This window comes from Homo sapiens, chromosome 11, assembly GCF_000001405.40.
Source record: "Homo sapiens chromosome 11, GRCh38.p14 Primary Assembly".
Classification (NCBI taxonomy): domain Eukaryota; kingdom Metazoa; phylum Chordata; class Mammalia; order Primates; family Hominidae; genus Homo; species Homo sapiens.
Window position 1 is genome coordinate 116572343 of NC_000011.10, and position 121896 is coordinate 116694238.

General features: G+C 45.9%; 2 long non-coding RNA genes across 2 annotated transcripts, besides 10 other annotated features; one reads left to right on the forward strand and one right to left on the reverse strand.

The window, feature by feature from the left end:
- Positions 8370-8979: an enhancer, noted in NCBI's record as "OCT4-NANOG-H3K4me1 hESC enhancer chr11:116451429-116452038 (GRCh37/hg19 assembly coordinates)". NCBI's record gives its function as "activates a minimal SCP1, AML or CMV promoter by ChIP-STARR-seq in naive and primed H9 embryonic stem cells {active_cell/tissue: H9 hESC(naive and primed)}" and the evidence as "EXISTENCE:reporter gene assay evidence [ECO:0000049][PMID:30033119]".
- Positions 8980-9589: an enhancer, noted in NCBI's record as "H3K4me1 hESC enhancer chr11:116452039-116452648 (GRCh37/hg19 assembly coordinates)". NCBI's record gives its function as "activates a minimal SCP1, AML or CMV promoter by ChIP-STARR-seq in naive H9 embryonic stem cells {active_cell/tissue: H9 hESC(naive)}" and the evidence as "EXISTENCE:reporter gene assay evidence [ECO:0000049][PMID:30033119]".
- Positions 9699-9879: a silencer, noted in NCBI's record as "fragment chr11:116452758-116452938 (GRCh37/hg19 assembly coordinates)". NCBI's record gives its function as "represses an EF-1alpha promoter that drives an FKBP-Casp9 reporter gene in an ReSE screen in phorbol 12-myristate 13-acetate-treated (for megakaryocytic differentiation) K562 erythroleukemia cells {active_cell/tissue: K562(+PMA)}" and the evidence as "EXISTENCE:reporter gene assay evidence [ECO:0000049][PMID:32094911]".
- Positions 53679-66972, reverse strand: LOC107984372 (uncharacterized). The gene is made up of 4 exons (XR_001748078.1): positions 65990-66972; positions 62888-63038; positions 61380-61624; positions 53679-53794 (listed from the first exon to the last, which is right to left on the reverse strand). It is a non-coding gene; the product is annotated as an uncharacterized LOC107984372 (long non-coding RNA).
- Positions 63975-64475: an enhancer, noted in NCBI's record as "H3K4me1 hESC enhancer chr11:116507034-116507534 (GRCh37/hg19 assembly coordinates)". NCBI's record gives its function as "activates a minimal SCP1, AML or CMV promoter by ChIP-STARR-seq in primed H9 embryonic stem cells {active_cell/tissue: H9 hESC(primed)}" and the evidence as "EXISTENCE:reporter gene assay evidence [ECO:0000049][PMID:30033119]".
- A 107-nt stretch (positions 66973-67079) lies between the features above and the next one.
- Positions 67080-85910, forward strand: LINC02702 (long intergenic non-protein coding RNA 2702). The gene is made up of 3 exons (NR_135069.1): positions 67080-67195; positions 80556-80711; positions 85600-85910. It is a non-coding gene; the product is annotated as a long intergenic non-protein coding RNA 2702 (long non-coding RNA).
- Positions 68382-69211: an enhancer, noted in NCBI's record as "H3K4me1 hESC enhancer chr11:116511441-116512270 (GRCh37/hg19 assembly coordinates)". NCBI's record gives its function as "activates a minimal SCP1, AML or CMV promoter by ChIP-STARR-seq in primed H9 embryonic stem cells {active_cell/tissue: H9 hESC(primed)}" and the evidence as "EXISTENCE:reporter gene assay evidence [ECO:0000049][PMID:30033119]".
- Positions 69212-70041: an enhancer, noted in NCBI's record as "H3K4me1 hESC enhancer chr11:116512271-116513100 (GRCh37/hg19 assembly coordinates)". NCBI's record gives its function as "activates a minimal SCP1, AML or CMV promoter by ChIP-STARR-seq in primed H9 embryonic stem cells {active_cell/tissue: H9 hESC(primed)}" and the evidence as "EXISTENCE:reporter gene assay evidence [ECO:0000049][PMID:30033119]".
- Positions 69299-69398: a silencer, noted in NCBI's record as "silent region_3920". NCBI's record gives its function as "represses an Ori minimal core promoter by ATAC-STARR-seq in GM12878 lymphoblastoid cells {active_cell/tissue: GM12878}" and the evidence as "EXISTENCE:reporter gene assay evidence [ECO:0000049][PMID:35858748]".
- Positions 78823-79568: an enhancer, noted in NCBI's record as "VISTA enhancer hs1632". NCBI's record gives its function as "enhancer in: midbrain (mesencephalon)[11/12]" and the evidence as "EXISTENCE:transgenic organism evidence [ECO:0001131][PMID:17130149]".
- Positions 115283-115845: an enhancer, noted in NCBI's record as "H3K27ac-H3K4me1 hESC enhancer chr11:116558341-116558903 (GRCh37/hg19 assembly coordinates)". NCBI's record gives its function as "activates a minimal SCP1, AML or CMV promoter by ChIP-STARR-seq in primed H9 embryonic stem cells {active_cell/tissue: H9 hESC(primed)}" and the evidence as "EXISTENCE:reporter gene assay evidence [ECO:0000049][PMID:30033119]".
- Positions 115846-116407: an enhancer, noted in NCBI's record as "H3K27ac-H3K4me1 hESC enhancer chr11:116558904-116559465 (GRCh37/hg19 assembly coordinates)". NCBI's record gives its function as "activates a minimal SCP1, AML or CMV promoter by ChIP-STARR-seq in primed H9 embryonic stem cells {active_cell/tissue: H9 hESC(primed)}" and the evidence as "EXISTENCE:reporter gene assay evidence [ECO:0000049][PMID:30033119]".

Below are 121896 nucleotides of genomic sequence, written 5' to 3' on the forward strand. Positions count from 1 at the left end.
ACCCATCAGTGTGCTGTATTCAGGAAACCCATCTCACGTGCAGAGACACACATAGGCTCAAAATAAAAGGATGGAGGAAGATCTACCAAGCAAATGGAAAACAAAAAAAGGCAGGGGTTGCAATCCTAGTCTCTGATGAAACAGACTTTAAACCAACAAAGATCAAAAGAGACAAAGAAGGCCATTACATAATGGTAAAGGGATCAATTCAACAAGAGGAGCTAACTATCCTAAATATATATGCACCCAATACAGGAGCACCCAGATTCATAAAGCAAGTCCTGAGTGACCTACAAAGAGACTTAGACTCCCACACATTAATAATGGGAGACTTTAACACCCCACTGTCAACATTAGACAGATCAACGAGACAGAAAGTCAACAAGGATACCCAGGAATTGAACTCAGCTCTGCACCAAGCGGACCTAATAGACATCTACAGAACTCTCCACCCCAAATCAACAGAATATACATTTTCTTCAGCACCACACCACACCTATTCCAAAATTGACCACATAGTTGGAAGTAAAGCTCTCCTCAGCAAATGTAAAAGAACAGAAATTATAACAAACTATCTCTCAGACCACAGTGCAATCAAACTAGAACTCAGGATTAAGACTCTCACTCAAAGCCGCTCAACTACATGGAAACTGAACAACCTGCTCCTGAATGACTACTGGGTACATAACGAAATGAAGGCAGAAATAAAGATGTTCTTTGAAACCAACGAGAACAAAGACACAACATACCAGAATCTCTGGGACGCATTCAAAGCAGTGTGTAGAGGGAAATTTATAGCACTAAATGCCCACAAGAGAAAGCAGGAAAGATCCAAAATTGACACCCTAACATCACAATTAAAAGAACTAGAAAAGCAAGAGCAAACACATTCAAAAGCTAGCAGAAGGCAAGAAATAACTAAAATCAGAGCAGAACTGAAGGAAATAGAGACACAAAAAACCCTTCAAAAAATCAATGAATCCAGGAGCTGGTTTTTTGAAAGGATCAACAAAATTGATAGACCGCTAGCAAGACTAATAAAGAAAAAAAAGAGAGAAGAATCAAATAGACACAATAAAAAATGATAAAGGGGATATCACCACCAATCCCACAGACATACAAACTACCATCAGAGAATACTACAAACACCTCTACGCAAATAAACTAGAAAATCTAGAAGAAATGGATACATTCCTCGACACATACACTCTCCCAAGACTAAACCAGGAAGAAGTTGAATCTCTGAATAGACCAATAACAGGAGCTGAAATTGGGGCAATAATCAATAGTTTACCAACCAAAAAGAGTCCAGGACCAGATGGATTCACAGCCGAATTCTACCAGAGGTACAAGGAGGAACTGGTACCATTCCTTCTGAAACTATTCCAATCAATAGAAAAAGAGGGAATCCTCCCTAACTCATTTTATGAGGCCAGCATCATTCTGATACCAAAGCTGGGCAGAGACACAACCAAAAAAGAGAATTTTAGACCAATATCCTTGATGAACACTGATGCAAAAATCCTCAATAAAATACTGGCAAACCGAATCCAGCAGCACATCGAAAAGCTTATCCACCATGATCAAGTGGGCTTCATCCCTGGGATGCAAGGCTGGTTCAATATACACAAATCAATAAATGTAATCCAGCATATAAACAGAGCCAAAGACAAAAACCACATGATTATCTCAATAGATGCAGAAAAAGCCTTTGACAAAATTCAACAACCCTTCATGCTAAAAACTCTCAATAAATTAGGTATTGATGGGACATATTTCAAAATAATAAGAGCTATCTATGACAGACCCACAGCCAATATCATACTGAATGGGCAAAAACTGGAAGCATTCCCTTTGAAAACTGGCACAAGACAGGGATGCCCTCTCTCACCACTCCTATTCAACATAGTGTTGGAAGTTCTGGCCAGGGCAATCAGTCAGGAGAAGGAAATAAAGGGTATTCAATTAGGAAAAGAGGAAATCAAATTGTCCCTGTTTGCAGACGACATGATTGTATATCCAGAAAACCTCACTGTCTCAGCCCAAAATCTCCTTAAGCTGATAAGCAACTTCAGCAAAGTCTCAGGATACAAAATCAATGTACAAAAATCACAAGCATTCTTATACACCAACAACAGACAAACAGAGAGCCAAATCATGAGTGAACTCCCATTCACAATCACTTCAAAGAGAATAAAATACCTAGGAATCCAACTTACAAGGGATGTGAAGGACCTCTTCAAGGAGAACTACAAACCACTGCTCAAGGAAATAAAAGAGGATACAAACAAATGGAAGAACATTCCATGCTCATGGGTAGGAAGAATCAATATTGTGAAAATGGCCATACTGCCCAAGGTAATTTACAGATTCAATGCCATCCCCATCAAGCTACCAATGACTTTCTTCACAGAATTGGAAAAAACTACTTTAAAGTTCATATGGAACCAAAAAAGAGCCCGCATCGCCAAGTCAATCCTAAGCCAAAAGAACAAAGCTGGAGGCATCACACTACCTGACTTCAAACTATACTACAAGGCTACAGTAACCAAAACAGCATGGTACTGGTACCAAAACAGAGATATAGATCAATGGAACAGAACAGAGCCCTCAGAAATAACGCCGCATACCTACAACTATCTGATCTTTGACAAACCTGAGAAAAACAAGCAATGGGGAAAGGATTCCCTATTTAATAAATGGTGCTGGGAAAACTGGCTAGCCATATGTAGAAAGCTGAAACTGGATCCCTTCCTTACACCTTATACAAAAATCAATTCAAGATGGATTAAAGATTTAAACGTTAGACCTAAAACCATAAAAACCCTAGAAGAAAACCTAGGCATTACCATTCAGGACATAGGCGTGGGCAAGGACTTCATGTCCAAAACACCAAAAGCAATTGAAAGAAAAGCCAAAATTGACAAATGGGATCTAATTAAACTAAAGAGCTTCTGCACAGCAAAAGAAACTACCATCAGAGTGAACAGGCAACCTACAACATGGGAGAAAATTTTCGCAACCTACTCATCTGACAAAGGTCTAATATCCGGAATCTACAATGAACTCAAACAAATTTACAAGAAAAAAACAAACAACCCCATCAAAAAGTGGGCGAAGGACATGAACAGACACTTCTCAAAAGAAGACATTTATGCAGCCAAAAAATACATGAAAAAATGCTCATCATCACTGGCCATCAGAGAAATGCAAATCAAAACCACTATGAGATATCATCTCACACCAGTTAGAATGGCAATCATTAAAAAGTCAGGAAACAACAGGTGCTGGAGAGGATGTGGAGAAATAGGAACACTTTTACACTGTTGGTGGGACTGTAAACTAGTTCAACCATTGTGGAGTCAGTGTGGCGATTCCTCAGGGATCTAGAATTAGAAATACCATTTGACCCAGCCATCCCATTACTGGGTATATACCCAAAGGACTATAAATCATGCTGCTATAAAGACACATGCACACGTATGTTTATTGCGGCATTATTCACAATAGCAAAGACTTGGAACCAACCCAAATGTCCAACAATGATAGACTGGATTAAGAAAATGTGGCACATATACACCATGGAATACTATGCAGCCATAAAAAATGATGAGTTCATGTCCTTTGTAGGGACATGGATGAAATTGGAAACCATCATTCTCAGTAAACTATCGCAAGAACAAAAAACCAAACACTGCATATTCTCACTTATAGGTGGGAATTGAACAATGAGATCACATGGACACAGGAAGGGGAATATCACACTCTGGGGACTGTGGTGGGGTGGGGGGAGAGGGGAGGGATAGCATTGGGAGATATACCTAATGCTAGATGACGAGTTAGTGGGTGCAGCGCACCAGCATGACACATGTATACATATGTAACTAACCTGCACAATGTGCACATGTACCCTAAAACTTAAATAAAAAAATATATATATATATATATATAATTACCATTGTAAAAAAAAAAAAAAAAAAAAAAGAATTTGACAATAACCCTAAGAGTTATGATCATCGACATATTGAAAGCAAGAAACTGAGGCTAAGGAGGTGAGGTGAATGCCCAGATTTCACAACTGGGGGGTGGGTGCTACTGGGATCTAGTGCATAGAGGCCAGGGAAGCTGCTAAGCATCCTACAGTGTGCAGAACGCTCCCCAGCAAAGAATTATCCAGCCCCAGAAGTTAACAGTGCTGAGGTTGAAAAACTCTGGTCTACAGCCTCCTAGACAGAAATCACAGATAGTTACCATTTGCCACATGAAAGAGCTATGTGCCAGCACTGCAGAGGGCAGGGGGAGGTGCTTGAAAAACAGTCCCCACTCTGGAGACATTTGTGGTGAAATTGCACCAATGCAAGATTAGGAAAGAGAGGAGGAGGTGCCAGGGGGCTGAGTCACCTGAGATGACAAAGGGAAGGGGTGAAATCACTGTCTTTTCACAAGTGAGAAGCACAGAGGGTGGAGGAAGGGCCCAGAGCCAGAGACAACGTGGATCAAAAGCATGGAGCTCCTGGAGAGGCCACTCTCTGGACCCCGGTTTTGTACAAAGCATGAATGACACAGCCTGCTCCTCCATCTGATGGAAAGTTGCCCAACCTCCAATAGGTCAGCATGTCAACAAGATGCCATCATCAACATCACTACTGTTTATAGAGCACTTACTATGTGTCAGGTACTGCACTGAGGGCAAAATCTCATTTAGTCTAATATCAACCCTCTTTCCCAAGTAACATGGCTAGCCCCAGACTGCCAGAATCTAGAGCACCAGCTCTTAACCACCATGCTGTGCTTGCTGTCTTGGCATCAGATGGGAGAGTGGGCAAATGGATGAGAGAGGCCCACACCATGCTCTGCCCCTCCACATGGCATGATTAGACAGCCTGCCTGCCCTTGCCATGTGTTTTCACTCATCCCCTGACCTGCTGCATAAACTGTAAGGGTCTCCCAGGCTCTACCACAGTGTCTGGCATACAGCAGGTGCTCAACACACATTTTTTGAAGTGAACTGAAATGAGAAGGTTGGCTCCTTGAGCTCCATGGATAGAAGCTAAAGTGACAGCCTCTTCCTGATCACCTACTCTGTTCAGGCCCTATGCTTGGCACTCACTCCCCAGTTAGCGCCCGGGAGAAAAGACAGCTATAAATACTATCAGCATGTGGCAGAGGGAGTGCCGGACACCACACAAGTGGGGCAATTTAGAGCTCACGCCTTGCATGCTTAGAGATCAGGAGGCAGGGAAAGAGGAGAGAGGGTCTCACCAAACCCAGGCACTTGGGCTGAAACTGAAAGGAAGGGGAAAAGTTCTGACAGGCTTGGAATGAGAAGTGCAGAAAAAGGACTTCCCAAGGGAGGAACTTGTGTGAACAAAGACGCAGAGGTGAGCAAAGCAGCTATGATGGGAGAAGGAGGTTCTAGATTAGTCAGAGCATATGGGGCAAGACAGGACCACTTGTGATGTGGACACATGAAAAGGGGCTAGGCAGTGGGAATCCAAGAACATCCTCTAGATGGGAGTGGGTTCACGTCAGCCATGCTTCAAAAGGGATTTGCCAGGGAATTATTTATGGTGGTACCAAGCAAGCACTCATTTAGCTTATATCCAACATTATACAAACACGGCATTGAGCTCTGCAAGTTAGGGCCCTAATGCCACTCTAAATTAAATTCATCAGTGTCTTAATTAAGATCTATATTTAGTTCTTAATTAAAGGGGAGAGAAAAACCCACGATGTTGCAGAGCTGAGATTTGGAATGGAGATAAATCATCTTTCTGCCAGTATACTGGGCACATGCCCACCCACTCTCAAGACACAGCACCCTGCCAGGGCTGGCAATCCTTTAATCTTCCCTCCCTCCCTCCTTCCTTTCCTCCCTCACTGTCTCCCTCCCTCCCTCCCTCCCTCCATTTCTTCTTTCCTTCATCTTTCATTACCTCCTTCTTACATTTATTCTACATCTATTTATTGAGAACCTATTGTGTCCCAGGCATTCAGCTTTGATTCTGGGACGGGTAAGGAACAAAATAGAAATGGTCCCTGACCTCAAGGAGATTACATTCCAAAGAAAAATAGCAATGGATACACATGCCTCAGCTTTGAGGTCCTGCCCCCCAGCCCCATAAGGCAATGCCATGGCATGGAGGAGAGAAGGAACTGGCAGAACACCGTCCTACACCCAAATGGGCAGTGACTTGTCTGAGACCCTGGATGAGTCGCTTCACCTCTTGGGGCCTTGTTCAATCTTCTCTAAAACAAAAACTACTCAGCTCCACAGCATCATGGAAAGAATCCCAGCCTGAGCCACCAGAAGACCCATTCTCTCCTGGCTTCACCTGGCTCTGTGGACTTGGGCACATTGCTCTAGCTCTCAAAGGTTGCTGGGAGGATCAGACAAGACAATGGCTGGGAGAGGCTCTGTAATAGTCCCACGCCGTACACATGTATGTAGTCATTTTACAGTACCTCAAGGGGCTGTGATAAAGATCACTGAAGTTATAGGGGTAGACACTTTTATAGCAATTTACAGAAAACTTGAGATGTGAAATTGAAAAAATCATCTGCAAAGCAGAAGCTTTGAAATTCAAATTTATTTTTGTTTATATTTTGGCCAGGTCAAGTTCTTGGGCAGGGGCACTGTGAATTGCTGTTACTGTGTCAATTACACATCTGCGTGGACATTCAATTGTCTGGTTTCCCGAGTGAGGCAGGAGGATGGGAAGGGCTGGCAAGGGGACTCTGGTGCCGTCATCCCATCAGCCAGAGAAAGCCTTGGAGAGTGGCCATGTGGCCACTCTTCACAGTCCTCCTGTGCCTGCCATTCTGGGCAAGCTCTCAAGTGGGCCAGCTGCAGCCCCTTAAGCAGAGGATGGAGATGGGTTATCAGGTGAATGCGGAAGGGGTCTGTGAGCTTCCCTTTTACCCTAAGGTTCTAGGAATCTCTGACATCGATGGGGCACTCTCCCCTGGGAGCAGCTTAACTGAGCAGCCACAAAGACCTTTGCAAAGCATCAGCCTGAGTTCCTGGGAGGTCCAGTGCCTTGGCCTGGTGAACAGAGTTAGCAGAGGCCAAGAGTTGGAATCCACATGCACCTCGTGCCAAGGACTGTATCCAAGGTGACTCAATCATAAGCAAGAGGGGTTCCCGCCCTCGGCCCAGCCAGCACAAATTAGGAGGGAGAGCTGGAAGTCAGCGGGACAGCCACACTGATTACAATGCAAACTTAACCAGCTGCCCTTCCTCACCACTCCCAACCCCCAGAAAGTGCTTTTCTCCAGGGCCCAACCAGGGTTCCGGGGACCCTGGGTAAAATGCCACTGGGTAAAATGGTAAAATTTACCAGGGTTGATTATTACGGATGTCAGAGTGGTTTGGGAACAGAAGGAGACAGAAGTGCACCCCAATTGGGGAAAACGGATTGTACAAAGGTACAGAACCAATAAAGCCTGATGAGTTAAGAAAATAAGTAATTTGTGTGTGGTGTGAGGGGATGGGGCAGGTGAGGCAGGAAACGCCAGCTGAGACCAGCTTGGGGAAGGCCTTGCGCTCCATCATTTCACTCCTCCGCTCCAGCCTTAGGCAGCCTTCAGTGCACACCTCCGAGGAGCGTCCTTTCTCGTGAGCTTCCAGCCCAGGTCCCGGGCCGGGCAAGCCCCGCAGCGCCCCTCCACCTCGGAGCAGATCCTAGACCGAGGAAAAACAGTCCCCCAACACAGCCCCGGGTGGGCAGGGGGCACGGTTTATTTTAGAGCCGGCGACTCGCAGCCCAGGGAGCGGCGCTAAAACCCGCGGACCCGGCGGGCGCAGCGGGTCCGAGGAGCGGCGGGGGCGGCCGGCAAAGTTAACTTGGCACCACCGGCGCTTCAAAGCGGTGCAGCTGTGGCTAGCAGAGCCGGCGCCGCTTTCTTCTCGCCGCTTCCTTCTCCCCGATTAATCAGCGGCTACAGCCGTCGCTTTGATCCCCGAAATCAAACCCTCCGTCTGATGGGTGACTTGATGTTATGCTAATCCAAGCTGATTGAGCTGAGATAATTACACTTCATCCAGGTTTCCTGGGAGTTCCGAATAAATATTGATGCACATCTGTCCCCCGCTCAGGTGTAGAGGGGAGCTTTGCGCTCGCAACAGTTTCCGCCCACCCGGCAGCGCGCGCTCCGCCGCCCGCCTTCGTCCCTGCGCCCGGAGGCCACGAGCCGGGCGTTTGCCCCGAGCCTCCCCGCGCAGGGCCCGCGAGGCGCCCGGGGAAAGCGACCAAGACCTGGAGCTTTGCGGTTCGCGGCCCGGGTTGGAGTGGCCGCACACCCGTATCAGCTGTGTGGTCTTGGACATGTCACTTAATCTCTTTGAGCACCAGGGCCTAGCCATCTGTCTAGATTGCGGCAAAGATTTTTTTTTTTTTTTTTTTTTTTTTTGAGATGGAGTCTCGCTCTGTCGCCCAGGCTGGAGTGCAGTGGCGCGATCTCGGCTCACTGCAACCTCCGCCTCCCGGGTTCAAGCTATTCTCCAGTGCGACAAAGATTTAATGGGATGCGTAAGAATGGGCCGAACTGCAAGGCGAGTCTCAACCCCGCGGAGCCTTCCTCAAGCGCCTCCTCCCCGCCAGCCCTCACGCGCCCGGCCGCCCGCTCCAGACGGTACGGAATTGAATAATAAAGACAGCGTTTCAGTGGCGCCGCTCCTCCCCGCAGGCTAATTAGGTCGTGTTTGTAAAGCACTTGGAAGACAAAACGCGCCCCAAGTGTTAATTATCATTAGCCCCGTCCCAACACGCTTCCCGAGCGGTGCGGAGAGCCAGGAGTGTCCCCTAGCCAACAGGCGGCCGGGTGGAACGCGGGGACCGCAGCCAGACCGCGCCCCCCACCCCTGCTGGCTCAGATCCCTTTCCCAGGCCCTCCGAAAATTGGGACACCAGGGCAGAAAGGGGTAGGGAGAGCAGCGGGGCACGAGACACAGCTAACTGCAGGTGTATCCGTCCCCCTCCGGGTAAGAGAGAGGGGACGCCCGGGAAGGCCTCACTCAGGAGGGCCTCCAGTGTTGGGGAAGGAGTCGGAGTCCACGCAGCGACCTGGGGCGAGTCTTCCGGGGCGTGGACTTCCCTAAGCACCGTGTCTTCCTAAATCTCTCAGGGTTTTCCCCAGGCAGACTCCAGAAGCTCGCCCCCATCGACTAAAGACACTATTGCCCAATCCAGATCTCTTATAAGGCCCGGGCCAGGGCTGAAGGACTTTGGAGACAGACACCCGAGCTCAGAGTTTGTTCTGGCTGTGCCAGGCTGTACTTCTGGCAGATCTTGGCCTTGCCCTCAGAGTAAGACTGCCCTAGAAGTTGTAAAACCAAGCTAGTATTCCCTTCTCCCGCCTTTATTAGGGATGATGAATACACAGCCCAGACCCCGAGGGGCCCCCACACCACTGCCAGTGGGAAGCAGAACCCAATTGGTATCCAGCTCCTCCTTCAGTGCTGGGGGGACATACGCTTCGAATAACTCCAGCAACACTTAGAACACATCCCAGTGAAAAACAACCATGAATGATATGGAATTGACAGTCTACAAAGTGCATTTATATGCATCATCCGATTAGGTCCTAATGAGCAACTGAGGCTCAGAAATGTTAGCAGGACTAGGGCTAGAGCCTGGGTTTGCTGTCCCCAGACTCCTTGTGATGTCTCCAAGCCCACTTTTCTGAGAGAGGCTGAAGCTGTAATTCTTTGCACACATGTAATCCTCCCATACTCTGTTGCTCACCACCGCTTTCCTGAAATTGGGCATTTATCCAACAACAAGCATACCCAGGGACATTTCCTGTTGTCTTTAGAAGCTGGTGGGTAGAGCTGTGTGCCCAGACATCGTCCTCAGAGGCATGCGAAGACCAGCCTCTTGAATGAGGCAGAGTGGAGTTGGGGGGAGGGTACTCCCCACCTCCTGGGAAAAGAGTTCATAAGCTCTGCAAAGCAGGGGGTTGGACGCCACCAACCCCTTTCACCCCCGTAATTCCTAACATGCTGTTGAATAGTGTGTGCTGAACTCCAGGCCGAGGTGAACTGGAGAAGCAAGTAGTGGAGGCCTCCGAGAAGGAAGCAGACGCCAGGAGGCTGAGTTCATGCCCTTTGCCAACGCCAGGGACGCCAGGCTTCTCAACCTTCCCTGAGCCCAAGAGGGCTAGAAATCACTGGGGGAGTCCCTTAAAGGGCGGATTTATGGCCCAGCCAGAGATTCTGATATAACAGTCTGTGTTAGAGCCCCTGGAATCTGCTTTAAACACTTCACACACACACACACACACACACACACACACAGACACACACACACACACACACACACACTCCTCAGGCAGTCTAGATAACGGGCATTCCTCCAAACCCTCCTTGAGAACCCCTGCCCACCAAGAGCTGAGCATTGCACAGAAACTCTCAGCAGTCAGCCAGGTAAAAGTGCAGGCGGATCCCAGGGAGGCAGGGCCATCTGGCAGGCCTGGTGGAGGGTGGGGAATGTTTGGTCCTCTCTACAGGAGTGCCTTGCTCTCAGAGTGTGGGTGAAGAGAGGCTAGGGAGCCGATGGCCCACTCTGTGTGGCGCTGCAAGCCCCCTGCTCTTCCGCCGGGACAGCCCGAGGGCAGAGCTCGGACAGCCTTCCTCTGAGGACTTCTGCAGAGGTTGTGCCACCTGTCACTGGGTCAGTGGGCAGACAGGTGTGCTGCCTGTCAGGAGCTTTGGGGTACACAAGACCCCCTTATCCACTAGTTGCAGGAGGCTCAGGGCCGAGGGCTCACAACACTTTTAGGAGCCTATGGAAATGTTTTGATTTCTTTTAACATCAGAAGAAAATAAATGAGCTTTCAGAGAGAATAAAGTATTTTAATATACAATATTAACTTATTCATCTGTCTACTAATACAGTCATAGTGAGTTTTTTTAATGGAGAAAGGAACCCATGAAAGCCAAAGTGCCTAAGGGGCCACAAAAGTCATAAAATGGCCTGGGGCAGGAGGACAAGGGATGTGAGGAGGGTGGCAGGTGACTGCCCTGACACATAGGAGGCTTCCCACAGGGCAGATATGACTTCCCATGGCAACCAGAGCTTGCTGTCAACCAGGCCCCTCACTGGCAGTGCCCAGGGTCCAATGGAAAGGGGCAGCTGCTGAATGGGCCCTAGAGTTGTCATGGCAATTATGATTGACAATGGAGCATCCTGTGAATGCCAACAATGATCCCTAAAATGACCTCTGCCCTACAGGCTGGGTCCTGCAGGGAATGTTGGCAGGCTGGGCTCAAAATGAGAAAGAGGGGAGAAAGAGGACTGGATGCAGGAGTGGGAGGACCTGGCCTATGTGCCTTTGGGCAGCAGTAAATGAATGTAAGTGAGGTCCAGGTGAGCACATTTATTTTATAGTAAATATTTTGGGTCCTTTTTGATCTGAAATTGCACATCCTTCATTCTTCTCTCTAAGTGGGGAAAAAGAGGAGAAGAAAAAGAAGTACCACTCTGGCCTGGCCTATTTCCCCAGAGCTCACTCCTCATCTTACCCTACCATCTCCCCATCTTCACCCAACTCCCAATGCCCTGTAAGGCCCCAAACTTTGCGTGTGGTGGGTAAGCAGCCCTACCACAGTCAGAGGCCACGTTCACTAATCCAGAAATTAAAGCGCCCGCAGAAAACAGGCTAATCAAATTATACATTCCTAGAACCATTTATAAGCCGGGTACATTCTTTAATCTTAATTAGAAATCTGAGCAGCTCCCACCGTCTCTGTAATCAACATTTAAACAGCACTGACCCCCATGGCACTAACCTTGAGAGCCACACACAGGTTGGCGAGAAGAGAGCTGGGGCTGCCTCCTTGCTGGAGAAGGGGTGTTCGTGGAACTGAGCAAGGCTGGATCACTCAGCTGCCCCCGCGACACTCCATGTCTTCCCCTCCCTGATGACCCATACATACACACAGTCTCAATCTATCCAATCCACCCACCAACCCCCATGCTCCCAACCCAGGACCAGGTTTAGAACCTTGTGTCTCTCACCTAACAATTACAATACTTTTCTAACTGGCCCAATTCTCTAAGCCACAACACAATGATCTTTCTACAGAGCACTTCTGACCATGTTGGTTCCTATAAAACTCCTCAAGGTTCCTTAGAGCCTTTAAGATATAATCCACACCTGCCTCCCCTGAGCACGGTGCCCCAGGCTTTGTGGTCCAGCCCCTGCTACCTCTTTATCGCACTCCTCTGTGACACTGAACTCCTGCCATCCCCTGCAAACAAAAAGGGATTTAATTTTCTGAGTCTTTGCACATGCATCCCACCAGGAATGCTTCCCTCTGGTTTTAACAAACCTGGTCCTACTTAGCCTTTAAAACCTTGCAAAGAAAACATATGTCCACACAAAAACTTTTACAGGAAGGTGCACGGCACCATGATTCATACTAGTCCCAAACTGGAAACAATCCAAATGCCCACTTACCTGGTGAATGGATAAAGAAACTGTGGTACAGCCATACAATGGAATAGAACTCAGCAACCAGAAGAAACGAACTACTGTTACATGCAACAACAAGAATGGACCACAAACACATTATGCTAAGTCAAAGAAGACAGACACACAAGATTATGTATTATGTCGGGGGTCCCCTACTGGTCCGTGGCCTGGTAGGAAACTGGCTACACAGCAGGAGGTGAGGGGCTGGCAGGTGAGTGAAGCTTCATCCGTATTTACAGCCACTCCCCATGGCTCACATTGCCACCTGAGCTCTGCCTGCTTGTTAGGTCGGTAGGGCATTAGATTCTCATAGGAGCGTGAACCCTATTGTGAACTGTGCATGCGAGGGATCTAGGTTGCATGTTCCTTATAAGAATCTAATGCCCTGTTGATCTAACATTGTCACTGTCTCCCATCACCCCCAGATGAGACTGTCTAGTTACAGGAAAACAAGCTCAGAGCTCCCACTGATTCTACATTATGGTGAGCTGTAGAATTATTATATATTACAATGTAATAATAAAGTGCACAATGAGTGTAATGTGCTTGCATCATCCCGAAACCATCCCCACCCTGGTCTGTGGAAAAAGTGTCTTCCACAAAACCGGTCCCTGGTGCCAAAAAGGTTGGGGACCGCTGTATTACATATTCCATTTACATGAAATTTCCAGAAAAGTTAAACACATAGAGGTTGGAGGCAGGTCAGTAGTTGCCTTGAGCCTGGAGTAGGAGTAGTAATTGACAGCATACGGGCATGAAGGGGGTCTTTGGGAGTGATGGAAGTATTAATAAGTATTCTACAACTCTATTGTGGTGATAGTTGCATAAAGGTATAAACTTACTAAAAATCATTGAACTGTATACTTACAATGGGTGAATTTTATGGTATGAATAAAATTAGCAGTAAAGCCGTTAATCAGTAAAGCTAATTGACAGATGGGGATAGATGTGATGAATTAAGTATCATACAATGATAATAGTAGAACCTAAGCAGTGGGTTGAGTGTTCACGGAAAAATTCTTTCAACTTCTCTGTATGCTTGAGAATTTTCATAATAAAATGTTGGGGGATGGGGGTTCTTGTTACAGCCTCACTTTTCTGAAGCCTTTCTCCTTTGCCTTCCCCTCACTCTACATGCCAATCTTGGAAACAATTCACCTCTCACTTCCGTATAATAAGTGGTCACTTATATGGGCTCTTGCCTTGTGAAGCTGATCTTCTTTGTCCTGCCAAGTGTCAACTGAGGAACCCTCTTACGTACACAAAGATGACGCTAGAAGGCGTTCATTGTTCAAAGGATCAAGATGTAACCAAATCTGTGCTTTGAGTATTCTATTGTTGTTTTTGTTTTTTGTTTTTTTAAGTGGTTTAACAATATTTACCTTACCTTTTTATGGCTGGGGCAGAAGCCCAATTTACATAAAAAGCCCAGAGACTTTTGGGAGGAAAGAAATAAATGGCCTAACTTCCTGAGCTCTCTACGACTCAACAGGTCAGGGAGACTTGCTGCTGAACTAAAGTCCTGTAAAATTCAGGACTCTAAGTTATCTTAAGGAAAAAGGATGTCCAGGTGAGCGATCTGGGCCTGAAAGAGGGCCATAGAAGTTCATGGGAGAGTACTGGTTTGGGCAAACCATGTGTGTGGTGCAGAAGATCCTCCACGCCCAGAGACCACTGGATGGAGTTTGTACTTTGGAAATAACCGCTGAGGGTATGAGTGAGATCCATGTGTGCTGAAGGTTTGAAGGCCCTGGCGCCCCACTGTGGTCTGGCAGAGGCCTTAGGGTCTGAGAACTGGAGCCCGCGGGCTGTGCAGAGCACTGCAGCAAGTTCCAGTCATGCTGGGCCATTAGGCTGATGAAGTCTCTGCACTTGGCTTTGGAAGAAGGCAACCCCATTTGGACCAAGTATGCTACTAGGGTCAATGAAGAGTTCAAGAGGCCTGGGGGAGGGAGACTCAAGAGGGAGATCCCAGGCTAGCTGCTCATCAGGAAGGTGGGCTTGCAGGCAACCAAATTTTAAAATGTGATTGTGCTTTTGCTGCAGGTTTGTGCAGTGGTTCACACCAGCTGCAATTGTATCATGCCTCTGTGTTTCCTTACTGACTTGTTTGACTGGAGACTGAATCTGTGAGGCAGGGACTGTATGCCATTTATCTCTACCTCCTTAGCACAGTTCCTGGCACATTCTAAGTGTCAGTCCAGGACCCTAAAACCCCAACCTGTGGCCCCAGCTCGGATGCCAGCCCACAGCATGGCATCAAGAAAGTCCCTGAAGCCTGGTTTTTCTCTAACTCAGGCCAGCCATACCAAGAAGGGAGCAAGGACAGAATGCTGGTGAAGGATTTGAAACTTCTCGAAGAGGGAGGGAACTGGTGCTACCGCGGACTCAGGGCAGAACAACCTAATGCCTGAGCCCATCCATTCACTTATTCAATCCACATTTTACCTGCATTCCAAGATCCAGGGACAGAGACATGAGTGTGACCGGGTGACAATCTCCCAGTCTGGAATACAACATGATCTCACTGAACATGTAAAAACTACTACTGGGGTCCGGGCATGGTGGCTCACACCTGTAATCCCAGCACTTTGGGAGGCCCAGGCGGGCAGATCACCTGAGGTTGGGAGTTCGAGACCAGCCTGACCAACATGGAGAAACCTCGTCTCTACTAAAAATACAAAAATTAGCCAGGCACGGTGGCAGGTGCCTGTAATCCCAGCTACTCGGGAGGCTGAGGCAGGAGAATCGCTTGAACCCGGGAGGCAGAGGTTGTGGCGAGCTGAGATCACGCCATTGCACTCCAGCCTGGGAAACAAGAGCAAAACTCCATCTCAAAAAAAAAAAAAAAAAAAAAAAAAAACGACTACTGGAACTGTGTCCGTTAGCAAGCATTTGGTTGCAAGTAACAAAAAACAAAACTGACTTAAATAATAAGGAAAATGTGTTATTTAATGTAGTAGGAAGTCCAGGGGTCAGACAGGATGCAGGAGTGGCTGATGCATGGGCTTGACAGTAAGACTGGAAACCCCAGTCCTTTTTTTTTTTTTTTTTTTTTTTTTTTTTTTTGAGATGGAGTCTCGCCCTGCCTGTCACCCAGGCTGAAGTGCAACAGTGTGATCTCGGCTCACTGCAACCTCCGCCTCCCAGGTTCAAGCAATTCTCCTGCCTCAGCCTCCCGAGTAGCTGGGATTACAGGCCCATGCCACCATGCCTGGCTAATTTTTTGTATCTTTAGTAGAGATGGGGGTCACCCTGTCGGCCAGGCTGGCCTTGAACTCCTGACCTCATGATCCACCCACCATGGCCTCCCAAAGTGCTGGGACTACAGGTGTGAGGCACTGCACCCGGCCTCTGTCTTCCCTCTATCCTTCCTCCAGGTTTTGGCTTCAACTTCAGTTTGGTGAGGCATGCCTTCCAGACCTAACGGTGTACAGCATAAAAGAAGAAGGTTAATTTTTCTCTTCCCATAGCTCTCTTCTAGAAGCAATAAGATTTTTTTCATAAAGCTCCCTAATCTACATTTTGTGCATCTTATTGGCCCAAATATGGGATACAGTCCCAATTCCTGAACCAGTCACTGGCATGGGGACTGGGTTTATTTTGGACCAATAAGACTCAACCCTGAAGCTCGGGAGTCATGGGGAGTCTACGTTCCCCTAAAGCCTCTGGCTATGTGGGAGAGTGGAGAGCACCCAAACAAAATCAGGTTTGTTGTGAATTTTTAGAAGTAGAAATGGGGGCTGGGCACAGTGGCTCACATCTGTAATCCCAATACTTTGGGAGGCCAAGGTGGGAGGACTGCTTGAGCATGGAGTTCAAGACCAATTTGGGCAACATAGTGAGACCCCACCTCTACAGAAAAAAAAAAAAGAAAGAAAAAAAAGAAACTGGAACTTGGTAAACTGTCAACAATATCCATGATAGGATCTCCAAAGGAAAGGGAGGCAACAGGAAAGCTCTCCAGAGGAGGTGGCCTATGAGCTGGGTCTTTGTATTAGTCTGGTCTCACATTGCTGATAAAGACATACCCAAGACTAGGTAATTTATAAAGATAAAAAGGTTTAATGGACTCACCATTCCACGTGGCTGGGGAGGCCTCACAATCATGGTGGAAGTCAAAAGACATGTCTCACATGGTGGCAAACAAGAGAGAAAGCAAGCCAAGTGAAAGGGGTTTCCCCTTTTAAAACCATCAGATCTCATGAGACTTATTCACTACCACGAGAACAGTATGGGGGAAACTGCCCCCGTGATTCAATTATCTCCCACTGGGTCCCTCCCACAACATATGGGAATTATGGGAGCAATCCAAGATGAGATTTGGCTGAGAACACAGTCAAACCATATCAGTCTTCAAAAATGGGCAGGACTTATCTGTGAGACAAGAGGGAGAAGGTGATCCCAGGCACTGGGCTCAGCATCTGAAAAAGCATAGCAAGATGTTCAAAGGACCAGGAGACATTTGGCAGGACTGGAGAGTTGGGGACACAAGGCACATAAGAAATCCAAGTCTGGCTGAAAAAATCGCAGGGCTAACATGGTGCCGGCCCTCATCGGCTGTGCTAAGGAGCTTGAACCTTAGTCAGTGAGAAACAGGGGAGTCTCGTTTGTTGAAGGATGATTTTGAGGACAGTGTGGGAGTCAGTTGGAGTACTTCTAATTAGGAGCACTGCTATGTGCCTCTCAAACTAACTCATGGCCCCACCAGTTTTCCTGAGCACTCTCAGAGCCATAGGTGGTGTCTGCAGCAGCAGCAACAGGTAAGGAGCTGGGACTGCTGCCTCCCTGTGGGCCAGGTAGCAAGGACAGAGGTACGTAGATAGGAGGGAATGAACCTGGTCCCCTCCCAGGAGCTCAGAATGAAGCCACCAGCCATGGGCATAAAGAGAAGCAGGCCTGGAGCAGTCCCAACCGCTTCCTGGTGAATCTCGTCGTCCCCACACTCACTGTGCAATCAGCAGCCTGGCCAACCATCCAGCCCTGTTAAGGTGGCTGTTGTCTCATCCCCTGCCAGGAGGAAGGGAAACATCCAGTTCCCAAGAGGAAGTCCAGTGAGGAAACCATGACATACACATCCTTCCATTCCCAGACTCTTCTACACATACACCTGCCTCTCCCTTGAACTACTGAGCTCTGGTTCCCTCTCCCCTACCCTTACCAACTTCCAAGTGGGGTCTGACCTGGCCCCTCTACTTCCTCCCCACCTGTTGGTCCCTCAAGCCCCTGCAGTCTGGCTATTGATACAGCTGAGGACACTAATGACCCCCCAGTGACCACCTCTAAGAGCCATCTGAGACCCCATCCTCTCTGACTTCTGAGTGGCATTTCTCACTTTGGACAGCATTCTTCTTCTTAAGTTCAACTCAGAGTCTGGAGCCCTCCCAGGCCTTGATCTGGGCAGTACTCCATGGCTGCTTTACCACTTTCTGCCCCTCTGGCCATCCCTGTCTGCCCCTTTCACCACCTCTTTCTGCCTTTGAGCCCCATGTGAGTGTGTTCTCATCGCCGTATCTCCAGATGCCCCCTCCCACCATGCCCTCTCTCCCTCCACGGCTCCATTCTCACATAATGATGGCTCTCCTATCTAAACTCCAGGCCTCCCCACCTCCTGAGAGGGCTCCAGCCTCCCTCCCAAGGCTTCTGCTGGACATTCCTCTCTGGCTGTCCTACACCAGCTCAGTCCCAAAATGTCTGCCACCAAGGTCATTGTCTTTTCCCCACCCTCCTCCTCCTCACCCCCTAGCTTCTCAGATGCCATCTGCAGCTTTCACACCACCACACTCGAAACCCCAGACTTCCCCATGACCCCTCACCCCCCCCATGACCTCTCTTACTCCTTCCTTCTATTCAGTGGCCAAGTTATCAGAATCTTAGATTCTGATTTTTGTCATAAACAAACTTCCGTAGCTCTCATATGTCTGTCCAATAAGCTTGAACTTCTCAGCGTGGCACTCAAGGCCCATGGTGGCCAGCCTCCTGCCTTCTCCTTCTGCCTTGTTTGCTAGTTCCCTTCTCTGGGAACCTCCACCACTTCACTCATGCCACCTTCCTCTCCTTCAACGCTTTCTCTCCCCTAACCCAAGTGAGCAATTCTTTGCTGCTTGGCTGAAATATCTGTCCCTTTCATGGGAACAGGAGCCATCATCGGCTTTGTTACCCAGAAGGCTGGGTTGGCAAGCATAGCTTGGGTCTACATCCACAGCTGGGCTCTTGATACTTTCACCTGCACTCAGAACTGCACGTCTTTTCTGTGCAGGGGTAGACCTTGCTCCAGTGAGGACGGGTGGAATGCAGGCTCCCTGAAGGCAGGGCGGCCCTGACAGCAGAGCAAGGAAGGGTGCCTGTGCCACCCCTGTGCCGGCCCCACTTCTTATCACATTACCCACTTGGAGAAAGAGAGAGAGAGCAATTGAGAGCATGGAGGGATAAGCAGAAGCAGCTCTGATCACTGTTTCCAAAAGGGCTGGAGTTCCTCTATATGGGCCAAGGTAAAATGCTGAGGGAGGAGAAAGCCATTCCTCCCACATGGCCATGTGTTCATTCCAGGGCAGGGGGCCAGCACTGCGCAGACACGTGAGTCTGCATGCCTCTGGGTCCACGAACAGCTCCTGTGAGGGGTCATATTAATTACTCTTTGTGTGCCCTGAACAGCGGCATCTCCCTACACACAAGCTTGGCCACCCTGTGCCATTTCTACACAGATTCTACTATGACTCAAACCTTTTTTCTTTCATTCTCAGCAGCATATTCCTAGTACCATCCTCCAGTTTCTGGAAGAACTATTGGTTCTCACCAACTGGCAGTTAGTACCAGTGATTCCAGAGCTGACTTGACCCTCAATATCCAGTTCCTCATCAGCAGCCAGAACCCCAGGGGGTCCGGCCTCAGATGATGGTGCAGGACAAAAGCCAGGAATAAGTTCCTGCATTTCTGCCCTGACCTCCTCTAGCCTTAAAAAAAAAAAAAAGAACGTCTTCAGGAATTAGGTGTCCATTTGTCCATTAAGGCTACATTTTTAAAAAAAATTTCCAGCTGAAAATTTCACACAGGAATTTGTTAGTCTTTTTTTTTTTTCCCAGTGCTCTGAGTGTCCCAGGAGTCTGGCTCTTCACCTGGAAATTCTTTCTCAAATTACAATTCCCATCTCAGTGTGGTTGTCTCCATATCCCTAGGGCTTTCTGGTGGCATTCCACAGCTCATACTGACTCTCCCTCCATCTCTGTACCCTGAGTCCAGCAATTAGACAGTGTGAAAACAGAATCTCAGCACAAACAGTGTTCATCTGCAGTGCAGCAGGGCCCTGGATGTTAGATCCAAAATTCCAAAGGGTAACTCCCCAAATGTACCCCTAACTGTGCTCTTAGCAGCTGGAAGCACAAGAAGGTCAGCCCATTCTCAGAAATAAATCTTCTCATCAGACAGTCAAGCATGCACACAGACCAGAAGAGAGTACAAAGCAGCTCTCTACCTCCCTCCCTACCAAGTCTCCTCGACTGATATCTGGGGGTTCATCCTTCTGCTCCCTCATCCCCTCTTAGATCTTGGGTCCTCTCTTCTTCCCTCCCAGGGTCCAGGTGCTTCTTCCTCCTGACCTCTGTCTCAGGCACTCAGGCAGTAGGTTTCATCCCTTTTTCCCCTTGATGGAAATCAAAGGAGACTTCAGATACTGTAAGTCCTACGTGCAGGACGGGAGAGACAATACCCAGAAGATAAACCTTCTCCAAGTCAGAAGTTCTCTGCCCTCACTATGCATCAAAACCATTTAGGCAGAATTTTTTTTTTTTTTTGAGACAGAGTCTCACTGTCACCCAGGCTGAAGCGCAGTGGCACAATCATAACTCACTGAAGTCTCTACCTCCCAGACTCAAGCAATCCTCCCAACTCAGCCTGCTGAGTAGCTGGGGTTACAGGCACGCACCACCACGCCTGACTGACTTTTGATTTTTTGTAGAAATGGAGTTCCACTATGTTGCCCAGGCTGGTCTTGAACTCCTAGGCTCAAGTGATCCTCCCACCTTGGCCTCCCAAAGTGCTGGAATTACAGGCATGAGCCATCATTCCCAGCTGCAGGTCACTTTTTAGGATAAAGATGCCTGGGCTCCACCCCACAGACACTGATTTAATTGGTCTGGAGTGGGGTCCCGGCATCACCTGCAATCTCCAGGTGATTCTAAAGTACAATCAGGGTTGGGAACCACAAGTATAACTGAATGTCACTTTTTCTGTCTTACCAAAGATGTTCTTCTGCTGGGTATAGACCAGATCCCCAGGAGAGAGACAGGTCCCCACCCTGGGAAAGGGGCCCAGATGCATAATTGAGCAGCCTTCCATTTCAAACTTCCTTACTCTCCTGGGCCTGGGGGATAGGAATTGATGGGGGCACTGGGGTTGGTGCTTTTCATCTCTCAGTGACAAACAGTAAGTAGTGCGTGCAAAGCAGTGTGGCCGTGAGGATGGTAGAAAGGAGGTCTCTACTGCCAGGACCCCATCTTCTGCCTTAGAATAAATAGGCCAAAGAGACACCCATTGATCTGGAGATTTCAGCCCAGCAGAAGGCCTGCCTCTCCGCAGCCCTTGGCTGGACTTCCTGGAACTTGAAAATGGGTAAGAAAAATAGTAGGTAGTCTGGGCTAGAAGAAAAGGCTGAGGGAGCCGGCCCAGTATAGACGCTTATTCTCAAAATTCTTTTAGGTCCCCAGGGAGGCTCTGGATTGCCCCCTTGGTCCCAAGCACTAGGGTCCCTCTGGTAGAGGATACTTCAGCCAGCAGCCTTGCCTCTGTGTCCCATGAGAGAGGATGCCATGCGAGCCGGGCTTCCTTACGACTAGCTCAGCATCTGCCTCAGTCCTCCTCACTCATTTCCTTGGACCCCAGCATTATATTCTGGCCCTGGGCTCCAGTAGTACAGTCCCTTCTGTTATCTAGCGATGCACCCTGAGCCCAAGGCTGTAGCAAGGGGGGATTGGTACAGTGTGTGTGGAATGTATGTGTCTCTGTTTAGGGACCAAAGTTAAATACAGATGCTCGGGTTGCGTTTCTCAGTGCACTGACAGCCTCTTAGAGCAGCACGGCTTTTCTTTATCACTTATTACTCCAGTCGGTTCTCCCCAGAATGCCTTGAGGTAGGTATTATCAGCTCTATTCTACAGACAAGGAAATGGAGTCTTCAAGAAGGGAGTCACTCTCCCAGCTAATGGCAGGACTAGGATGCGCATCTGAGTCTACTGACTTCTACCCCACACCTTCCTTCATCTTTTCACATGTGTACTCTAATGGGGCAAGAGATGTAAACACTAACACCCAGTCCAGGAGGATTTGTTTCTGGGAGTATCTCATCCCAGCCTCAACCCCGAGACCCCAATCCCAACTCAAGAACCTTCTGAGAGGACTTTCTTAGGAAAAAACCTACCCTGGCCGGGAGACACAAGTCTCCTTGCAGAGGACACCAGGATGATCAAGGCCAATATCCTAGCTGATGAGCTCATATTCTGATAGAGGAGGCTGACCTGTAAGCAAATGATTGGAGAAAAAAAATCATATGTTGAGAGGCATGAATCCAGGGCTGTGGGAGCAGAGAGGGTGGTAGAAGACAGGAAAGAGCCCTGGACCTGCTGTGGCATCTCCCTGGAGAGCTCAGGACCTGGAAGTTTCCCAATGGGGAGGACAAGTGGGCCTCTGCTCTGCCCAGCAGCCCTTCTCTCAACCTAAAGCCAGAAATTCCCAAGCTGAGCCTGTTGGATCTCAGGGTTAAAGAACCTACCCAACAAACCTACCCGGGCCAGGAGACACAAGTCTAGGTCTCTTTGCTGCAAGACTGCAGCCAATGGCAGACTATCCTGTTCCTCCTCCACCAATGGGATCAGTCACTGTGGCTTCTATAAGCCTCCAGCCAGCCTTAAAGGACCTGCTCAAATGTCCCTCCTCTGGGAAGTCTTTCCTGCCTTCTTCCACCCTCTCTGCTCCCACATCCCTGGATTCATGCCTCTCAACATATTTTTTTCTCCAATCATTTGCTTACAGTTCAGTCTCCTCTATCAGAATACGAGCTCATCAGCTAGGATATTGGCCTTGATCGTCCTGGTGTCCTCTGCAAGACAGACCAGAAATTACCCACCCAACCAGGCTCAGGTTGGGGGTCCTGGCAGCCCTTCTGGAACCCTGGACCTGGACCTGCTGTGGCATCTCCCTGGAGAGCTCAGGACCTGGAAGTTTCCCAACGGGGAGGAGGACAAACGGGCCTCCGCTCTGCCCAGCAGCCCTTCTCCCAACCTAAAGCCAGAAATTCCCAAGCTGAGCCTGCGGGATCTCAAGGTTAAAGGACAACATGGAGAAGAAGATGCCATCCTGTAGGGCCATTCAGAGGGCCATCTCCTGTCACAGACAAGGGAGTTGGTCAGTTCAAAATGATTGCAGGGGACCCTGATGGGCAGCATATGATGACAGGTACCACCTGGTGCATGATCCAAAGTCCAAACAGACAAGGACTCAGTTTTTGCCTACGTGTCTGCCCAGAGGTATCAAGGACGAAGTCCCCCACTGAGGTCAAAGGCAGGCTGTGTTTCTAGGTAAGGATAGGGACTTGTCTATTGGTAAAGTGGCCAAACATAAAAGATACTCAATCCATGCATGTTGAATGAATGAATGAATGAATGAATGAATGAATGAACGAATGAATGAAAACCCTACTCTTACCTGAAACCCAGGCTGAGTGCCTCTCCAGGATTCCAGCACCCAGGGAAAGGAGATCCAACCCAGGGGCTGCACAGAGGATACCTCCCGCCTGGGATGAGAACAAGAGCTCCACTTCGGCTTATTGGGAAATCAATAAGGAGGCGGGCCCTGCCTGGCAGGCTGACACCCTGTATACGGGCCTTCTGCAAACACAATCATCTCCTCAGTTATTAATGGGCCCCGCTCGCTGCCTCTTCATTAGTGCTCAAATATCCACAGAAAACCGTTTACTTACCATGGGCTCCTGCTCGCACCGAGCAAATTTGGACAGGGCTAGTCAAACAGGGAGCTTGTTGTCGGGCTAATGACAGAGCCCAGTGTAAAGTTTAGCAGCAGCAGAAGCAGGCAGAGAGGGCACCAGCCTGCACCTGCCCCCAGGGGCAGCCCAGCATGAGCTGGGAGGAGGAGAGGAGGAGGGGAGCAGTGTCAGGGAGAAGTGGGTGTCCTGAGCCCGAGGCCACACTGTAGGGGTCCTGCACCTGAACTATGCTGGGCCCCTCAGCCGTAATCAGCTATCATCTCTTCAGATGGTCACAGCAACCCTGGGAGCAAGGCCCCACAGGCATTGCAAGGCAATGTGGAGCAGTGGCTGAAAACTGGGCTTCACAGCTAGACAGGGTTCAGGTTCAAACCCCAGCACTGGGCAATTGTGTGGCTCGGTGCAGATTAGGTGGCCTAAGCCTCCGTTTCCTCATCTGGGAAATATAATACTACTTACCTCACAGAGATGTCATGAAGATTAAATCATTAGTGCACAGCACAGTGCTAAATTCCTAGGATCCTCTTTCGCAGATGAGAAAACTGAGGCTGGGATGAATTTGAGACTCTTGCCCAAGGCTATACGCTTAGGAAGTGGCAGAGCCAGACTGGAACCCGTGGCTCCCGACTGCAGGTTCAGGGTGCCTTTCCACAGTGTCCCTCCAGTGTTCTCTACTGCAGACATGCACCCTGTGAACCCAGCCTGCCCCAACACTGGCACTCTGCCTCAGGTGGCCCAAGCTCCCCTAAACGCTCAGCATGGATGAGCCCAGGCTGACTCACCCCTAGAACACCCCTCCCTAATCCTCCCCGACTTGCTCCTGCTTCTGTCCTCTGTATCTCTGGTGTAGACTGAGAGTGAGGATCTTTAGGGCTCACCTTTTTTATCCTCAGCCAGCCCCAGCCTCTCAAAAGATGTTATCTCTTTGTGGGGGTCTCCGCAGAACAATCCATCTGGGCCCTGTAAGGGGCACTCGGGCTTGGGGCTCCCCACCAGGCACTGGCTCTCAGTCAATAGCCTGAGCTGGGACTTGGGCTCATCTGGGATCTGGACAGTAACATGTTCAACATCTTTTCTGGGGAGACGGTTGAGAGGCTCTCAAGCTGAGCCCAGCGTCAGCAGAAAGGACCAACAGGTGACTGCAAAATCAGAGGAGCTGAGAAGCATGCGCCAGGGGCAGAAGAGTCAACTAGGGGAGCTGTATATCTTACCTGCCTGCCAAAACTCCCATCATGCCTCTGCTGCAAACAACTGCCAAGCATCCCTTGGGTACCATGGCAGCCCCATGCCAGGCCTGGGGATGCTGAGCTAACGGCCTTGGCCGTAGAAGATTTGGGCCTATTGCCAGGAACACACAAGGAAACATATCCACAGTGGTTAGAGCTACAACCAGGCACACCAAAAGAAACCCAAGAGCAGGACAAAGGAGGACTTGGTTCTGTCTGATGGGTAGAAGGTGACTTCATAGAGCATGACTTTTCAAATACAGGTGAGAATGAGTTTCCAAGCAAGGGATAAAGGGAGGGCCTTCCAGGCATAATAACAGCACAAGCAGACAGGGAGGTGTCAATGAACAGGACACAATCAGAAAACAGTGAGGCCGGAGAGGCCAAATGGGACCAGTCTTGACAATCATTGTATCCCACAATATGGCACTGTAGGTGTGAGAAGTAACGGTGTTTGTTCTGTCTCTATTTGAATGCTTTCTGTGACAAGGAGCTCACTCTCTCATAGGCCAATTTGTTCTGTGTCATGCCATCCGTAGCACCAAAGGATACTTAGCCCACCCCGCCTAAGTCAGCCCTGGGGCAACACAAGGCAACGAGTCAGGCTAGTACTGAGTGTACAGAAGTGAACAGGAAAGACAGCCCTGCTCTCAGGGAGTTGCATTCTGGAGGGGGCAGGAGGATGTGAACACACACACACCCACATAGCAAGATAATTCCCCATAGAGATAATGCGTCCAGGAAAGTAAGCTTGTGCAGTGATGGGAAATACAGAGGGGACGGGGAGCTATTTTCATTGCTGTGGGCAGAGAAGGCCTATCTGGAGAGAAGACATTTGAACTTTAGATGAAAGAAAGGAAGGAGGATTCCTGGGTTTCTCTTGACAACTGGGTGTGTGTGGTGCCCCTTGCTGAGACAGGGAAGGATATGGAAGTAGGGAAGGACAGGGGTAGACAGCCACTGCCCTTCAGGTGGACCGCCTAACAACTGCTGTGAGCTGGGCAGCTTACATGTGCCCAGACACTAGTGGGTGCCCACTTGTACTCGCATGTGTGCACGCTCTTGTGCACACTTGCTCATTTCTCTCTTTGGCACACATGCTCACACGTGAGCCTCTGTGTGTGTGTCCTTCTTTCCACAGAATGAATGCACTGGCAGGGCACATGCCTGCTGGGCCTGATACCCCAGGCTTGTCATCCTTATAGGCACAAATGGTTCAGCTTCACAAAACACAGATGTGCACTGATGCTTCCTTGCACGCTCTCACACACAGCCTGTGGTCCTTGCTGTGCTCACCAGTTCACCTGCTTTTTTAACCTTGGCTCATGCGTACATCCACCCCAGGGTGACTACACTGGGTTTCTCTCCCAGAAGGGAAGAAATTCTGACGTCTGAGTCATTTGAATCTGTGGCACTGAAAGGTCTCCTGACCAGAAGGAACAAGAAAATGTCACTGGCTGATGGGGACAATTTTAATGCAAAATGCCACCTTCTAATGATTGTACCTTTTGCTGCAGCTGTCAGCAAAAAGACACTTAGCTCTTCACCAGGGGCCAGACTCTGAGGATCACAGAGTTTTGTACTTCCTTCTGCCGCCCCTGCTCCCATGCTCCCAGAATTGTGATCTTTGGGCCATCTTGAGTTCCTCCCAGCACCAGCCCAGCCTTCCTCCTGCATGAAAGGGAGAAGGGGCCTGGGTGAGAGCCCCCTGGAAGCCCTTCACAGGACTTCTGTCACTCCTCCACCTTCCAGCCACCTGAAAGGGGATGAGGAGCTCCTGCTTCATCCACTTGAAACCAGGACCTGGGGTCGGGACCCTCCCCAGGGCTCCCATAGCACCCAATGCCTCCCCTATCACTGCATTCCCCTCTGTGTAGGAAGCTCCTCTGCTTCATCTCTCCCCTCGGGAAAACTCTCAGCAGGAAGAGGAGACGGGTCCCATCCATGTTGTTCACCACTCTGTCCTCGGAATCCAGTGAAGCCCTGGCTCATTGTAGGCACTCCACAATATCTACTATGAAGAGTAATGGAGTGAAGGGAGAAAGGAACCATGCTCCTCTTTTCCAGGCAAAAGGAGAAGTATATTTCTGTTTTCCTCAGACTACTCTGGTCCAAAGTGCTCCTATTCTCTCTCTTCCTAAACTACCCCAAGAGGCCACTCCTGTCCCTATACACCTTCAGCAGCCCCTCCCTCAGTGGGGAGCTCCAGCATCTTCCACGTCCACCAGCTCTGCTCCCGCTCACACAGCACACCCACCCCACAAACACCCAGGCCAGCCCCCAAGATTCCTCACCCCTGGGTATATCATCAAACACGAACCTCAGAGCTGCAGTAAGGAATTTTGCAGATAAAACTTCCCAAATCAGTTGACCTTAAGAGACAGGGATTGTCCAGGTGGGACTGACCAATCACTGAGACCCTTAAAAGCAGAGCTTGGCCAGCACGGTGGCTCATGCCTGTAATCTCAGCATTTTGGGAGGCTGAGGTGGGTGGATCACTTAAGGTCAGGAGTTCGAGACCAGCCTAGCCAATATGGTGAAACCCTGTCTCTACTAAAAATACAAAAATTCACCAGGTGTGGTGGCACGTGCCTGTAATCTCAGCTACTCAGGAGGCAGAGGCACAAGAATTGCTTGAAGCTGGGAGGTGGAGGGTGCAGTGAACCAAGATTGTACCACTGCACTCCACCCTGGGCGACAGAGTGAGACTTTGTCTCAATAAATGAATGAATCAATGAATCAATGAATGCAGAGCTTATTCTGCTGGCCACAGAAGGGAAGCCAGAGAGACGGGAGGCATGAGAAGGATTCAACACACCTTGCTGGCGTGAAGGTGGAGGGAGTTGCATGGAGAGGACCTGGAGTGGCCTCTGGGAGTTGAAAGTGACAACCAGCCAACAGCCAGCAAGGAAATGGGGACTTCAGTCCTACGACTTCTAACACCATAAATGAGCTTAGAAGTGGATTATTTTCCAGAGCCTCCAAATGGAAACTCAGCCCCACACCTTGAGTTCAGCCTCATGGACACTCTCAGCCATACCACACCTCTAAGTTACAGAACTGGGACATCATACATTGGCGTGCAGCTTTTTGTTGATGCTGTTGCTGTTTTCATTTTGTCCTCCTTAAAATTTTTTAACTGTGGTAAAATATACCTAACTAAAATTTACCATCTTTACCATTTTTAAATACGCTGTTCAACAGTGTTCAGTGTCTTCACACTGCTGTGCAACCCTCACCATCTGTCCCCAGAGCACTTTTCGTCTTACAAATGGAAACCCTGCACCCGTTAAATGACTCTTCATGTCTCCCTCTCCTCAGTCCCTGGCAACCGCCATTCTACTTTCTGTGTCTATGAATTTGTATGTATTGTTTTAAACTGGTAGGTTTATAATAAGTTGTGCAGCAATAGAAAAGTAATTTGTTAAGCATCTATTGGGTACTGAAAAGCCTTTATCTCATACGAGCCTCACGAAAAAATACCTATGTGGTAGAATTCATGAAGATAGTAACTATAACTTACAGTATGTGTGGTACCATGCTACCTGTTCATATGTATTTTCTCATTTAAGCCTATTTTATGAAGTCAAAGTTGTGATTATCCCATTTTAAAACTAAGACACTCAGGGAGATTAAAACTAATAATAACTTGGCCAGGAATGGTGGCTCATGCCTATAATCCCAGCACTTTAAGAGACTGAGGCAGGTGGATCACTTGAGGTCAGTAGTTCAAGATTAGCCCGGCCAACATGGTGAAACTCCATCTCTACTAAAAACACAAAAATTAGCTGGGCATGATAACGGGCACCTGTAATCCCAGCTTCTAGGAGGCTGAGGCAGGAGAATCCCTTGAACCCAGCAGAGGCTGCAGTGAGCCAAGATTGTGGGACTGCACACCAGCCTGGGCAACAGGGTGAGATTCCATCTAAAATAACAACAACAACAACTGGCCCAAGGTCACTCGGCTAATAAATGGCAAAACTATGTCCTTAACCACTGTTCAGCTCAATTGGATTGCACTTCCTGAAATCAAGAGAACAGGGCTATGTGGATGCGTCACGTGGCATTTGCCTCACATGGCATTTGCTGAGACAGGGCTGGAGGAGATGCTGGTGGCTCATCTCTAGAAACTGCACAGTCTCGGTGAGGATGCAAGGAGGGCATTGCACAGTGAAATCAGGGTCAGATGCTGAAACTGGGCCCTGTAACTTCAAACTGGGTAAGAAGCAAGCAGGAATCCTGAGGGTTGGGATGGATCAGGGCCCCCTCCCCACCCCACAGTCCCCTTCTTCAATCAGGGTAACTCCTTATTTAAATATTTTATATGTTAGAGTTCATTTCATAAAATTTCATTTTTAAGAGGTTCCACTGCTAAAAACATGTCTGCAAATCGCTCATCTGCTCCAAGCCCTTTTACTGTAATGTGGTGTACCTACTATAAAGGCTCAGAGAGGTCAAGTCCTTTGCGTAAAGTTGTACAGCCTTTTCTGATCGAGCCAAACCTAGACTATACGAGGTCTTCTCTCATCTCTCTCTTTGGGTCACTGGGCATATTTCATAGATGACTAAGACCCCAAAATTCCATGGGCCTCTGCTGTTAGACTTGAAGTGGCTCTGAAGCCAAGGCTGACAGACAAAACAAGATCCCACACAGAGATGGAGAACAGGCCTGGAAGTTAGCACGTGGGTACCAGTCTCGACTCTTTGAGTCTACCCAGTTGCATGACCTAAGCCACATTTCTCCCTTTAGCCTCAGTTTCCCCATCTATGAGGGTGTAGACTGGGTAGCTCCATGTTTTACCAGCATGGATGTGTGAGCCCATGGCTCTGTGACCATAGAGAAGCTGGCAAGGAAGAAACTCAGCCTGACAGCAGTGACTCAGCACTTCCTCCCAGCTCTCTCCCCTGGCAACTCACCCCCACCAAAAAACGATGAGAGACATTAAAATACAAAGCAGCTTCAGACAGGAAAAGTGGAGCGGAGGTGCAGAGACCGTGAGGCAGGAGGTGTCAGCACCAGAGGAAGTAATTTAATAAGGGCTCGCTTGGAAATTATATCACCCCAAATAATATAATAAACCCTAATTTACTCACATTTATCTCCCAGAGTTTTTTTGGGGACACATAATCTTGCCTGCTCTACAGTGATGGATTAGCGCAATGGAAACTCCACTGGGAAATAAAAAAAATACATCTTGTAGTTTTTGACGCGTTATTATTCAGTGTTATCTCACATGCCTCATTCCAGGCCCATTACTCATGTTCACTTTTTTCTTTCTGCTTTTCTTTCCCCTCCCCTCCTTAAAAATCAGGGCCAGAGACAGGCTGCCAGCACATGGCATTTCTCTGCAGTTCACCTGCACACAACCCAGTGTTAGGGTGTCAGGGATTGGGCGAGGGGTGGTAGGAGAGAGGTGGTCCTTCGGGAAGATTCTGCAGAATGCAGACATTGCCAGTGGTCTGTGGTGAGGGGCTGCCTCCATCCTGCCCCTTTTTCAGACTGCAATCCTAGATCTGCGCCCGCTGTTCTCCTGGGACCCAGCTGGTCCCTGAAGTCTAAGGGGACACCAAAGCCCACTAATCTCCAGCTGACCACCAGGGCTGGCCTCAGCATCGTTAGGTCTGAGCCCTACTATGGGACTTGGGATAGGAAAGTATCTCAAGCAAGAGCAGGTGGGGGTTATCAGGAGGATAAGGGATTATCTCTTGGAACCGGAGAGTAGGGAGTACAGCCAGCGCTTACAAGGGAGTGGAGAGTTGGGATCCAAGGCTGCTTTCTGTGTCCTTCTGGGCTTTCACATTCTCTCTGTCTCTTTCTCTCCACCCCTCCCCATTCCCTAGCCTCTCTTTTTCTTCCTCTGTGCATTGATCTCAGATGTGTTCCTTTTTCTACATCCTCTCCCAGGTCTACCATCCAAAAGACAGCATCCCAACTCCCTATTTCCAGGAAACAGCCTCTGAGTGGCCAGCTCTGGCCAGCTCCATCCCTGGTCCAGGGAGCTACGAAAATAGAGTGAGGGGAGGCGAGGATTTGAAATCAAGTAGGATTTTCATGGTAGTTAGACCCAAGGCTTCAGTGGCCAGTTGTCCAAGAACAAGGTGTAGGCAAGGCAGGTACTCTAAGAGGTGACTGTTATGACTTAAGCGTCTAAGGCTCGGTTTCCTTATATATAAAATTGGGGTGGTGTTGGCTGGGCGCAGTGGATCATGCCTGTAATCCCAGCACTTTGGGAGGCCAAGGTGGGTGGATCACTTGAGGTCAAGAGTTTGAGACCAGCCTGGCCAACATAGTGAAAACCTATCTCTACTAAAAATATAAAAATGTGCTAGGCGTGGTGGCGGGCACCTGTAATCCCAGCTACTTGGGACACTGAGGCAGGAAAATCACTTGAACCTGGGAGGCAGAGGTTGCAGTGAGCTGAGTTCATACCACTGCACTCCAGCCTGGGCAACAGAGCAAGACTGTCTTTAAAAAAAAGGGGGTGATAGAAGGAATGACATAATGGAAGCAAAATACTTTGTGAAGGGCATCATGCTATCCAATGATCCCTCTGACCCTCCCAATTTGCATGGGAAGGTCTTTCTCCTCCCCTCTCAGAAGATGCTGATGGTCCTCTTTGGCCCTAAGTAAGCCCAAGCTACAGAGGGGAGTGATGGCAACCACCTGTGTGCTTGGCACTGCCTTTCCAGCCTCCTGAAGGCAGTGGTCCATAAACCTGCTGTCCCCAGGTGAAGGAAGAAGGGGAAGAAGGCCCAGAGCACCCTGGGAGATGCCATGCATAATTGCTAATAAGCAGGCGTGACCGAGTCTTAACAATAATTAATGTTACCAACCAAGAACTTGTCCATTTCGGGGTCTAATGGTTTTTCAGCACATTAAACATTAAAGGGGCAATCACCTCGCATGCACCGGTGCCCACACGGCTGCCCCGTGTCTTGCCTGCTGACAACCGGGAACTGCAGGCAGAGCCCCAGGCAGAACCTGGAGGGCGGGGAGGGGCTGTTCCCCCACCCTGCGGTTCTAGGCACAAAACCTCATCAGACTGCCTCCTGAAGGCCCTGGCTGCTGCCCATGGGAGTTGGCCTCAGCCCGGATGGGATGTCTCCATAAGGCCCTGCTTTGCATCTCCAGGGTTGAGGTCCCCCGGGTCAGAAAGAGGTCGGGCTCCGAGGTCAGGAAAGCCCTGCCAGATTCCCCTTGCCACCTCCCCTCCAGTGGCATTCTTCCAAAGAAGGACACTCCACTGCCAGGTCAACCGCTTCCCACTGGAATGGGGCAGATTCTGGACATTCGGAGTAAATAGAATTCTCTGTAACTCTATGCACTGTCAGTCACTCCTATGTCGTCTCCTCTTTTATTCTATACAATTTGCAGTATCAATTTTGCTATCCCCATTTTGCAGCTAATGAAATATAGGCTCAGAGAAACTGACTAGTTCACTCAAGATACACAGCGATGAGAGGAGGCGCCAAAATTCAAACCCAGGTTTAGCCTTCTCCAACGTCTGTGTCCTTAGAGGAACCCTCCCAAGTGCATTTGCAGACTCTCCATGTGCCCTGGATAAGTGGTTCTGGGCCATAGAAGCAGGAGTTGTTGAGATTCTTGGCTCTTTCTGAGGTCCAGTAAAAGTAGCTCTTGACCTGAAATTGGAAGACCTGGGGTCTTCAAGTGGGAGCTCTGGTCCTGCTTTACAGTATGACCTGAGGCAAGTTATTTAATCTACACTGTGCTTCTGTTTTCTCACTTGAGAAATGGAAAGAATATTTTCTACTTAACATGATTTTTGGAGGTATTAAATGAGAGTACAGAAGACTTAGGAAGCTGAAAACCAGCATCCTCATCATCTTCATCATCATCATCATTCTCAAGCTTCGGATGCCACCCTGTGATGTCCGGTCAACAGCATATGTGCAGATAACAGTGCAAGCAGGCCTCTCATTCATTCCTGTGTAGTTAGTGATATGTATGTAGCTGTGCATTCCTTCCTCTCTCCTGGGGTCTCCTCAGATGTATGTGTCTTTGTGTGACCTTTCTCATTTATAAATTTTTCAGGAATGCAGAATTCATTGACCAAGATTTCCATCCCACCCTGACCTCTAGCATAGACCATGGAAGCAACATTATCATGTTTGTCTTCAGTGAATCCTCCACCCTCACCCACTCTTGGCCCCTTCTTGCTGTTCCTTGGATACCACGGGGCCTCTTACTCTGGTACACCCCCTAGCCCACTCCCCCTGGACAGTGGCCCTTGATCCAGACCTTTCATCAACCCTCCATCAAAACATACTGACCTGTGCTACATCTCCTCTCAGCTAACATATTTGCATGTTACAGGGGCTCTTAAGCTTGTCCCAGCCCCTCAAAGGTAATACGACTTTGGGAGCATGGGGACAAAATGCACCTCCCCCCCACCCTTCCCCCCCCCCTCCGCCCACACACATACACAGTAGCACATTAACTAATCCCCTGTGCTACAGACCTATCTCCAAATACAGCAGTCACAGATCAGCCCAGTGGTCTGTCAGCTCACGTTCATTTGCACCTCAGATTATATCATCTTACAAATAATGGTGTCCACTCCAGGGGCCCTGGGTTTTGGAAAGGAGCTTCACTGATCATCGCCCTGGATTCCAACGTCTTACCTGAGACTTGGACCTTCCCCAGCCCCTGGGCCCTGTCCAAGGTGCTGATGCTTTTCTTGTTTGCCACAGTCCCCTAGAGGGCACCAATGCCCCTGCAAGAGGGCCCATTCACACGGAGCCCTCCCAGTCAGTGGATTAAGGTGGGAAAGACATAAACCACATTACATCACTTCAATCTCAATATTTCCCTGTGAAGTGGAGGTAAGGATAAAGACTTGGCTGTTGTGAGAATCATATGTGATAAAATATTGAATCACAGGGCAGACACACCTTCCTCCTAGAAAATCACTGACCTGTATCAACACCCTAAGAACCAATCTCTTCATTCTCAATAGAAGCAGTGCCACCTCCTCTGTGAAACCTTTCTTGGCCCTGACCCCTCATCAGGAAACTAATCAATAGCTTCCCCCGGGATTCACCCAGTGCATACTCATGCGTCCCCTTCCAGCACTAACTCACACACTACATTCTATTTATCAGAGTGCACATCTGCCTTTCTCCCTGGACTGCAAGATCCCCAGGCAAAGTGCTGTGCCCTGTTTCCTGCATGCCTGTTCCTCCAGATGCATAAGGGATGCATAGACACAGGAGTCCAGCCTCCCAGAATTTAGGGGAAGGATTTCCCATCCAGCCCCACTGTCTCTCTGTCCTACTCCACCCACCCTGCCCCTGGCTGCCCCAGTCTGTCTGTGCTGGGCCCACTCATCTCCCACCCTCAAAGGCTCAGCCTACCCCCACTTGCTTGTACTAAATTTCCCCAAGTCATAGTTTCTTCCATCACAAAATATAATAATAACATTATCTTGGGGTTGCTTGGGGATGGGATTTTCTACTTTATGAATAGCCTCCACCATATTCTGGTATGACCCCACCTTTTCCCTCCCTGCCATTTCCCCTCCATCCTGTTCCTCTCCCAATGCCCATACCCGTCACTCCTTTCCCAGTGAAGGCAGACACTCTGCATTCACTATGTGAGGCTGGGCTGGGTCCTTCTAGAGGATTTCCTTGTTAGGTCTCTGCCACCATGCCCTTCTCTTCCCCCACGAATGTGGCAGAGTCTTAGTCCCTTCCTGCTGCTATAATAAAATGCCTTATGCTGGGTCATTCATACACAACAGAAATGTATTGGTGATAGTTCTGGGGGCTGAGAAGTCCAAGATCAAGACACCAGTAAATTCAGTCCTCATAAATGGTGCCTTCTTGTTGTGTCTTTATGTGGCAGAAGTGGCAAGGGAAAATCGGTGAACAAGCTCCGTCAGGCTTCTTTTATAAATGCACCAATCCATTCATGAAGGTGGGACCCTCATGTCCTAATCACCTCTCAAAGACCTTGCCTACTAATACCATCACACTGGAGCTTAAGTGTCAACATATGACACATAAATTTGAGGGGGGCACATACATAGAACCTAGCAGGTGCCTAGTGTTACACTGACTTCTGTGCAGGAAGTAGCATGTCTGAAAGCTGGCTCCAGGGCAGTGTGAGCCTCCTCATCTCTGGGAGGCAGAGGAGCTGCAGTTGCCTGGTGTCACCACCACTTGCCTGCTCAGCAAGGTCCCATGTGGGCTGAGCAATGCCCTGCAGGCTTCCTTACACCCCCACTACTTCCTGCATTGCCAGTGCCCCTCTACCCAACAGCCCCAAACCAGCACACTCATAAGCCTTGATGGCCTCTGCTAGTCTCTGGCCTCCATCCCTTCCTCCCCCTTTTCCTTCTCCTGTCCCTCCCTCTCCCTCTCATCCAAATTTCTAGTCTTGATCCTAACACAGAAATGGAATTATCTATAAGGATTTGAAAGGACAAATGTGCAGGGAGCCAAATGGCACCAGGCTCTTCTCTCTTTCCCTTTGATAAGTTCCTTGCCTGATCCAGCGGTCTTTCAATTAGGTGGATTAAAATGTAACAGAGAGCTCTAGGGGAGGGGAATGATCTGCCTGGGGGACAGCAAGCTCTGTGGGAATGAGCTGATCGCTCCAAAGGGGGCTGCCCATCCCCAGGAGCCAGGACCCTAGTTTATGTCAGCCCCATGCCACCTCTAATGCATGCCCAGCACTTTACAGCTTGCAACATCGTTTTCATCCTCGTTATCTCATCTGCTCTTAAGAGGATACTACAAAGCATCTATCACTATGCCTATTTTATCAATTGTAAAACAGAAGCTTAGGGAGCAGGTGACTTGCCCAAAGTCACACAGCAGAGCCACAGCTTGATCCTGGACATTCAGGGTGCTCTCTGTCACTCCCTGCCCCATCCAGGCTCGCAGCTGCTCCATCACATGGCACACAAAATCTCCAGGAACTGAGAGGGTTGAGAGGCAGCCATACACCCATCCTCTGGCATGCATAACTGAGTTTGGACAGGTGATTCCATGAGACTTGAGAAAATAAGACATCCTTTCTGTAGAATTCACAGGCCACAAAACCCTGGACTCCACAAAGAGAGTGCCCTTGGGTTTGCAGACTCTAGTGACAGAGTAAGGTCAGAGCTGGCTAAAGGATAGCACGCAACATGAATAGTGTTGAGCCGTGTTGGTACAGAGGAGGGATTTTCAACGGGCCCAGCCTAGATACTTTCCAATGAGACTTCTGCACAGAAAACAGTCCTGATGGCTGGGGCGAACATGATGACAATGCTGGCTCTTGATTTCTTCCCCCTGCCCTCCACTACACACATGCACCCTCTGTGCCCTAGCACTGGGAGTAAGGAGGGGGCAACAGGTCTGGCTGTGGATTTCCTACCCTGGTGCCCCAGGGATCAGGTCTAAGTGGTTCAGAAACATGAGACCCTCACTACAATCCACCATCACCACCAACAGTGCCCCTTCAGCCCCGCCATGGCAGCTCTCTCCCCCAGATTCCACTCAGGAGGAGCCAGGCCCCGCCTCCATAGTACCTGTTCAACCTGCACAGTTGGTTTATCCCTGAGAGACACAAAGTAAAAGGACACTCCTGGGTCACAGTTCCAGAGAAAGCATGAACAGAAACAAACACGGCCCAGGGTTAGGTCTGACAGGAGCCTGGCAGCTTAAAATGAGAATCCCATAAGGCTGAAACTGAAAGAAACCTGGAAAAGTATCCAGACAAACCCCCTCCCATTACAGATGTGGAAACCGAGGCTCAGAGTTGGGAGCAGCTTGCCCAGGGTCAAATGGTAAAACAATTAAAGATCTGGGAACAGGATCTGTATCTCCCAATATCCAGTCCTGGACCCTTCCCATGATACCATCTGGTGACTTAGCCGTAGACCTAGAAGAAAGCCGTAGACCTAGAAGAAACTCGGGAAGATCGAGAAATCCTCATGGGTCAGCATTTGGTTGATATCTTTTGTTACTCTTTATTATAGATAAGATACCTTCCAAAATTGCAAGGATACTTTGTACTTATATTTATCACTAATTATGAAGCATCCATTGTGTGCAGGTGCTATAGCAGATATTAAGGGAGATAGGAGACAAGAAAAAAACATTGTCCATTCCTTGCAAAGCTGACACTCCAGATGCACATTTATTCATCTCATAACTAGTAATTGACTCTCCCAGGTGGTAGGCCCAGCTTGTTGTACTGGGGATGTTGAGATGATCTGTATGGATGAGATCCCTGTCTTCTGGGAGCTTACATTCCAGTGGATAATCACAGCTTATTAAGCATTTGCCATGCACTGGAAACTCTGCTAAGGTCTTTACCTGTATTATACAATCTGCACGAGAAATCTGTGAATGCTCATTTTACAGATAAGAAAACTGAGATCCAGCCGGGCGCAGTGGCTCACACCTGTAATCCCAGCACTTTGGGAGGCCAAGGCGGGCGGATCACGAGATCAGGAGATCGAGACCATCTTGGCTAACACGGTGAAACCCCATCTCTACTAAAAATACAAAAAATTAGCTGGGCGCGATGGTGGGTGCCTGTAGTCCCAGATACTAGGGAGGCGGAGGCAGGAGAATGGCGTGAACCTGGGAGGCGGAGCTTGCAGCAAGCCGAGATCGCACTACTGCACTCCATCCTGGGCAACAGAGCGAGACTCCATCTCAAAAAAAAAAAAAGAAAAGAAAAGAAAAGAAAACTGAGATCCAGAAAGGTTAAGGAAGCCCAAGTACAGTTATTGCTTAGCCCAGCAGGTATTTGAACCCTGACAGTTCGACTTCAAAGGCTGTGCTTTAACTGCCATATTACTCTACTCTTAGAGTAGAAAAGTTCCAGCCTCCAAACGTGGCCAAACAAACCCCTGTCCGTGTGCATGCTCATTAGTCCCCACAGCCCTGACGAGCAGCTTTGTTCATCGCTGTAATTTATAGGTCTATCATATTCAAACTTGGATTCAACCCTCTGTGGCCCCACTACACTTTATCCTGGTAATGATTTATTGTTTTAATTGAGACTTCACTTAGGTATAACTCATTGCTGCAAACACGAGGGGGTCCAAATCCCTGGAATCCAGGGCCAAGGTTGGCACAAGCCAGTCGTCTCTCTCCTGGCTCCTCCAACTGCAAATGCAGCCACAGAGTGACAAAAAGCCACAAGCTGTCCTACCAGGGAGGAGCCGTCCCTCCTAAAAGACAAATGGCCTTGTAATCCGTGGAGATGGCCCTGATGCTCAGTGGCCTTTGGATTAGTGAGTGAAAGAAGCAACCAGATAAGTCAGTGCTGTCAGGAGATGGGGCGGGGGCGGCATGTGCACATAGGGCCCAGGTGGGGAGAGGTGAGGCCTGTCACCGCAGGGGAACAAGCCTGTGACAGAAGCTTACCAGATCTCATGAGCAGCCCAGCTCCCCCACGTCAACCTGACATCTCTGTTTTCCCTGGCAGCAGCACCTGTCTGTCTGCCGGCCCAGGTCCTACCCCCCACCCCCTTCCTGGCAGCCAGTGCCAAACAGCCACCTGGTGACAGTGAAGGGTGAGCAGAGGAGAGCGGCAGCTGGGGTTGGGCCAGCCCCACCACCTCAGGAGGGGACTTCTGCACAGTTGCCCATGACGGAGGCCAGAGGTAGGAAGTAAGTATCACTTCGGTTGACCAAAATTTACCAAAGATCTACCACGTGTGGGCCCAGGGCCAGGCTCTCTGGGTAATATGGAAATGAACAAGACTCAACCCAGCCCTACAGGGGTTCCAGTCTGGTAAAACGTCAAAATAGCCACAGAGACAATAATGTCAGGTAGATCCTGAGGGCTAGAAATAATTTACTATGGGAGTTCAGAGGGGAGAATAATCACTCCTGGCCCAGAGGCTCTGGGAAGGCTTCATGGAAAAAGAAACTTTAAGATAAGCATTGAACTATGGGTAGAATTTTGACAGGCAAGACTGAGGAAGTGGGCATCCCAAGCTGGGGAACAGAGCAAAGGAGGAGAGGTAGAAAAGCAGGGGGTGTCTGGGGTGGTGGAAATCCACTTGGCTGAGCTACAGGATGTAGGAGATACGACTAGCAAGATAAGCTGAGACCCAGTGATGGAAGGTCTTGGTTGCCAGGGGAAGTAACTTGATATTTAGAAGATAATGGGGCTCTAGGAAAGGTATTTGATTTGGGTAATGACATGATCAAAACTGAGGGAATGGCCAGGAGAGTGCACGAGGTGTGTTGGAGAAAGAGACCACTGGGCTTTACTACTCTCTAGACAGGGGTGCACGAAGCAGAAAGAGGAGCATATCAGCTGGACTTAGGTATGGTTGAACATAACAGAAACCCAAGATAGCGTCTCATGCCTAAAAGAAGTCTGGAGGAAGCCAGGCCAGGACTGATATGATGGGTCCAGATTTAACATGGACCCTGGTTCTTTTACTTTCTGTTCTACCACCCCAGTGTATGGCTTCCATTCCCAAGGTCACTTCATGGACCAAAAAAGCTGCTGGAGCTCCTGCCATCATTTCTACATCTTAGGCAGCAGGAAGAAGAAAGGGGGCAGGAGGCAAAAGTCTCCCTCTGAGTCAGCTCCATTTAAGGAACCCTCACACTTTCTCTTAGAACATTCCCTCTTACATCTCACTAACCAGAATTTAGGCACATGGCCAGCACTGGCTGCAAGGGAGGGTAGGAAACGTAGTCTTTTGGATGCACCTGCCATGCCCTGAGTACATTCAAGTTGTGTTACTAAGGAGAAAGGAGGGATGGGTATTGGAGAGGAGCTAGTAGTCTCTAGCACAGGGAATCAGAGATAATTCTGAGACTGAGTGCAGGGGCCTGAGCCAATAAATAGTCCAGAAGCAAAATTCAGGAAGTCCAATGAAAGAGGAGGTTTGGAGGTAAAGATGAAGCCTGGTTCTAAAACTAGAGAAAGACATCTGCTGCTGGGGACCCTGCTCCTCCAACAGCCAGGGAATCCCACCTCCCGCTGTATTGGAGTCAAGCTTTGGAGATAACCCCCAGCTCCGGAGGGTGAGTGGAATGAGGAAATGGGAAAGAGGACTTGGAGACCAGAACCCCTTAGCCAGGGCTGAGAGGGGAAGAGTACAGGCTCTGCCTATCACATGCGTGGAGGAGTGAAGGGTGGCACAGGCTGACATTGCACATCAGGAGACACCCGGCAATAGGAAGAGACCAGGCAAATGGGACCCTGGGCCCAGAGTCACTGATGGGTGCAGAGAATAGGAGGCTGAGGTCAGACATCCCCACACTACCTCCAGGAAGCCTTCCCTGGAGGACACTGCAGGGGCTTCCCTGGCTGAAAAGAGAGCAGATGGGACAAATTCTCCTGTCCCAGGACATCAAGCAGGACTTCCCAGCTCAGCTTCTGGTCTTAGCAATACTACAAGTGCCATCCCTGTGGGGAGAGCTGGAGACAGGGAAGGCAAGGCCTGAGTAGCTGTTCCCAATCTCCTCTCCCCACCCTCACCTCCAGCAAAGGTTGAGGGGTCCAGGGGTTGAACATCTTCTAGCAAGTGTGTTTACCTTGTGTACTAATGAGTGTCATGAAGGTCACCCTTCTTCAATTCTCATTCTTATTAAATGCTGAGTTGAGAAGGATTCTGAGGACTCCTCTTGCCTGTATGGAAAAGAACGTTATAATCAATTTGCAATGACTGCCATGGGAAAGCGTGGAAGGACAGTGAAACAGACATCAGCTAATTGCCATCCCTGGTTTAGCAGACAATATGTACTCAAAAAGTGTCTATTATATTAACGCACAAGCTCCAGGAGGCCATTTGAAGGAAGTGTTGTCCTCTCTCTGTAACTATCTCTCCCCATCCTAGAATAGAATGGTGACATATTGTTCTGTCCCAAACCACACAGGCAAGTGTCTAGACAGTATAATCTCTAGAAGGAATTTTTGGACTCTAAGTACAGGATTCTTGGTAGGCAGCTCACCTTTGCCTCTCTGGGAGGTTTCCTTCCTACAACCAAGGCTCTGATCCCTTGGGCCAGATTTCCATGCCAAGCTGGCGGACAACTGAGGACAAGAGGGATTTTCACAGCAAGGGTAGTGATAGGCCTCTGTTCCCTGAACCTCTAGATGGAGTCAGGCAAATCTTGGGGATTCATAAGAAAATCCCGACTTGTGGGGTACACCTATGCCCAGGTACAGGCCTGACAGAGCCATTAAAAGAGATGGCCAGTTTTCCCCCTCATCTCTCATAACAGATACGCAGACAGGGCCCTCAGCCCAAAGGGCACTGCTCCTCGACTTCACGGAGCTTCTCTGCACCTCTTCCCTACCCTGTCCTGGCCCAGAGCACAGCCCCTCCACCAGAGCAGGCTGGCGCACTCCTCCTTAACTCTCCTGGGCGTTGCGACGTTAGCAAGCTAACGAGAACGGATCTGACAGAGCAGGATTACCCACTCGGAGGGAGCCGGAGTGATTGTGTTTACTCCCAAACCTGGCCCTATTTAGTGGTCTGTGTGCATCATTAATCTTCTTCCACAATCCATTCCCCATCTGCTCCCACTTTTTAATGAACTGCCACTTGTCGCACTCAATAAAATCAGCACTTTGCGAGAATTTCAGCAACGATGGACAGACGGGAGAAGGCAAGAGGCAGCGGAGCAGGCGATGAGGTAGAGCCAGAGGGAAACCAGGGGGTGCTGGGCAAGGAAGCGGGATAGAGATGTCCCCGCAGGTTCAAGAACGGCGATGGATCTGCACCGGCAAGTGAATCGCAGCACGCCGGCCACTCTGGGCAACCTTGCCCCCAAGCAAGACACTAATAACCACGTCAGACTAGAGTGCCGGCTATTCTTACACTGCACCATGTCAGGCTGGGTTTGATCCGAGCCTGCTTTGCACGATTATTTTGCTGGTTGTGAATGGTGCAGGCGGCACAGGAATGGGGTTTTCCAGCCCTGGCTGCCAGCTCTGGGGATTCATCTGATACTAGGCTATTACCTTCTGATTACTTGACTTGGCAGCCAATTGACTCCAAGCTGCAAATCAACAGCAGGAAGGATGCATGGGAAAGCTGAGGCTTCACACTGCACTGCCCATCATTTGTCACCACAAAGTGTGATACAGCTTCATCTGGGGCTCCAACATGGGGAGAGGAGGGAGAGGGAATGAGAATGGGGGTCCCTCACTGTACTTGGGAATCTCAGGGATGGGGCATCACACATGGATCATCCAGTTTGAGACTTAAGGAGAAAACTGAGGGTGAAAGAGGTTAAAAGACTTTCCAAGGACACGCAGAGGCTCTCTGCCTGAGAAGTATCTGGGTAGGGCTGGAACCCAAGCAGACCCTCTGGTCTCATGAGGAGTAGGGCTGGGGGTCAGGCTCTGCCTTCTTGGGGCCCCCTCCTCTCCAGGTCAGAACCCGTGATGCCCTTCTTTGACGGCTCTGTGCTGTCTAGTTCCTGAGCAGAGGTAGACCAGGGTGGGGAGGTGCTGATGACATCTGGTGCCTCCATGTGCCCACCAAGCCTACGGCTTCCTGCTCTCTCAGTCGAGACTAAGGTACTTCTGCCTCAGGGTTTGGTCGGCCAGTCAGGGTTCCCTGTCTGAACAGCTGTCATAGGGTGAGGTGCAGACAAACAGGTCAGACATACACCCTGCCCTTATCAAACAGTTCAAGGCATCACCCTTCCCAGGACTTCAGCACCCCATCAGGATTCTTGCCAGCCTCTCCCTGAGGAATAGGATCCTGCTCCTCAGTCCCCCAACACTGCAGGACCCCACCCCCGCTCACAGACTGCCGGTTCCACTGGGCAGGTTCTTGTAGTGACCTCTTCATAGCAGTATCCCTGAATCAAAAACATTGCCTAGTGGGCACTCAATAAATGTTGATCAAACAAGCCTATCAGTGAGTAGATAAATGAATTGAATGTCCAGAACCACCTCGTTGTGTGTGTCACCTGCCTTTGGGGTCTTGGAGGCTCCTTCCTGCCCTCTTACCTCCTCGGCATCACTAAGGCTGCCTCCATGACCCTGTCCAAACTGAGTGTAAAGCAGGAGTGGGGGTGGGGGTCAAGTGGGTCTAGCCTTGAAGCTGTACCTGTCTTCTCAGCCCCCCGCCCTCCTCAGAACCACTTTCTCCCATGCCTCACCCACCAGTGTAGAAAAGCAGGGGGTGTCCAGAGTCCCGCTCCCTCAGGGCTGAGTAACTAGACATTTAAACAGGAAGATGGCTCATGCTCGCAGCGTTTGTTCTAGTCCTCAGAGATGCCCTAGCCTGGCAACAATACACAGCCCCCTTCCTGCTCCACTTGCAGCGGGAAGTGCCCCAGTCCTCCACTTGGGGCACTCTGGATTCAGAGTGTGTCCACACCAAGATTTTGCTCACACCTGTGAAAGGAGATCCCACTTAAGGCAAAGAAGCCCTTGAAAATCACAGCTGAGCAGGGATGGAGTGCAAAGTCAGAGGCCAACTTCCCATCTGCAGAAAGGGAGTGAACGTCAGGGGCCAGGAGCTCCCTCCCCATGCCCAGCCTTGTGGTCACTGCAGAAGCAAGAGAAAGAAGTGCAGGCAAGAATGTGAAAGCAAGGACATGAGAACGGGTAGAAACGGCTGCAGTAGAAACCCACATCACCTTGGGAAGGAGACCTCTACTCATGCTATCATCACCAAAGGGCAGAAAACAACAGCTCAAGCCCCAGGTAGGCCAAGTCAGTAGAGTCACAGGCAGGTGGTACTGGAGCCCAGGTAGAGGGGGAAGCAGTTGACAATGGGTACGGCAGACAAGTCAGAACTTGAGTGCCCCCTCCAACCCAAAACACACACACACACACACACACACACCCATAAAGACTAGGATTAAAACTGAAGGCAGTACCCCTGGGGGCTAGGGTCACCTAGCAGGGGGAAGGGGATGACAGTGGTTCATGGTCAATGACTGGACACTACACAGTTCTGCACACTGAGGTGTATTTAACCACTCCACCCCACCCCATACACCCTAAAGTCACCTGGAGAGGCACAAGCAGGGTCCCAGGGTCCATTTAATGCCCTTTAGTATCTGCAACAGCCAAAGTGGCAGACAACTCTGGGAAACATGCATGCACAGGGGAATTAATGAACTATTTGAGTATTTGAGAAGGGCAATTCTATTTTTAAAAAAAAAAAACCACCCTAAGAAACTATAGCAAAAAAGAGGAAGTAAAAAACTAAACAGAACAAGAATTTAAAATAACTTTATAATACTTATTATCAGAGGTAAGGGAGGATATTGGTGGCCTACAGTGGGAACACGCAGTTATAAAGCAGAAGCAATTGGAAATTCCAGTATGGAAAACATCACTGTTAGAATAAAGAATTCTGCAGATGGGTTGAATAGCAGAATAGACACAGCTAAAGAACAAACAGGTTAAGTGGAAGATGAGGTTGATGCTAAACAGTATTTTAAGAGGATAAAGAGTTGTAAAATAGAAAAGTTGAGATATGATGCATAGAAGTAAAAATATCAATCTGTGTTTAGTAAGAGTCCTAGAAGGAGAGAAAAATAAACAGAGGGAAGGAAATATTTTAAGGAATAATGAGTGACAACGACTCAGTGATGGGCAGTACATCCTTGAAAGAAAGTTGAAAGGCCTCAGATTGAAAATGTTCAAATGTACCAAACAGGATGATTTTTTTAAAACTATATTATAAAATAACTTAAGATCAAAAGCAAGAAGTAACATTTTTAAAACTTCCAAAAGAAATAGCAGATTCACCAGGCACGGTGGCTCATGCCTGTAATCCCAGCACTTTGGAAAGCTAAGGCAGGAGGATCACTTGAGCCCAGGAGTTCAAGATCAGCCTGGGCAACACAGTGAGACTCTGTCCTGCCCCCAAAAAAGCAAATAAACTACATATGAACGAGAGGCAAATCTACATCAGACTTTTCAACAGTGATCCTGAATACAAAAATAAAAGGAAATAGAGTAACATTTTCAGTGTTGCCAGGCAAAAAAACTTTAAGCCTAGGATTTTTTTAATCCAAGTAGCTTACATTTTAAAAATAAGACCAAAAATAATGGATAGTATCAGGCAGATGAGATCTCAAAATATTCTCTTTGAAAAAGTCTTGAAGGAAGTACTCTGGCAAGAAGATAAATAAATTAAGGATTGTGCTGGGAAATATATAGGTAAACCAAAAAAATGTAAGCATCAAAAACAAAAGTGAATCCACAACAATCTAGAACTAAGATTTTAAACAAATCTAACATGGTGGGACAAGGTGAGAGTCATCATGAAGGTGACAGGTCCCTGCCTCATTCAGGGGGAGAAAGTTACTTCAGAACTTAACAAGAAAAATAAATATAATTAGAGGTCTTCATAGGGCAGCCACCAGAAAAATTAAAAACAGAATGAATTACTTTTGACCAGTCAGCTTTTGTGAAGTCATGCTACAGTAACAAGCTGCCTCATCTCAGTGGCTTGCAATGGCAAAGGTCTATTTCTCATTGAGATGTTGGCTGCAGGATACATGTGTCCCATGTTTCTTCTCATTCTAGGACCCAATTAAAGGAACAGGCCTTGTCTCAGTCTGATGGCAGAGGGACAAGCGCAATGCGGGAACCACATGATGGTACTTAAGGCTACTCAGACGTCATGGACAGATCTTTTTAATTCGTATTCCACTTGCCAAGCCAATCTTTTTTTTTCCTTTTTCTTTTCTTTTTTTTTTTTTTTTTTTCTTTTGAGATGGAGTCTCGCTCTGTGGCCCAAGCTGGAGTGCAGTGGTGCAATCTCCGCTCCGCTCACTGCAAGCTTCGCCTCCCAGGTTCACGCCATTCTCCTGCCTCAGCCTCCCAGGCAGCTGGGACTACAGGCGCCTGCCACCACGCCAAGCTAATTTTTTTGTATTTTTGGTAGAGACTGGGTTTCACCGGGTTAGCCAGGATGGTCTTGATCTCCTGACCTCGTGATCCGCCCGCCTCGGCCTCCCAAAGTGCTGGGATTACAGGCGTGAGCCACCACGCCCCGCCTGCCAAGCCAATCTTAAGCCATGCATGACATTACTGAGGTAGGAAAGTATCATCAACCCACAGGGAAGTGCTGCAAGTCACAGGAAAATAGGCAGGATCGTGTCATCCTCCTGTGGGGAGGATGGAACATTCTTGAAACCAGAAAAAGAAAACAGACTCTAATTAATGAAAGTCATAAAAGAGAATGGGTAAAAAATTATGAGACATGAAATAAGATGACAGAAAGGAGTACTAAAATAAATCAAAATTATGGCAAAGATGGGAAATCATATGTATATATAATTATCTTAAAAAGCAAAACCCAGCAATATATTTTCTGTAAGAGTCATATTTAAAACAAAATCTAGATTTCAGTCTGGAGAACATGATGTAGAACTGTTTCCTTGCTCGTCCCCACCAAATGTAACTATAAACCTTGGAAATGATGCCAGAAGCAACCAAAAGAGAACTCTGAAAGGGGGTGAGAAGGCAAATTGGTCTGTGACCTAGGACTGGAGATCACAAGTAGAAGGGTATCTCATGCTCCCCCATCTAAGAGAAGGTTACCAGACCCACCATGTCTCAAACCCCAACCTAGCAAAGAAGGGAAGTAGGCTCATTCCTCCCCAACATCAAACAGAATTCCTCTGACAACAACAGGTAAGCTCAACACCAATTTGTGATTGATGGGTGCCACAGACACACCACCCCTGGGAAAGCACTGTCCTTCCCTCCTAGGCCTGAGGCTCCCCTTCTCCCTGGAGAGCCCTCCTGTGACCCAGCCCTGCAAAATTCCTTCTACCCCTCAGGCAGCATGAGCAGGGACCAAGCGGAATCCCCAGCAGCACCAGATAAACCAAATGGACCAAAACAACACAAGGAAAGTGCTGAAAATCTACCTGTCATTGGAGTGATCACCCACATATAGAGGCCAAGACCGGTGTGAGAAACCTAAACAGAGTGACCACCTGCTAAAATGAAAAAGTTTAAATAAGAACCTGCGTCTCCTACAATTCCAGGTTACAATTATTTAAAAATTACCCTTCATATCAAGAAAAATCATAACTCAAATGACAAAAAGCAATCCACAATACCAACCCTGAGATGAATGAGATGTTGGGAATATCTGACAAAACATTTTATTATTATTATTCTTTACGTTCTGGGATACATGTGCAGAATGTGCAGTTTTGTTACATAGGTATACACGTGCCATGGTGGTTTGCTGCATAATGTTATCCCTCCCCTAGTCCCCCACCCCCACAGGCCCTGGTGTGTGATGTTCCCCTCCCTGTGTCCATGTGTTCTTATTGTTCAATTCCCACTTACGAGTGAGAACATGTGGTGTTTGGTTTTCTGATCTTGTGATAGTTTGCTGAGAATGATGGTTTCTAGCTTCATCCATGTCCCTACAAAGGACATGAACTCATCATTTTTTATGGTTGCATAGTATTCTGTGGTGTATATGTGCCACATTTTCTTAATCCAGTCTATCATTGATGGACATTTGGGTTGGTTCCAAGTCTTTGCTATTGTGAATAATGCCACAATAAACATACGTGTGCATGTGTCTTTATCATAGAGTGATTTATAATCCTTTGGGTATATGCCCAGTAATGGGATTGCTGGGTCAAATGGTATATCTAGTTCTAGATCCTGGAGGAATCGCCACACTGTCTTCCACAATGGTTGAACTAATTTACACTCCCACCAACAGTGTAAAATCATTCCTATTTTTCCACAACCTCTCCAGCATCTGTTGTTTCCTGACTTTTTAATGATCACCATTCTAACTGGCGTGAGATGGTATCTCATTGTGGTTTTGATTTGCATTTCTCTGATGGCCAGTTATGATGAGCATTTTTTCATATGTCTGTTGGCTGCATAAATGTCTTCTTTTGAGAAGTGTCTGTTCATATCGTTTGCCCATTTTTTGATGGGGTTGTTTACCTTTTTCTTGTAAATTTGTTTAAGTTCTTTATAGATTCTGGATATTAGCCGTTTGTCAGATGGGTAGATTGCAAAAATTTTCTCCCATTCTGTAGGTTGCCTGTTCACTTTGAAGATAGTTTCTCTTGCTATGCAGAAGTTCTTTAGTTTAATTAGATCCCATTTGTCAATTTTGGCTTTTGTTGCCATTGCTTTTGGTGTTTTAGACATAAAGTCTTTGCCCATGCCTATGTCCTGAATGGTAATGCCCAGGTTTTCTTCTAGGATTTTTATGGTCGTAGTTCTTACATTTAAGTCTTTGATCCATCTTGAGTTGATTTACTGACAAAACAGTTTTTGTAAAATGCTTCAACAATCCATTACGCATATTTTTTTTTTTTTTTGAGATGGAGTCTCCCTCTGTCGCCCAGGCTGGAGTGCAATGGTGCAATCTCAGCTCACTACAACCCCCGCCTCATGGGTTCAAGTGATTTTCCTGCCTCAGCCTCCTGAGTAGCTGGGATTACAGGCATGCACCACCACGCCTGGCTAATTTTTGGATTTTTAGTAGAGATGGGGTTTCACCATGTTAGTCAGGCTGGTCTCGAACTCCTGACCTCAGGTGATCTGCCCCCTTTTGTTTCTCAAAGTGCTGGGATTACAGGTGTGAGCCACTGTGCCCAGCCTCAAATTTTATTGAAACAAATGAAAAAATAGAGACTCTTAGCAAAGATTGAAGCTTTACAATAAATATATTTATAGATATGTATATATATATATTAAAAGAACCAGTTGACATTATAGAACTTAAAAATATAATAATACAGACTATAACATTGAGGATTTAAAAAATATAAGAACAGGATTTTTAAAAAACTCCCCGGATGAGCTCAACAATAAATAGAGTGGAGATAACAGAAGATAAAATCAGTAGATGTGAGGACAGATAAGTAAATTTCACCCACCCAATCTAAATGACACAGAGAAAATAGACTGAAAATAAAAATGAACAGAACCTCAGGAATCTGGGAGCCAATAACAAAAGGTCTAATATTCACATCATCAGAACTGCAGAACAGGAGGAGGAGGAGAGTGAAGCTGAAAAGGCATTCAAAGAAATAATACTAAAAACTCTTCAAATGTGGTCAAAGACGCAAACCTACAGATTCAGGAATCCAAGCAAGCCCAAAACAGGACAAACACAAAGAAATCCATGTCAAGAAACATCATAATTAAACTTATGAAAATCAAAGACAAAGAAAAAATCTTGAAAGCAGCCAGAGAGAAACAATGCATTACCAATAGGAGAAAACCAATTCCAGATTACAGTGGATTTTTCATGTGAAATCGTGGAGGCTGGAAGAATGTGCATGACATTTTTGAAGTGCTGAAAGAAATGAACTATCAACTGCAAATTCTATATCCAGTGAAAATATGCTTCAGAAATGAAGGTGAAATGAAGACATTCGCAGACAAAGGAAAACTAAAATAATTTGTTGCTACCAGACCCCAGACCTACACTTAGATATTGACTGAAGAAGGTCTTTCAATGGAAAGGAAATGATAAAAGAATCTTAGAGCATCAGGAAGGAAGAACAATCAAAAGGACAGAAATATTAGTACATACAAAAAGACTATTCTTTTCTTCATGAGCTTTATGTCATATTTGATGATTGAAACAAAAAATCATAACATCATCTGATATTCAAACACCCAAAATTTGGAAAATTTATTCAAACATTTAAGGAATAATTAACACTTCTTTTACACAATATCTTCTAAAAACAGAAGAGAAGGGAAAATTTCCCAACTCATTTTTATGAGGCTAGTATTATCCTATAACATAACTAAAGATGGTACAAAAAAAGAAACCTTCAGACCAGTATCTCTCACGAAATTAGTTGAAAAAATGCTCAATAAAATAGCAAACTGAATTCAGCAATGTATATAAAGAATTATATGTCATGACTTAATGGGATTTATTCCAGCTAGATAAGGATGGTCCAACATTCAAAAGTCAGCCAGTGTAGCCCACCATATTAATAAGCTAAAGGAAAAAAGCATTTGATCACATCAATTGATGCTGAAAAAGCATTCAACAAAATCCAACACCCATTTAATATAAAAACGCTCAGCAAGTTAGAAGTAGAGGGCAATTACTCAACTTGATAACAAGCATCTACAAAACACCTACAGCTGACACCATCCTTAATGGAGAATGACTGAATGCTTTTCCCCTAAGAGCAAAACAAGACAAAGATGTCCACTATCATCATGCTTACTCAACATAATACTGGAAATTCTAACCATTGCAATTAGGCAAGAGAAAAAAAAATGGCATACAGATTTAAATGGAAGAAATAAAACTTCTATCTCTATTTACAGAAGACATGATTGTTTATGTAGAAAATCCCAAGGAATCTACAGAAGAAAAATTTCTACAACTAGTAAGTGAGTTCAGCAAAACTGATAAAAGATAAAACACACAGTCAGGCATGGTGGCTCATGCCTATAATCCCAGCACTTTGGGAGGCCAAGGCAGGCAGATCACCTGAGGTCAGGAGTTCGAGACCAGCCTGGCCAACATGGTGAAACCCCATCTCTACCAAAAATACAAAAATTAGCTGGGCATGGTGACAAGCGCCTGTAATCCCAGCTACTTGGGAGGCCGAGGCAGGAGAATTGCTTGAACCCGGGAGTTGGAGGTTGCAGTGAGCCGAGATCAAGCCATTGCACTCCAGCCTGGGTGACAAGAGAGAAATTCCGTCTCCAAAAAAATAAAAAGATAAAACTCACAAAATCAATCATATTTCTATATACTAACAATAAACATGCAGAAACAAATTAAAAGCACAATACCATTTATAATCACTCCAAAGAAAATGAAATAATTATGTGTAAGCTTATGTATAGAATCTGTATGCTGAGAATTACAAAATGCTGATGAAGTAAATCAAAGATGACCTAAATAACTGGAGAGACATACTGTGTTCATGGGGTGGGGGATGCAACATAGTAAAGATGTCAATTCTTCCAAAATTCATCTATAAGCTTAATGCAATTCCTATCAAAATCCCATCAAGGTTTTTCTAAATATAGATGTGTTAATTAGAATTCTCCAGAGCAACAGAGCTAATATAATCTCTAGTTATAATAAACCAAATATTTATTATAAAGAATTGGCTGATATGATTATGGAGGTTGAGAAGTACCAAGATCTGCAGTCAGCAAGCTAAAGACCCAGGAACGCCAACACTATTGTTCCAGTCCTAGTCCAAAGGCCTGAGAATGAGAGCCAGTGCTATAAATTCCAGTTTGAATCTGAAGGCCTGAGAATCGGGAAAGCTGATAATGTAAGTTCCAGTCTGAATCCGAGTCTGAATCTGAAGGCAGGAGAAGACTGATGTCCCAGCTTGAAGACAGTTGGCCAGAGAGAGCAAATTCTCCCTCACTAAGCTTTTTTGTTCTATTCAGGCCCTCAGTGGGTCAGATGATGTCCGCCCATACTGGTGAAGACAATCAGCCTACTGACTCAAAAGTCAATTTCATCCAGAAAAACCCTCACAGACATACCCAGAATTTTTTTTAACCAAATATGTGGGCACCCCATGGCCCAGTCAATTTGAGACGTAGAAATTAACCATCACAATAGACAAGTCTATTATAAAAATTATACAGAAAGGTACAGGCCCTTCAATAGCTAAAACAATTATGACAAAGAAGAATAAAGTAGGAGAAATCACTACCTGATATTAAGGCTTTGTATACAAGTATAGCCATAGTAATCAAGACAATGTAGTATTGGCATAAGAATAAAGACATAGATCAATGAGAGATCCCAGAAATAGACATACACAAATATGCTCAACTGATTTTTGACAAAGGTGAAAAACAATTCTATGGAGGAGGAATAGTCATCTCAACAAATGATACTGGAGCAATTGGACATCTACAAGCCAAAAACTGAAACTTGACCATAAAAAATTAACTCGAGGCTAGGCATGGTGGCTCACGCCTGTAATCCCAGCACTTTGGGAGGCCGAGACAGGTGGATCACTTGAGGTCAGGAGTTTGAGACCAGCCTGGCCAACATGGTGAAACCCTGTCCCTGATAAAAATACAGAAATTAGCCAGGCGTGGTGGCATACACCTGTAGTCCCAGCTACTCAGGAGGCTGAGGCAGGAGAATCTCTTGAACTCGGTAGGTGGAGGTTGCAGTGAGTCGAGATTGCGCCATTGCACTCCAGCCTGGCGACAGAGCAAGACTCTGTCTCAAAAAAAAAAAAAAGAAAGAAAAGGAAAAAGAAAGTGAGGAGTGTGGCCACAGGAGTGGAACAGGATCCTTGTGGTAATGGAAATATTCAAAGTCTTGACTGTTGTGGGATACACAAACTTATACATGTGACAAAATCATAAAGAACTAAATGTGTTGGGAGGCCAAGGTGGGCAGATCACTTGAGGTCAGGAGTTTGAGACCAACATGGTGAAACCCGTCTCTACTAAAAATACGAAAATGGTGGTGAGCGCTTGTAATCTCAGCTACTTGGGAGGCTGAGGCATGAGAATCCCTTGAACCCAGGAGGCAGAGCTTGCAGTGATCCGAAATTGCAACACTGCACTCCAGCCTGGGCAAAAGAGCGAGACTCTGTCTTAAAAAAAAAAAAAAAAAAACCTAAATGCGCACACATAGAGATTACTATGAGGAAATCTGGGTAAGGAATAAGATTGATGTGTTCTCTCAATGTCAATATTTTGATTTTGACATTATATTAGAGTTTTGTAAAAATGTTGCTACTGGGGAAACTGGTTCAAGTGTACATGGGATCTCCCCATATTATTTCTTACAATGTATGTGAATCTACAGTTACATTAATAAAAATTTCAATAAAAAAACAAATCTACAGGAAAGTTGAAAAATAAAGGGATGATATGGCAGAGATGGATAATTGTCAATTATTAACATACTCATTCTTCCCTTCTCCCATAGAACATAATTTTTAGCTGGGCACATGGCTTCCTGGATTAAACATTACATTTCCCATCCTTCTTTGCAGCTAGGAGTGGCCTATGACTAAGTTCTAAGCAATGGAAGTGATAATTACTCTACTTTTTATTTTTATTTTTTTTTAGATGAAGTCTCGCTCTTGTCCCCCAGGCTGGAGTGCAATGGCGCGATCTCGGCTCACTGCAACCTCCACCTCCCAGGTTCAAGCAATTCTCCTGCCTCAGCCTCCCAAGTAGCTGGGATTACAGGCACCTGCCACCACGCCTGGCTAATTTTTGTATTTTTAGTAGAGATGGGGTTTCACCATGTTGGCCAGGCTGGTCTCGAACTCCTGACCTCAGGTGTTCCACTTGCCTCGGCCTACCAAAGTGCTGGGATTACAGGCGTGAGCCACCGTGCCCAGCCAGTAATGACTTTATTAAACTTCCAGATACTGTTCTTAAAGGGGGCATGCTCTTCTACATCCCCTTCTTCCCTCCTTCTCCCTAAATCATGAGGACAAGAGACATAACCTTGAGACTGTGGAAGGATAAGGTGGAAGGACCCCGGATCCCTAAGGACTTTATGGGGCCACCATAACAGCTCTTGCCTGCCTGTATTTCATTAAGAAATAAACTTTTATCAGTCATGTTAAAGCTGCATGAATGCTAGGTTTCTTCTGGACTTCTACGAAATAATTTCCACCATATTTGGGAAATTGGTATTTGGGTTTTCTTTGACTGAAATTGAATCCAAACTTTACTAGTACAAAAAGAAAAAGATATTCCTTGCAAAAATCAAACTACAATTTTGTTATCAGGCCAAGTAGAATTCCAGGCCAAGAAGAAAACTACAAGGGACAAAGAAGGATGTCATAAACTGTAAAAGAACTATAGATCAGGCAGATATAAGGATCATGAATATTTACGTGTTTAATAATATGGCCTCAAAGACTATAAAGCAACCACTGACAGTATTATGGGGGGAAAGAGATACATAAAAAACCATAGTTATGGAATTTAGCATACCCCTCTCAGAGACTAATAGATCAAGGAGACAAAAATGAGCTAAAATAGAAGATTTAAGCAATACTACTAATAACCTTAAACTGAAATATAATAAAGGACTAGACTTAAGACATGAGGAGTATGTTATTTTTTAACTCACCTGAAACATTCAAAAAAATCCTCCATGAACTAGGTTACAAAGGATGATTATTCAACCATTTCTGAACGCTGTAATAAAAATGGGAATCAATAACAAAAAGACAGGTTTTTATTAATACCAGAGGTAGAAAAACTGAAAAACCAAGCTACTTAATAACACTTGCGTTAAAGAGGAATTAATAGGGAAAATTACAAAATACTTAGTACTGAATGACAGTAAAAACACCACGTCAAAATACGTGGGATACAGCTAAAGCAAGACTTAAGGAAAATTAATGGCTTTAACTATAGTTATATATATATATATATATATATATATATATATATATATATATATATATATATACACATATACATACATATAAAAGGCAACAAAGATGGGGGAAGGGAGCTAAGTATTTGACTTAGGAATTTGGAAAAAAGATCACAGAAAAGAAGAAGGGGTAGAAATCAATAAAATCAATAATCAAAGCACATTAAATTAAAATCACCTTTTGCAACTCCTAATAATTAATTAATCTAGACATTGATCATCAATGGCTACTAAAATCATTAAAGGAGAGCCAATCAGACATTGTCATTATACTCCTCTTGAAGGATAAACATAACCCACTTATGAGATAGAAATATAGATATACAATTTTGACAAGACTATCAATCTAGACAGACAGGTAGGTATAGATTTAGATACTAAATTTGGTCAAGCCAATTGTAAATTTGCACATAATTCAACGAAATTTTACTTATCTCTAAGTTCAGTGAAAGTTCATCAAAATTCTAGCAGACATTTTTTAGAAAGTTGATAAATTGATTCTAAAATTAATATATGGAAAAATGAAGTTTCAAAGTTCACAAATAGCTAAAGCAATTTTTTAAAAAGAACAAACTATGATGATTTGCTATATCAGATATTAAAACATACTGCAGAACTATATGATTTTATAAAGTTTGGTATTAACTCAAGAACAGACATATAAATCCAATGGAACAGAACTTAAAATATATAAACAGACCTGTGTATATGTAGGAATTTGACATATGATTAAGATGTCACAAATTAGTGGAGGAAGGATAATTTATTTTGTTGAGAGTTCACCAAAAAAAGTATTAAATCTCCACCTCATACCATATACAAAAGTGAATTCCAGATAGATTAAAGACCTAAAACTGAAAGGTAAAATGTTAGACCTAATTGAATGAAAATGAATAAAGCTCTCCTCATGCTCTTGGGCAGGGACAGACTTCACAAACAAAACAAAAATAGCCAAAACCACAGACAAAAATTGACTAATTTGACTATATCAAAACTAAAGATTCCTATTAATTGAAAGGATGCTGTATTCGTTTTCTAGGGCTTTTGTAACAAAGTACCACAAACTGGTGGCTTAAAAGAGCAGAAACTTATGGTCTCACAGTTCCGGAGGCTAGAAGTCTGAAATCCAGGTGCCAGCAAGGCCACGTTGTCTCAGAAACCTGTAAGGAGGAACCCTTCCTCACCTCTTCTAGCCTCCGGTGTTTGTCGCCAACCACCAGGCTGTCTCAGAAACCTCTAAGGAGGAACCCTTCCTCACCTTCCTCACCTCTTCCAGCCTCTGGTGTTTGCCGCCGACCACCAGGCTGTCTCAGAAACCTCTAAGGAGGAACCCTTCCTCACCTCTTCCAGCCTCTGGTGTCTGCTCCTGACCCTTGGCTTTGCTTGGTTTCTAGGTTCATTGCTCCTGTCTCTGCCTCCATCACTGCATGGCTCTCTTCTCCCTGTGCCTCTGCCCTTCTTTAAGGACATCAGTCATATTGGATTAGGGCCCACCTTAAAGACAACATTTTAACTTGATTACATCTACAAAGACCATCTACATTCCCAAGTAAAGTCACATTCAAAGGTACCAGGGGTTAGGACTTCAAAATACCTATGGAGGGATATTCAACCCCTAACAGGCAGCATAACTTCAATTTCTGCCTTCATCTTTACACGGCCTTCTTTTCTTTGTGTTCTCTTTCTGTCCTCTTCTCTTCCTATAAGGATACCAGGATTTGATTTAGGGTCCACCTGATTTCATCTTGGGATCCATGTATATTATTCTGTTTTCGTGCTGCTGATAAAGATATGCCCGAGACTGGGTAATTTATAAAGAAAAAGAGGTTTAATGGACTCATTGTTCCACATGGTTGGGGAGGCCTCACAATCACGGCAGAAGCCAAAAGGCATGTCTTACATGGTGGCAGGCAAGAGAGAAATGAGAACCAAGTGAAAGGGGTTTCCCGTTATAAAACCATCAGATCTTGTAAAGACTTATTCACTGCCACAAGAACAGTATGGGGGAAACTGCCCCCATGATTCAATTATCTCCCACTGGGTCCCTCCCATAACATGTGGGAATTATGGGAGCTACAATTCAAGATGAGATTTGGGTGGGGACACAGCCAAACCATATCACCATGTTATGGATATGGTTTGATCTGTTTTGCATTGCTATTAAGCAATACCAAGAGTGGGTAATTTATAAGGAAAAGGGGTTTATCTGGCTCATCATTCTGCAGGCTGTATAAGCATGGCACCAGCATCTGCTCAGCTTCTAGTGAGGCCTCAGGGAGCTTACAGTCATGGCAGAAGGTGAAGGGGGAGCAGGTGTGCCACATGGCCAGAGCAGGAGCAAGAAGATGCCAGGCTCTTTTAAACAACCAGCTTTCACATGAACTAAGAGCAAGAACTCACTCATTACCTCAGGAAGGGCACTAAGCCATTTGCGAGGGATCTTCCCCCACGACCAAAACACCTCCCATCAGGCCCTACCTCCAAAATTAGGGATCAAATTTCGACATGAGACTTGGAGGGGACAAACATCCAAACTATATTAGGATCCTTTACTAATCACATCTGCAAACCATATTTCCAAATAAGGCCATATTCTGTGGTTCCAAGTGAACATAAGTTACTGGGAGACAGCACTCAACCCACTACAATCAGCCCTCTGGCCCCTCAAAGTTTACATCCTTTCCATGTGCAAAACACATTCACCTCATCCCAACATTCACAAAATTCTTAACCCAATCAAGCAACAATTCCAAGTCTAAAATGGCATTTAAATATTATCAACTGAATGAGTCTCAAATCTCATAAACCAAATTATCTAAATCAGGTATGGGTGAGACTCTGAATATGATCCATCCCGGGGGAAAAATTCCCTTCCATCTGTGGACCTGTGAAACTAGAAAATAAGTTATCTGCTTCCAAAATAAAATCCAGGCATGGCATGGATATTCCCATCCCAAAAGGGAGGAATTGAAAGAAATAAAGGGGTCACCATTCCCAGCCAAGTCCAAAACCCAGCAGCAAAAATGTCAATAGGTTCAAGGTCTGAGGATAATCCTCTATGTTGTTATCTGGGCCTGCAGTGACAGCTCCTGCCTCTGTGCCTGCCTCTCTGGCCTCTAACTCCACATCTGTGAGTCTGTCCTCAGTCATTCACCTTTTCCTTTAACAGCAGCATATGTTTACAGCTGAGCAGCTCTATCAACTAGTTTCCTGTCTATAGAATCCCAGAAGTCTGATAGCTTTTCTTCATTTCATAGTCTCTGTCAGTCCAGGCTGGCCATGTTCCTATTGGTATAATATTCTCAAAAATTTTGTGGGTCTCCTGTGTATGCCAAGGGGATACACGTCATTAGACCGAAGCATTCTCCATAGATACTTCCTGATTAACCCCACCTCTATTCCTGGCTTCTACTGTGATGGCTGATTGGAATCATGAGTCACACACCTAATCTCTTTGCAAAATGTTGTCCAGCCACAGCTTTGGAGCTCTCTCCACAGTGTGCTTTCTCAACAGAGAAACCAAGAACCTCCCAAATCATAAAGTACTGGTTCCTTTGTGCTTAACAATTCCTTCCTCAATTTATCTCTTTCCTCTTGCACTTCACTGTAAGCAATAAGGAGAAACTAGGCTGCACCCTCCATATTTTGCTTAGAAATCTCCTCAGCTAAACATCCAACTTGAATTCTGCTTTTTGCCCAACAGCAGCCAAGTTCTCTGACGCCTTATAAGAATCACCTTTGCTCAGTTTCCAGTAATATGTTCCTCATTTCTTTCTACGGTCTCACCAGAAGTACCTTTAATGTTCCTATTTCTAGCAACATTCTTTCTATATATATGATTATATATATTCTCTAAGATTATAGAAGCTTTCTCAACCATTCTCATCACTTCCATCTGAGCCCTCACTAGAATTGCTTTTAACATCCATATTTCTAGCAACAATCTCTTCTTCAATGCTACCAGGCTTTTTCTACCATGAAATTCAAAAGTATGTATTACAGCAGCACCCACTTCCCAGTAACAAAGCCTGTATTCATTTTCTAGGGCTGCCATATCAAAGTACCACAAACTGGGTGGCTTAGAACAACAGAAATGTATCCTCTCACAATTCTGGAGGCTAGAAGACTGAAATCGAAGTGTCAGCAGGTCCATGCTCCCCCTGAAGCATCCAAGAAGGAATCCTTCCTTGCCTCTTTCAGCTTCTGAGGGCCCAAGGCATTCCCTGGCTTATGGCATCATAACTTCAATCTCTGCCACCGTCTTCACATGTCCTTCTTGTTTGTCTCTCTGCGTTTTCTCCTCCTCTTATATGGACACCAGTCATGGGATTTAGGGTCCACCCTACATCTAGGAGGACATCATCTTGAGATCCTTAATTAGTTACATTTGCAAGGACCCTATTTACAAATTAGGTCACATTCTGAGGTTCCAGGTGGACATGAATTCTTGGGAGACACTATTTAACCTACTACAGATACTATGGACACAATTAACAAACAAGTGACAACTGATAGAAAATATTTCAAAGTCTAAAATCATTAAGGATTACAATATATAACATGCAAGAAACACAAATCAACAAGACGGGAAATCCTACAGAAAAGTAGGCAAAAGAGATGAATAGGCAATCCGTGGAAGCAGAAACCCAAATGAATAAAACTTTTATAAGGAGCTATTTGGCCTCACTTCATAAGAGAAATCCAAATTAAAACAAGGAAATCCTACTTTATGCCCATAACATTAGCATGAAAAATTAAGTCAGATAACACATGTGTTAGAACAATGTATAGAAATGGAAACCCTACATAAGCTACACTGACTTCTCCTCTTGCTCAGTGTAAATCCAATGTCTATACTCTAACCCACAAGAGTCTGCAATTCCTGGTCCCACTACAGCTCCAACCTCATCTCCAGCCACCCTCTGCTTCCCTCTCTCTGCTGCAGCCCACCAGCTTCTGCGCTGTTCCTCTAACAGGGCAAGCATACTTTGACCCCAGGGCTTCAGCACTTGCAGTTTCCTCTGCCTGGAATGCATACTCCATTCATCTGAATGGCTTGGTCTCTTATTTCATTGAGTTCTCTGCTCAGATGTCACCTTTTTAAGGAGTCTTCATTAATCACTCTAGTAACATAGGATAGAACCTTCCCTCTTTTCCTGGTTTTTCTCCGTCACAGTTATAATTCTCCGGAACATTTTAGATTTTGCTTGTCTGTTTATTGTCTATCTTCCTCTACTAGAATGTACACTCAGTTTTGCTCACTGCAGCATCCTCCAAGCCTAGAACTGTTCCTTATAAAAGTGACATTTGAGCAAAGAACTCAATGAAATAAGGTGCTCAATAAATGTGCTGAATGAATAATGAAGTCCTACTGTTTATTATTATACATTGAGTGCTTTAGTTGTACTATTTCATTTGATTCTTACAATCATATGAGGTAGTCATTATTAATTCCATTATACTGACTTGGAGACTGAGGCTCAGAAGAGTTAGGCAACCAGTGGAGATCACACAGCTAACAAATGATTGATCTGAGACTTGACCCCAGCCTGGTTGATTCAAAATCCCAGACCCTCACACTTCATTGTACTCTGTCAATCTCCCACAGAGTTCACAGTTCTCACATGGCAGTCATGCACGTGCACAGCTGAGATTTCCTGCTGCAGGGAGCGTGGTTATCATTCTTCTAGATCCACCACCACGTTAGTGCCAAGGCCACGCTTCCGTCAGGCTGCTCTCAGCCAAGGACTAAGCACGGCTGGTACTAGTTCAGGCCTCTTCTAGTGGCAACTTTGTCTTGACACTCCCCATCAGCCTGGCCAACACCTTCTGAGACCTGCACTGGGCCTGAGATTCTTCCTATCCCATTCTCCTTTCTTCCTTTGTCCTTTCTCAGGGTCAGACCAGTGTTGAGGTCTGAGGCTATCCCTGCTTTCTCCTGCCCCGTTCCCTTTGTCCTTTTTAGATATCCTTCCCTCAGTGAAGCTCTTGTGCCTCTAAGCCCAGCTTGGCCTCTCCTTCTTGGATGTCCGGCTCTAATATACCTCATGACACTCAGGAGTCAGCCAGCACAGCACATGCTAAAGCTGGGCACACACATTCCCAGGACCCAGCAATTCCATTCCTATATATATATTCAACAGAAATGCAGACATGTTGTTACAAAAGATAAGGACAGGACAGGTACGGTGGCTCACACCGGTAATCCCAGCATTTTGGGATGCCAAGGCTGGTGGATTGCTTGACCTAAGAGTTCAAGACTAGCCTGGGCAACATGAGGAAACCCCATCTCTACTAAAAACACAAAAATTATCCGGGCGTGGTGGGGAGTGCCTATGGTCACAGCTACTCAGGGGGCTGAGGTGGGAGGATTGCTTGAACCTGGGAGGTGGAGGTTGCAATGAGCCGAGATCACGCCACTGCACTCCAACTTGAGTGACAAAGCAAGACCCTGTCTCAAAAAAAAAAAAAAAAAAAAACCCAAAAGGACAATAACTTACAGAGCACCACTATTCATAATAGCCCCAAACTGGAAAATACTCAAAGGCCTATCAATGGTTGAATGAGTAGCTACATGGTAGTTTTTCACACAATAGAATGTTATACAGCAAAGACAATGAACAATCTACAATTACAAGAATATGAATGAATCTCTGAGTGAAATTTACCAGATGCAAAAGAATATATACTGTCAGATTCTTTCTTCTTCTTTTTTTTTTTTTTTTTGAGGCAGGGTCTCACTCTGTTACCCAGCTGGAATGCAGTGGCTCAATCTCGGCTCACTGCAGCCTCTACCTCCCCAGGCTCAAGCAATCCTCCCACCTCAGCCTCCCAAGTAGCTGGGACTACAGGGATGCCCCAACATGTCCAGCTATTTTTTTTATTATCATTATTTTGTAGAGACAAATTTCATCATGTTGCTCAGGTTGGTCTCAAACTCCTGGGTTTGAGCCATCCTCCTGCCTCAGCCTCCCAAAGTGCTGGGATTACAAGCATGAGCCATTGTGCCTGGCCTTATATACTATAAGATTCTATTTATACAAAGTGCAGAACTAATTTATGATGTTAAAAGGCAGGACAGCAGTTACCCTTGGGAGGTGGGGTAGTGACTAGAAGGGACATAATAGGAGATTCTAGTGATGTTCTGTTTTTGCATCTGGATAGAAGTTATGTGACTCAGTTTACCTTCTGGAAATCAGAAATGTGCAATTGTACAATCTGTACACTTTTCTATATATATGTTAGACTCCAATAAAAAATATTTAATGAAAAAGTAAGAATAGGCCAACATTGCACTCTCAACCAAAAGCCAAAATCATAACCCAAGTGATAAGCCCTAACCTTGTTCCTGTCAGGGTGTCACCATCCTCATGGTCACCTCATGGCTCAAAGCTGTCCCTTGCCCTTATCCTTGATGGCCAGTATGTCACCAAGTCCTGATGACTCTTCCTGCACAACCCGTCAGCGCTGACCAGTTTCCTGTGTTTCTGCTGTCACTGCTCCATTTGATGCCTGAATTCAGCAAAAGTTAGCGTCTAATTGGTCTTTCAGCCAGGGCCAGGACTAGGGTGAGGAAAGTACGGCACCTAGGGGGCAAAATGTAAGGAATCATCACCCTCAGGATCTTGTAAATTCAGGATCAGTCCCTGACAGTGATGCTTCTTTAAATTTTCCCTGCCTCAGCCTAGTCCCAGCCTGCCCTCAGCTTCCCACTTTTCCCTCCAGCACACGTGGCTCCATGTTGCCAAATTATTCTCCTTGCTTCTGTCATGGCCCTCCCCTGCCCAAGGATTTACTAGTGTCCCATCTGCCTATTAAATTAAGGATAGCCCTGGGGTGGACACACATCTCTCTTCACCTCAGTTTCTCTATAAGGATGGTGAGAAACCTGGACCCAGAGGTTTCCTTCAAGTGCCAACTCCAGGCAGTTATAACAGCTATCTCAAACCCTGGGTTGAAATAGGCCTCTGAGGACAAGTACAGATTCACTGTACAAAGGTATCGACCATGTACGGTGGCTCACACCTGTAATTCCAGCACTTTGGGAAGCTGAGGCAGGTGGATCACTTGAGGTCAGGAGTTCAAGACCAGCCTGGCCAACATGGTGAAACCCTGTCTCTACTAAAAATACAAAAGTTAGCCGGATGTGGTGGCACACACCTATACTCCCAGCTACTCAGGAAGTTGAGGCAGAAGAATTGCTTGAACCCAGGAGGTGGAGGGTGCAGTGAGCTGAGACTGCACCACTGCACTCCAGCCTGGGCAACAGAGACCCTGTCTCAAAACAAACCATGTAACTGCTATAACAAACTAACACAGACTACTAGATGACTTAAACAATGGTTATTTCCCACAGTTCCAGAGGCTGGGAAGTCCTAGATCATAGCACATGTAGATTTGGTGTCAGGTGAGGGCTCACTTCCCGGTTCACAGACAGTGCTTTCTTGCTGTGACTTCACATGGTGGAAGGGGCAAGGAAGTTCTCTAGGGCCTCTTTTCTAAGGGCACTAATCCCATTCATAAGGGCTCCACCCTCATGACCTAATTGCCTCCCCAAGTCCCCACCCTCTACTACCATCACCTTGAAGGTCTGGATTTCAACATAGGAAGAGTGAGGGGACATAAACATGCAGCCTATAGCAGCAAAGAGGACAATCGTGATACGCATGTCAGGTATTTGCCTTAAGTAAATCTAAACTGTGTACCCAGACCCTCCATAATCTAGTCTTATCCTACAATGGTCCTGTTTCCTAGGGAATCAATTCTAAAATGTTCAGCCTAGGTTCTAAATTAAGCTAAGCAGAGGCAGACTGAAACAAGCCGCACTGTGCTGGAGGCAGCATGGTCACCTGTGGTGGTCACGTCACTCTCAGGTCCACCAGGGCCAAGCCCCTATGAAGGTGGTCAGTCCTCAGGCTCCCCGGGGCTCATCTCCATTTTTGGAATCCAATTACAAAACATTGATCCGATCCCACTCCAGAGAACTGATTTATGCCCCGGCTGAGGGAAAAAGAACCAAAAATATTGTACCCATTTGTTCAAGCTGTGGTTGGTTAAACAGGGTCACCTCTCGCCTGCCAACTGGCCTGGTCCTCTCAGCTCCTCTGGCACCTGCTGGAGGCAGCTGGATTTGGCAGGTGGCCAGGCAGGTCAGCCCAGCCAAGAGGACAAAGCCCAGACTGTGAACCCATGGAAATGCCAACCCAATGCCCCTTGGAGGCCCCCAGGGCTTTCTGAGTCCAAGACACACACACACACACACACACACACACACACACACACACACACACGTACCTAACAGTTCATGAGTTACTGAATGGAAAAATCTTCCTAGTCCCTAGTTTTTCTTCTTTCTTTCCCAGCACCTTTTCACCCAAATGGTAATGTCTGGGCTTTGCCAGAACTGGCACAGGCAGGGATCTCTGGTCAGAGAGACTCCAGAAGAGATGTCCTTCCTCTCCATCTGGGTGAGCAGCAACACACAGCCACCCAAAAGGCAGGTGGAGAAGGCAGGTGTGCATGAAGGCAGGTGTGCACGAAGGCAGGTGTGCATGAATACAGGTGTGTATGAAGGCAGGTGTGTATGAATGTGGGTGTGTATGAATGCGGGTGTGCATGAAGGCAGGTGTGCATGAAGGTGGGTGTGTATGAAGGCAGGTGTATATGAAGGTGGGTGTGCATGAAGGCAGGTGTGCATGAAGGTGGGTGTGCATGAAAGCAGGTGTGTATGAAGGCAGGTGTGTATGAAGGCAACACAAGATTTGTGCTCTGCTAGGACAAAGTGCCAGAAAGACGCAGAAAAGGGATTGATTCTTTAGAGTGAAGTATGGAGGCTTCTTGGAGGAGGTGACTGATGTGGGCCTTAAGGGATAAATAACAGCCTAACCAAGCTGCAAAAAAATGGAAAAGCTTGTGCCAAAGGATAGAGGCAGGAATAAACTTGACAGATTATCAAGCATCTCCTGGAGCTCAAAACCCCAGGACCGGGCCTGTGTGTCCTCCAAACCATAACCTCATTTCCAAAACTTCGGGACAGGGGTGGCAATCTTTGCTCTGCCTTCCCCAACCGGGCAGCATTTCCAGTTGGCTCCAACAGCTCCCTATGGACCGCTGTCAAACCTTCCCAGGGACATTCCTAACATCTTTGTCCAGGTAGGACCCCTGTGGGGAAAATCATGGCAGGTGAAACAGTAGGAAGTGAGGTTTCTAGAGACTGGAGAAGCCAGAGAAATGAGCGGGGCAGCTGGGCTCCACTCCTCCCTCTGCGGAAATGCCCAGCAAGGGGTTGATCCTGCCTCCTTCCTGCGAGGCTCGCCATCCTTCACCCACTGCTGCCTGCTCCTGCTGAAGCCCGGGATGCATGCGTGATGGAGTAAACAGCAGGGCTGGCAGTGTGGGCATGAGACTGCGCACGCACCACGCTCACTGGTGCTGGGGCGCATCCTTCTCCCACGAGCCAAACTGAATAACCTGATTCTCAGGAAAGAGTGTCAGAGAAGCCACTCAGAAGGACTTGGATACTCTGTGGGGACAAAGTTTGAGCACAGACATTAAGAGGGACAGAGGGGGCTGCGTGAGGGAGGGGGATGAAAGAAACCCCCTTTCCTCTTTCCATCCACCACCCTCTACTCCTACCACATGCCTACAGGCACCCTTCAAAGCCCTCCTCCTCCACCCGCCCTCCCCACCTGCCCCAGGCAAAAAAGCCAGAGGTCTACCCAAGGGCGAGGACCACGCTCTCTAGTCCATTGTCTTAGGAAGCAAGGCTATGCAGGTGGAATTAACAAGGGGTGGGGAGGCTAAGTGAAGATTTTGTTTCCAGTTATGCCTCCTCTAAGTGGGTGGCCTGGGGCAAGGCCCTCATCTGTAACAAACATAGGTCTTTCATCTGCCAATTGAGACCTGATTATAGTACCTACCTCCCAATATGGAGGGGATTAAATGAGATATTTGTAAATTCCCAGAACACACTTCTCTAGTAATATGCTTCATTTTCAAGTGTACAGCTCACCTCCTCACCGACACTGCAAGCTCCAGAGGGGAAGTTTTGTGCCCCATCCCACCCCCATCACACAGCGCTGGGCATGGGGACAGCTCAATAAATGCCCTTTGGAAATCACAGCTTATCAAACAAGAGGGAGGAAAAGGAGGCAGAATCCTGGGAAGGGTGCTTTGACCCCCCAGGCTGGGCAGGAGGCTGAGTCCCATCTTTCTAATCTAGTTGTAAAGCGCCTGTGTTCATTATTTTAACAGTTATTCGTGATCAAACGATTTGGTGTTAATGTGGATCTAATGTATAAATCCATACGGGTCCCACAGTCATTTAGCATTAATTAAACAAGGCCATTTTAAGGCTGGGATTCCACTGGGTTTATTGTGCTTAGCAGTGAATGGCGGAAACCACTCAACCACTCTGCTTTCTCTCTGCTCCTGTGTTGTCCCATTTACCTCTGGAGAGCAGGGGAAGAGCAAGCTTGAAGCTACCCTGGACAGAGGGTGGGGCACAGGGAGGACCCTGGCTAGGGTGTGGAAAGCTGACTGACAGGTGAGGAGCTCCATAGAGGCCCTGCTTGCAAAGAAGAAATAAGGGTTGCATTAGCATACCACGGGCCTGGATGCCCAGAGAACAGGATTTTAGTCCTGCTCTGCTGCTGATGACTAGCTGTGCAGCCTCGTGCAAGACACTTCCCTGCTCTGTCTTCATCGGTTAATTAAGAAGCCTGGACAAGCCAACCTCATTCCCTCTACCTGGAATGCATCTCCTTCCATTTCCCCATGGCTGCTCCTTTCCATCTTTCACATCTCAGCTCACGTCAGCTCCTCCAAGAAGAGATAACCACCCTCTGTTACCACCACTCCCCACCACCCAAGCACTCTGGAGCACATCGTCTCTCTTTTATTTTCTTTATGGGACTTACCACGGTCTTAATTATCTCTGCATTTGTACTCACTTGTTCCCTTGTGTGTTATCTCTGTCTCCTCCCCACTGTCATCTCCACAAGATCAAGAGCTTCATATGTCTTATTCATCTCTTTCACACCAATTCAGTACGTGGCACATGATGGGGGCTCAAAAAAAATAGTATGTCCACCAGCAGAATCATGAGGTGATCATTAAAACCCCTCCAGGATGGCACTCAATAGTCCTTGACATCTGCACCCAGAAAGTAAGGGCGGCATAGGGTGCGGGAAGAGCGGGGATCATCCAGGAGAACTTGTGGGAAAAGGACGATCAGAGCTGGATTCTGGGAGACAGAGGAACGCCAGCCTAGAGAAGGGGAAAACCTGTCTTGAGAAGGCAGGCAGGCAGGAGCCACAGCGGTGGAGAGCTTCAAGTCCCTGCAGCTGCTACACCTTCAGGCTCCCAGCCAAGACCATTTGGTGAACTATATTAATAATCACAATACAAGAATCCCTTGTGGACTGGAACAATTTCCCTTCCAAGGCAGTGACATGCCTATCACTTCACTTTATTCTTCTGCCATCCCCTTGATACAAAGGAGGAGAAAATATCTTCTGCTATGTATAAAATTAATAACAATTGTTCATTTGTATAGTACTTTCCCATTTCCCGAACACATTTTCTTATACAGGAATGATAGTATTTATTCCCATGTTGCAGATGAGGAGACTCAGAGAGGTGAAATGACTTGTCCGAGGTCAGTCATAGCGTATGTAGCCTGGAAAACTCAAGCCCCGAACTCCAAATTTTTCAACAACCTAGTGGTGTTTTTTCCAGATGAGGAAACTAACAGAGAGAGAGAGAGAGAGAGAGAGAAAGTGTATGGCTAGCTTATGAGAGCTCCCCACCCACACATCCAGGGGGTTAAATTATTTGTAGGGTCAGGATGAGGCATGCGGACAGTGGGAAGGGAACCATCTCCCTTCCCGACCTGAGCATGGAGATGGAGATCACCCTGAGTGAAAATGTTCATTTTTACAGTTCAGGGAGGGAGGGGCAGAGACTTCTTACATTACAGAACTCTAGAATTCTCAGCTGAAAATGATGTTGGAGATGTCTATGATCTCATTATACCCAGGTCCCAGTGCCCTCTTCTAAGCTCTTTATCATCATAATTTCTGATGTAAAGAGCATGATGCCATGGACAAAATGGGCCCTCAGTGACTATCCGATGCAGGGCCAGGCACTGAATGCAGGTGAGTGAGGAGGATCAGGTGCAATAAGTCAATAGCCATTGGCACTCAGCCCCTGTGTGGGGGATACAATAGGGAGTGGTGGGGACCGTGGCAAGTTAGGAGAGTGTAAACCCCGTGTGAGGGGAGAAAGATTGCAGCCAATTGTTGCCATGTGGACATGCAGGCCCAGTGTTACCAATTCTTACAGTTTTGAAAGAAGGTCAGAAGTGTGGCTCTCTATCAGAAATTCTAGAATATTAAATGTGGGTGCTTAAATTTAAAGCACTGTATAGGCCAAACAAAATATGTCTAAGAGCAAGTTTCCTTTAACAGCTTTGTTGAGGTATAGTTGATATACAAATAACTGTACATATTTAATGTGTACAGTTTGGTGAAGTTGGACATATGCAAACACCCATGATACCATCGCCACAATCAAGGTAATATGCATATCCAACACTTCCCAAAGTTTCTCATATTCCTTTGAGTGTGTGTGTGTGTGTGTGTGTGTGTGGTAAAAACACTTAACATGAGATCTTAAGGAATTCTGAAGTACACAATACCAGATTCTTAATTACAAGCACTATGTTGTACAGCAGATCTCTAGAACTTATTCACCCCGCAGAACCGAAACTCTATATGCATGGAATAACAATTCCCCATTTGCCTCTTCCCCTAGCCCCTGACAATTTGCTCCAAGCCCTGGGTGCTGTTGGTGCAGCCAACTCTTTTCTCTGCTGCTATTAGTTTGACAATTTCTGATATGTCATATACATGGAATCAATTTCTGATACATCATATACATGTGACTGGCTTATTTCACTTAGCATATTATTTCACTTAGCATATTTCACTTAGCATAATGTCCTCCATTGTGTTGTTGCAAATGACAGGATTTCCCTCTTTTTCAAGGCTAAATAATATTCCACTGTATGTATTTACTATGTTTTCTTTATCCATTCATCTAACAGAAAGTTTCTATCCATTGTTCATTGGTTTGACACTTGTAGTTAAATGAATAAATTAACCCTGTTCAAACCCTTCATTGTGAAGACTGGGCAACTGGAAGAGTTAAACCATGTCCCTAAGGTTACAAGCAACGAGGGACAAAGCTTAAACTCCAAGTTTCCAGATTTCCAATCCAGTTCTTGTTGATCCAGGGCCAAGGTCAGTGAGGGGGACTGTGTATATGAGGACCCATTAGGTTTGGGGACACATCACCACCTAGTTTGCTGTCCCGAATCCATACATTCCATCCAGCCCAGACCCAGGCCAAGAAGCCAGGGCCCATATGGGCTGAAAGGCCTCACCCACAGAAGAGGCACCGGCAACAGCACCTCCTGGCCTCCCTCCAACCAGAACCTTAGAAGAGCCCCTCACACCCTCCCCTGTACCCCATCCTCAGGCCACTTAGCATGCAGCACCATGGCACAAGCCAGCTGTCACTTAGGCACTTACAGGCAGAACTGTGGAAAAACCAAACCACTGTTATTACACTTAATAACCAGTTTCCACATCATCAACTCATTGGAGTCTGACAGGCGCTGTTAGGGTGTCAGCTCCCTCAGCCTAACAAGTCAGCACTAGCCAGGGGGTGGGAGAGCACCAGGCAGGACTGGGCACCAGCCTCCTGTGAGTTATTCCATCCCCCTCCTGCCCCACATGGAGGACACACACCCAAGGGCAGCCGAGGCGCCGACCCGCCTCTGCCCCCACACACTCAGGAGCTTAGCAGCTACACCAACAGCACCCAAGGTTTACAGCAGGAGCAGAAGCCCAGAGAAGGGGTCTCAGGGCTCTGACTGGTGTGCAAACAGAAGAAAACAGCCTGGCTTGTCAGAGTAGGGGCCAAGGGGTCTGAAGGAAGAGAATCCAGGACTGGGACACCTGGTTGGATCCTAGCTCTACTGTGTGGCCTTGAGTAAGATACTCCATCTTTCCAAGCCCCAGCTCCCCACCTGTAAAAGGTGGTACCTCAAAGCGTTCCTTGGAAGGCAAGCATAGTGCCAAGCATGGTGTCCACGCCTGATAAATGGTGGGTATCACTGAGTTATTATGAAATGGAGGTGGGCAGAGGGTGGGGGTCCTAAGAGGAGGACACAGGTGGGGTTGCTTATGAGGCATACACCCTGGCACATACACCTGCCTGGCGGAACCCTCCTGCTGCCCGCTGTAGCTCGGGCCTGAGGTAGTGCAGTGCTGCCATCTTTTGTCCACACGCTGCACTGCATCCCCACCTGCCCGGTTGGGTGGACAGGGCCCCAGGTGCTCCAGCTGCCCATTCTCCGTTGCTACAGCGTCTCTGAGCCTGGAGAGGGTCTACCCAGCAAGCTCTGGCAGGGCGGACTGTCCATCAAATGTGGCCCAAGATGTCAGAGCAGCCCTGCAGCCAAAGAGACGCCTTATGCCTTTGGGAAAAAACTGTGGGCCATTGCCCCAAAGGGCCCAGGGCTGGCTGGGGTCCCCCACTCCATGCCGCGATGTGTGCAAGGAGGCAGAGCAGAGACAAAGGAGGTGGGTGAGTGGGAGAGGGCACACCTCCAGGGACCTCAGCAGACAGTTTGCTACCTGCTTCCGCATGAGCTGAGATTCCCAAGATGCCAGGAGCAGTTGTCTCTGAGAGGTGGAATTGTGGGTGATGGGAATGATTTTGTTAGGTTGACTGTTTCATTGTGATTATTATTTTTTCTTTATGCGTAATTAGAATTTCACATTTTTCTACAATGCCAAAGTCTCAAGAAATAATTTGTTTATAAACCTGTCTGAAAGTAAATTTGCTTTTAAGTAAACACGTAATTCTAGAGCAGAAAGGGACCCTTTCTTTCACAGTTGAGGAAAATAAGCTCAGAGATAGGTGACTTGCCCAAGGTCACACCACTAGTTTGTGGCCAAGATGGACTAGAACTTCCCTCTCAAGACAAGGTCTTTTTCCTTTGAGAGTGAGCTGGGCCTTTTCCTGACCCTCTAGCTAGGGTAAGATCCCCTATTTGTCACCCATGGTAGCTGTTTTTCTGTTTACTCCCTGTCTCTCCCATGCAAGCTTCATAGGGGCAGGAACTTTATCTATCTTGTTCACTAAGGTATTCCCTGTGTCCATTATAGTCCAGGGTATGTGGCAGACACTCCATAAATGCATGTTGAATGGATGCATGGAGTTAATCAGGGAAGGCTTCCAGGAAGAGGTGAGTTATACATCCATTTTTGAAAAGGCACTTGTAACAGATCAACAGAGAAGATAAGAAGCATTCCTAGGGGCTGGAGGATGGCCTAGACCTAGCGCACAGTAAAGATATGTTCCCAAATATTTGTAGGGGAGGGGAGAATGGCAGAGTAGTACAGATTGTCCTCCTATTCCTGTAGGGACCTGAGCTAGGAACCCATCCCTGACCCTGATTCCTTACCTTGTCCTGAGAATTTGGGAAGAAGCCAAAAAGAATCCCTCTACAGGGCCAGGAAAGACACTAAGAGCTGAAGCTTCCATCAGCCTAACTGGATCTGACAAGGTCTGGCTGGGCCTGGTTGGACCTGACCATCCTGGGTGGACAGATGGGGCCTGACTGGGCTGGGTCTGAGCTGAGAACCACCTTCTTACTCCCATATTTAGGAGACTCTAGTACCTGTCATGTCAGCCTGATCTCCCAGGGCTCTAGAGACATAAAGCAGGGGGAGTGGGGGGAGGGGCAGAAACATTGAGGCCAAGGGGAAAATGTGAGGGGGTCCAAATGTATGCACAGTCTTGTTTCTAGGGTCTTTTATAAGATCACTATTACTTTAGGAACATAAAGATGCATTAAGATGTAATGATCATGTTAAAATATGGAAGCCATTTACTATGTTTAGGTACAGATATGAAAGTCAGAAAAATGGAAAATTTCAGCAGAGGGGAATGAACATTTCTGAAAGGAAAAAAAATTCTTCTCTTAATTTTTCTGGAAAAGTCCCTCAAAAGGTTCTTGGAAAAAAAGGTTTATTTATTCCAGAATGGTGCATCATGTCTGACAAGGAGGCCAGAAGCCCTGTGCACCTCCCTCTGACCCCAATCAGAAAGGAGACACGCAATTACTGAGCACCTGCTGTATGCCAGGTTCTGGGCTGGGCTCTTTGTGAGCATTGTCTGGTGTGACGGAAATAGGTCCACCTGTAGACTGCAAGCACAGACAGCCCGCAGGAGCCTCCGGTGGGCCGACGGCATTCTCCCTGACACCTGGGGGTGTCTCTCAGCCTCAGCCTCTGCCTGCGCAGGCTTGCCTGGCCACACAGAAGGTGGGTGGGGTTCCAGTCTGCCTTTGGCCTGGCATATATTTGGAAAGTGGGGTACACATGCTTGCATACCTCTCCCCTTCCCAAAGCACTTCATGACCGGCCCTAAATAGAACTCAGCCCCGCACTGGGCTTCAGACTTTCAATGTCCTCCTGCAAAACCGTTTGGCACCAACACCTAAAGAGACCGGGATGGGATGTTGATGAGGGCCCACCCAGGGAACTGGAGCTGGGATAATTCTTTATTGTGAGTGTGAAACAAGAATTCAGAGAGGAAGAGGGCAAAGACAGAATGATAGCGAGCATGTCAGAGAGAGAGACTCAGAAACAGAGAGAGGTGGAAATTGAGAGAGAGAGGAGAGAAAAAAGAAAGATGGGGAAAAGAGACAAGAGGAGAAAAAGAGACAAGCAGAAAAACCGAGAGAAGGTTACAAAGCAGGGAGGGGAGGAGAGAGGGACAAAGGATGGACCAGCAGTTACAGGGCCAGGGAAAAGGGGGAAGGCGGAAGACTATCTTTCCCCACTGCCCACCCCCAGGACCCCCCACAACCCTCCCTGGAGGAACCACTCAGACATGGGAGGCGAGAAGAGGGAGCAGAGATAGGCAAACTCGCTACGTAACCTTGGAGACGAGAGCCAAGGAGATGGGCGTGGGGAGATGGGCACAGGGAGGGGCATGGCAGGGGGTGGGGACACAGGCAGGAGAGCAGCAACAGGTCCTACCATCCGGGGAGGGGCGGGTGGGGACAGAGGCCAAGAAGAGTGACCCGGATGAGCTGGGGGAGGGAGAGGGACAAAAGATTCCAGGAACAAACCTAAAGAGGTCTGAGAAGTCAGAATAAAGAGAGATTTTGCTGAGAATCAATTTAGGGAAGAAAGAGCAGGGAGTTGGGAGCTATGATAAGAGAAAGGGGGGTGAAGCGGGGCGGGCAGCAGCAATGCAGCCAGGAGTAGCCAGCCCACATGACCGTGTTGAAGTGAGGGGGGCCGGGCCATTGGCTCTGGACAGCAGGGCACAGGCAGGAAAAAGTCACGGCAGACTGGTGCAGGGAGCCTGGGTTTCTGACCCTTTCCCTGAGACCTGCTAAAGGCGATGAATCTCAGCTGTCTGGCCGGGGGGACCATTCCAATCACTTGTGTCCCAAATCCTGAGTACTGCTATGTGCCAGGTGCTTTGCTGGGCACTCTGGGGGACACAGGGACCATTGACAAACATGTACCCTGAAGACACTCACGGGTTAGTGAGGGAAACAAGGTGTGTACACAAACAACGAGAAGATGGTGACATGGAGGGACTCCCAGATCACTCACTGCCAGCCAGGAGCCCATCAGAGGGAGCCTCCCCGACAGGCCATGCCTGAGCCAGGTCCTGAAGACAGGGCAGGGCTGAGACAAGGGGAAGGCTCATCAGGTAGGGGGCAGCAGGAGCCCGCAGCAGGCAGGCCAGGGAAGCCCAGGGTGACCCTGGGTCTGCCAGGGACTAGTGTGTGGCCCAGGACAAATCACCTAACTTTTCTGAACCTGCCTTTCCCCACCTTGCAGAATTTAAGGATTATGGATAATATCTGTATACTGCCTGGCACATGGCAGGTACTCAATTAAGGGTAGCTATCATTGTTATTAAGAATAAATAGAAAACAGTGAGCTAGAATAAAAGGAAGTGGCTAGAAATGGACTGGAAGGGGGGTTTTAAGACACCCTCACCTCCCACGATCAGAAGCAGCTGTGAGCCACAGTCAGGAGGAACTATCCCCAAAGAACCTTTGGTGGAGCTCTGATTGGTGTCTGGTTAAGAGCTGGGTAGCTTACCATTACCAGCCAAAAAGAACAGTTGAGAGTATGCTGGTTTTAAAATGTGTCCACAATTTTCTTTAGTGTTCCTTCCAAAAAAAAAAATAAAACAAACAAACAAAAAACAAACCCTAATTCCCCTCCACTTGAATGTGGCCAGACTTAGTGACTCACTTCTAGTAAAAAGAATGTGTTAGAAGTTACAGAGTGACTTCTGAAACCAGGCCATAAAAGACAGTGCTCCTTTTCTTCTTGGGCTCTGTCTGTCTCTCTCAGATCACTCATTCTAGGGAAAAGCCATGCCCTGGAGACACTCAAGCAGTCCTATGGAGAGGTCCACAGGGCAAGGAACAGCAGCTTCCTGCCAGCAGCCAGGAGGCCTTGTGAGCCATGCAAGTCAATCATCTTGGAAGTGGATCCCACAGCCACAGTCAAGCCTTCAGATGAGATGGGAGCCCCAGCCAACATCTTGACTGCAACTTCACAAAAGACTTCATGCCAAAAACATCTAGCTAAGCCACTCTCAAGTTCCTGATCCACAGAAACTGGATCAGATCATCCATGTTTATTGTTGTGTTAAACTGCTGAGTTCTGGGATCATTTGTTACAGTGGATAGCTAATACCGGGGCCTGTGACTAAATCTGGAGCCACAACCCCCAATAGGGCATCAAACCCACAGCGGTGGCCCAGTCAGTGCCCACAGCAGTGAGTGGGGTGAGGAGATGAGACATAGGGACCCAGGCAGGGCATCAACAGGTCCTGCCATAGCTGGAGCTCCGAATGACACTCAGAGCAGGCCTGGCTGTGTAGGGCATGGGCAGGTTCTGGGTTGTTCAGTATTTCCAGGAAAGGCAGTGAGAGGGAATTGGTCATCCTTGTTCCTGGCTCTACCCCCATAGATACAGCTATGTGGCTCATCTAGGGCAGCAGGCAGGTCAGGGTAGAAGTAAGCACAAGGAGGCATTTACCTCACCTGGTCTCAAACTCCTGTCTCCCACTTATTATCTGGGTTATCCTACACAAGTGACCTTCACTCTCTTTGCCTCAGTTTCTCATCTGTGAAATGGTGATAATAAACCCTACTTTGTGGGGTAATACTCTCACGGTGTGGTAGAGCCTCGTTACACGAAAATCAGATGATAAAATAAATATGCAGCATCACACAAAGTCGGAGCCCCTTAAGCTGTGGCACCACCCAGCCCCTGGAGCCAAGAGAACAGGTTTAGCTGTGGGTCTGCTTTTCTTTGCCTTCTGACTCCCACGTGGCCCATATCCCTAAGGGCAGAATCAATTTGTACCGAAGCTTAAGAGGAAATATTTCTAAAAGCACCCTGGTTATTTCTGATTCATATCAATCTTCCAACTTGTTTGCAGACTAAAACTTGGCCTTGACTTCATTCCATTCTCATGACAACCCTGGTTGCTCACTGAGGCATGTTTGCTTTGCTTACCTAAGCCTCAGTCTCCTCATCTGTGAAACGGCGCTAGCAACTCTACTGGATCCATTTGGTTGTTGGGTTGGGTTGGGTTAAATGAAGTCTCAGGGGAATGGGCCTAGTAGGCTCTCCTCAAATGCTTAGGATAACTATGGCAATGAAAATTTCACCAGGGCCTGCAACACTAAATACACTCTTGTAGCACAAAATGTAAACAACATGGGGATCCTGACTTCTTTTATAGAATAAGTCTATGCTCTTTTTGAGGCCTTCTCCTTGAATAACTGACTGTTGGAAACCCCAGGAAATTCTGACATGAGGCAAGAGTCTGTCTTCCTCCCTGATCACTTGCTGCATCATTCCGTCCAGTGTTCACCTCTGTACCCACTAGTACACCTCCCACATCAGTGCCCACTGCATGTAGGTGAAGAACCTATGGGATGGATGGATGGACTGGTTAGTAGATGGATAGATGGGTAGATAAGTGGGTGCCTGAGTGTGTGGATGGATGTGTGAGTAGATAAGTGGATGCGGATAGATGGATGGGTGAACAGATGGGTAAGTAGGTGGATGGGTGGGTGAGTGAGTTGAAGAAGGAAGGAAGGAAGGAAGATTTCAGCTCTCCTTCACTCCAGGCCCCATGCCAGACCTCACCCTATTCCTTCCTTGGGGCTCAGTATATACAGAGAGAATTCCTCTCCTGCAGGGAGAGAGGAGAGAGAGAGAAACATCAACCATCCCACAATTAGTTTTCAATCTTAATTATACACATTTCTGATGCATTCATCAACTTCCCCTATTAAGGCTGCCGTAGCACCGTCTCTGCCCTAGTGTGTGCAGAGGGAAAACGGGCTGTTCTCCCCAGAAGAGAGGGAGAGAGGTGTCCTAGCTAGGTCTAGAAGCCTGTGTTCTTCAGGGTTCAGGGGGTCCAGCAGCCAGGAGCAAAGACACAGCCAGCGAGGCAGGAGCCTTCTACCATGTCCTGACCCCTGTGAAGTCTTACGATTCTCTAGGAGGAGGATAGAGAGGACCCTCCCTCCACCCACACCAACACCCCACACCAGAGATGCCCAGAGAGATGGCTGGCTAGTGGCTGGGAGATTATTTTGATGTCATGGAAAGAGTCCTGCACTTAAGTCAGAAGGCTTGGACTGAAGATTCAGCTCTAATTCCTACTGACCATGAGAACTTGGACAAGCCAAATGACCTCTTTGAACCTCATTTTGGTGAGGAGGTTAAATTAGATAATCTTGTAAGATCTCTACCATCTCTAAAGAGTCATTGGGTCCAGAAGATCAGCATCAAGGTCATTCAAGAACCCCTGATCTGGACAGGGAGATCAAGGCAGGAGAATTATGCCTATTAGCTGGCCACCTGTTGGCCTGGATGAGTCAGGGAAGCCTCCCAGGTCCTCCCTCTCAAGACTGTGGCTGTTGCCAGGAAGGACACCCTAGCAGAGCCTGGAGCCTTCACACCATGGGCTGGGGTTGGCAAGGAGGCTGTAGCAGTGCCAGAAACCTCTGAGCATACCACACAACTTCCCCTCTGCAGAGGCAGCTGCCCTGTAGGGAGTCAGTACATTTCTAGTCCCAAAGCTTCCAGGAGATGGAGAGCCAGAACCACTGCCTAGTGCCCAATGAGGGGCTCATGGCCACATTCACCCTGCACCAAGTCCTCAAGAGCCAGGTAGAAGCTCCAGCCACAGGCACAACCAAGCTTCCTACCCTGTGCTCCAGCCTCCACCTTGAACTCTAAGCCACAGTCTCCTTGCTGTGAGTGCCACCTGGCCAGCCCAGGCTGCCCTGGCAAGGACATGGAACCAGGCCAGGTCCCTAGTGTGGATGGTAATTCATGGTGCTTCACCTCCACCAGGCCAGACTCCACCAATCAGGAGACATGTCTCTCTGGAGCTCAGCCTCAACTGCTCCAAAGCCGAGCCTGGGAAGAGGGAAGGGTGACATGAATGGCCAGCCCTCACCTTCTGCCAAGCCCAGGGAAGAAGAGGGCCGGCATTACACAAGTACTTTCCTGGAGACAGTACTTGTTAAGAGCCTTTGCTTCCCTCTGGGTTCCAACCCAGCCTGCCCACCCTGTGGCCAAGAACATCCCTGGCCCCTGGCTCCAGCCACAGCTCCCAAAGTCAACTCATTCTGCAAGTAAAAGCAATGAGCCCAGGAAGAGGAGACAACTTTCCCAAACAGCAGCAATAGAGAGAAGGGAGCTCTTCCTGGCTGTGCTGCCCTGTGGCTCCAAGGTAGAGGGATGGCAGTGCAGGCTCCAGGACCCAGCACCAGACTCCTCCTTGGGTTTGGCTGACTCCCATGGGAGGGTCTCTAGGAAGACAAGAAACAGAGGCCTGAGGTACACCTGGCTTGGAGACCGGCTTCACCTGTCCTCATGTCCCTGCCACTAACCTGTTGCATGAGCTTCCCCCTAAGAGACCTAGTCCCAACGTGTCTATGGTTCCTCATCTGCCCAGCATCCCCCTTGGCTCAGGGCTTCTTGGGAGGTCCATATGAGCAAATGCCCTGCATCACCCGTAGATGCCAGAGCTGCAAAGAGACCTGGACAACAACCATCCCAACCTCCGGCTTTTGCAGTTGTAGAAGAGGCTCAGATAAGTTAGGTGATTTTTCCAAGGTCACACAGTATGTCCTGCAAGAATGAATTAAAACATTCATCACTGTATAAATATAAGGAATTAATAGAAACAATGTTTATATAACAGATATTTGAATCAGTGATTACCTGATAAAAGTTACAGACTCTCCCTCTGAGAAACACACATGCGTCAAAGTGCAGACTGCTCATGTGATATGAGGGGGTTGGCTCCTGAAGCCCATTCATGGATTAGCCTGTGGTCAAGGTTTCCAGCTCTGTCACTAGGACAACTTACCTAACTCTCTGTGCCTCATTTCTTCAACAACCAAAGGGAACAATAGTACATGCCTCATGGTTGTTTGTAGGATTTAATGAGTTTGCAACGTATTTGGAACAATGCTTGGCACATAATAAATGCTGAATAAATGTTTGCTGTTATTACTCCCTGAAGACAGTCTTGGCACCCTCAAGGAGCCCCAGATGCCAGGGAAGCCTTCCTACCAGGGGGCCTTTCAAATGTCCAGGAGTACCTGCTCATGTCTCCTCAAACTCCCAGCTTCACCTGGGCTGGATGAGCAAACTGTGAGATGAGGATCCCACCCGCCCCTGCCTCCCACCACCATCAGGCAAATGACCCTGATTCAAGCCTTGGTCAACCTCCACCTGCCCACTGCCCACCTGGACAGCCACTGGCTGCAGTTTCAGGAAGCTGCCTCTTCCCCTCACCCTCCCCACGGCCCAGGAATCAATGCAATCCCCTAAAAGCTCATAACTTGGAGGTAATTATAAGAAGCATCAATTACCCAGCAATGTGGATTTCATGAATTCAATTAATTTGCATGGCAATCGATACGGGCGGGTTTCACTGGGGTCCCCAGGGGAAGTTAGGACATTGTTCTGCACGCTATTGATTTTACAATGTAAAACAAAACCTCTCTCCTCGAATTCATAGATGCCCATTCAGCCATATTAACTTTCAGATCATTTATTTTTGTATGTCTTTCAACTCTGTTTGTTGCTATCACACAGATGCAGAGTATTACATTGTAGGGAATAATTGAATCAATACAGTCATGCTACACCAGACTTCCCCAACTCAAGGAAGAAGAGCAGTTTGCCGACCAGCTCTTCTGCACTCTGCCTTCCCCAGCCAGCTGTCCACCCTCGTGCCCACCCCAAACTCTCCCTCTCCCAAGCAGGCCACTCCCCTAACCCTAAGTTTCTCACTCTGTCCAATGTGTCTTCATTCAGGACAGACTTAAAGTGCAGCTGGGGAAATATGGTTAGACAATAGGAAGAATTTTTCTGTCGGTGAATGGAAGCTGAAGGGGAGTTGGAAGGAATTGAGGGCTTCCCTTTTTGGAAGGGTCTTTGGAACCAAGAAGATTGCAGACTGATGGGGGCCTAAGTCAGTGGCCTCTCAGGGATCCTGGACAGGGGAAGAGTGCTTCTTTTCCTCCACTAGAAGCAATGAGATTGAGGAGACAGCATTTTCTGAACATTAATCCATCCCACTCTAGAAGAAGGCCAAGTTTAATAAGAGGAGTGATTATGAAAAAAGTCAGGGGCCTACCAGCCTTAGCCTCCCATGCCTCCAGCTCAGGTGCGCCCAGCTTTGCTGTGTTCTTGAATCGTGCCCCCTCTACACCCAGGCAGCCAGCTCCCTGGGTCCTCTTTGAGGCCAGCATATGCTCTGAGCAGCATCTGAGACTGCTGCACACCCTACATATACACACACACACGCTCATACACACACACACACACTCACACCCAGCAGAGCAAGGCTGGAGCCCACCAACCCAGCCACACTCCCAGGAGAGCAGGGGCCACCTTCCTGCCCCGCAAAGCCCCTACTCAGCACACCACCCTCCACTCCCCATGTCTAGAGAAGGAGTGAAGGCTTTTTTTTTTCAATTTGCCTCTGCCCCCCGCCCGTCAGGATATTAGACAGCTAAACAGCCCAGCGCCTGTTTCCTTCAGATAACCAGCTCCTGACGAGCCCCCTCACTGTCCCCAGAATCTCAGCGCCAGTGTATAGAGTAGGTCATTTAACCAACAGTACACACAACTAAATAAAAATCCATTTTCCAAGAGAAAATTCTATTCTTATCAGAGTTTTGCAAGAGGGTTGCAAGCGGCCCATGTTAATTGAAGCTTTGATGTTTGTAGGAGGAGGCCTCTAATCAACACCACAAAGGAGGCTGATTCACTGCAGTGTGCCCCTCGGCCGAGGAGCAGAGTCGGGGGAGCTGGTGATGGGGGGCATGGGGTGCAGAGGGCCAGGCAAGGACAGAGGATCCAGGCTAGCCACCAGACACCACAGGCTCCCAGCCACTGCCTCAGGCCCAGAGGCAGGCACAAAGATGTCAGGGAGGCAGGTGGCTGGGTCAGGAAAGTCAGCAAGACTGGAGGTGGGCAGGACCCAGTGTCAGACAAGCCTGGAGTCACGATCTACCTGGTGATTTGCTCACTGTGTGGCCTTGGGCAAGTCACTTGACATTGCTGAGCCTCAGTTTCTCCTCTGGATGACCGTAATCCTCTTTACCTATCCTCAAAAGCCATTTGATGATGACCAAATAAAAACAAAAGCACAGAAAGTGAGTTTCATTTCTGAGTATGTCCTATGAACTAGGTTACCCGCTAACCACTTTACAAGTGGCTTAGTGTAGTGCATCTGATGTGCTTCCTGCCTTCTGCTGACTGCTTTGTAATTGTCCTCATCTCGTTCATCTTCAAGGTGGGGAATCTTAGCCCATTTTGCATATAGGGAAACTGAGGCTCAAAGTGCCTAAGTGTCTGGCTCAAAACTTCACAGTAGAAAGTGGCAGAGCTGGGATTCAAACCTTGCTCTCTTCAACTCCAGAATCCAAACAGTTTTCTCTTACTTGAGCTGCTTCTCCTAAAACAAGGTAGGAGGGCCCATCCAGACCCCTCATGCCTATCTCCCCACTTCCCACCCCTTTACCTTCTCTCTCTCACTCACACACACACACACACACACACACACACACACACACACACGTCATTTCCTTTGCTCCTCACAGCAACCAGCAAAGCAGGCAGGTAGGCACCCTAAAACAAGAAAGGGGGTCTTGGGGGAGTTTGTGTGGGTTAATGAGCTATTCTTCATAAAGTCAACTCTGCCAGGACCATAACAAACTCTCAAGAACTGGCAGCCCCAGCACTGTGATAATGGTGGTGGTGGTGATGGTTTTCATACCCAGCACACAAGAACTGCTCAAAACAGACAGTTAACAATAGCCATAAAATCATTAGCATCCCTGTTTTCTAGATGCATATACTGGAGCTCAGAGGATTTCAGTGAGTTACCCCGGCCACAGCCAGTGAGCAGCGATGTCAAGATGTCTTGAATCCTGGGCCTCAGCTGCAAAGCCGTAACCAGTCCTCTGTGTTCCCATGGGCCAGTGCTTTACAAAGGTCCTTGCAGGTTAGGAGGAAGGGGAAATCTAAACACAGGCCTGCCCAGCACCTGCGGAGCGAATCCCAGTCCTGAGCACCAGGCATAGGAAGGAAGTGTCTTCAGAAGAGAAAGGAGAAGGAGTGGGCGAATTTGCCAGTCCAGATTAGGCTAGAAAGAGTTTACATTCCATATTCAACATGTATTTACCTGTGAGCTGCCAGTCCTGTGCCAGGGCTTGCGGGCTCAGAGATACAAGAACACACGGATGAGAGGCTTTCATTTCCGTGGGAGCTGTCTAAAGCCAGGGGAGCTTTGGCAGAGGTCTGCTTGGGCCCTCCAGGAAGAGAAGGTAGGTTTCAGCTGCCATTTCCAGGATGCGTGGGGGTGTCCGGGCAGGGAATTGAGGAGTGAGAGGGTCTCCAGGATCTTTCACACCCATGGCCACATTTGGCGACTTTACCAGCTGAGATCAACCAACAACGAGGAAATCGAGGCCCAGAGAGCTCTGGTGACTTGTTCAAGATCCCGGGATCTGCAGAGAGCTGAAGTGGCATCCAAACCCAGGTCTTTGACTACAGTGTCTTTCCCACTATGCCAAGCCAGTAGGGGATGGATGCAAAATGTAAAGTGGCTAGCTCAAAATCAGGCGTTAAAAGCAGGTGTCAGGAAATGGGCACTGGGTAGAGCCTGCAGCGCTGGCCTTCCCCACAGGCACCAGGGCCCAAGATCTCCAACAGGCAGTCCCTGTGCCCAGCAGTGTATGCAGACCGTCTGCAACACTTGGACCCAAAGGGAATGGGGCTTGGGGAAGGGAGGGAGAAATTTCTTTCTCTCTCTCTTTTTTTTTTTTTTTTTTATTGAGATGGAGTCTCGCTCCATTGCCCAGGCTGGAGTGCAGTGGTGCGATCTTGGCTCACTACAACCTCTGCCTTCTGGGTTCAAGAAATTCTCCTGCCTCAGCCTCCCAAGTAGCTGGGATTACAGATGTGTGCCACCATGTCTGGCTAGTTTTTTGTATTTTTAGTAGAGATGGGGTTTCATCATATTGGCCAGGCTGGTCTCCTGACCTCAAGTGGTCCACCTGCCTCGGCCTCCCAAAGTGCTGGGATTATAGGCATCAGCCACCACGCCCGGCCGAGTGGAGCAATTTCTACCCAGGATACCAGCCTCTAGCTTCTGCCTGCTCAAGAGCTGTGGGGCCTGAGAAAAGATGATGGAGAGGTTCAGGGGACCAGTTACTGAGTCAAGGCCAAAGTGAATGGGATGTGTTAGGACCAGCAAGCCTCCTACTCCTTAACCATCTCCACTGATTCCATTTGCTATAACAGCAGCAGGGCTTTTTGCTATGAGCTGGCATACCATGAGTTAAAAGTTTAACAAGCATCCAGGAAAAATGCTTTATAAAAACAAGATGTCACAACCTGAGTCTCCTGATCATGAAATCAGGTCCCGTGGAAGCCTGGGTTACTGAAAGGCTCCCAACTGCTCTTCTAACCCTGAACCTCTGTCCTACCCACTCTGTTCTCCACTATGAAAGCTAGCCAGAGAGATGACTCTATGGCAAAATCTGACCATGTCACTCCCCACTTAAAACCCACCAGTGCTTCCTCACTGCTCTGGGGACAAAATCCAAAGACTGTGCTGACACATAAGACCTTTCTCTTTTTCTCCTGCATGCCCTTCCAGGAGTCTTGCAAGCCCCTCCTCATATGCACGCTCCTACAGACAGTGCCCAGCATGCCCAGCCTCATACTGCTTATGCTGTCCCTCATCCTGTAACATCCCACCACCACCACTACATCCATCCTATGTGTGATGGGTTGCATTAATGGCCACCATTCCAAAGAGCTGGGTATGTGTGTGTTATCCCACTAAAGAGGTGGAATATATGGAATATGTTTCCCTGCCTCTTAACCTTGGGTGCAGACATATGACTTGCTTTGGCCAGTGGAATGTTAGAAGAAGTGTGATTGGGCTTTCTCTCTTTTCCTTTTTCTGTCACCATTAGAGAATCATGCCAGGTTAGGCTGGTGGTCCCAGAGGAGGATAAGAGGCTTATGGAGCAGAGTTGCCTAATCAGGCCCAGCCAAGATCAGCAGACCCTCAACCAATACATAGACACACGAACCAGATAAATGGTTTTGTTATTTGCCACTGAGAAATGGTAGGTGTTTGTTACACAGCATATTGTAGCAGTAGCTAACTGATACATCATTTTAACTTGAGTAAATTCTATCCACTCATTGGATCTCAGCTGAGGTAGATGTCATATCTTCTTAGAAATCTAACCTGAGCTCCTCGCCTCTTCCACAGGTCAGCACTGGGGGCTCCCATGGCACCCAGAATTAACTCTTACTGCAGCACATAGCATGTACTGGGTTAAAATTGCTGTCTCCCTCACCCATCCTGAGCTTCTTGAGGTCAAGGGTTGCATGTTATTCACAATTTCTGACATAGAGGAATTCAATGACTATTTAGTGAAGGATTGAATGTGGAAGTGGCCTTTTCTAAGGGGTAGAAGCAAAAAAAACCTCTCACTTTTCCACCTCAGCCCACCACTATCATGAAAAATGCCCAAAGTGGGACGAAAACTCACGTGAGTTCTCTGCACTTCCTGCCAGCCTCTGGCACACACACTAACACACTTGAATCCCAAAGTTAGCCAAGCTGCACTTCCCTGCCGCCCGCTTGCTTGGTGATGAAGCACTTTTTGAGCCACTTTGCTCCATCTTTCTGCAATATCCTCCAGCAAATCAAGCATCCCCTTCTTGGGATGTTTTCAATCTGTTTTATGTTGATTTTAATTAAAGAATTCGAAACTGAACAAACAGTTCCTAGCAGGTGGCCATACAAGTGTGAAATAAGCAAACTGTTTTATCTGCCACAAACTCTGCTAGTAAATTTCTTCAAATTAATCCCAGCCTCCGAGAGTCTGCTGATTCCAAGGAGAAAGCTAAGCAATCCTAGCCTCCAAATATTTGCTTTTGTTACAGCTCCTGGAGCCAACGACTGGTGGTGTCCGTCTTTCTCCATGCTCATCCACCTTTTCTCCCAGTCCCATCTCTGGCACTCTGTTGGCCCAACCCATCTGCCCAGAGCAAGGCTCATGTGGCCACATCACTGGGCTCCACAGCCAGAACTCCAGCAGGGTGGCCAGATGCCCAGGGAGACTTCCCAGCCCACCTTCTTCTGAGCACCATCTTGCCCATCTTTACTTTCCACTTCCTCTACCAGCCCTCCAGCTGAGCCTGGGCCTCCCACCAATGCTTGCCCACCCCAGGGAGGCACAGACATGAAGGCCCAGAACAAGGCTTGCTTCCTTTCCCCTGGTACCACTCAGGAATGAGAGGCGCCCTTGGAAAAATGACACCACCCAGTTCCGGCCAAGGGTATGAGGAAATGGGCCACCTCCTTCACCAATGATGGGAGCTTAAATTAGCACAGCCTTTGCAGAGATCGGTTTGTCTACGCACATCAACAGTGTTAGCATCTTTCTTACTTTTGGATCCAAAAATTCCACATATAGGACTTTAGCCCCCTGCAAAAAAAAAAAAAAAAAAAAAATCAATGTGCAATAGCAAACATTTACTATTGCACTCTTTATAACAGCAAAAACGGAAACATTTATGGTTCAACAACAAGGATTAAATGATACAGCCATATAAAACATTATACAATAGTATTTAATAATGTGGAAAATAATTTTATGATCTTAGTGGAAAAAGCAGGTTATAATCAATATATATAGCATGAGTTTATTTTTCTATTTTATGTGTGTACACAGAATATATCATATGCTACATGTAGTATTATATATTATTTATGTAGTATACTATTAATATTATATACTATTAATATGTATATACGTAGTATATACATTTATGTAGTATACTACATGTATCTACAGAATATTATCATTTTATAGGTAATATATTCTATATTTATAATGCATATGGAATATGCAGAATATATTGTATAGTCTACATGTAGTATAAATATTGCATATACATTACTCTAGATATGTAATGTGTTATGTGCATTCACACATAAGAAAAAAAGACTGGAAGGGTATAAACTAAAATGTTAACAATGGCAGTCTCTCTAGGCATTGGGAATATAACTGGTATCTCTTTTTTTTTTTTTTTTTTGGGAGACGGAGTCTCGCTCTGGAACTCCCGGCTGGAGTTCAGTGGTGTGATCTCTGCTCACTGCAACCTCTGCCTCCCAGGTTCAAGCAATTCTCCTGCCTCAGCCTCCTGAGTAGCTGGGAATTACAGATGCCCACCACCACACCGGGCTAATTTTTTTTATTTTTATTTTTAGTAGAGACCGGGTTTCATTATGTTGGCCAGGCTGGTCTCAAACTCCTGACCTCGTGATCTGCCCACCTCTGCCTTCTAAAGTGCTGGGATTACAGGTGTGAGCCACCATGCCTGGCTTTTCTTTTTCTTTTTAAAAAATCATTATTTTGTTAGTTTTCTGATTTTGAAAACTCTGGCTAGAGAAGCAGAAGACCTGGGTTGTGCCCTAGCAGTGACACTGATACAATGCCATCTCCTGGCCTAACTCCAAAGCCAGATCTGGAGTCATTAATATCACTTGTGTCAACTTCCCGATCTACATACAACATGTAAGAGAAATCAGGTCACCTGTAAGGTTGCATCCAGCTTCCATTTTATAGTTCTACAGTGTGTCCTGAACCACAGTTGAGAGAGAAAGGCAGACAGGGAAAAAGAAGGTACAAACTCAGCAGAACTTCATCCAGTGTAACCTGTTCCCTCGTTCAACCAGCCTCAGAGCCGTAAATATCACTGAATAGGCATTCACTATGCACCAGGCACTATTACATTACACACTAAATGCAAAGGGATTGCACAAAGTAATAACCCGCATTTCTGCCCCACTGTAACTGCAGGTTCATCCCTAGAAGATTGTGGTATTTCTGGCCATACGCAGGAAAGGTGCCACAGATGCTCAAGTATAGGCATCAGCTACCACCCCATCTGCTGGTGGTGCTCATACTTCTCCGGGATACCTCCCCTCCAGTCTCCTCCACCCCTACAGGGTCAGCACTGCTCTTAAGCCTTGAAGTGTCACATCTGCATGGCAGCTGCCAGCAAAAGGGAGAAAAATCTCTGTATCCCTTCAGGTGACACTAGTTGCTGTATGGATAAACACCTAAATCTCACTTGGCTGAACACAATAAAAGTTTATCTGGTGCTCACAGCACTGCCCAGTGGGGAGTCAGCTCCACACAGTCATTCGTAAACCCAGTCTCCTCCTATCTTGTGGCTCCACCCTTCTCCAAGACCCCAGAATCCTCTCTGTTCTGCTGGCAAATGGAGGAAGAGCTAGAATTGCACAAGGGAGGTTCCTTATACAAGGCCGTATTTGAAAGGGTCCACAGCATCTGCTCACATCCCACTGGCCAGGACTCAGTCACGTGGCCACATCTAACTGCAAGGGAGGCTGGGAAGTGTATTCCAGTGTGTGCAGCCAGGGAAGAGAGGAGGCCATGTTGCTCTGGGCAACAACATCAGGTTCTATCCCCTCTTCTCTCCCCACTTACGGGGTGACCCTCTTGGAGGCCTCTCAGTTGCGCAACCTCACACCCCAATGCCATACAGAGTTTCTTACGAAGTGGCTCTTTCTCACCACCCTTTTTATTTTTCCCTGGAGCCCAGAGACACAGCCCGGTTGTAGGCATGGGGGTGAGGGGTGTTATCAGCCAAGGACACAACAGCGTACTGGAATACAGTGGCTTCTAAAACCACCTGTGGAAAAGAACCAAATGCAATATCCCCATCAGTCTCCCACAGCCCAAACACTGCAAAATTCTAGAGGTCGCCAAGGACCACAGTCGCCAGAAACAATGACTTCATTTGGGTCTTTCTCATTTAGTCTTTCTGAGGTGTTGGACGGCAGTGACACCTTCTCAAGGTCACTCTCCGGGCCGCATGACCTGGCGCTCCCCAGGCTTCCCTGCTGTTTCCAACTTTACCTCCTCCACCCCCTGTGAGGGCTCCTTTCCTTACTCCTAATGATGCTGTTTCCCAGGCGGCCACTTCCACCCTCTGCTTCTCTCTTCTCATCTCCACCCTCTGCCTCCCTGGGACTCTCATCTGCACCCTACCTCAGATGCCCCTTTCGCCACAGCTGCAGACCTCTCCCTTAGGTCTGGACATTGCCAACTGCCTGCTGGTCACAGCACCCGCATGTTTCCATTTATCTTGTCCAAAGCTGGGCTCACCGTCATCTTCCTGGAATCTCTCATCCTCCCTCTTAGTGAATAAGTCCACCCTCCACCTCGTCACCCAGGGACAGTCCCAGAAGGCCCCTAGCGTCCAGCTCTGTCTGGCCCAAAGCATGGTGGCGACAAGCCATGCCACATCCAGCTCCCTGGTTTGTCTGGGTGCTATTCCTTCAGTAGCTCGACCTCCACCCTGTCCCCCACCGTCTCTTACCTGGACCACCCAGGAGACATTTCTCCTGGTCTCCTTTCCTCCAGTTATACCCCTCTATAGTCTCCTCTCCCCAAAGAAGCCAACACGCTCTTCCTAAAAACACAGATTTCACCACATCACTCCTTCCAAACATGCGAGATGTGGGGTCCTCAAGAGAAAGGCCAACCTACCTAGTTTGTCAGGAAATGCATGTCACCACCTGGACAAGCCCTTCACTCTAACTCACCCCACCTGCTCCTCCCGTTCTAACTGCATCCTCTACCATAGCCTGCCCCAGCACCACCAAGCCCAAGACCTTCTTAGCCCTGAGCCCCATACCTGCATTCACACCTCTGGGTCAGTGCAGGTGAAATTCTCTTTTTACCTGGAAAAATCCTATCCATCTTCCCCAGGAACACTCCTTCTCCCCTTCCCCTGCCTCCTGAGGAAGGAAGGGCAAAGTGCCCCTGCCTCTTGGCCCCCAATACTTTTTCTTCCTCGAAGCCACTCTCCCTTGTCCCACTCATTTATTTCTGGTCTAACTCTCCTACTGGATGGTGAGCTTTGGGGGGGCCTAGCGTGGGGGCTGGCACTTGTAAAGGCACATGAGTTCTATAGAAGAACACTAGGTCCTCCTCCCCGCCCCTCCTCAGGCCAGGGTACTGCGGAGAGGCACACATACTGGGAGGTGCTGGGAGGCCCACGTTTCCACCCTGACACTCTCCCCAGAAAGGCTGCAGGGACATGGCCAACACCCCTCTCTGCTTCTCTGCCAAAGCTGATTTGCCTATAGCCTTGAAGGCACAAAGCCGGCAAGAACCCTCTCTGAGGTAGCAGGCCCTGCATGCTGCTGAGGGGGCCGAGGGGGCAGGAGAGGCAGATGGCCTATACAGCATCCTCCTCCTCCTGGGAGATGATGAGAAGGGGCCGGTGGCAAACAAGAAATCCTTCCCCTTCGCCTACTGATCCACGCCTTCCCTCAGAACTGCTTATCAGCATCTGTAATGATCACTGTGCCACCAGGTTCTGGGAATGTCTCCCCAGGGTGCAGTGGCAGCCTAGACTCAAAGTCAGTCCCACCACCACCTACAGTGGGATTCTCAGACTGCCTTCCCACTGCAAGGGAGTCCAGAGCCTGCACCCAGCCAGGGGGATGGGGGTGTCCCCTTCCTAACCTGAGGGCAGGGAAGCTTAGGGATCCACCAAGGTGAACTCACCAGAGCCATGCAGGTGCATAGTATTGTCCCTACACACACACACACACGTATCCAGTACAGATACAACCCCATAGGTATAGACAGCATGTACTGAGGCAGATACATATATGGGAATAAATGCCATCTGGCCACTTGCCTGGGGCCAAAGCCATTGCTTCCAGTTCACTTTCCTCCTCATGCTCCATTCAATCAAGAAGTACTACAGATTGGGCCCTTGCTGCATTCCTGGCATAGATCTAGATCCACACAGTACAGGCCCAAGGCAGGACAGCAAGACCCAAAGCAGGAAGAAAATTGTGGGGAGAGGAAGCAGGAGAACAGTCTGGGTACCCTGGCGACATTTGCCTGAGAAGGGAGGAGGCTGGTAAGGGGAGAGAAGGTGATAGGGGATTCTGGGAGCTATAGCAGAGCCAGGAGGCCCCCTCCCCCCGACTGCCCTGCTGCTCAAAGGCCCAGGGTATGCAGGGCAGCCTGTGCCCAGCCTTTGAGCCAGGTGAGTCAGCCTGACTTCTGAATATTCACCACTGCAGCAGTTCCACCATTCCCCACAGCCCACTCTGCACACAGCAGCCAGAATGGTCTTTCAAAATCTGATCTTATCACTCCCTGCTCAATAGTGTCCTATCACGCTCCGGACAAAGTCTGAAGTCCTTACTGTGAGCTAGAAGTTCCTAAGTGATCTGGCTTCTGCCCACATCTTAGCACTCCTGACACTGTAACATACATACATGTGCATTTATGTTGGTCTCCCCACAGAATGCCAGCTCCCTGGGCAAAAATATTGCAGTCCTCACTGCTATGTAGAGTCCTCACAGTATGTAGAGCAGCACCTGCCACATAGTAGATGCAGGATACGCCTTTACCGACTGAACACCTATTGCAAGTCAAGTCCTGGCAAGCACTGGGAATGGAGCATATGTGCTCACGATCCATGCTTGTCTCACTTAGCTTGGGGGTTCTTACCCTGAGATAATGAGGGGGTTTATGCAGGGGTTTCAGAGAGTCCTTGAACCCCCAGAAATTAGATGCAAAATGAGTTTATAAACACTTTTCTGGGGAGAGAATCCATGCCTGTTATCAAATACCCATAGGGGTAAGAGTCCAAGGAACTAGAGGGAAAAAGAGGGGACTGTCAATGACACTGTATGGGGTTTGTCCCCAGGGGGAGGGCCAAGCGGTAGCTCACACAGGCACAAACCTGACCAGATGCCAGGGAGGCAGGTGTGTGAGGAACCCCAGCAAGTGTGCACACAGGAATGTGCCTTTGCCATCCTGGAAGGCTTCCCCAGGGAGGTGATCAGAGCAGGCCTGAGAATGAGCAGACAACAGGCTTTCTGTGCAGACACTCTTCCTTCCTGGCCCCAAGGAAAAGGAAGTGGAGAGGATGAGGGGGTCTGGGGCAGGGCAGGGGGATGTCAGTGGAGGCTGATAGAAAATGGGAGGGGGACAGGTGGCCTATTTTGTAGCCCGGACTAGGCAAACATTGTCAAGGCCAGCAGCAGGGACACATGGTGAGGGGCAGAGACTTTGGGGTCCTGCAGACTTGGAGGTATTTAAAGCCATGGGACTGGAAGAAATTGTCTAGGAAGAGAGAGAAGAGAAGAAGTACAAGGACCGAGCCCTCAGAATTTGAAGAGATGAGCAAGAATCAGCAGAGGAGTTAAGAAGGGGGGTCTGAAGTCCAGGAGAGCTTCCCGGGGCCTGAAATCACTCTTGGCAGCTCAGACAATAATCACAAAATTATGGAAGCTGAAAAGCTAAGGGACAAGACAAGTGATAAATGACTTTGTGGACCTAAGAATGCTGAATCCACAGCTAGCAACAGGAAAAGCTGAGAATTAGTCCAATTTACACTGTAAAAGTCCACAAAAGCCTCAGGAACTGACAGTTCCAGACACCTCTGGAACGAGGGCTGGGGAGGAGGTGGTGAAGGCTGGGGAGGAGGTGGCGAAAACAGAAAGGACTAGAGGAAAGCCTTTTTGAGAAGCAGCTAGCAATGAGGCCATTCACTTAAACCTCTCTGAGACTGTTTCTTCAACTATAAATCTATAAAATGGGGATGACTGCCCATTTCACAGGGTTATTTTGAAACAGAAATAAGTCAAATGGAAAAAGTTCTTCACAATCACTGCCATAGCTTCCTCTCCTACCATTTTCTCTAGAACTCATTCTGATCAGGCTTTCATTCCCATGGCTCCAGGAGACATCATTCATTGAGGTGACCAATGACCTCTGTGCTGCCAGGCCCAAGGGTTACTTTTCCATCCCCATCTTACTCATCAGGCTGTTGGGCACAGGTGATCACTCCCTCTTTCCCGAAACCTCTGTGTCACTTGCTTCAGGGACACTACTCTGTCCTGTCTGTCCCTCTCCTTCACTGCCCTCTCCTTCTCGGTCTCCTCCCCCATTCCATGCTGCTGGGCAACTGCCCCCCACCCAACCCACTGCAGAACACTGGAAGTTTATTCTCTAGAAAGGGTCTCTACAGACCAAACAGCACAAATGAGGGGGTGAGTACCAGACCATAAACAACGGAAACCAGTTAGCATGTAACACTAAATATGGGAGCCAGAGACTTCCAGCCCTGATCGTCTACTTGGTTCCAGAATGCTGGCAATCAGACGTTTATCCTTCAGGCAGGAGTTTGGTAAAGTACCATCTGGGAAATACAGCCAGTCCAAGAAGAGGGACCCAAGACACCGACATTGTTCTCCAACAAACAGCCCATTGAAGTTGGCAAGCACCCCTCAAGTTCAGAGCTTATAATCAGCTCTTCAGCCTGCTGAGTGACTTGTGAGCTGACAGCCATGGATTATCAGATACTTGAGGGAAGAAAGCTTCTAATACAAAAGATAGAGGCCAAAGCAAATAAACAGAAAAAAAATAATAACTTGGAGGAGAAAACTAGACAGAGGAAAGAAAATTTAGAAGTTAAAATTAATGTCCTCAGAGAGATAAAAGAAGATACTGCATCCACAAAATAAGAATGGAATACTATAAGAGAAGAACACTGAAAGAACAGCAAAGAGCTCTTGGAAATTTCTGATAGCAAAAACAAAAAATGCAATAGGAAAGAAGATAAATTTGGGGAAATACCCTAGAAAACAGAGCAAAAAGATGGAAAATAAGAGGAAATGTAGCCAGTATATTTTTATGGCAGCCAAAAGTGTGCCACAGGTGCAGTAGCATGTGCCTGTAGTGTGAGCTGCTTGGTAGGCTGAGGCAGGAGGATCACCTGAGCCCAGGAGTTCAAGGCTGCGTTGCACTATGATCACGCCTGTGAATAGCCACTGCACTTTAGCCTGGAAAACATGAGAGACCCCATCTCTTAAAAAAAAAAAAAAAAAGTAAAAAACTTAGAACACTAGTTCAGGAAATTCAACATCAATAACAAAATAAAAACAAAAAATAGAGAAAAATAAATCGATAAAATAACTCATGAGATTTCCCAAAAACAAAAGAACATGAATTTCCAAGCTGAAAGACCACCATATGTTAAGTACAATTGATGAAAATAAGTGAACACTAAGACACATCATTATGAAGTTTCAGAACACTAAGGTTAAAGATAAAATTCAAATAGAAAAAAAATGGGAAGGTCACAATGAAAGAATCAAGAATTAGAATGGTTTTAAACTTTTCAACAGCCATACTAAAGAAGGCAAAGGAGTGACATGTTTAACGTTCTGAAGAAAAACAATTTACAAATTAGAATTCTGTATTAGTCAGGATGGGCTTGGTTATACTACAATAACAGACAACTCCAAAATCTCAGCTGTTAACACATTCAACTCAGTTCAGCAGGGACCCAGGCTATTGGAGTTTTCATCTATTTCCATAGTAGAAAAGGAAACATGACAAATGGCTCTCTTAAAAATTCTGTCAAGGTGATATCACCAAATTGGTACAGTCAAAGCAACCTGGCTTTATTCTCTCCCACAAAAAATAAATAAATAAAATAAAATCCAGTACCAAGATTATCACCAGCATTATCCCAGAACTCAATTCTGAGGCTGAGACAATCCCCGGAACGACAGAGAAGTAAAACACTCTGAGTAGATGGTAAGAGAAACAGACTTCTCTATCCACAATGCCCCTCCTTCAATCTGCCAGGCACCACTCATGGATCATTTCTTCCAGATTCACATTTTCTACACTGGAAGAAGTGAAAGCAAGGCAGACAGCCAGCTTCCTCACTTTCTTGGGTTCCCTTGCACAAACACTGTTCCTACCTCAGCCCACCAGAAGCACCACAAGTGCCTACAGGGAGAGAAAACCCTGAGGGTACCTAGAGACAAACAGGGGAGGCAGGACTAGAAACCCCAGCCCACAAAACTCTGCTTTTTATCTCAGCCAAAGGAGATGCCAAATCAGAGTAGCTGTTTAACAGCATGCTATAGAAGGCATGCTCCACGGGCCTACTGGGCATACACTCCTTGCCAGCCTTCCCATTTAGCCAGAATATCCCCCATTCAGGACAAGCAGTGCTCTGAACATTTGGATGGGCAGTGCTCTGAACATTTGGATGGACAGTGCTCTGAACTTTCGTGAGAGCTGAGGCAAACCTGAGCTTAAAGCACTACCTAGTGCCAAGAAAGAGAGGCAACAATATAGGATTAAGGAGACTTGCAGACAGCTACAAAGAACCTTTAAGCAAATATACCCTAGAAAGACCAGAACATGTGAGACAGTGATGACTAGAATAAGTAACTAATCTTTCAATGAAAATCCATAAATGTACATACACAAGAAACAACAGCAAACAGGGAATCATGACCTCCCCAGATGGACAAAGCAAAGAGCCAGTGATCAACCCTAACAAGATGGTGATGTGTGAACTCTCAGATAAAGAATTCAAAATAGCAATTCTAAGGAAATGCAGTGAATTCCAAGGTAATATAGAAAATCAATTCAGAAAATTAACAGAAATTTCACAAAAAGGTTGAAATAATTTTTTAAAAAATCAAACAAAAGTCCTGGAACTGAGAAATGCATTTACTGAACTGAAAAATACATTAGAGACTCTCAACAGCAGAAGGAAGATCAAGCAGAAGAATCAGTGAGCTCAAAGATAGTTTACTGGAAAATACACAGAAAAAAATGAAAAGGAATTTAAAATGCCTACAAGATATAGAAAATAATTGCCAAAAAGCAAATGTATGTCATTGGCATTCAGGAGGGAGTTGAGAAACAGCAAGAGTAAGAAGTTTGTTCAAAGAAACAATAAGAAAATTTTCCAAACCTAAAGAAAGATGTAAATATCCAGGTTCAGGGACCACCAAACAGATTCAACCCAAATAAGACTACCCCAAGGCATATAATAATCAGACTCTCAAAGGTCAAAGACAGAGGATCCTGAAAACAGCAAGAGAAAAGCAGCAAATAGTACATAAAAGAGCTCCAATTTGTCTAGCAACGTACTTCTCACCAGAAACAGAGGCCAGGAGGGAGGAGGACAACATGTTTAAAGTGTTTTTAAAGAAAACTGCTGAGTACATTGTACCTGGCAAAGCTTTCCTTCAAACATGAAGGAAAGAGAAAGTCTTTCCCAGACTAACAAAAGCTGAGGGAATTCATCACTAGACTCGTCATACAAGAAATGCTAAAGAGAGTTCTTCAATCTGAAAGAAAGGTTGCAAAAAGCAAGCATTTGAAGTTATAAAACTTACTAGTAAAAGTAAGTGAACAAATTCAGAATACTCTAACACTGTAACTGTGGTGTGTAATCCACTCATGTCTCTAGTATGAAGACTAAAAGACAAAACTATCAGAAATAATAACTACAGTAACCTGTTAAGAGATAGGCAAAATAAAAAGATGTAAACTGAGACAACAAAAGTCAAAATGTAGCAAGGGGTGGAGTTAAAGTGTAGAGTTTTGTTTAGTTTTTCCTTTGTTTCTTATTTTTGTGATCAAATTTAAGTTGCTGTCTGTTTAGAAGAACTTGTAAGCCTCATAGTAACCACAAAGCAAAAATCTATAAATACACTACAAATAAAAAGCAATCAATTAAAACATACTACCAGAGGAAGTCCATTCCAAGATGGCCAGATAGGAACAGCTCCAGTATGCAGCTCCCAGCGTGATTGACACAGAAGACAGGTGATTTCTGCATTTCCAATTCAGGTACCTGGTTCATCTCACTGGGACTTGTTGGACAGTAGGTACAGCCCATGGAGCATGAGCCAAAGCAGGGCAGGGCGTCACCTCACCCGGAAAGCACAAGGAGTCGGGAGATTTCCCTTTCCTAGCCAAGGGAAGCCATGACAGACTGTACCTGGAAAATTGGGACACTCCCGCCCTAACACTACACTTTTCCAACGGTCTTAGCAAATGGCACACCAGGAGATTATGCCCCGCGCCTGGCTCAGCGGGTCCCACGCCCACAGAGCCTTGCTCACTACTAGTGCAGCAGTCCAAGATCAAACTGCGAGGCAGCAGCCTGGCTGGGGAAGGGGCGTCCGCCATTGCTGAAGCTTGAGTAGGTAAACAAAGCGGCTGGGAAGCTCGAACTGGGTGGAGCCCACCACAGCTCAAGGAGGCCTGCCTGACTCTGTAGACTCCACCTCTGGGGGCAGGGCATAGCTGAACAAAAGGCAGCAGAAACTTCTGCAGACTTAAATGTCCCTATCTGACAGCTCTGAAGAGAGCAGTGGTTCTCCTAGCATGGAGTTTGAGCTCTGAGAATGGACAGACTGCCTCCTCAAGTGTGTCCCTGACCCCTGTGTAGCCTAACTGGGAGACATCTCCCAGTAGGGGCCGAATGACACCTCATAGAGCTGGGTGCCCCTCTGAAATGAAGCTTCCAGAGTAAGGATCAGGCAGTAATATTTGCTGTTCTGCAATATTTGCTATTCTGCAATATTTGCTATTCTGCAATATTTGCTATTCTGCAGCCTCTGCTGGTGATACACAGGTAAACAGAGTCTGGAGTGGACCTCCAGCAAACTCCAACAGATCTGCAGCTGAGGGACCTGACTGTCAGAAGGAAAACTAACAAACAGAAAGGAATAGCATCAACATCAACAAAAAGGACATCCACACCAAAACCCCATCTGTGGGTCACCATCATCGAAGACCAAAGGTAGATAAAACCACAAAGATGGGGAGAAACCAGAGCAGAAAAGCTGAAAATTCTAAAAACCACAGCATCCCTTCTCCTGCAAAGGATTACAGCTCCTTGCCAGCAACGGAATAAAGCTGGACGGAGAATGACTTTGATGAGCTGACAGAAGTAGGCTTCAGAAGGTTGGTAATAACAAACTTCTCTGAGTTAAGGGAGGATATTCGAACCCATCACAAGGAAGCTAAAAGCCTTGCAAACAGATTAGATGAATGGCTAACTAGAATAAGCAGTGTAGAGAAGACCTTAAATGACCTGATGGAGCTGAAAACCATGGAACAAGAACTATGTGACACATGCACAAGCTTCAGTAGTTGATTCAATAAACTGAAAGAAAGGGTATCAGTGATTGAAGATCAAATTAATGAAGTGAGAAGTTTAGAGAAAAAAGAGTAAAAAGAATGAACAAAGCCTCCAAGAAATATGGGACTATGTGAAAACACCAAATCTACGTTTGATTGGTGTACCTGAAAGTGACGGGGAGAATGGAACCAAGTTCGAAAACACTCTTCAGGATATTGTCCAGGAGAACTTCCCCAACCTAGCAAGGCAGGCAAACATTCAAACTCAGGAAATACAGAGAACACTACCAAGATGCTCCTTGAGAGGAGCAACCCCAAGACACATAATTGTCAGATTCACCAAGGTTGAAATGAAGGAAAAAATGTTAATGGCACCCAGAGAGAAAGGTCGAGTTAGCCACAAAGGGAAGCCCATCAGACTAACAGTGGATCTCTCAACAGAAACTCTACAAGTCAGAAGAGAGTGGGCACCAATATTCAACATTCTTAAAGAATTTTCAACCCAGAATTTCATATCCAGCCAAACAAAGCTTCATAAGGAGAAATAAAATCCTTTATAGACCAGCAAATGCTGAGAGATTTTGTCACCACCAGCCCTGCCTTACAAGAGCTCCTGAAGGAAGCACTAAACATGGAAAGGAACAACCGGTACCAGCCACTGCAAAAACATGCCAAATTGTAAAGACCATCGATGCTAGGAAGAAACTGCATCAACTAACGGGAAAAATAACCAGCTAACATCATAATGACAGAATCAAATTCACACATAACAATATTAACCTTAAATGTAAATGGGCTAAATGCCCCAATTAAAAGACACAGACTGGCAAGTTAGATGAAGAGTCAAGACCCATCAGTGTGCTGTATTCAGGAAACCCATCTCATGTGCAGACACACACATAGGCTCAAAATAAAGGGATGGAGGAAGACCTACCAAGCAAATGGAAAACAAAAAAAGCAGGTGTTGTTGCAATCCTAGTCTCTGATAAAACAGACTTTAAACCAACAAAGATCAAAAGGGACAAAGAAGGCCATTACATAATGGTAAAGGGAGCTAACTACCCTAAATATATATGCACCCAATACAGGAGCGCCCAGATTCATAAAGCAAGTTCTTAGAGACCTACAAAGAGACTTAGACTCCCACACAATAGTGGGAGTCTTTAACACCCCACTGTCAATATAAGACAGATAAACAAGATAGAAGGTTAACAAGGATATCCAGGACTTCAACTCAGCTCTGCACCAAGCAGACCTAATAGACATCTACAGAACTCTCCACCCCAAATCAACAGAATATACATTCTTCTCAGCACCACATTGCACTTATTCCAAAATTGACCACATAGTTGGAAGTAAAGCACTCCTCAGCAAATGTAGAAGAACAGAAATCACAACAAACTGTCTCTCAGACCACAGTGCAATCAAATTAGAACTCAGGATTAACAAACTCACTCAAAACCGCACAACTACATGGAAACCGAACAACTGCTCCTGAATGACTACTGGGTAAATAACGAAATGAAGGCAGAAATAAAGATGTTCTTTAAAACCAATGAGAACAAAGACACAACATACCAGAATCTCTGGGACACATATAAAGCAGTGTGCAGAGGGAAATTTATAGCACTAAATAATGCCCACAAGAAAAAGCAGGAAAGATCTAAAATTGACACCCTAACATCACAATTAAAAGAACTAGAGAAGCAAGAGCAAACACATTCAAAAGCTAGCAGAAGGCAAGAAATCAGAGCAGAACTGAAGGGGATAGAGACATAAAAAACCCTTCAAAAAAAATCAATGACTCCAGGAGCTGGTTTTTTGAAAAGATCAACAAAATTGATAGACTGCTAGCAAGACTAATAAAGAAGAAAAGAAAGAAGGATCAAACAGACATAATAAAAAATGTTAAGGGGGATATCACCACTGATCCCACAAAAATACAAGCTACCATCAGAGAATATTATAAACAACTCTACGCAAATAACTAGAAAATCTAGAAGAAATGGATAAATTCCTGGACACATACAACCTCCCAAGACTAAACGTGGAAGAAGTTGAATCCCTGAATAGACCAATAACAGGCTCTGAAATTGAGGCAATAATTAATAGCCTACCAACCAAAAAAAGTCCAGGATCAGACGGATTCACAGCCAAATTCTACCAGAGGTACAAAGAGGAGCTGGTACCATTCCTTCTGAAACTATTCCAATCAATAGAAAAAGAGGGAATCCTCCCTAACTCATTTTATGAGGCCAGGATCATCCTGATACCAAAGCCTGGCAGAGACACAGCAAAAAAAGAGAATTTTAGTCCAATATCCCTGATGAACATCCATGCAAAAATCCTCAATAAAATACTGGCAAACCGAATCCAGCAGCACATCAAAAAGCTTATCCACCAAGATCAAGTTGGCTTCATCCCTGGGATGCAAGGCTGGTTCAACATATGCAAATCAATACACATAATCCATCACATAAACAGAACCAACGACAAAAAACACCATTATCTCAATAGATTCAGAAAAGGCCTTTGACAAAATTCAACAGCCCTGCATGCTAAAACTCTCAAACTAGATACTGATGGAACGTATCTCAAAATAATAACAGCTATCTATGACAAACCCACAGCCAGTATCATACTAAATGGGCAAAAACTGGAAGCATTCCCTTTGAAAACTGGTACGAGAGAGGGATGCCCTCTCTCACCACTCCTATTCAACATAGTGTTGGAAGTTCTGGCCAGGACAATCAGGCAAGAGAAAGAAATAAAGGGTATTCAATTAGGAAAAGAGGAAGTCAAATTGTCCCTGTTTGCAGATGACAGACTGTATATTTAGAAAACTCCATGTCTCAGCCCAAAATCTCCCTAAGCTGATAAGCAACTTCAGCAGTCTCAGGATACAAAATCAATGTGCAAAAATCACAAGCATTCCTATACACAAATAACAGACAATAACAGAGAGCCAAATCATGAGTGAACTCCCATTCACAACTGCCTCAAAGAGAATAAGGTACCTAGGAATCCAACTTACAAGGGATATGAAGGACTTCTTCAAGAAGAACTACAAACCACTGCTCAACGAAATAAAAGAGGACACAAACAGATGGAAGAACATTCCATGCTCATGCATAGGAAGAATCAGTATCGTGAAAATGGCCATACTGCCTAAGGTAATTTATAGATTCAATGCCATCCCCATCAAGCTACCAATGACTTTCTTCACAGAATTGGAAAAAACTACTTTAAAGTTCATATGGAACCAAAAAAGAGCCTGCATTGCCAAGACAGTCCTAAGCAAAAAGAACAAAGCTGGAGGCATCATACTACCTGACTTCAAACTATACTACAAGGCTACAGTAACCAAAACAGCATGGTACTGGTACCAAAACAGAGATATAGACCACTGGAACAGAACGGAGGCCTCAGAAATAACACCACACATCTACATCTGCTCTTTGACAAACCTGACAAAAATAAGAAATGGAGAAAGGATTCCATGTTTAACAAATGGTGCCAGGAAAACTGGCTAGCCATATGTAGAAAGCTGAAACTGGATCCCTTCCTTACACCTTATGCAAAAATTAATTCAAGATGGATTAAAGACTTAAATGTTAGATGTAAAACTATAAAAACCCTAGAAGAAAACCTAGGCAATACCATTCAGTACATAGGCATGGGCAAGGACTTCATGACTAAAACACCAAAAGCAATGGCAACAAAAGCCAGAATAGACAAATGGGATATAATTAAACTGAAGAGCTTCTGCATGGCAAAAGAAACTACCATCACAGTGAAGAGGCACCTACAGAACAGGAGAAAATTTTTGCAATCCACCCATCTGACAAAGGGCTAATATCCAGAATCTAAAAAGAACTTAAACAAATATAGAAGAAAAAAATCAAACAACCCCATCAAAAAGTGGGCAAAAGATATAACAGACACTTCTCAAAAGAAGACATTTATGCAGCCAACACACACATGAAAAAATGCTCATCATCACTGGTCATCAGAGAAATGCAAATCAAAACCACAATGAGATACCATCTCATGCCAGTTAGAATGGCGATCATTAAAAAGTCAGGAAACAACAGGTGCTGGAGAGGATGTGGAGAAATAGAAACACTTTTACACTGTTGGTGGGAGTATAAACTAGTTCAGCCATTGTGGAAGACAGTGTGGTGATTCCTCAAGGATCTAGAACTAGAAATACCATTTGACCCAGCCATCCCATTACTGGGTATATACCCAAAGGATTGTAAATCATGCTGCTGTAAAGACACGTGCACGTGTATGTTTATTGTGGCAGTATTCACAATAGCAAAGACTTGGAACTAACCCAAATGTCCATCAATGATAGACTGGATTAAGAAACTGTGGCACATATACACCATGGAATACTATGCAGCCATAAAAAAGGATGAGTTCATGTCCTTTGTAGGGACATGGATGAAGCTGGAAACCATCATTCTGAGCAAACTATCACAAGGACAGAAAATCAAACACCGCATGTTCTTTCTCATAGGTGGGAATTGAACAGTGAGAACACTTGGACACAGGGCAGGGAACATCACACACTGGGGCCTGTCGTGGGGTGAGGGAAGTGGGGAGGAATCACATTAGGAGAAATACCTAATGTAAATGACAAGTTAATGGGTGCAGCACACCAACATGGCACATGTATACATATGTAACAAACCTGCACTTTGTGCACATGTACCCTAGAACTTAAAGTATAATAAAAAAAAAAATAAGTCATACTACCAGAGAAAATCACTTAACTACAAAAGAAGACAGTAAGGAAGAAGGAAAAGAGGAGTTAAAACTACCAGAAAACAAGTAACAAAATGGCAGTAGTAAGTCCTTACCTATCAATAACATTTAACGTAAATAGGCTAGATTCTCCAATAAAGACACAGAGTGGCTGAATGGGTTAAAAAAAAATAGATAAGACCTTAAACTCACTTTACCTATAAAGACACCCATAGGCTGAAAGTGAAGGTATGGAAAAAGTTATTCCATACAATGGAAACTACAAAAGAGCAGGAGCAACTATACTTATTTCAGATAAAATAGACTTCAAGTCAAAAAACATTTAAAAAGTAAAAGAAGGTCATTATATAATAATAAAGGGGTAAATTCAGCAAGAGAATATAACAATTATAAATACAAATGCACCCAACACCAGGGCATCCAAATATATAAAGCAAACATTAACATATGTATTTATATATATATTTATATATATATTTATATATTTATATTTATTTATTTAATTTATATATTTATATATTTATATATTTATATTTATATATATTTATATATATTTATATTTATATATTTTTATATATATTTATATATATTTATATATTTATATATTTATATATATTTATATTATATATATACTTATATATTTATATATACTTATATATATATTTTTATATATACTTATATATTTATATATATTTTTATATATACTCATATATTTATATATATTTTATATATACTTATTTTATATATATATATTTTTATATATATTTAATTTTTACATATATTTATATTTTTATATATTTATATATTTATATATTTTTATATTTTATATATATGTTTATATATTTATATATTATATATATTTATATATATTTATATTTTTATATATTTATAATTTATATTTTTATATATATTTATATATGTTTATATATTTATATATATTTATATATATTTATATATTATATATATTTATATATATTTATATATATTTATATATTATATATATTTATATATATTTATATATTTATATATTTATATATATTTATATATACTTATATATATTTATTTATATATGTATATATATTTATATATGTGTATATATTTATATATATGTATACATATTTATATATGTATATATATTTATATATGTGTATATATATTTATATATTTATATATGTGTATATATATTTATATATGTGTATATATTTATTTATATATGTGTATATATATTTATATATGTATATATTTATATATGTGTATATATATTAATATATGTATATATATTTATATGTGTATATATATTTATATATGTATATATTTATATATTTATATATATTTATGTATATATTTATATATATTTTATATATTGTTATATATATTATATATTTATATATATTTTATATATTGTTATATATATTATATATTTATATATATTATATATTGTTATATATATTATATATTTATATATATTTTATATATTGTTATATATATTCATATACATATATATATAAAGAGAAAAATAGACTGCAATATAATAGTTGGGGACTTCAACATCCCACTCAGTAATTAAACGATCATCAGATAGAAAATTAACAAAGAAACATCAGTGCTAAACTACACTCTATACCAAATGGACCTAACTGGTATTTACAGAACATTTCATCCAACAGCTGCAGAATACACATTCTTCTCATCAGCACATAGAAAATTCTCAAGGATAGACCACATGTTAGGCCACAAAACAAGTATCAATAAATTCAAAAAAAGTCAAAATCATATCAAGCATCTTTTCTGACCACAATGGAATAAAACCAGGTATCAATAACAAGAAGAATTTTGAAAACTATACAAAGACATAGAAATTAAACGATATGATCCTGAAAGGTCAATAGGTAAATTAAGAAATTAAGAAGGAGAAGGTGGGGAGTGTGTAAGCACTGAAAAAACTACCTATCAAGTACTATGTTCACTACCTGGGTAACAGAATCATTCATATGCCAAATCTCAGAGACATGCAATTTACCAGTGTAACAAGCCTGCACTCGTATCCCCTGAACTAAAAATAAAACTTGCAAATAAAAGACAATTAAGAAGGAAATTTAAAATTTTATTGAAACAAGTATACATAAAACTTGTCAAAATCTATGGGATAGAGCAAAGGCAGTACTAAGAGGAAAGTTTATAGCAATAAATGCCTATATCAAAAAAGTAGAAAGTCTTCAAATAAATAACCTAATGATGTACCTAAAGAAACTAGAAAAGCATTAACAAACCAAACCCACAATTAGCAGAAGAAAAAAAATAAAGAGCAGAGAAGTAAATGAAATTGATACTTAAATACAGAAAAATACAAAAAATGAAGTTATTTTTTTGAAGAGAAACAAAATCAACGAAGCTTTAGCTAGACTAAGAATAAAAGAGATGACCCAAATAAAATCAGAAATGAAAAATGAAACATTACAACCAATACCATAGAAATACAAAGAATCAGAGACTATTATGAACAGCTATAAAACAAAATCAAAAACCTAGAAGAAACTGTTAAGCTCCTAGACACATAAAACCTACCAAGATTAAACCATGAAGAAATTGAAAATCTCAATAAACCAATAACAAGTAATGAAATTGAAGCTGAAAGTCTCCCAGCAAAGTGAAGCCCAGGACTTGTTGATTTCACTGCTGAATTCTACCAAACATTTAAAGAACTAATACCAATTCTACTCAAACTCTTCAAAACAAATTGAAGAGGAGGGAATACTTCCAAATTCTTTCTAGGAGGCCAGTATTACCCTGATACAAAAACCAGACAAGGAAACAATGAAAAAAAAACTGCAGGCTAATGTATCTGATGAATGTAGATGCAAAAAATCTCAACAAAATGCTAGCAAACTGAATTCAACAACATTTGAAGATCATTCAACATAATCAAGTGGGATTCACCCCAGAGATGCAAGGATGGTTCAACCTACACAAATCAATAAATGTGACACATCACATTAACAGAACCAAGAACAAAAGCCATATGATTATTTCACCAGATGCCTAAAAAGCATTTGGTAAAATTCAACATCCCTTTAGAATTTTACACCCTCATCAAACTGGGTATAGAAGGAACATATCTCAAAATAATAAAGGCCATATATGACAAACCCACAGCTAACATTGGAAAGAGAAAAACTGAAGGCCTTTTGGCTAAGATAACAAGACAAGGATGCCCACTTTCACCACTATTATTCAGTGTAATACTGCAAGTCCAGGCTAGGGAAATTAAGCAAGAGAAAGACATAAAAGCATCCAAATCGGGAAAGAAGAAATCAAATTAGACTTGTATATGGTTTACAGGATCTTATACTTAGAAAAACCTAGACTCCACCAAAAAAAATTGTTAGGATGGATAAACAAATTTAGTAAAGTTGCAGCATACAAAAATCAACGTACAAAAATCAGTAGCATTTATGTATACCAACAGCAAACAATCTGAAAGATAAATCAAGGAAACAACCCCATTTACAATAGCTATGAAAAAATATAAAATATCTAGGAATCAATCTAACCAAAGAAATGAAAGATCTATACCAAAAAAACTATAAAACTCTGATGAAAGAAATAGAAAAGGACACAAAAAAATAGGAAGATATTCCATGTTCATAGATTGGAAGGATTACTATGCTAAAATGATGATACTACCCAAAGCAATTTACAGATTCAATGCAATCCATATCAAAATACCAATGACATTCCTCACAGAAATAGAAAAAAAATTATAAAATTTATATGGAACCACAAAAGACCCCAAATAGCCAAAGCAACCCTGAGCAAAAAGAACAAAACTGGAAACATTACACTACCTGAATTCAAAATTTACTACAAAGCTATAGCAACCAAATCAGCATGGTACTGACATAAAAACAGACACATAGACCAATAGAACAAAGTAGAGAACTCAGATATAAGTCTATGTATTTACATCCAACTTATCTTCAACAAATGCACCAGGAACATACATTAGGGAAAGGACAGTCTCTTCAATAAATGGTACTGGGAAGTAAGTATATGCAGAAGAATTAAACTAGATGTCTACTGCACACCATACACAAAAATCAAATCAAAATAGATTAAAGTCTTAAATCTAAGATCTGAAACGATAAAACTACTAGAAGAAAACATTGGGGAAATGCTCTAGGACATTGGTCTGGACAAAGATTTTTTTTGTGTAAAACCTCAAAAGCATGGGCTGGGCGCGGTGGCTCACGCCTGTAATCCCAGCACTTTGGGAGGCCGAGGCAGGCAGATCACTTGAGGTCAGGAGTTCAAGACCAGCCCAGCCAACATGGTGAAACCCTGTCTCTACTAAAAATACCAAAAAAATTTAGCTGGGTGTGATGGCAGGTGCCTGTAATCCCAGCTACTCAGGAGGCTGAGGCAGGAGAATGGCTTAAACCTGGGAGGTGGAAGTTGCAGTGAGCCGAGATCGCACCACTGCACTCCAGGCTGGGTGACAGAGTGAGACTCCGTGTAAAAAAAAAAAAAAAAAAAAAACCAACCAAAAAAAACCACTCAAAAGCACAGAAAACCAAAGCAAAAATAGACAAATGGGATTATATCAAGCTAAAAACTTCGCACAGCAAAGAAAACAACAAAGTGAAAAGACAACCCAAAGAACAGGAGAAAATGTGTGTAAACTACCCAACTGACAATGGATAAATATCCAGAATATATAAGGAGCTCAAACAACTCAATAGCGAAAAACGGTATGATTTTAAAATGGGCAAAATATTTGAACAGACATTTCTCAAATGACAACATACAAATGACAAAAAAATATGAAAAAAGTGCTCGACATCACTAATCACCAGGGAAATGCAAATCGAAACCACAATGAGGTATTATCTCATTCCAGAGAGGATGGTTATTATCAAACAGGTAGGAAATAAGAATGCTGGCAAAGACTGGAGAAAGGGGAACACATATACTGTTGGTGGGAATGTCACTTAATACGGCCATTATGGAAAACAATATGGAGGTTTCTCAAAAAACTAAAAATAGAACTACCACATGATCTAGCAGTCCCACTGCTGGGTATACATCCAAAAGAAAATAAGTATATCAAAGAAATATCTGCACTCCCATGTTTATCACAGCACTACTCACAATAGTGAAGATATGGAATCAACCTAAGCATCCATCAGTAGATGAATGGATTAAGATGTGGTATATATACACAATGGAATATTAGACTTAAAAAATGAAATCCTGTCATTTGCAACAACATGAATAGAACTGGAGGTCATTACGTTAAGTGAAATAAGCCAGCCACAGAAAGACAAATACATGTTCTCACTCATAAGGGTAAGCAAAAGTGGATCCATGCAGGTAGAGAGTTGATGGTGGTTACCAGCGGCTGGGAAGGGGAGGAGAGAGGGAGAATTGAAGAGAGGTTGATTATTGGCTTAAAAAATATACAGCTAGATTGAAGGAATAAGATCTAGTATTCAATAGTACAATAAAGTGACTATCATTAACAATAATGTATAGTTCAAAATAACTGAAGAATTTGAATGTTCCCAAATAAAAGATAAATATTTGAGGTGATGAATATCCCAATTACCCTGATTTGATCATTATACATTGTATTCATGTATCAAAATATCACATGTACCCCCAAAATAAGTACATTATGTACCCATTTTAAAAAATTCTGACAGGAAGTGGCACACATCATTTCTGCTCACATTTCCCTGGCCATAGTCAGTTGTACAGACTTACGTAACTTCAAGGAATCAGAGAAGAGTAACTCCACCATGTACCCAGAGAGAGAAGAATTAGATATAGATAGATGATTGATATGAGAGAGAGAGAATGAATGAATGAATGAATGACCATTTCATCCTCTGGCCACCAAATATTTGGCTCACTCACCTCACCAAGCAACACGCACTCACCCTCTCCCCTAGGAAAGCAACCCAAAAGTTCCATCTAGTCATAGCAACTAAAGCAAAGTTCAGGACCCCTGACTGATGTGTTATGGTGTATACACTAGATCCAGATGTGACTGTCCTCTTAATCTGGAGACCTATAAGCTAAAAATAAATTTTCTGCTCCACACACCCAAGATACAATGTTGAAACAGGGATAGGATAACCACAATAGCCAGTCCCATTCAGTAAGGGAAGAATGGAAAGACACAGAAGACACTGACTCATAGCAATTCTGAAATCTTGCTGGGCAGACATCTTGAGGGACAACCCCTGGGAGCAGGGATATTTCTGGGTTTGGCTACCGTTATACTACCTGGGTATAGCAATGATACAGTTTGGATGCTTGTCCTTTCCAAATCTCATGCTGAGGTTTCATCCCCAGTGTTGGAGGTGGGGCCTAGTGGGAGGTGTTTGCGTCATGGAGGCGGATCTCTCATGAATGGCTTGGTGTCATTCTCACAGTAATGAGTGGTTGTTGGTCTATTAGTTCCCATGAGAACTGATTGTGAAAAAGAACCTGGCACCTTCCTCCCCTTCCATCCTCTCTTGCCATGCTATGGCTGCTCCTGCTCCTCTTCTGCCATGAATGGGAGCTTCCTGAAGTCTTCAACAGAAGCAGATGCTGGCACCATGCTTCTTATACAACCTGCAGAACTATGAGCCAAATAAACCTTTTTTCTTTATAAATTACCCATCCTCAGGTATTCCTTTATAGCAATGCAAATGGACTCTAAGAGGAGCTCCTTCATTCATTATACTCCATTTCTCCTGACTCCTTCCTCTAGGAAATTATTTTCCATTATTCTCCTTGGCCATATTGGAAGTGAATGTAAGGGAATATGCTCTTCTTAAGGGCTGAGCCTCTTTCTCAGATCATCTGCTACTGATACATAGGGTCATTTTAGGTCTTTAATAGTCTAAGTCCAGACTGGTGGTTCTTTTGGCCATGCAACTATCTCAATAATTTCTTACCTATTTGATTCTGACAGCAATAGAATCCAGTAGCCATAACCATATTTCTTTTAGAGACACAGATTCCAGAGTTATGCCTTTGATTTCTCATCTCCAAATCTCTCTCCATCTAAAGATCAGTGTACCTTGAGCCTATCAGGATTGTGTAGATATCCACAGCCTTAGTCTCTTTTCCTTGAGACATCTGTCCAATTTAAAGGGATAACTAGCTGCCATATCCTTGAAAGATACTCTGAAACATATTAATAAACTCAAAGATTTTAAGAGTGGCCATGCCCTTATTTTGATCCTTGCCACAGTAATAAATTTTTCATTCAAAACTTTTCTCAATTTTATCTTCTACTATTTGGAATCCAAAATTATGGCTCTCCCAAATATTTCAAGGCCTCCAGATTTTGGAAACTTTCTATTCACTTTCATTTCTGCTTGCATATTGGCCAATTCTTTTCTGAGCACATTCTTTATTACTATAATACTTTGCCAAGCACAGTCAATAATAACTAAACATTTGGTAACATACTGTTTTCCCGTATCTTCATCTTCAGTTACAATTTTCTCAAAATGTGATCTGACATCCATACAATTGTAATAAATATTTCCCACTGCATAATATAAATTTCCATCTTCTAACCTCCAATAAAATTTTCTTGCAGTTCACTACACAGCCCCTAGGACAGATCATCTATTTTAAGCTTTCTGTTTCATCAGTACTGTATTCCATTTCTAGGAGTCTATCTTTTTCTCTTTTTTTAAGACAGGGCCTCCATCTGTCCTTCAGGCTGGAGTGCAGTGGCACAATCTCAGTTCACTGCAACCTCCTCCTCCCAGGCTCAAGGGATCCACGTTGGCCTCCCAAAGTGCTGGGATTACAGGTGTAAGCCACTGTGCCCAGCCTGGGAGTATATCTTAATATCTGTCAGAATGAATTAGATTATGCTGTGACAACAAATAACCCCTAAGTCTTGATGCTTTAAAATAATGAAAGTTTCTTGCTCAGCTACTTGGTGGGGAGAAAAATGTCCCAAGTTATTCTCACTCAGGAACCCAGGCTGACAGAGCCTCCAGCATCTCAAATGTTAGTAGCGGAGAGGAAACATGATGAATTACACATCATCTCTTGAAGTCAAGTAATACCTTTCACTTTTACTCACATTTTCTCTAAAGCAAATCACATCACGATGCCTAACTTCAAGAAACTGAGGGTATACAATCCTGTCATGTGTTCAGAAAAGGAAAAACTAGAAATATTGGTGAATAATACTAAATGCTACCATAAATGCTATACCTATACAAACTATCACCTACTATAAAGTAGAATAATTAGACTTTTCAATTTTGCAAGATCTCAAAAGATTTCTCTCTTCCGTAATTGTCATGAAGCTACAGAGCTTGTCTCTTACCAAAACAAAAGAGTAAGCCAAGAAAGGGGAAGGCATAGAGAGAAGCAAAGGAAATCCCCTGGACAAGGGTGAAAAAAGACTCCAGAGTGACAACTGTTCACAACGCAGGAAAGACAATCAACTCATATTGGAGCACTATGACTCAAGAGATACGAATATCACCACCATACCTTTGCATTTATACCATTAATCTGATAAGATAGACAAAGACATGAGATTTGGAAACAAGGAATTCAACCCAGGAGAGAGGTGAGGGAAACCCAAGACTGACAGCAAAGACAAGACCCAGATGATAGGGGTGCAACAAGCCTTCAGAGTAATTAACACAGGTTGAAAAAAAATGGAGGTCTTCAGGAGGGATGGCTCTAATTTTTTACATAATGCAGCTAACAGATTATCTGAGAGACTGGCCTTGTGGTAAATCATACTGAGAGCCTGCTAGGAGATATAGGAAGAATTGGAAATGGGTACACACAAAACTAAGCAAATTAACAATCAGGGCAATTATTAACTTCAGGAGAAATAAAAAAAAAGTATACTACAATGTTCAGTTATTAATATTTGCATAACAATGTAAATACTGAATATTGGTATATTGTAAATGGTAATATAGCTATATTGGGGCTTATAACTAATTTATCTATCTATAATAAAGAGAAGTCAATGGATATCTTGAAATTATGAATCAAAAGGATCAATATTTATTTAGAAAAATATGGCTGGGCACAGTGGCTCAAGCCTGTAATCCCAGCACTTTGGGAGGCTGAGACGGGTGAATCACAAGGTCAGGAGTTCGAGATCAGCCTGGCCAACATAGTGAAACCCCGTCTCTACTAAAATATAAAAATTAGTCGGGTGTGGTGGCATGCGCGTGTAGTCCCAGCTACTCAGAAGGCTGAGGCAGGAGAATCGCTTGAACCCGGGAGGCGGAGGTTGCAGTGAGCCAAGACTGTACCATTGCACTCCAGCCTAGGTGACAGAGTGAGACTCCATCTCAAAAAAAAAAAAAAAATAGAAATGTGTATAAATATTAGGATAAAGAGTCAAAGATATTTCCTCTGAGGAGGAAGATTGGGAAGAGAGGAGTGCTGAGACAGAAAACCCCTGTATTTTGTTATAAGCCTTTTGGCATTATTTGATTTTTTAAAACCATATGCATATAATACCTTCAAGAAAATAAAAACAAAAAAATTTCCTAAGTGATTCTGATGCTCAAATTTAGGAACTCCTAGGCCAGTTCACATTCCCATCCATTATTAGAAACTCCTCTGCAACATTCACTGATAAGTAGTTGTCCAACTATGACTTGACTATCGCCACAATAAAGAATTCACTACTTGAAATTTCATCTCCTATTTCTTTATAGTCCTAATTCTTATGTCAGTTATAAACATTGCATAGTAAAAGTACAGAGATACTGTGAGACTGTACTGGCCCATTCTACTTCCAGGGATGAAAGTAATGGGGGCAGTAATGAATGTCTCGTAATTCTCCTGTAGTGGGTGGCTATCAACAGGGTGAGTCCTGCTGGGTGCAGTGGCTCATGCCTGTAATCCCAGAACACTGGGAGGCTAAGGCAGATAATTGCATGAGCCCAGGAGTTCAAGTCCAACCTAGCCAACATAGGAAGACCCTGTCTCTACAAAAAATTCAAAAATTAGCCAAGTGAGATTGTGTGCACCTGTAGTCCCAGCTACTCAGGAGGCTGAGGTGGGAGGATCACTTGAGCCCAGGAGACTGAAGCTGCAGTGAGCTGTGATCACACCACTGCACTCCAGCTTGGGTGATAGAATTACACCCTGTTTCAAAGAAAAGAGGGTGAATCTTTTCGCTATGCTATAGCCCACTTCCCTGGCAATCACTGTAAAAGATATTTGTCCCTCAGAATGAAAGGGAGGGACCAAGAGCTCTACAAATCTTACATTTAGGTCTCTTTCTCTGGCTTTAGTGACACGGCTTATGCCATCCTAAAGATTCCCATAAGCTGAGGTGGCGATACACCTCAGAAAAGTGGAAGACAGAGGAAGGAGCTATATAAATTGTGCCAGGCATTTGAGTCCAGAAGGTAGCTATTTATCTCAAGAGTTGAGACATATTTTAAAGCATTATTTTCTTTACCACATCCCCAGGCAGCCCACTTCATCCCCTAAAGCTCTGTTAGAAGGTCTTCATAAGAGAGAGAGGGACAGAAATTAAAAGTACTAGGTTTCAGTAGTGCAGATAGATAAAATGAATGAAATTTTTAAAAATTCAATCTAAAAGACAACAGAAAACTAAGAACAAATAACAGATATGGCCAAAAAAACAGAGCAAGGAGGTAAATTTAAACCCAGCTATGTACATAATTACACTAAACATAAATGATCTAAACACCCAAATTAAAAGACAGATTAAACTGGATTAAAAAGCAAGACTCAATACTTGGAAGAAAAAGGCACAGCTAGATTATAAGTAAAATGATGGAAAACATACCAAGTAAGCATTGTTCAAAAGAAAGCACTGATATATTAATACCAGACAAAGTGTAGTTTGCAGGATAAGGAATATTACCTGATAAAGAGGGACATTTCATAAAGAGGTCAATTACTCAAGGAAACATAATCATAAATGTGTGTGCACCTAATAAGTGGTTTCCTGATGGTTTGTTTTCATGCTGCTGATGAAGACATACCCAAGATGGGGCAATTTACAAAAGAAAGAGGTTTAATTGGACTTACAGTTCCACGTGTCTGGGAAAACCTCACAATCATGGCAGAAGGAGAAGCAACATCTTACATGGATGGCAGCAAGCAAAAAAAAGCTTGTGCAGGAAAACTCCGTCCCCGCTCCCCTCCACCCCCACCCCCACCTTATAATCATCAGATCTCATGAGACTATCACAAGAACAGCATGGGCAAGACCTGCCCTCATGATTCAATTACCTCCCACCAGGTCCCTCCCACAACATGTGGGTGAATTGAAGACCAGATTTGGGTGGGCACATAGCCAAACCATATCATTAACAAACTAAAAACAAATACAACATATAATCATCTCAATAGATACAGAAAAATCATTTGAAAAAATTTAACACCTACGTGTGATATAAAAAAACTCTCAGCAAACTAGGAATAGAAGAGAACATTCTTAAATCCATAAAGGGCATTTTTTAAACCCTGCAGCTAACATCATACTTAACGGTGAAAGACTGAATGCTTTTCACTTAAATTGGGAACAAATTAAGGATATCTGCTCTCATCACTTCTATTTAATATAGTATAGGTAACCTTAGCCAGTGAAATAAGGCAAGAAAAAGAAATAGATTTGAAAGAGATGGTAACACTGTCTTTTTTTCAAGTTTTCTTTTTTTAACTTTTAAGTTCAGGGGTACATGTGCAGGTTTATTACATAGGTAAACTTGTGTCATGGGGGTTTGTTGTAGGTAAAACTGTCTTTACCACACAATGAGATGATCTCTAAAAAATAGTTCAAATAGTCTACAAAAAAAAAAACTACTAGAATAAACGAGATTAATCAAGATACAGGATATAAGGCCAATTTTTTAAAAACTGTATTTCTATGTACTAGCAATAAAAAATTGGAAATAAAATTTTTTAAATACTACTTTAAAAATCAAGCATAAATTTAAGAAAATTTCTGTAAAATCTGTACACTGACAACTAGGAAACATTGCTGAGAAAAAGAAAGCCTCAATAAATAGAGAGATGTAACACATTCATGGATCAGAATATTCAATATTGTTAAGATGCTAATTCTCCCCAAAATCGTCTATAGAGTCAATGCATACATAATCAAAAGACCAGTAGACTGGGTTTTGTTAGTTTTTTAGAAATTGGCAATCTAATTCTAAAGGAAATACAAAGACTTAGAATAAGGAGAAGACAGTTGGAAGCCTTGTACTACTTAATTTCAAGACTTACTGTAAAGCCACAGTAATCATGTCAGTGTGGTATCGGGGTGAGGATAGACATATAGATCGATGAAATAGAAGAGTCCAGAAATATACCCAACATATATGGTCAACTGATTTTTGACAAAGGTACCAAGGTAATTCAATGGGAAAGGAAAGTCTTTTTAACAAACTGTGGTGGACAATTTGACATTTACATACAAAAAGAAAAGGAAAGAAAAAAGAACCTCAACATAGATCTTACACCTTATACAAAAGTTAACTTGAAATGAATCATAGACCTACATGTAAGAGCTAAAACTCTAAACTTCTAGAAGAGGAAAAAAACTTTGACCACCTTCAGTTAGGCTAAGAAGTCTTTGGACACAAATCCAAATACTAGAGCTCAAGACCACCTTTAAAATTTGACCAAGGTGTGTTTTAGGCAAATAAAAGGAGGCGCTTCATTATACAGCTGAATCCAATTCCTTTACCATCCTCTCTGCTCTCTCCTGGAACACCCTCCTTGTTCCCCAACCAAACCTTTGCCATAACCAGCTCCTACTTATCATCCTGTCTCAGCTTCAGTGTCACTTCCTCCAGGGAGCCTTTCCTGACCCCCTAAACTGGGTTAAGTGCCCCTCTTTCAACTCCTGTCACTTCCTGGACTTTGCACATAACCCTCTCTATTGCAGGGACCTGTATCACCCTCCAGACTGGAAGCCCCACAAAGAACTGGGACAGTGTTTGACCTGTTCTCATTCTTATTCCCCGTGCCTGACAAGTGGTGGATGCTCAGTATATTTTATTAGATAAACAATTGTATAATCACATCCATCACTTCTTATTACCATTAGGACCAGCCTGAGAGAAAGACAGGGCAGAATTATTATTCTGTTTTTCAGCTGAAGAATCCAAGACCCAGAGAGGTACAGTGATTTGCCCAAGGTCACACAGCTGGCAAGAACTATCCTACTCCTTGCCAGGTGCTTCTCCTCCTTGGTACGTTGCACTGCCTCTCAAGCATGGCACCCCAAACTGCCCCCCAGGCATATAAGAGTGTTGGAATGGACACCCGGCTTCTCAACCTCCCGCCTCTCCATCTCCTTGTCTCCTGGCTTCCCTCTCCTTAGCAGTGAGACCTGGTAGTGTAATGGGTAAGAACAGACATAATGGGTTTGAATTATACTCTAACCACCCACTAGCTGTGTGACCTTGGGCAAGATACTTAACTTCTCTGGATCAACTGTAAAATGGAGGTAAAGTAGTGCATACCTCAGAGGGTTATAGAGTAAGGACTCGGCACAATATCTGGCACATATGAGCTCTGGTTATCTGCTTTTTACTATTTCTCTAACATATTCTATCTTGATGTCTCTATTCCTCACTGTCTTTCTTTTCTACCCTCTGTTGGTCTGTCTATTGGCCTATCTCCCAAACCAGCTGCAGTCCCCTTCCACACGCTGGGCCACGCCTGGGAGACTCAGACACTTCTGAGATCTCCATGTGTATCTCATCCTGGATCCAGAAGAGATCTTGTTCCAGGAATGGAGCTACGGTTAAAAAATAAAATAAAATAAAATAAACCACACACACACGCACACACTACACCACCCCCACATGCATGCACATCTTCCTCACCTGTCACAGGCCAGCCTGTGAGGGACCTGTGTGGTCCAGGGGCAGTTGGAAAAAAGGCTTGAGAGGTTGTGGGGGTGGAAGGGTTAAGGCTGAGTGGTGGGGACAGCCGGTTGGGGGGTGGGGGTCTCTGGCTGAGAAGAAAACAGGTGGACGGGATTGGCCCCGTCCTCGGGGAGAAGTGGAAGCCAAAGCTGAGCCACCTGCCCATTTCCCAAGGGTCGGATTACCCAACAGCAGGTGCTTATGAGACCCTCCCATGCCTGATAGAGTGGAAGGCACAGGGCATGCACACCCCACCTCCACCTCTAGGTCTTATAGATGGAGGGTCATCGGGCCCCTGGAGAGGCCACACTGAGGGGAAGGCATCGTGACCTCAGCATCCTGGGCCAGTGGTAAGAACCAGGACTGGCCTCAGAAGACCTAGGTTTGGGTGAATGCACAGCCATGTACTGGTCATATGACCCTGGGGAAATCGTATCATCGCTCTGAACCTCAGTCTCCTCATCTGCAAAATGTAACAATAGATGCTCTGCTGCGTGGCTGTGAAAATTTTATTTAGAAAGAGCAGGTAAGAAAGCACTTGCTAAACTACCTGGTGCTCTGTGGTGTCCTTGGGTCATTATTGGCACAGGCTGGATGGCGCCCACAGTGACCCCTCATCATCCTGCCCCACTGTCACAGAGCACCCATTATCAATGGTGACACCAGGAAGACAGACAGACACTCCAGTGCAGTCTGGCAACATCATCCAGCTGAGCCCCTCATCATCCTGCTATGTGACCACGGGCCCTTCCACCTCTGGGCCAGTTTCTTCCCTACACCAAGGGGGATGGGCCACCGTGTGGAATTTCAGGAATTCCTGAAATTCCTGTTAGCTTCATGTTGGTAGCTTGAACTCAGCCATGGTAGAGGTATTTACACCTCAGAAATCAGCAAACATTACAGACCAGGGTACCACTGTTTAGGCTGACATCCCAAATCTCCTCCTCCCAGTGTCTGGCCAGGAACAGAGCAGCTGGTCCAAGCAGATTGCCTCAAGTGCTCAGCATCCGGCTGCCTTCCAGGGACTCTCCCCTGATAAATATGGATGCACACCTGGCCAGCAGCAGGCCTGAACCCCTTGCCCCCACACACACACATACAAGCGTGCACACACACACTCTCATACTCACACTCTCATACACTAACACACACACACTCTCTCATACACTCACATGCACATACACCCACACACTCCTACCTGGTGGATCCCTGGGCATGGGCAGGGGCAGGAGGGAGGCAGCCCCTGCTCTTGTCAATCACAGGAACAAGGCTCCACCCACCTGGCCTGGGTATTCCATGAGGTCTTTTGTCTCCGGTGCTCCTGCCCCTCCTCTTCTCCACCCACCATAGGGTGGAGGACGGGAGCTTGCCCAGACTCCAGCAGGCCACCTGCTTTGTAACTGAGGGCACCACCATGCAGACCCCACTCTCTCTCCTCAGGACTGCCCCTCCACAGACCGCCACGTGGTGCAGGAGTGATACCCAGGCAGTGCCACCCAGTTAGACTAGGAGGTGCCTAGTGCCCCTGCAGCAGGGTCACGTGACACTTTGACCCTTCACCCTCCCAATACTTAGAAGGCAAATCAGTCCGGGAGGCCCAAGTGAGGAGATAGAGTGGTGAGGGAGGGTTTCTCTGAGAGAGAGGGAAGCTGGGCCAAGTCCCTGCCCACCCTTCTACGCTGACCCCCAGCAGTGTCTTTTGCGGGTTGTTTGCATTGCTCTTTTCTGAACTAAGCACTCAGGCACTCTCCTGCTCCCTGCAATGGGTTGAATTGTGTCCTCTAAAATTGCTGCACAGAAGTCCCAACCCCCAGCACCTCAGGAATGTGGTCTCAGATCTTACTGGAGACAGATCCTTGATTACAGAGGTAACCAAATCAAAATCAGGTCATTAAGGCTGGGCGCAGTGGCTCATGCGTGTAATCCCAGCACTTTGGGAGGCCAAGGTAAGTGGATTACTTAAGCCCAGGAGTTCAAGATCAGTCTGAGCAAGAAGGCAAAACCCCATCTTTACAAAAAAAAAAAAAAAATTAGCCAAGTATGGTGGCACATGCCTGTAGTCTGTAGTCCCAGCTACTTGGGAGGCCGAGGTGGGAAGTGGGGGCTGTAGTGAGTCGTGACTGCACCACTGCATTCCAGCCAGAGTGACAGCAAGATGCTGTCTTAAGAACAAAACAAAACAAAAATCCGGTTATTAAAACTCAGGTCATGAGTTAAAAAGGTTGTTAGGGTGAGCCCTAATCCAACATGACTGGCGTCCTTATAGAAAGGGGAAATGTGGACACAGAGATATGCCCCAAGGGAAGAGCATCCACAGCCAAGCAGAGGGGCCTGGGGAAGAAGACAGCCATCCACAGCCAAGCAGAGAGGCCTGGGGAAGAAGACAGCCATCCACAGCCAAGCAGAGAGGCCTGGGGAAGAAGACAGCCATCCACAGCCAAGCAGAGGGGCCTGGGGAAGAAGACAGCCATCCACAGCCAAGCAGAGAGGCCTGGGGAAGAAGACAGCCATCCACAGCCAAGCAGAGGCGCCTGGACCCGATCCTCCCCTCACTACCCAGAGAAGACACTAACTCTGCCTTGATTCCGAAATCTTGGATTCTAGCCTCCAGAACGATGAGGCCGTGCATTTCTGTTGTTTAAGCCACCCCGTGCGGAGGGGTCTGTTATAGCAGCCTTGCAAACGAACTCATCCCCACTCTCTGAAAGGGCAGGTGAGAGAAACCGCCTGTGGGTATCTCAGCTTCACAACCTTCGGAAGCATACACATTGCTGCATCTGATCCCCAGGCCACATGACCCTTAGGCGCAACAGGTGCCATTCATCCCCTTTGACAGATGAGGACACTGAGGCCCAGGGGGCAGGGTGCTTACCAAGAGGCTCTCCAGAGTCAACAACTAAGCCAGGACCAGAACCAAGGCCCCCTTATGAATGACCCAATGGGCTTGCCTACACCAAGCCAAATGTCTCCTCCTGAATGTGTACAGAATTCTGTGAGCCCACAGTGAGAAGACACTGGGACATCTCCCTCCACCAGAGGAAAACTTCCAGGCAAAGGTCCTGAACCCTGGATGCTCCGTGAATCACCCAGAGAGCTTCGAATCAGTCCAGCACCTGGGCCCCACCCCAGACCAAGTGAATAAGCACCTCTGGGGGTGGGGCTCAGGCACTGGTCTTTTCTACAGCGCCCAGATGATACTAATGTGTAGCTGGGGAGGACAGCCGGAGCTAGAGGACTCCCTGGTGCCAGCATCCTAGCAGCCTGAGTGTCCCCACTCAGTTGCAGAGGGGCCTGGGGTGCCCAGCAGGCAATCACACCTCAGGAAATATGAGACATAAATGAAGGTGCAAATTGGCAGTCATTCATTTTTGTATTAAGGCCTAGAAAATATCAGGGTTGAAGCAAGTTTTTCTAATTTCTTCATGGCCGGGGCTGGTGGGTGGGGGAAGTATCTTTAAAATGCTAATGGAAGAGAAAATAGTGTTTTTCTTTAAATTTGGGCCTTTACTCTTTCATCTTGTATTAGCTTGTTCTCATGCTGCTATAAAGAACTGCCCAAGCATGGTGGCTCACGCCTGTAATCCCAGCACTTTGGGAGGCTGAGGCTGGCGGATCACTTGAGGTCAGGAGTTCCAGACCGGCCTGGCCACATGTGAAACCCCATCTCTACTAAAAATTAGGCGTGATGGTGCATGCCTGTAATCCCAGCTACTTGGGAGGCTGAGGCATAAGAATCGCTTGAACACGGGAAGCAGAGGTTGCAGTGAGCTGAGATTTTACCACTGCACTCCAGCCTGGACAACAGAACCAGGCCCCATCTCAAAAAAAGAAAAAAGGAACTGCCCAAGACTGCGTAATTTATAAAGAAAAGAGGTTGAATCGACTCACAGTTCCACAGGGCTGGGAGGAAACTTACAGTCATGGCAGAAGGGAAAGCAAACACATCTCCCCTCACACGGTGGCAGGAAGGAGAAGAATGAGGGCCCAGAGAAGCGGGGAAAGCCCCTTATAAAACCATCCGATCTCGTGAGAACTAATTCACTACCACGAGAACAGGAGGAGGGAAACAGGCCCCATGATTCAATTATCTCCACCTGGTCCCTCCCACGACACGTGGGGATTATGGGAACTACAATTCAAGATGAGATTTAGGTGGGGACTCAGCCAAACCATATCACATCTTAATCAAATGTGATTGCTTATCAGGAAAACTAAAAAGCTACACTGGAATCCTTACTATATGGCAGGCATGTGCTAAATGACCCTTGTGTTTTATGCCTATGCCTATGTGGTTATGCCTAGGCATCATAACCCACATTTTACAGTGGGAGCAACCAAGCCTTAGAGATGTTATTTGACCTGCCCAAGGTTACCCAGCCACTAGGCAGTGAAGCTGGAATCCCACCCAGGCAGTCTACGTTACACCAAAGGCTGTGCCTTTGACCACCCACCACAGGGTCCTCTACATTCATAACCTATTTTTGTAAAAGGGACTAAAATAAGAATTGTCACCAGGCACAGTGGCTCACACCTGTAATCCCAGTGCTATGGGGAGGCTAAGGTGGGAGGATTGCTTGAGCCCAGGAGTTCAAGACCAGCCTGGGTAACATAGCAAAACCCCATCTCTACAAGGGAAAAAAAAAACAGCAAAAACGTAAACAAAATTAGCTGGGTGTGGTTGCACGTGCCTGTAGTCCCAGCTACTTGGGAGGCTGAGGCAGGAGGATGGCTTGAACCCAGGAGTTCCAGGTTGTAGTGTGCTATAATCGCGCTGCTGCACTCCAGCCTGAATGACAGAGCAAGACCCTGTATCTAAAAGAAGAAGAAAAGTATTGTAGATATTAAATGTTTAAATAATGCCTTTTTTCCAGGGCTCCCAGATTTCCAGAGATTTTTCATCCCTAACTTGGAACTGAAGAGCTCAGGCATTAATAGGAAGCAGAACAGGCACCCTCATTCCCAGCACAAAGAACGCCAACGTGGACACCAGCACCAGCACCCCGCACCCCGATCTCTTCCCTGCCTAGGCCCACCGTCGCTGGAAGGAGAGAAACACGGGCCTGGACTCCCCTCTAGTGGCCATGAAGCTAACTGCACCAGACACCTCCACACCCACCCAGGCCAGCCAGGTGCCCGGGGCCTGAGCCCCAGGTGAAGTGGGAACCTACGCCCAATGGGCACACACACCCACTGAGATGGCAGCAGGCCCCTAGGCTTGGAGACTTTATCCAGGTACTGGAATTGAGGGGACTGAAAGCTGCGGCCCCAAAAGACCAAACCATACCTGACTCCATCTCATCCTTTTCACCTCATCTGCCTCCCATCCATCCCCCCAGCTGAAGGGAGCATTAGAAGTCAGGAGGAAGCTGACCCCAAGAAGCAGGATTCTGGCCCTGGGACAATAACCAGAACTCTGAATGAATGTCCAGAACACTTCCCCACACTTGGCCTGTGGCCTCCCTCCAAGGCTCTCCCCCACTCCTCTCCATCCTGCACGCCCCAGCACTCTGCCTCTCCAGGAAGCCTTCACTGAGCCCTCCCTCCACACCATGGTGCTCAGTCCACAGTCTCTCCCTTCCCTGATCTCCTGCCAGGAGTACCAAGGTCACCTCTCAGCGCCCAGCACACCTTTCAAGACCATCGGTTCTCCCCTCCCCAGCCGTCCCCCCAGTGAACCGGAGCCTCTGAAGGCAGGGATTGCACCATAAATATCTCTGGTGCCCACCCCCTCAGAGTGTCGCCCAGGCCAGGACACCAGAACCTGCTCAACTGGCTGCAGCAAGTCCACCTGAGGACTCAGCCTTGGAGGCCAGAGCAACGCCGGCCCAGCAAGGCTGCCTCTCTTCTCCCAGCACTGCTGTTTGATCCAAGGCACCGTGAGGGTCCAGGCAGGTGGCCCAAGGGAGGGAAGGGAAGGTTCCCAGGAATGCACAGCCTGAGCTGGAGACAGGGGAGAGCTAACAGGGCTGGTAGAAATGACCCATCAGCAGTCGCTGTGACGGCACGAAAACTCCTGCTGCGGGAGCAGCCTCTCAGGGCACAGCAGCTGAAGTCTCTCTGGTGGAAGGTCCCGCCTGAAAGAGCAGGGGGACAGGCCCATCAGCCCTGAGGAGCAGCCACCCCCGGCCCAGCCCCAGACCAGGCAGCAGGGACCTCCCTTCCTCTGAGGTCCCCACCTCAGAATCAGGCTGATGGGGTGCTGCCCTCCCAGCTGGTCTGAGGGCACCTCGGCATGAAGCCCTCCCCCTGCTCCCCTCCTGGCTCCCATCTCCAAGGCCTGAATGCATTCGCATCTTCCGGCTCTCAGGAGCAATTCCAACTGCCCCATTTATATTCCTAAGTAGAGGACTTGTTAATATGGAGCCTGCCTCTGGGGAAGTGGGAATGTGCTGGGTGAGAGATGACAAATCACAGCCCAACAGCCTGGCTGAGAGCACTGATACTCACCTACATCTCATTCATCAGCCCCTGACCCTCCTACCACATAGGCCAAGGGGGCAGCCCTGGAGGAGCCACTGTGGGCTCCAAGAAGCACAGGCATTGGTGGGTGGTGGCAGGGGGATCTGTCCTGCCAGGAGGCTGGGGGAGGGCCCAGCAGCAAGGGGGAGCCCAGTAAGTGGATATGGGTGAGGCCCAAACCAGAGCAATCCCTGGAACAAAACTTCCACTCCTGGCTCCAGTGAGAGAGCGAAAGGCCCAGAACACCATCAGTTTCATCTTGAGCCACACCAGTCCCTGCCTGGAGAAGTATTTGGTCAGTCTAGTGGGCCAAAGCAGGGCCAGGGTGGTTCCTGTTCTGGCTCCAGCCTGGAACCACATGCACACACGCATGCACACACATGCACACACACACACACTCACGGCCCAACCCAGATGCAGGGCAGGGCACGCAGCCAGCCTGGCCAGGTGCTACCTTGGTGAGCTCAGTGCCCAGTCCCAGGTAGGGCGGGTGTGCAGCGTGAGTAATGGCAGGCGAGGAATGCACCCGAATCCTGATAAGGGAGAATAATAACTTGTCAAAGATATATATGATGTGTGTTTGTTTTCCCAACGGAATATCTATGGGGCTAATTCATCAAGCCAGCGGGCTGGCTGGAGACCCAGGGAGGGAGGGAGGAGAGAGGAGGTGCACACAACGGGGCAGCCACTCAGGCAGTTGCTGTGGCCCTCCGGCCTCCAAGGGACCCACAGGCGGGAACACCAGGGCCCTGGAAGGCACTGAAATGGGCCCTGCCCAGCAGGGCTCCCCGCCTCTCAGTGCTCCTCCAGGGAACTTTTGGGTCTGGAATTCACAGGAGGCTTCTCACCTGTTTAGGAATTTCACTGTTCTCTTGTGTGCTCCTTCTCTCATCCACTCTTCCTTCCTTCCTGCTGCACCGTCTGTGCAAAGCCCACCCGGTTTGAGAAGCCGAAAGGTGATCAGAAAACACCACCC